Source organism: Dermacentor albipictus, chromosome 8 (assembly GCF_038994185.2).
Source record: "Dermacentor albipictus isolate Rhodes 1998 colony chromosome 8, USDA_Dalb.pri_finalv2, whole genome shotgun sequence".
NCBI classification, from domain to species: Eukaryota; Metazoa; Arthropoda; class Arachnida; order Ixodida; family Ixodidae; genus Dermacentor; species Dermacentor albipictus.
Window position 1 is genome coordinate 46,561,130 of NC_091828.1, and position 143,737 is coordinate 46,704,866.

Here is a 143,737-nt window from a genome sequence, read left to right on the forward strand (position 1 = left end):
ATGGTGACCTCCACTGCATTCGTTTATATTGGCGTAAACAGAGGCCTAGAGGCCTGCTGAGAATCGGGAAACTCTCCGGTTAAGAGTTCTGGTACACTCTAAGAAAGAAGAAATTATGAGGTTTTACGTGCCAAAACCACTGATTTTGAGGCACACCGTAGTGGAGCACTCCGGAAATTTCGACCACCTGGGGTTCTTTAACGTGCGCCTAAATCTAAGTACACGGGTGTTTTCGCATTTCGTCCTCACGGAAATGCGGCCGCCAAGGCCGGGATTTGATCCCGCAACCTCGGGCTCAGCAGCCTAACACTATAGCCACTGAGCAACCATGGCGGGTCTGGTACACTCTGCCGATTTCGGCAGAGCAGTTTTGACTTCTCTCTGGAGTGATCTCGCCTACTCCAGTGCTCTCAATCAGCTATTGGAACATTGACGTAGTGCTGCGGATCTGCTATTGGGACAGTCTTTCTTTAAAAAAGAGGAGAAAATGTTACTTCGGAAGTCGTCCGAGTCTGCCATTTGACATACAAGTTACAACATATTCGCTTAAAATGTCCCGGTTACTGAGCGAGACTTGCGCGGAACAAGAGATGGAACACCAGGATGTGCACCGTGTGCAAGGCAAGCGTTGCGAGTTTATTGCATGTAATGCATTCGGGTGTTTTTTTACAGAATTTGCACAATATCAGAGCGACATGCATGCAGTTAATGTCGAAAGGAGTGGCGGCAATGGTCTTCCAAGTTTTTTCTTGAGATGGTATAGACAGCAATGATGGCGACAACAAAGTTTATAAGATTATAAAATCGGGGCTTCTTGGTCACGTAGATGCCCCTTACAAAACATGCTGAAATCAGAGTCACTTTAATGCTAGCAAGAAGCGAATCACGTGTACCCTTCTAAGAAAAACCCATGAAGGCTGGATATAGAGGACCAGATTGATTCTATGTTTATAGACTTTGCAAAGGCCTTCGACACTGTCTCAGGCGCTAAACTTATGCACAAACTCTTCGCTATACTAAAAAAATCATCTTTGGTTGGGTGGATATCGAAATTTCTTTCCCAGCGCTCGCAATATGTACGTTTCAACACAGCTAACTCACCCTTGATTCCTGTTTCACCAGGGGCTCCCGAACGCTCAGTACTGGGTCCTTTTATTCCTGCTTTATACTAATGATCTCCACTTACACACTTCAGTTAAAATAGGCCTTTTTCCAGGTGATTGCGTTTGATATCGTACAATTAAATTTGCAACTGATCATATTGTCCTTAACAATTATTTTGATGACTTCCGTAACTGGTCCAAAGCACGGCAAATGAATATCAACTTTTCAAAAACTGTCTCCATGTCTTTTACACGACGCTTTTGCCCTTCCTTCTTTTTGTAATGCTTATAACAATATTACTTTAAATAAGGTCTTCGACTTCGAATATTTATGTCTCCTGCTAACACCCGATTTGTGATGGAAGAAACACTATGTCTCCTGTAACAGAGCCCTTAAAACACTTGGTTACTTATATCGCACGTTGCATCTTGCTCCTCAAGAAACTGAATTTCTTTCATAGAAATCCTTCATTCAGCCCGTCCTCGAATTTGGCTGCGTTGTATAGAATCCATACAAACATTGTGACGTCAAAAAACTAGAATCGGTGCAAAAAAAAAGGGCAGTGCGTTTTGTTTGTAGGGGATATGTCAAGGAATTTTCATCGTCTAACTCTCTTCCCCTACTTGGTCTTACTCATCTTGCAGAGCGTCGCAAACTTGAATGCCTAAAATTCCTTCACACGTTAATCAATTGTTTTCGCCTCTCCTCTCTAGATAACTATTTGACCTTTTCCAAACCCTCATGTGCGAGGAGTCACCATGCGCTAAATATCTCAACCTTTTTTGCCCACATTCGCTCCTTTAAAAAGAGTTTTTTTTTCGTCAACAATTTAAGTCTGGAATTCATTACCGGGCAACATCCGTTCACTACCACTGAAACAATTCATGCAAGCTAGTTTATAAATATCTGTATATTGGTTGTTAATCCCACTACGGCAATAGCCTCATTGAGACTGCTGTATGTATAAATAAATGAATAAATAAATACATAAATTAATAAACTACTATGAAAATTCAAGACCTCTCTGAGTAATATGAGCTAATTTACACTTGGAAGGGTCACCGCCATAGACTAAAAAGCCAACTCTGTCGTCGCTCCAGATTTCGGTTAGGTCTTCTTTACCAATGTAGGGCAAATGGTACGACAGAAAAAAACCTAGTCTATGTTTAAAGGCCTAAATAAATCTATATTATCTACTGATTATCTTGTATAATCATAGCCGCTGCTTTGTCGGCAATCATCATCACAGGCGCGTTTAAGTTCCCCGTTACTATTGTTGGCATGACAGATGCGTCGACGACGCGGAGCCTCTTCAGGCCACGTACTCTGAAAAGAAACGAAGAAGATGTTGAACCGAGAGACGCTATGAACGCAATGAAAGACAAATAGAGTACAGCCAGTGCAATTTAACATGCAAGTTTTATCACATGAAGTGTGCCTGCATGCTGTGACATGAGAATCCTCTTTTAACTGGCGTTTTAGGAATGTTTCGCTGCTCGCAGCACTAAAGCGTTATTTGGCTAACCATGAAAGCACAATAAGCCAATTAAAAGTCAATAATGACAATAAATGCAGAAAATGAAGATTAAACATGAATTTATACCTATCGTTATGTTACTGGTTTCCAAAATCTGCTCTTTTCAGCGCCACATTTCCAATAGAGTAAAGATTGATGGAAAAAGACGTTTAGTTAAAAAAAACGAATATTGTTTCACTCGGGCAGTGAAACATTCATAAACATTCCACGAGGTGCTGACTTGTAGAAAAACAAAACACCGAACTCAAGCTCTTTCAGGAAATGTTCTTCACTAGGCATCAGTATGCCAGCAGCATGCGTTATTGCTAGGAACAAAGATGCTTGTTCGTAAACTTATAGCGTTGTGACGGTAATGACAAAAGCAGGTCCATAGGCAAGAGAACTGCACCCATCGGTGCTCGTTCATGGCTGGAACGGCGCGACGGAGTCATGAAATGGTTAACGGAGGCAGAACACCATACCCTTCACATCTAAATCAGCTTAACTGCAAACAACAGCGTAACAACTACACATAAACAGTATTCGTGCGTCCTCGTCTTCAGCATAGCTATGTACACGCTTTGTAGCGAGGACGTCGTTCAACTGAAACTAGATGGCGCCTCCAGTCCGCTTCACTCCCCACCTATGAATGACCTTGTGGAGCGCCATGGGCGTGCATATTGTTTATACATTTTGCTGACAACACAGCGGCATGTCTTTATAAAAGTTGGGAAGTTGACCGCTTCCGTGACATACTATTATCCTGAAATTGAAAAAAATGGCCGAATTCTTTCAAGTGCGACACTTTAGGAAAACAGTGTACCCAAGTTTAGGCGTTTATTATCTAAATTTCTAGTGGCTTCTAAAGGCAGCATACAAGAAAATGAAATTTAGCACCGTGGAGAAGATAAAAATGCCAAGAGAATAAAAAAGTTCCCTCCACGAGCCAGCTCGCCATAGGCCATTTTTACAACACACACGCACCCAGAGAGTGTTTAAGATGTAGTAAATAGTCACAAAAACGTAAGGAGGGAGGGGGGGGGGGAGTGAGCGGACGAGCATCGTCAGTGTACGGAAACATTCATTTGCTTATCGGGGCGTAGCCAGCACCTTTGTACGAAGTATACACACGCTTCTTTGACTAAGACTGACCGCCTTTTGTCCAGAAATAGTAGAAGAAAGAAACCGGATCTAGCGGTGCTGGTTAGTGGAAACTTTAGCAATCTTATTCGGCACGCATGAATCGTGGCGTGACGTGGCGTTATTTTTATATTACCGTGAGTTGCCTGAGTGCCGCTTTGGAGTCGCTTTTCAGAACTACTGCATGGGTTGTAGTACGATATTGCACAGAAAACCATTATAGCATTTCTGTCTGCGACATAAAGGCATAATATGTGTAGTACTACCCACACATTCGCGGCTAATTACACTTTACAATCGAACGAAAGCATCACTGGCGACGGGAATGTAATAAGGCAAAGAGCAGCTTTCGTGCTTTAGATTACCTCCCCTATCATGCGCCTTTGCTACTAGTAAATTCACGGGATTTATTTGACATTGGCACAGGTATTCACTTCTACGCACTATAATGTATTTTTGAAAAAAAAAAACAGCCATACCGGAACACTGTAGTTTGTGTGACAATTGCTCCATTCCGCTTTAGAAAACCAGTTACATTTCACTTTGTTGTAGTCGCCGTGTGAATAGCTTTAATAATATAAGGTGCACGAGTCAATGTGACTGCCCAAAATACATTCTGTGGGGACTGGCGTCCTTCCACCCGGGAGCGTAGCCTTCTTAGGAAACTATCAGTGGCAGCACAAGCGAAAAAGAGACACAAGACAGACGCTCATGAGTCTCGATACAGCATTTGCGTCATTAAAGAATGAATGCATCATCACCATCTGATAACCAATGTTTGCACCAAGGAATTCTCCCGGTTGTAAACCATACAATCTGTGTTTACAGCTTATACTGTGGCAACAATTTGCACTTCACCGATTTCTTCATTGGCCTCCTATTCTAACGCTTGTTCAGGTATCAACGGCTGCTGCTAGGCAGTTAGTGCGATCAGTGCTAATTTATTGAATCATTCCTTACCATTTATTTATCTATCGCTCTATATAAATAATCAGTTTGCAGTATGTATATATGTAAACAGGGCGAAGCAAAGCCGAGTAAGACGGAAATGGATGAATCTTGGATAGTGCATGTGAGCAGCTCTGGAAACGGCAGAAGAGCAAACTTTACGTAGTGCGCAAGAATCACACCACTTTCATATTTACGCAAGGACACACTTGAGTGAGCGGCAGATATCCTCGTCGACCTTAGGTTGCATATGGGCAACCATCGCTGAAACTTAGCGTGCCAGCGGCAGCGCCGTAACACAAAGCTTAACGAGCGGTGGAAACAGTTTGAAAGCAAAGCGCTCTTTCCATCTGCCCCCGACTTTCCGGGCTTTCGGGCGCTGCTGCTGCTGCTGTTATCTAGCTCGCGCATGCCTCTGGGTTTCTTGCAACATCACCAGAGGGCGCTCGCCTCCGAGCATCTGGGCCTATGCGGTTGCGGCTGCGTTTCAGTTTGTGATTATGGCACGTGGCGGCGCTTGTTTTCTTATGCGACAAAAATGCAGGTGCCACGCTGGGGAAGTGATGTTCTGCGCTGAGATAGTGTAAACATTACACTCGTCCATAGCCTGAAGAGAGCGCTAGAAGCTGGCATCTCGTGAGCGTGCTGGCCACGTGTGCAAGAGCAGCACGTAAACACACGCCAGCAAAATGGCACCAAAGCGCGCATTCAGCGTCGAGGACACCCAGGCCGAAAAGAAGCGTCGCGCGGAACAGGAGCGCCTTCGGTAAACAGTGAAGCGTGATGGAGACCACGAATGTATGTATACAATGTGTACATACAGTCGTAATAATTAATTGAATTCTGTACAACCCCGTACTTCAATAAAAAGTGTCACACTTCTGCCACGATGTGGTGTGCCATGTGATGAAATGATAATGCACAACCTTCTCAGAGGTTATGAACAATGGCGCACAATAACGCCTCAAGCAAACACGTATCCCTGTGTGTTCTGTGGACTACGCAGACAATCAGCAGTTGTGCACGCAAGGTAACGTTTAACATTAACTCACCACTCTCTTATCGGAGGAAACACTGAAGAAATTACACATTCGACACCATCATGAAGTCTAATTATTGTCAATCATAGCAAACAGCACACCAAGCTTCGCTTATATCGATTCCCATAGTCCGTGGTGTGTCCATATTTTTTTAAAGTAGCAGATGCTGCGATTTCGCATCATCGATTTGAACGCTCATCATGAGGTACCTGTTTCCAGATTCTAACCCGAATGGGAACCGGCGCGTGCTAGAAGGTAGGAGCCCAAGTGCTCCTCCAACGCGCATCGGTATGGCCAGAGCTTGACTGGATGCACAGAGCTAAAACGAACGTTGGTACAGGCGCACATCTGTTATCATCCAAAATGTCATGCTATTTTCCTTGCCTCCATATCGTACAGTGTCAGCATATTTAAGCTGCGCGCTCAAGCTCAAAGGCCTTGCCGAAGAACGCCGATTTGCTTGACACTATGCAGTCGCCCCACGGCCCGCTTTTTAAAACACGAAGTCACTCATGACAGCGAATAAACGTGATAAGTAGGAACGTCTCTGCGCCCCGGCGTATGTAAACGCCTACGTATTTACTTCCCGATTGCCCCGGTATTTCTATATTTCGCTGGTTACGTCGCTCAGCCAATCTCATGGAGGAAGCGTTGAGACCTTTCAGAAACATTCGAAATGGAGCTTTTTGTGAGCTGCAACTCTCAACTCTAATAGTCCTTGAAAGTATTGCTGGTGCCATATGCTTTGTGAATCCTCTCACACATGCTATCAGTCTACCAAATGCCCTAATTTATACGAGATGCAAAACAGGTATTTGTTCTGGAGAAATTACAGATTTATGTGTGTGCTGACAGGAACTGCTGCCCAACGCGAATTGTCCAACGGGTGATCTACTTCGTTAATATCTCGTCATAATGAATCCAGCACAACATGTAGCCACATTTATTTCTGTGCTGCCCCTATTTTTTGACATGGTTTCGCAAGTACTCCGAGCATTTGTCTGAGAATTCTGAAGCTACATTAACACGTAATTTATTCATCGCACATTATTGCCTTATCCCGATGTTTTGTAAGTGAGAAGGGTGACCTAATCAGAAATATTACTCCACACGATCAATGTGCAAGAAACAAGCAAAATGCCTAGCGAAGTTCTCGGACAGAAAATATCCCGATAAGCGACATTTGACAGGAAATTAGGAGCAGCACGCACCTGCCCGACACAGGGCTATGCCATGGGCTTCGCTGTCTGTACGCGCACCACACTCGAAGGTTGAATGTGCACCTAAATACCTGCTACTTTATCACTCCGACACTTTCATTGTTTGCGTAGCTGGAATGTGACTTTGTTATGGAGGTACTAAGGCTTTCCACACGTTAGATATTCGCGTTAATTAGAGGCGCTTGGTAAAAAGGTCGCGTTGGTAGCGCTTTTATGTGTATATGTTCATTATTACAAACCACATCGCATGTATTAGGCACGCAATCAATTTATCGTACCTCAGAATCATTCTTCCTTCCGGGGTTGCGACCATAATGGCCCCCTACCCACCATAAATCTCCGCGCTGATGCATTCAAGCGCAAACCACGTGAGATACTTCGGACAGATTCGCGAAATGCGCTCTACTGGGAACCCCCACGCTCTCGTTACATTCTTCGTTGACCAGGCTTTGACGTTTCTAAAATGTGCTCGATATTGCTATGTATCAAAGCGAATAACGTTTGATAAGTGCTCTGTTGTCAAGGTAGCATGCCAGCGCTCCGGTATTAAGCTGTCGCGCCATGGGCTATCACTATAGGACTCCTACGTACCATATGATATGTCTCCTACTAACCATATGTCCATAGGACCTCTACTTTCTTATTTAGGACGACCATGAAGGCTAATTTTCTGGATTGCGCTCTGCGTGTTATGTCATACACGTCCAGCATCAAGGGGGCGACGTTTGACCGCAATCTACGTGGTAGAAAATTTCCGAGTACAATATCGTATTCGAACCGTACAGCAGTCTTGACACACGGAAGAGTGACACAACGAAGTGAATCCCACGTGATTAATTTGTGCAACATGCGCGAAGCTTCCTTATTCACCTGCGCGTGTTGGTCGGCGGTCAGCCCAATTGTTAGTTCCTGTAAATGTTTACTTGTGTGTTTTCAACCCGTGACTGAAAGAACTAGGGATACGATGCAATAGATGCCCTTGCTGCATCCTTTGTTGCGAACGCGCGCATAGCAACCAGAATACGGCATGTCAAATCCTGTTGCTACAAATTCATGCGAAGCAGACGACACACTTGTCGCACTGCACATGACATCGCAAATGTGAGGCCAAAGTGGCAGTAGCCGTCAGTGGAAGAAGCTTCGAAGCTGCGATTTCGAAATAGAAATTTCGGTTTAAAATGTGCGCCGAGGATGTTTTTTCTTCATCTAATCATATTGACTTTTCTAAAGTTACATTATAAACTGGAAATAGTTGGACAACCAGTTACATTATAAACTGTGTAATGTCGGACGATCAGTTACATTATAAACTGGGGGTAGCTAGAAGATGATGTCCTGGCACTTTTTGAGGTCGTTAACAGCGAAGGGTACGGAGACGATCATTTTCTCGTTTCACATAACTCACTGTCAATTTAATTTCAAAGTAAGCGTACCTGAGCCTGGGGTCCAGCACGGCCCTTTCGTCCGAGCCCATGGGACACGTGCAGCAGGCATGCCACGTTGTGTGAGCCATGTGGCGTACAAGGCAGGCGACGTACGGATCACTCCATATGGCACCTTCGGAGACGCAAGCATCTAGAGGGATGTCCCAAGGCTTCGCTTTGATGGACTGCATGGCGTCGCTCTTCATGAGTCGCAGCGCAATCTTGACTCCTGACCGAGAGATATAAAGGAAAGAGTGAAGAAGCAGTGCTTTCTTTAATTACGTTAGCATTGAGAGTGTCAAAGTGGAGGTGTGTGTCAAGTGTGGGAATCCGGTCACGTGATAGAGACAAACAGATTTTAAAATTCGGCTGCATGCTACACTCCTGCAACACGGGAAGACGAACGCCTGCTGCACACTTGCTAATGCGCGGGCTGTCATGGTCGCAATGCTGCTATCGCAGCTCGGCTTCTGTGGGTCGTTTTATACGCCTAGCTGCGGCTTCGCGCAATCGTGTACCGGGGTCAGACTGGCGCACGACGCTTCTGTTCGACTTTACCTTGCATCATCTCAGCAGGGGACTGAAAGTTATGCTAGCCTATGTGTTGTGTGGGTGATTTCAAAGAATGTATGCCCTGTTTGCTTCACTTTGATGAGCACTTGTAACCTCAGCCTTACGGGGATGTGAGCCATTGCATTTGTTGCTTGCTGTCCGGGTGTGAGCCATTGCGAGGGACTCGTGGTTTTTGTACCACTCTACTAGACGCCGCGTTTCTGTGCGTTGTATGCGTTATTTCAATGAATGTATGCACGCACGCTTCATTTTGATGAGTGCGTGTAGCCGCAGCATAACCACGGATGGGCCATTGCATTTCTCTTACTTGCTCAGGGGCTATATTATGCATTGCAGCTTCTGATCGTTTTAAGGCCATTGGAGATATGGGCCACGTAAGACTTTCGGCTTAAATGAACTGCAGTGGCGGCCACCGCAGTTTCTTACTACCACAAGGAAAGCCAGAGTTTGCCAATACTTCTACCGTGAGAGAGTGCTGCGACAGCTGAAATTGTTATTGTAAGTACTAGGATAATTGAAGAAAGTCGCCGTACTGCCCGAAAGGCCAACCATTGATTTCAATAGGGAATTACAGCACATCTATACGATGTAAGCGAAGTAGTTTTGTCGACCGTACAACTAGTAAACATAGGCATCCTAACTACATTAGGAAGCATGGTGTCACGCGAGCACAAGCATCAACATATCTCGCTCGATGACCTGCGGAAACTTGCTGTCGAAACGCTGGAACTGACATTCGTGCTGCGTCTCGCATCAATGCGAACAAAGCCATGAAAACACAGCTCGCGGCGGACTCTGTCCGCATCGCAGACGGCTTTCAAATATAGAGGCTGGGCGCACGTATAGGCCGGCCGAAGTAGAACTCGATCCCCTTCCCTACCCTCCCCCCAAAGCTTTGCGGGCGACAGAAGACGGCGCGCTGCCTCCCTGTTTTCCTTTCTCGCGTGCGGGAGATTGAGCCGCCATCGCTGCCTCACCCTCACACGCTTTCACTCGCGCGTACAGCATACGGCGCGTAGCGACAATTTTATTGTCATTGTACTTTACATGGAACGTCAAGGAGACGACGAAAATGCACCCGGGGTGCACATATAATTGCTATAGCAATAACAGAAGCTCATGCTCTCGGACCAAAATTTTGCTTTAGGCTGCCTATTCATATCGTGACGGGCCATAAATTATGACAAATCGCTTAGGCTTCCTCTTAAAGAAATCACAGAAAGAAAGCTCTTTCGCTGCTCGAAGAGGCAAGACGTGCATCGAGTGAGCTCCTGAAAACAGGGATCCGGGAGCTCAAAGAAATGCGACGTAATGCCTAACGCAGTTCTCTCCCATTACAGCTAAATTGCCACAGACTTTTCTTTTTTCGACACGTGTAGCGTGTAGCCGTTTTGTAACAGACGCTGAAGCATAGCGTTCGTTCATTGTTCTTACCATCTTTAGCGTTCGAATTACGCGACAGCGAAACAGAAGAGACCTCCGGAACTACACGCACATCGACCTTAAAGAGTGATCCTTCTGTCTATATCACCGTTGTTTAGGCTCTATCGTATAAGTATCCAACAACAATCTCATAGCTAATCAACCACCGTAAAAGCTGCGTAGCATTCTATATCAATTTATTATTTATTACTTTTTTGCTATGTCGATAATAGGTTCTGGTAACGTTTCGTATAAACATTAGGCGCGCCTGAAAATGTGTCACGGCGTCACGCAGCAGTTGTTGGCAATGGAGCGGTTGGATAGCATGATCCCGCAAGGGCGGAAGCGCAGTCGCGAATATTTTTACAGCGTAAGATGTGGGCTCATTCCAACAGCCGTGTCGGTTGGCGATGGTGTCTGCCACGTTCGCGACAGGTGTCCATTGGAGCTATCGGCGGGAATTAGAAAAGAAATGCCCAGTTCCCACCGATACTGAACCCGGGCCCACTGCGGGCGAATCAGCTACTGTACCACTGAGCCACGCTAGCGATTGCTAGATTGCAGCGGAAACATGCCCTACCGATGAGCCCAAGCGCGCCATGAGACCCGCGATCCGACATGCGAGTCACATAGCGTCGACACATGCCGACCTTGCATTGCAGTGGTACATTATTACACCAGGTGACATGCAATGTAGCAGTTGCGTCAGTATCGGTACACATCAGATGGAGAAGGTTAGAGAGAGAAAAGGACGATTAAGGAGATTTATACAAAAATGCCAGCATGAAAATAAAAGAAATCATGTACACCTCTTTCAATCAAGATGGCGAGGTGACTATGTCAGCGCCCCGTTTGAAAGGGGGTGCCAATAAATTATTTTCGTCATAATCATGATAATCATCTTCATTAGGACTGTATCGTGCCACTTCTCACGCGATGTGAAATGCCAGCCGCGTAGCGTCGACACGGGCAGACTGTCTCACAGTTGCGTGATAATCCCGCAGGTGTGCCGACATGTTGCAGCTGCATGCTGTAGGTCGCTGGACCTGGTTAACTGAAGCAGGCTAGGTCGCGGTCTCCCCACAGTTTCGAAGGGGATGCCAATAAATATTAATCATCATCAATAACAACAAGATCATCGTATCGCACCACGTGTCGCGGGGTGTCACATGTGCGCCGCGTAGTCCCGATACCCGTGCTTGCTCTTCGGTACATGCCATGGTGCCTCCTCGCAAGGTACGAACTGCTACGAAGAAGCCAATCACGGAGCTACGTGCGCGGCTGCAACCAGGCAACATTGGGCTCAACAGAACGCTGTGCAGACAGCAGCACATGCCGCAATCTGCCGTACACGCAGGGCGGACAGTCCAGTTCGTTCTCGTGAAAACAACGTGAAGAGACCCCGCCACAAAACCTTACTAGTGTGTATTGCCGAAAATGGAGCTCCTATGCCATCGCTCCTCCAGCCCACGCTGCGCCTGTGCTACGTGTGCCACGCAGACCTCCGACTTTTCTTATACGCTGGAACGAGTGCATTTTGGGAGAAATTGGGAAGCCAGGTACTAGGTACTAGGTATTTACTCGGCTAAGCATTTTTACTCTAGGAAAATATTTTTTTTTGGTAGGAAAGTACTCATCACCAGAAACAAGTTCTCATTTTCCTTGACCAGGAGTGGCGCTTGGACTTTTTCAGATAAACTCTTGTCTACACCAAAAACTCTACTACGACTTACAAGAAACTTCATTCAGACGAAACGTTGGAAATATGGCCCTTGCGCCAGCTCATATATTCAACAGGTACGTGCTTAAATATTGCCGCATTTGGAAAGCTTTGGTTAAGCGTTCACATGCGCATGACAGTGTTATGAATACGATTAAGAATGCACGCTATAGTTTATTTATTACTTCAGCTATGTACCTTCAACTGCCGTCGCCACATCGTCGGGATGCGTCAAGTACTTGGGGTCAATGATAGGTTGGTCCAGAGGGTTCGTTGTTCTCAGTTTCACGTAACCTCGCGATTTCGGCCTGTTCACCAGTGGAGCGAGCGCAAATCCGTGTCTTCCGCGTTTAGGCAGAAAGTATTGGTCATACACCTGAGTAGGAATAAACATATGTTATATAAATAAGAATATTTGAAGTGATTAACGATGTTCATTCCTCCACGAAAAAAGTTCAACACCGTCATCAAGACTGTGCATGGTACACCTTATTGAAGTTTTTTTTTTACCACACTAAATACGATACCTTTAATAACTTATGACTCCTGTATGGTCAGTGCCGGGAATGGCGAGATGAGCGATATGAAAAATCACTTTTCGTGTGCATCTTCTATACTAATAAATACGTAAGCAGTAGGCAGCGAACACAACCTCGTCACGTTAATCATCCTTAGAAGACGTGCGGAGTGGGCGCACACTATCGTGAAATTCGTGGCAGTACTACTAAGCCTTCTTCATGCGCCTTCGCACCTGATTCAACCTCCAGTCACTTGGTGAAATGCGAGACTTGAAATTACATTTTGGAAGAGAAACTACGCGCACAGAAGGGCGCCTGCTATTTTGTAGCAGCTGCATATCAGTGTTTTGGAAAAGAACTAACGGGACTGCAGGCAATAAAAGTGCGAAACAACGCAAGAGCTGTGCAGTTCCGTGCTTTTTTAGCCCTATTGCTACGTAGGCGTTTTTGTATAGGTTTTTTTTGTTAGAGGAAGGTCGCCACAAACATTTATATTCTTCTTTAGTTCCATTCGATATTCGCTGGTTGCTTCTTTTTGTCATATCATTGTATTTTATCGTATTTGTAATTGCAACATTCCTAGACATGGTAACACCACGTAACTATCCGCAAAACAACGTTGACCGTGTCACGTGAAACCGTAAGTACATACTGCACATAGTAAAACAGCAAATTCAGTCCCCTCACGTCTTTCCGGAGAGCCATGTTTGACAGGTAGCATTCCAAGGGAAGCGCTGAGGATGGGAGGGACTGCAGGACGATTTCTACATCCGGGAATTCCAGCGATTTATTCACAAATGGCGTGCTGACAAACGCAAGAGCCTCAACGGATCCAGGAATGGAAAATGGACCTGCAGAAAGACTTGGAGTAATGTATACGAGTAAGCGTTCTTGTTCGAGCGCAGAACCGTTTACGTGGAAATCATTCGTAGAAGAATAGAGGCCATATTCGTCTATTGACGATAACTCCTTGAACTTCTCAAAATAGTCATTGGAAAAGAACATCGCTAAATGGTGTTTTTCACTGGAATACATATTGCGAAACTTGTATTACTCTTAAGAATACAAAGTAATTAATAGGAAGCTAAAGCTGCTCGGCACAATAATTGGTTAGCCTTAAGGAACAGTGTTTGATGTCCAAGTGAGGAGATGCGGAGACAGAAGTTCTGAGTGACATTGGTGCCACATAAATGACTCGGCGCGTGTTCGAGTTTCTTCCCGCTAATAATCACTCACGCGACACACGGCGTTGTTAGCCTGCAAAGATTAAGAAGGTTGATAATGCCGGTTTTCCACTAGTTTTGCGCGCACAGCAAACAAGAATAGACGAGCGGGGATGTCATATGCAGATTATATCCGTTTGTATGTGTGTGAGAGAGACGTACTTCAAGAAATAGTGGATTTTGTAAATGAACAAAATGAAATGCGACAATGCAAAATACCACAAATTTGAACTTCATAACAATATAGACTAGCCCGGTCATATGACAGTAGCAAGTATTGCTTGGTAAGCTCAAACAAAGTTATTGGCAAAAGTGTCTGAAAGAACATGAATATGAACGATAAGTCTTAAAAGAAGCCAGTGTTCTTGGCAATCTTCCTGTTCCCTTTGTATAATTATTTTCTGCAGCAGGTACAAGATGTGCCACGAAAATTAAGAGAGAAAGAGAGAAAGCAAGTCGAGGAAAGGTATGAGGTCAACTACACGACCATCCGGTTAGCTACCTATACATAGAAAGGCGGGGAGCTTACCGAGAGGTAGTTCGCGTCGGCTACTCTGCACACAGAAAATAGCTTGACAGATAAAAATAGGAAGGGCTCATAAGCTGGGCCTGAAGATTCGAACGCGGTACCATTCAAAGCTCCGTGACTGTTTCTGGCGCTTCCCGGCCACTGCAGCTTATGTAAACGTAATGTTTTCATGAAGAGCGATAAAGGTTTGTGTCCTTGATGGGGTCCAGGGGTTGGAAAGAAAACACGGGGACTTAGAAAGTTCGCGTCTGAAGTAGTCGCCAAGTGGTAGATATAGGCTTACTCATTATTTTGTGTGCTGGTGCGTAGGATAACCGCTCTCTGCGGTAGCGGAGGAAGCTTTCTCTTAACGTGACCATGGAAACGCTGGCGGCGAACGCTCTGCACGAAGGCGAGATTTATGGTTTTGCCTTTGAAGGTATTTGAAGGAACCGAGCGTGCCATACCACTCCTTCTTTGGGACGGACTTCAAACAGCTGGTATATAACATGAAAAGATGTTTGTGTTTTAGTTTCCGCATGACAGAATTATACTTTATTGCATATTCATATTAAAATCTGACGCTATAATGTTTGTAGATTGTATGTAAGTCGTACTTTACGAATTTTCTGCCACATTTTACTTTGAGAAATTTGCGACACGGGGCACCTAACGCTGTCAAGTTAAAGAGAAAAAGTGGAACGGAAGAGAGATAGAGAAAGAGCGACGAGCGTAAAGCAGGTAGCCGCTTTTACGACTCGCCTCTGTTACCCACATTTCCTCTCGCAGGAAAACAGCAGCAAGCCCGAAAATTCTGAAAGAACATTTGATTTGAAGGCCGTATTTTGATCAGAAAATTCTTATCAATATACGGCCGTAAAAGCGCGAGCGACACGTAGCTACAGCGTTTGATTAGGAGAGCGTCTGCTAGTTAGGCTCCGCGCAGGGGGAGCCAACGCCGGCGCAGGAGGAGGAGAAAGATGGCGCTATCCTTATTTTATTTATGGGCACTACGTTTGTGCCTCATCCGCCTGAGTAACGCCCCTTCATAGTATGAATGTACCGCCACTCTTTGAACTCTGCCGACGCCGCACGAAATCCCCGCGTCCTCTTCGCCCTTTGCACGTCCTTTCCACGGGAAACCTGGTTTGCACTCGCTTGTCTTCACGAAGATTGGTCTCGCTGCCGTTGCCCTTCGAAACACGCGGTTTTTGCGTTTTGCTTGCGGTTTTCTTTTTCGTTGGCGCCATTTTGTCCTTAGCTTTGATGGCTCGCCACAGCCAACGTTGTACGCAGTACGTCATACCGTGTTGCCCTAGGGCTATGTTTGTTCTAGCGCACGTAACCACAGCGACAAGCGTGAAGATAGTTATGCAGCCTTAACACGCCAGCTTTCTTTGGTGACTACCCCAGTCCTGTCTCGAGAAAGGTGTAATGTGTTGAACCCGCACAAATAACGTTAAACAAAAATGTTGAAAACGTTAAGTAAATACGTGTTCAAAAAGGTTCGTCGTCTCTTTCCTGCACATTATGTGTGTGTGCGTGTGCGTGTGTGTGTGTCCAAAAAAGTAGCTGGCTTTGTGGTCATGGTAATGACGCCACTAGTGCAGTAGGGCAAGACCTATTACTATTCGACTAGTACTGAGTGGATGTAATTAAATGTTTTGGCAGTGTAATAATATTTCTGATAATTTGTTTTTACACGGGCAGTGCAACGTCTGCTGTAAACAGAAAGGCGAGGGCCTTGTTCAGGAAAATTTTGTCCACTTTTCTTGGTTCGCGATAAACGTAGAAAACGAAGTAACATACCTAATTAATAACAAATGAAATTCTTCTGCACCTGAGCGCTTGAACATGTAGTCCGTCACTGTGGACAACCGGAAAAGGTTAATTCCGTCTTGATGACGCAGCGTGCCAGAGATTCCTTCGACGTGCATATGGTCCTGAAGGTTGTTGCCCACCGGCAGGTCAGCGATAACAGGAATCTGTGGGGGATTTGCACCGAAGTTACTGTCATGTGCTTTCTGTTCAATTACATGTTAAGCTCGCGGTCGCTCTTCTTTTGCAGCAACTGGTCTCATCTGAATCAAATATCTCACGTTTTAAAATTTAAGTAAAGTTGTAGCTACTACGGTCAGTTCTTCACTATTTAAAAAATAAAATAAAGAGGAAACATCTGACAAAACAACCTCAACATGTGTCGGAATAAGCGAACGACGCATTCCACGGCAGAAGCTATCTTAACCTACTGTTACGTGAAATTTTCCTCTTTTTGGACCGATGGTTGCAAGTGCTAGAATAATCGAGCATATTCAGCATTGTGGGGAGATGTCAAAATCGAAGATCAATTTATTTCAACGTGCTGCACTAAAAAGTACAACGAAACGGGACGGGGGGGGGAGGGGGGGTGGGCGGCAAGAGTAGGCAAAAAAGTCGCAGAAGGCTTGACGGCGGCCTGGACCCCATTTAATACACAGGCAGCAGGATGCAGCAAGTGAGTGTCCGGTCACAGTGTACACGAAAATGAAGTTCCTGCAGAACATACTTTGAGCACATGCAGTATTACAGGATAAAAATTAAATCGCTCGAAGAAAAAATAAAAGAAAAACGGAAAACTGGACAACCACGTGGCAAATTTTTTTTTAACGAATTGCAGGTGGTTCAGTATACTTGCTAGCATGCATTTTATGATTTGTTGACTATAGGCGGTCCTTTAGAAAGCAGTTTTCCAGTTTCCTTTGAATCGTACGTGTATTACGTATATTTGTTCGTTAACTGAAATTGGCATGTTGAGGGATAAATAGGTCGTTAGATTTAATTCTTATATTGAAGCGGCTCATAAAAAGGGATGTATATAATAAAAAGACACGTAGAAATCTGAGATAATCACAAAGAGGCTTACTGCGGGAATTACGTGGGCATTTACAATTATTCTCACTGCGCTTGCCTGCAATCTGATTTTTGGTTAAGTGTGCAGTGGTAGTCTTGGCCCGTATGAAGTGGCAATAGGATAAAGTAGAAAAGACGGTAGAGATATGCTTTCTGTTCTTGAGGTTTTATGTTTGACGGGAGAAGAAGCTGCAGCCTCGATAAAACTCCCAGCAGTCCGCAGTCCATGAGAATTTAGAACTGACCTTCTCCAAATGCTAATTGCAATACATGTTTTCATGGAATAGAACTCCATGGCTCCTAAAGATGGGCACAACTTCAATGCTATAAGAATGAATAGTAACGTTTATATCAACATTAATAGTTTTGAGACAGTTTGCTAAACTGTACCTATTTAGTTTCGGAAGCACATCATTAGCTGGATTTAAAAGCGTAGCCAGGTGTAAGTCAGAGAAATACGCTAGAAATGTCGGTATATACAATAAATGTGATACATCGCGTGATAGATCTGATAAATTGGTTTGTTTGTGGTTCGTTGACAAATTTTTGTGAAATTTACGGTACCCTACTGCTGCATAGTTCCTTCTTTATAAACAACCTTCGCCCTTTCAACGTTAATTTTAACGCCTTATCAGACACTAAAGGACTTGAGAAGTTAGCGTCAGCCCATCTCACTGCTTACTGGTGACTTCTATGATCAAAGCGCTGTTTGTAAACCTGGTGGACAGGTCGCTTACAAGAAGTTTTAGCCTGTTTAGACAAACCTTCAGTTCCTCCAGATCGGACCGAGGACCAACACCGGAATGCAAAAGCAGCTGCGGAGATGCGACAGCGCCGGCCGCGATAAGGACCTCGAGCGAAGCTTGTACAGTGTACATCAAACCACCTTTCAGAACGCGTACTCCGGTGGCGCGTTCGTCTTCAAAAACCACCTGCAAGAAAAGGACACATTCATTTTTTTTTTGCAGAGGAACAGTTGGCGTAATGGTTTAGGGGCCTCAAAAAGAAATGTAAGCGCAGCAGACGGCAACAAGAAGTGGAAGAATAATTAAATGGCGGATAATTAGAAATACAGGACATCCTTTATTGCAGCTTAAACAAGCTTATTCGACAGATTTCTCTGAGTTGTCCTCAATTGGATTCTCCGAGGCTTCGTCTCAGCATGCCGTCTCAAAAAATAAAGAACCTTCCTCACAAGCCAAAATGAAGGAAGTGGATGTAAGAAACACAAATGCTTTTCTGATTGCATTTAATGAATGGAGTAGAGTGGGGATTGGAAAGCCCGGAAAGCACGATTGCGGTACTGTTATATCCCTCCTCCGTCGACATACATTAGGCAAACAAAACTTAGTCTCTGAAAGTGGACCCGGATTTCGAAGCGAGAAATTCAACACAGGCAAGATAGAGTAATCAAAATGACATCTGTCACACCATACCATAGTCAAGGAAACTCCTTAGCAGAGTGTTTGATCCACGATGTTAAGCTGTTTAGAGGATTGTACCCGAAGCTCTAAGGGGGTTGAATTGTGCCCTCGAAGCAGCCAGCTATGAAACATCACAATCGGACTTGCTTGCACTCTTCATTTTGCTGCTTATGGAAATGCCCGTGGCTACCTGCTGACCATCTTCTCCGATTAGTAGACAAAGTCTTAATTCTGGAAACTGAGGAGCAACGATACCAGTAGCAGACCTCAATGAGAATATGGAAGTTTATCAAAGTGTTTGCCATTGTGCCTGGGAGCTTTACTCTAGTACGCAGTGGTCTCTAAGACGCGAAATTGGCATTCGCTGGCCCTTACATGGCCAACGAGGTGGGGAAACAAGAAGCTGTCCTTTAAAATATATCGGAGGGCAAGAGAAAAAATTGAAGCTAGTGGCATAGGAAACGTCATTCCAGACTCTACCAGGGTGAGTGCAGACAAAATCCGCGGAGAATGTGAAGTGTTCACGACAAGAGGAACAGAATCGCTGCACAGCACACAACGAAGGGCTTACAGGGAGAAAAGAAGTGTGAAAAATAATAAAATGGCGGAACATCTATCGCGTCCTCTTTGTATTTAACAAGCCGTAAAGGATGGTATGGTTTAATTAAATAAAAAAAAACATTGGGGTTTTTCCACGCAGATAAAACAAACGCAAAGAATGCCCGATCACCAATATGTAAAACAATAACGCAGAACCACAATACAAATTCGGCTACATCATTGTAGTCGAGGAATTTAGATATATTTATTAAAAGCCATGTTGTTTCTTAGGGATAAAGGTATGAAGGTCAGACCACATATGTCTGGCACTGCATCAGCAGCGCATTTAGTGTGCATAGTGCGTCCATTGCTTGACCATGTGACGTACAGGTACAACGTTTTGGCACATACCGTCGAAGCGCCAACTAAATATGTGCATTCTATGTTTGCTTTCTATAGATTCATTGACTCTTCAGAATGGTTAAAAGTGTGCTGCAACAAAGAAGATGACTGATTTTAAATTGTTTTGTTGTTTTTTCATTCTGTGCAGGAATGCAGCACAAGATAACATCAACGACTGCATGCCCACCATGCTTCGAAAGCATGTACACAACCATCAGAAGCACATGGAAGATGTTAAATTTTATTAGACACAATGAAAGAAGGGAACCCGGCTCATGACGACATACTGACATCAAGAGCAAACATTTATATCGACATTCCAGCTACTTTTATAAAATTCTTTGCACATTAGAATTTGCAGCGAACGCCCATAAATGTGTCTCAAGATGTACGCGACGTGTGGTATACTTTTTCATCATTGCTTTTGATGCACCATTTACATGTGCACATTTGTGTAGACAGGGCATAAAGCCCCCAAGCAAATCCACGAAGAATCTAAGTTGTGCCTTTGCTCTGATGCTACGCAAGCAATGCAAGTAAGTGCTGTTGAACACAGGTTCACGCTCAGGTAATAAGATTCGAGTGACAACCTTTCCCAGGTTGTGTGCAAGGCGCCATGTTTGTCGCAGGAACAGTTCACTCGGCGACCTTACCAGATGCACAATGGCATTATCTTGCTTACTGAGGAACCTACGTAGTTAATTATTTATCTTAAAACTTGTGAGAACATTGTTCTTGTAATAGCGTAGCTGTTCTAAGTCGGATCTTCGCCGGCTGGAGTCCGGTGTCGCACACGGGGGCAGGTTCAGGAGCTCACCGCGAGAGGGTGCGCCGAGGGTAGGAGCGGGATTGTCGCCCTGATTTAAAGTTTTCTTTAAATCAGGGGTACAATCAGGACTCGATGCAAACCAAACGTCAGTGGGACGCCTCGCATTGGGCGCTCATGGGAAGAATACAGATGAAGATGTGTAGGGTAATATGGGCTGGACTGCTTTTGAAGTGAGGGAAGCTTACAGTAAAATTGATTATGAAGAACGAGTGCGGAATATGGAAGAAGGTAAATGGGCTGGGAGAGTGTTGAGGTATCTATAAAGGAAAAACATTGATTCACCGTGCAGGAAAATAGCTAGGAAGCTTATCAGCAAGGAAGCGGCCTGCAGGGTTGCCAACACAGGAACAAACAGCGTCAAGCGGAAAGTCAGAGAGGCTGAAATAATTTCATGGGTGGCGGCTATGAAAAGGAAGACCTGCCATTAGTAACTACTTAAGAGGAAAAAACAAAAATCAGGAGTGAAACAATTTACGATAATTTAAGGGAAGCTCATTACTTTTCGAAGCGAGATCGGGACGCCTTAGAACACGCACCTATAAAGCGAGATGTAAGAAGGAAGCAGAAGCATGTGCTAGCTGCGGTAAAGCTAGAGAAACGATGGAACATGTTTTATTAGAATGTGAAGACGTCTACCCAGTGGTCGATTTAGGCACCACTGGCATCCTTGAAGCCCTTGGGTTCAGCGGGAGCAGTTGTAAAGCAAACATGTCCGCAATAGGCATTAGTAAGAGGCGATTGGAGGATTGGTGGAAGGAAAGTAGGGAAACGACAAAAAACGGAGACGTACAAAAGCAAAGTTCGTGATAGGGTGTCAGAAAATTTGGTTGACGGAGTTCATATTCTTTTTTTTTTAAATTTTTGTAGCCTAGGTGGGAGATTAGTCAATATAATAGCAAGAGCTAGGTGACGCAGCCCACCGCCCCGTTTCAAAGTGGATGCTCATAACAAACACCATCCATCCATCCCGACTGGTTGTAGCGGAGAGTTGTGGCGGATGGACGTGATTTTCCCGGGCTCTGTGGCGGCGAGGAAATCATAAGTCTTTTGTGCATGCTTTGAGCTTGCTTCTGTTTTGCATTTGCTGATTTTTTAACCAGCAAATAATTAGAAAGTTTTCTTTTTTCACTTTTTTCGTGTATGTGTTGTATGTATACTTGGTTTTGCAGGATTCTCAGTCCTTTCGCGCCACATGCTTCAACACGTGCAACCGCGTGGAGCGTTAGGTCTTTATAGCCTCTAAATAGTAGCTTTTAAGCGGCAAGAGTAATAGCTATTAGTGTTTCTGCTGTGTGTGCTTTAATATCAGGATTATTGCTTAGGTAGGAAAGTGCGAGCGTGGCCGCGTGGTCGGAGACATGCGAGCACGTGTCATAGCTTAAGTCCGTGCGGCATTGCTTGCTTTTAGAACATTGGTGAAAATTACTTTGCGGAATTTTAAGGATTTAGATTCTGTGCGCATCGGGTTTTGCTTGAAGGCACGTGCTTTGAAAGCTTCGGTATTAACATTAGCAAAAGCCGGGAAAGCATGCTGTGTGCGGGGGTTCCTCAAGGCAGGTGAGGGGACGGATAAGAATGGAGGGGGAATCGAGTCAATCGGGAGACACTGGGGTGTCGATGCTAAGCTGAAGAAGATTGAGGCTTTCCAGGATGAGCGTGTGAAACATGTCGAAGAGTTCAAAAATGAGCTAAATATTGAGCGTGATGCACGAAGGATAGTGGAAAAAAGACTTTAAAAAGCCGAAGAAAGGCTGAACAGGCCCGCCATCGTGAACTAGAATGGTCGTGATAATCGAACGCAGACTCCCAACGCGTCAGGAGAGGCACTGTCAGCAAAATACGTGGAATGCGTGCTAGGCGGGTAGAAGGTAGCTGAAAAGAAGGGCACCTACACTGAGGCCACGACAAAAAAAGAAAAAAGAAAAAAAACAGGAGCGCAGGGTCCAATACGCCATTTCAAGTCCGAATCACGAGAAAAAGGACAAAGGGAAGCAGGGAGAGTTGGAGAGAGGGAAATGGTGATTTTATCGCCGATGACTTGAACCTGGCTAGGTGCTCAGAAGCAATGGTAGAGAAGGTGAGATGCGATAAAAGACTGGCGATAGGAACATTTCCAGGGTGGACACTGGGTTCTGTCATGGAGCGAGCAAAAGCAAAGTTCGCAAAAAATGTCCACGTGCGCAACCTTCTCTTAGTAGCAGGTGGGCTAAACGATGTCCTAAACAGGAAAAATACATGCCTAGCCCAGCGCTTGACGAACGGGGTAGGCGACATGCGCGAGCTGTCCCCTCAGGTACAGATGGTGGTGTGCATGGTGCCGGAAGTGCGTGTACGAGACAGTCGCGTACAGAGAGCCGTAGTGGCTTCTAATGAGGCGATATGGAAAATGAGACGAGAGAAAGGCTTCGAAGTTGGTGAAGTAAACAGGGAAGGGAGAAGGTGCGGTTGTTTTGAATGAGACGGGATCCACTTCCATTAAAGATTTGGACGAGAAGTGGGCTGGCAACTTGCTGGTCGCGCTGTTGCTGTTCTGGGAGCCCACGGGCGCTCAAGAGACCAGAGTAGGTAGTAATGAAGAAGTTCCCATACGGGAACATCAGAAAAGCATTGCCGTCAATAACAGAAAAAGGAGGTAAACAAGAAGGATAGCTCGCCACGCAATAGGCTACATAAACATGCAGGGCGGCAGAGGAAAGAAAATGTGGGCAGAGATTGAGGAGATGTGGTCACAGAAACGCAACTTAGATACTCGGAAGAGCCGCCAGGGATGGAGAATTATGTTTGGGAAGGGTGCAGCAGAACTAACTTGGAAAGCAAGGCCAAGGGAGTTGGAATGCTCATCCATTAGGAAGCCAAATGGAAAAGAGCAAATTGAAAATATGAAGAGCATGTTTGGTTGTCAGGTACAATGAAGGGAAATAAATATTGGTTGACCGTAACGTGTTTGTGGGTTATGAATAATTGCTCAGAGAACAATCGAGAGTTAGTGGAATGCCTATGTGGTGATATCAAGGGTTTCAGGAATGATGCCGAAATTATCCTATTAGGTGACATGAATGCCCACATATGGAGTCTAGATGGCTAAACCGATAACAACGGGAAGTCAATGCGCAGTCAATAGTAATGAGCAATCAATAGTAAGAGGCGATTGGAAGATTGGTGGGAAAAAATTATGGACACGACAAAAGCGTAGACGTACAAAACCAAAATTCTCAATAGGCGGTCAGAAAATTTGGTTATGAGAATTCATCGTGGGACATTCTCATTCTATTTTTCTATTTTATACTAGGGAGGACATTAGGCAGTTTAAGCGCAATAGGTTGGCGGCCCAACTTCCCGCGTCGTTCTAAAGGGGAGGCTCATAACATCCATCCATACATCCATCCCGTGCGCTGCTGGTGTGGGAGCGGACCAATCGGAGGGCTCGCCGTGGGAGAGGGAGGAGAGGGTTGTAGGAGCAGGCGTTTCGCCGGTGCGCGCCTTTATGCCTCATGGACTGCTCTTTGCGCGACATGGCGCAGGTGCTCGTACGATAGCGGCAGCGCCGACGTCACGAAATTCCCGAGCTTCGAAATAAATAAGCGCAAGCAAAGCGCCAGCGGAGGGCAACCGCTACCGCCGAGGATCGATAACGGGAAGTGCCGGGCAAGTGCCGGTGGACACAAGCTAACCCGCAATTTCGATAGTAGGACGGCGAGGAGAGATCGACGCAGAGAGATTCGCCCCACCGAGGCTGCCGACGGACGGCTCAAAAGAGAACTCCTCGACCGTGAGTGCAGCCACAGGTGCAACGTGCGGGGCAGACTGTGGTTTGATCACAACCTTATGCAACTGAACAGTGCGCGCCATCCGAAACCGAAGCTCGAATCTAGAAAAACGACATCATCGAGACAGAAAACTCGTTGTCACGCGACAATGAGAATAGAAAATCGCGCTAAACACGAGTTCAAACTTGAGGAAACAACCACTAGCTTCGGTTTTCTGACAGCTTTCACTGCATGGAACTGGCTTTACTTTTTTCGTTTACCTTCGTGGCCCGGCTCCGCAGCGAAATGTGCAGATTTTTTCTGAGGAGGATTGGCGTGATGAAGGACCTGCTGGCACTGTAGCGCTCACCTTCGAGCGTATTGGCTTGCAGTCGAGAGCAACCTATAAGGACACACATGAAGGCACCACAGAAGTCATTAACAATTTATTATCACCCTAGTTATTGCCACTCTCTCCGATTACTTTTGTCTTTCATCAAAATGGTGTTCATGGTTTGGGAACGTCTAGCGTGTGCGCTCCGATATCATTCTTATTCGTTTCAAGTTTCCTTCTCAGGAGGCGCGTTTCCATTTGATAAACAGGCCCAGATACATTAACGCTTGAGCAGCTCCTAGAGTACCGCTTCTTTCGGCACTACCGCCGTCCTATTCAGTATGAAAGCGTACCAACCAGCCAACTTATCGATTTTACTGAGCTTGACGAGGCTGCCCTGAAATAACGAATTTCTATTTCACCAAAGTATAAATACTACCTTAGTCTAGGGCCTGTTTCTCCAATCTAATATTAAACTTTAACCGGAAATTAATTTAATATTTGGGGTTTTACGTGCCAAAACCACTTTCTGATTATGAGGCACGCCGTAGTGGAGGACTCCGGAAATTTTGACCACCTGGGGTTCTTTAACGTGCACCTAAATCTAAGCACACGGGTGTTTTCGCATTTCGCCCCCATCAAAATGTGGCCGCCGTGGCCGGGATTCGATCCCGCGACCTCGTGCTCAGCAGCCCAACACCATAGCCACTGAGCAACCACGGCGGGTGAACCGGAAAGGCCGTTAATCATCAGTTGTAAGTCATCTACACTGCTGCTAAGTGAGTGAACGTTACCAGCAAACCGCAGTTTGATGATATCTTCGGCATTGATTGTCACATCTAATACTTTCCCGACAGAAAGCCCGAGCACACGTACCACGTCAGCAGACGTGTAATGGCGAAAAAAAGCGACCATTATTACTAGACAAAAACTTAGCAAATTGAACTATTTCAAACAATAAGGATCTTCCAGCTTTCCGTGCAGTCATCTCTCACGAGAAGGACCACCTCAGTGACGTCATAGTCTATAAATCACAGGTTTCTGCGTTCGCACCTAGAAGGGAGAAGTATGTCAATTTCTATAAACGCCTTCATACTGGCCCGCGAACGAGGGCTAGAACCTCGCAAATTTCTGACATCTCACGATCCACAACGCCACGATGGCACAATGGCTTATCCTGCCCAGTAGTTAGCATGCATTCATGGTATGCGCTGCGCATGTCTCGAGTTTATTGCGCGACAGTTGCAGTTGTAAATGCCGCCAAGGTGCCAAATAGTCAGTCGCTATTTTGCTTCTGGCTCTGTACTTTCCTCTATTTTCTTCACCTATTACGTTGCGTCCTTGCAGGCCCTCCTTCACGCATTGGTTTTCGCAGATGTGACCAGCGGAATTCGGCATTCAGACTGCAGCAAATCGTCGCTTTTCTTCACATTTAGACGCCCGCTGAAGCCAACGCCGAACGTGTGGTCCAACCCTAATACTTCAATACCTTTTTTTTCAGAAATGCAGGTAATGGCATTCGACAATGTTTAATTGTGGAGAGACATTAAATTCTTATTTTCTGCAACCGGGCCCAGTCCACGTAAAATGAACTCACCTGCCTGAGATCTTCCGTTGTAGTCGATGACAGGGTAGCCATTTTCCTCGCAAGCTTCCAGGAATGCTTTGCTCAGACGTGTTTGCGTGTTCGCATACGTCACGGGTATTTCGCCAGTAGTGCCACGATAGAACTCTGTTCATAACAAAAGGCGATTTCTTTTAAATATGAGGAGACTCCTATATATTCCAGCAAGACGAACGACTTATGGTATCTCTCTAAACCGAACATTCTAGACAGTAGTTGATGTTTTAATGAAACAGCATGTCTGCGTTAGCCTGGAGTAAGGAGTGCTCTCAGATTTCTGCTCATTTGTGTTATTAGAGTAATGCCTTTTTACTGCGATAACCTTAGGGACCCGTGTCGCCAAAAATTTGATGTCGGCTTCGGACATCGTTCCGGCGAAAATATTTACGAACCGCCCATATCCAGGCCCTCCATGTGACTCAAGGAATTTACTAAACTAATTGAATTTATCAAGCTAAAGTACGTGAAAGAACCGTAAACTATGACTTACAGGCGAGCTACAGATATGGAAGCTCTCAGATTGTAATTTTACTATAAGAGAAAACACGGTTATGTTACGCGAAAGCTCAAAGAAACCCCTTTTTCAGCGTTTCTGCAAGTGACAGCTGTGGCATGCGCTTCCGCGCGCGTGCGGGTGTTTTGGGGCCACAGAGCGGTGTGCCCGGTTCCTTGCTATACCTGCTGCTGGCGCTCGCCTTCGTCGCAACGTCGCCCACGCAAGAGGCCGCGTTTCTACCAGAAAACCCGCCGTCGTGCGTAGCGTTCGCGGCCAGCGTTTCCCGGTAAACATTACGGTTCCATACGCTCCAGTTGCCGGGAAGCGTGTGAAGCAGCCAGGGATCTTTGAATGCTATCCCGTTCCACTCTTAAAGGCGAAGCTTGAGCGTCCTCCAATTTGCATTGGTATTATATATCTAATTACTGTTACGTTTCTTTGCTTAATTGTGCCACGTTTGTACTAGTATAAGGTCATCCAAGGGATTCCTGAACTCAGTGCAGGTTGAGTCCCTTGTTCGCTCTTGTGGCATTGCTACTCTTAGCTACCCTGCTGTGAAAGCTCATACTGGGAGGCCCGAACTATACTGGTGGCGTATGGCAGTAATGGCTGCGCATTGCATTTTCATGGAGCTTGGCCAGAAACAATGCGCACGACCATAATGAATTCAATGCGTGCGCCCACTGGCATGAGTAGACGCGCGCACAAAAGTGAAGCGCAAATACGTTCGCGCTCTACGGTGTAAGCTACCATTACTCGGAGTTACCAGAAAATTGAGTCAAAATTATCTGGGGATCATTACTTCAGTCTAGCGATAGTGTTTCGATATAAATTTGCTTTGCTGCGCAACGACGTATGGTGTAAGCGCTTATATGACGGCGACTGGAAGACCGCGACGTAGATTACGATGTTCGCACAACGCCGTTAGAATTGCGACTACGGAATCCTGACGATGCAGAGAAAGACGATAGTGACGATTAAAAAGTGGCGTACAATTTTATGTTTATTTTTTTACTTTCCTCGTTTGTTCATGCCTCTGTTCCTATGCTGCTTGGGTTTTGAAGCTGTCTATGCTAACGCTACCGGCGCTTATTGGGCGGTCTCTGTGTGTGCAGTTTGCACTCGCTATGAAAACACTACGTACATGCTTACAAGTCGCTTAGAGTCGAGACACCCGATCCCCGACAACGGGAGATGGAAGGAGGCATCAAAAACTGTTGTCTTAAAACCGGTTCCAGCGAGAGTAAATCGCTCCAGGACAACCGCCAAAGTTTCTGGAACACGGCACAGCGTGCAGCCACTCCTGGATGTCTGATACACAGTGCTTTCTTCGCATATGTGAAGGCTTCGCCGTAGGTGTATGTCTTCGGCAACTTGGGACTTCTCTCCCATAGCTCATATGTACATAGTGGACGCATTCTGACTTTGTTCAGCGCTTCCAAACTGAATGAGGTCAACTAAGACTGATGTCTCTGAACCACCTTTGCTGCTACAGTGTTATCTGGTAAGCAGTACACACATTGCTTATTGAATGGTGATGTCTGTCCTCCTGACTCCGGGTGTGTTTACTCAGGTAGAGGTGTTGGCGAGGATATAATATGGAGGCAAGAAATATAATAAAAGAAAGGTAGAACCGAGAATAAGTATATATATATAGTCATATCATGAGAAGCCAACAAACACTGACACCAAGGACAACATAGGGGAAATTACTTGTGTTTATTAAATGACATAAAGAAACGATAAACTTGCCGCAGGTGGGAACCGAACCCACAACCTGCGCATTTCGCGTGCGATGCTCTACCAATTGAGCTACCGCGGCGCTGTTTCCCCATCCACTTTCTTGGGTATTTATGTGTCCTAGTAGAGCCCTGGGAGTGTTAGCCAGCGCCATCACTCACAAACCTTGGCGGCGGACGTGGAACGTCCTTGTTGCCGCAGGCGTCACGAGAACGTGATCTTTTTTTGGGTGAAGGCAACTGGTCAATAAGCCCACACATGCTACCTGAAGGCATCAATGTTGCCGGATTCGAGACCCTCGTTATACAATAAACGAGAAGAGAGGGGGTTAACCGAGGGTCCCGATTTTTATTAGTTGTGGGTTCGGTTCCCACCTGCGGCAAGTTGTTTTTTCATCCACTTTAATTTCCATTAGTTTATCCTTTCTTTATTTCATTTATTAAACACAAGTAATTTGCCCTATGCTGTCCTTGTGTCAGTGCTTCTTGGCTTCTCATGATATGACTAATAAAAATTGGGACCCTCGGTTAACCACTCTCTTCCCGTTTATATATATATATATATATATATATATATATATATATATATATATATATATATATATATATATATATATATATATATATATATATATATATATATATATATATATGTCACGCGTAGAAACAAGTAATGTCGAGGTGTATATGTGCCGAAAGACCTCGCACGGATAAGCAGCAGCGTCTGCGTGAATGCCGGATCCGGGTGCCGCCTTCGTTTAGTTTAGTGCACTGGCACTTCCATGTTGTAGGATGAGCATTTCTTTCAAATGTGCAGCATCTGTCTTGAAAACTTATATTGATCATATTGAACTTTCACCTTAAATAATGTGCGAAGAAGCATTCCGCAATACTTCGTAAATCTCAATAAGACTTGCGCGAGAACCTGTAATCATGATGTCTCTCGAGCCATGTCCATGCCTAAGCGTCAATAGTAATCAGTTTAAGAGTAATCAATTAAGATACACACTTATCTCAAAAAGTTGACTACCTGTAAAAAACTGCGGCGTTACTGCAAATAGCTCTCGTGAAATATAACCGATGGCTGACGGGGCAGGCACGGTTGTGGAAACTGTAATGGACGCAGTAGCAAAGGTGTCATAAATTTTGAGTAACGGGAATCGCTTACGCTTAACTAGCGCCTCAATCACGCAATGGAGTGCTTGTGCGTTGCGACCCCGTTGTAATTCCGGTGCTGATGCGTGAATAAAACCAATGACTGAGTTCTTAGAAACAGGGGGCAATAGACGTTGAGCCACCTAGGCGATTATTTAGTAAAATGTCGCAATGACGTATTTGCTGAAAGTGCCGTTGCAGAAATTACGGTTACCCAAATGCCAGTACAGCTTCAATGTAGTACGACACTCACGTTCCTGGTCCGGCAGTCTCGCCGTCTCAATGTTCTTGAAGTGCGGCAACACTTCCTCATAAGACCAGCCGTGCGCTCCGAAGTCGTTCCTCCATATGTCGTAGTCACGCCGGTTTCCTCGAACATAGAACATAAAGTTGATGGCGCTCGACCCACCCATAGCCATACCGCGGGCCCACGGGCACCTCTGCAAAGAAATAAGAGCAGAGTTTTGCAGGAAGGCAGGCCGGTACCGCAATAGTATGAAACAGATTCTTCGTACGTTCAGCTCAAAACTAATGATTTCCGAACCTGCCGTTCTGAAGAATGCCCAGAAGAAACCACGATATAAGCATGAAGTGACTGTACATGTCAGTTGACTGAAATTGAACTATCAATGTACACATCAATCAGTCTTTAGTAAAAAACATAACCTTATTGTGCATTTATTTTGAGTGGTTCATTGGCATTCGTTTTAAGTAAACAACATGTCAGCTCAGTAATTACGAGTAAACAGCCTGCCGCTTTTGAGGGCCAAAAGTTCTAAAAGAACGTCTATGTTAGCTCGCCTACTTTCATTTTAGCACGAAGATTGTGTGCACTGGCGGACATGACTTGCGCGCCGAACAACAGTCACAATTAAACAACCAAAATTAATGGAGTTCGCTCATGAGACTATGCCCGAATTTTGTGGGCCGGCGCTGTAAACGAAGATACATTTATTAACGGTTAGAAAAATGGCATATTTTTTGCGCAGAATTTATGTCCGCCGTTGTATATCACTCTGCTGTTGGAAGGTGGACTTTCACGGCCACGTCAGGACTTCAGAACGCAACAAGGTCGCTGCTTGCCATCTTGCTAGCTTCATAGCCTGGTCCAGTGGTGTCCGACGGGGATTTAGCTACGAGGAGTGGTGACAGAACTCTGAGTTTTCAGGTTTATCGCGGTGGATAACGTGGCATCGTGGAAAAAATTCCTTTTCCTTAACAAAAAAGTCGAGGGAACCCTCAGCGCTCACGCGCTTTGCAATGATATGATCAGATAATGATGGGAATGGTGGTCTACGCATCCCATATTTACTTGGTTCGGCAGCTGCGGCAGCCACCCACCACGGAGCTCGACATGGGGATGCTACAAATTCGAGAGAGCAATTAATTGCACACGCCAGCTGTTCATCGGTGCTATAACCCAATACGCCATACTGAAGGTTAACTACGCTGCACCAGGCGCCTGTGTTAGAGAGAAAGTTTGGGAAGAAAGGAGATGAAAGGGCAGAAAACGTAAGCCGACCGGAAACCACAAATTCATGAGAAGGGCAGGAAAAGGCAACTAGCGATTCCCACCATGCGGTAATTGATGGTGTTGCATCTGGGTCGCAAGCCCCAACGGTAGCGGTGGCCTGGCGACCTGGGGCACAGCTGGAAACATCCGAAGGTCCTGGCAAAGGATGAGTCGATTGCTAACAGAACAACTTGTTTATTATAGCATCGCAAAAGAGCGGCTGGTCAGGCCGACCGAAGTGGTGAGACGGGAGAAGCACGTTGCTTGACGGAAGAATTCCAAGCCTCTCCCTTGGCGTCCGGGGGCAGCTGCTTTTATACTCTCGGAGGCGAGGACAAGAAGGAACTGCTCGCATGAGGCGCAAGTGACGGTGGTGCACGGACACGTTGAGACGAGAAGTGACGCATCCACCGCGCCGGTGCCGGTCAGACCTCCTCGCTTCATAGTTGGGGAGCTCCTCTCCCCGGCTGCCATGCTTTGACAAGCGTGGGCACCAACATGCACACACTCACACACACATACACGAAGACACGTGGCATTGAAACATGCCTGGACGCGCTTGGCAGGAAGCGTTGCGGCAGCACTGAACTGGCCAAAATTTCCGCCGCTGTGAACGAAGCCGCGGCGTCCGTTGCATCCGCGCCGGCTATACCGCACGTCGGAGGCGATACGTAACACACCGCCTCACCGGGAGAAGGAGATCCCGATGGTCAGGGGACTGCATCCGCTGTCCGGAGGGATGTCGCTCGATGATGCTCCTAACCAAAGTCGGTCGTCCCTCGGCATTTCTTGAGCGCAGCGCACAGGGAAGGCCTCGTTCTCACGTTCAGGTTCATACAGGACACTGCAAAGTGACTTCGGGAGAGTGGCCATTTTTTTCTCTCATTCCCAGCAAGCGTTAGAACTACGCCGAAACTCAACCGCTCAGTCAGCAAGCACGACACAACCCTCACTAAGCCATGCCAGGCTCTTTCCGCTTTTATACTACTGCCTAGTTATTTACAGTAATCTAGCAGCACTCAGAACGCGTCCACAAATTGGAAAATTGCACTAGAAAGCACGTCATGACTTTGACACACTAAACAAAAGCAATGTGCTAAAAATCCTGCCTCAGGAAGCAAAACATCAGTAACAAACAACTTTGAGGCTCATTCCTACGTTAGGGGCCTCGACTTAAGCTATCGGCGTTACCGTTGAGACTCCCCTTTTTGTAACGCACCTCAAAGGAATATTGTTGCAAAGCGAGGCTCCAGTGCAGTAGGCGGCCATTTTTGGAAGAGATGGTCTGCAGCCATTGGAGAGGGCAGTGATCCATCTCAATGATAAACCTCGAACCGGCTAGGTAGCGTGACAATTACTGAACGGCCGACACGAGACACGCACACTCTTTCTCGGTGGCGCTGTACGCCTGCTCACGACTGGTCAGCTTACGACTAGCATGCAGGACGGGGTGTTCAACTTCTCCATTTTCCCGTTGGCACAGTACAACACTCATGCCTCGCTCACTAGTATCGCACTGAACAACTAACCATTTTGTGTAGTCTGGTGTTCGTAGCACAGGCTGGCTTGTTAGGGTGCTCTTTAGGGCGCTAAAAGCTATTTCCCTTGTCTCGTGCCAGACGACTGTTTGGGACTCTGTTTTTCTTAGAGCATCCGTCAGGGGAGCCGCGATATCAGAGTACCTGGGGATGTACCTCTGATAGTAGCCGGCGCCACCTAAGAACGACCGAATATCGGTCTTCGTGCGCGGTTGCGGGACGTCTCGCTCAGCGGCTACCTGTATTTCAGAGGGGCGGCGACTACCCTGTCCAATCACGTGACCGAGGTAGACAACCTTGGCCTGTGCTAACTGGCACTTGGGAGCCTTGACTGTCAAGCCCGCTTCGCGTAGGCGGGTTAGCACTGCCCGCAAGTGTGCCATATGCTCAGACAAGGATGCGGAGAATATCGCTACGTCGTCTAACTACGGTAAAGCAAATTCTTCCTGTCCCCGCGACACTTTGTCCATGAGGCTTGAAAAGCAGTATGGCGCGTTCTTCAAGCCAAAACTCAAAACTTTAGGACGCAATGTTCCGATTGGTGAAATGAACGCCGCATACCTACTAGCCTCTTCGGTACGTGGAACCTGCCAATAACCCCTGACAAGATCTAGGGTGGAAATAAACTGAGCGCAACTAACTTTCTCGAGGCGCTCCTCGATGTTAGGCATCGGATAAATTTGATCCTTAGTGATGGAATTAGGCCTGCGGTAGTCGATGCAAGGACGAGGTTCCTTGTCCGGTACCTCAACTAAAATCAAAGGGGAGGTATAATCACTCTAACGCGCCTCAATAACACCGAGCTGTAGCATTTTCTTTACCTCAGCCTCCATAATATCGCGCTGGCGGGGTGACACCCGGTACGCCTTGGATCGTACTGGCTCTGGGGAGGTAAGTTCTATTTCATGAGTAAGGACAGAAGTCCTACTAGGCCTCTCAGAGAACTGACCTTGAAACTTTTGTAAGACACCGATCAAGTCACTAATGACTTGATCGTTGTCTTCCCTGTTCGTCACTGAGCCTAGTCCCGGAAGCTTGACCGGAAGCTCTTCGGGAACGTTTACCAGCATACACAACACTGCTTCCCGTTGTCTATAGGGTTTGAGCAGATTACAGTGGTAAACTTGCTGTGCTTTCCGTTTTCGTGGCAGACTCACCACGTAGTTAACGTCCGACAGTTTTTGAACAACCAGTGCTGGGCCCTCCCACTGCACGTCGAGTTTGTTTTTTAGCGATGTGCGCAATATCATTACCTCATCGCCCACCTAAATACGACGGGCCCTGGCTGTCCGATCATAATAAACCTTGGTCATCTGCTTGGCCTTTGCCATTGCTTCACCTGACAACTTCTGTGCCCTTCTTAAGCGTTCGAGGAGCCTAAGCACGTACTCCACCACGACTGAGTCGTCGCCCTGCCTTCCCACGAGTCTCGAAGCATGCGAAGCGGAGACCGCAGCGAGCGACCGTACACCAGCTCAGCTGGCGAAAACCCCGTAGCCGCATGCGGCGCGGTCCTTAATGCAAACATCACCCCAGGCAGACACAGCTCCCACTCAGTTTGTTGTTCAAAACACAATGCTCTCAACACGCGCTGCATGACGGAGTGGAGCTTATCAACGGAATTCGACTGCGGGTGGTACACTGAGCTGTGTAACAGCTTTACCCCACACCTTTCGAGAAAGGCCGTCGTCAAAGCGCTAGTAAACACTGTGCCCTCATCTGACTGGATTTCCGCAGGAAAACCAACTCGCGCAAATATGGAGAGTAGTGCATTGACTATCGCAATTGAGCTGAGTTCATTAAACGGCACTGCTTCAGGGAACTTTGTCGCTGGGCAGATCACAGTCAAAATGTGTCTGCACCCAGTTGTTACCGGCACAGGTCCCACTGTATCAATAACGAGCCGTCTAAAAGGCTCCGTAATGATAGGTACCAACTTCAATGGCGCCCTCGATTTGTCCCCTGGTTTGCTCACCCGCTGACAGGTGTCACATGTCCTCACAAAGCGTTCTGCGTCACGAAAACACCCTGGCCAAAAGTACTCTTGCAAGAGACGGTCCTTTGTCTTCCTAACTCCTAGGTGTCCGAACCACGAACCTCCATGCGACAAGCGCAACAGATCCTGACAGTAGCACTGAGGCACGATCAGCTGATCGAACTCCACTCCCCTGCCGTCTAGATACTTCCGGTAGAGGACCCCACCTCTTTCCACAAAACGAGCATTTTCCTTGCGATACCTTCCTTGACATTGCAGCGCATGTTTTCTAGGCTGGCATCCTTTTTTTTGCTCGGCTATCAAAGCCGACCGGCTGACTTTTAGCAACCTATTAAGTCCATCTGACGTAGGCGCGATGAGCCAATCTGCAGATAGCTCTTCTAACTTTCCCGTTTCGGGCATTTCCTCTCCAGTATCTGGTGCTTTCAACGCTACAGGCTCAATTTTATTCAGTTGGGACGTGCTCTGAATATCAGCTTGCTGATCCTCCGACCCTTTCTCATTGTTGGACAACGTCGGTCCCGCAACTACCGCTTTGCAGCGAGCTCCCGAACTCTCAATCTGGTTATGGCCTGAACGCTAGCCTCACCAAACAAAAGCCCCTTCTTGCGCAGGAGGTGATCGGACCTGTTCGAAAATAGGTACGGGTACTGGGGGGGGGGGGAGGCATAGATGACACTGCGGCCTCCGTCTCAAGTGCTCCGAAAGGTCGTTCAATAAGTACTTTTGCTACGGGCAGACACACACTATGAGCTTCCACGGCTTGCTTGATCCATACGCACTCGCTCGTGAACATATCGGGTTCCACGTAAGAGGGGTGAACTACATCCATTGTAGCTGCGGTATCACGAAGCACTCGGCACTCTTTCCCGTTCACGAGAAGGTCTCGCATGTAAGGCTCGAGAAGCTTCATGTTCTCGTCAGTGCTGCATAATGACAAAAACACAACTTTTGTTTGTGTTTCTGGACACTGCGCCGAAACGTGACCCGGCTTCTGGTACGTATAACAGACGTGCGCTTGCCTCGTCTCGAACCGCTTTCTGCGTTCGGCTTCGGCTGCCGCCGTCTCCTTACGTTCGGTCAGACTGCTTTCACTCGCATCCACACTACGTGTGTCCCCCCTTGCTCTCATGGGTGTGAACTTCGGCCTCTCAAACTTGGAGCCAAATTCACCCTTTTGACCGTCCTTAGCTCTGCGAGCCCGACGCGTCACGAACTCCTCGGCTAGCTCGGCGGCTTTAGCCACCGTACTAACGTCTGGCCTATCCAAGACCCAGTACCGCACGTTCTCAGGTAATCGACTATAGAACTGTTCCAGCCCGAAACACTGCAGAACTTTCTCGTGGTCACCAAACGCTTTCTTTTCTTTGAGCCACTCCTGCATGTTTGACATAAGCCTGTAGGCAAACTCTGTATATGACTCACTACTGCTTTCTCATTTTCCCGAAACTTCCGACGGAACGCCTCCGCTGACAGCCTGTACTTCTTTAGGAGACTCGATTTCACTTGGTCGAAATCCTCTGCCTCCTCTCTCTTCAAGCGAGCGACTACGTCGGCCGCCTTGCCGGGTAACAAAGTGAGCAAGCGCTGTGGCCACGTTTCGCGAGAGAACCCCTGCTTCTCACACGTTCGCTCAAAGTTAACCAGGAACAAACCAATGTCCTCTCCAAGCTTAAACTACCGCGTCAGGTCAGTCATTTTGAACGATACTCGTTTTCCTGCACCGTGTGCCTGACTTCCATTACGAGCGCGTTCCATCTGTACCTCGAGACGCCTCATTTCCAAAGCGTGTTGACGGTCGCGCTCCTCTTTCTCTTTCTCCTCTTTACGTTCGCGCTCCCTCTCCTCAATGGTCTCAAGGCATTCCGACAGCTCGTCATCCTCAGCTTCTAACTCAAGAATAGCCCTTAGCAGTTCTGGTTTTCTGAGTTTCTCTGAGATATCCAGAGCCAACTCTTTTGCAAGCTCCAGCAATTTCAGTTTGCGCAACGACATCCAATCCATGGCTGCTCTGAATGCTGCTTTCTCTACTGACAACTATTGCCTTGCCGTAAACTAACCCGGCAGCCACGACAACGACAATTACCAGCTCTGTTTCTGACACTAACAAAAGCCTGGCAAAACTCAGAAGAAGAAAGTCCCGCACTTACCAAACCTCGCAGCCAAGAATTCAGCGCAGTCGTTCCGCTGCAGGCAACCAGTCATCACACAGGGCTCGTCGCACTGCTCCCGGATGGTCGTTGTGCTGCTCAGCATACAGTCGACCGCATATCTTCGCTGCTGGCCTCCATTGTCGCGATCTCACCGCTGGCAACCAGTTGTTGCATCTGCCTGGGTCGCAAGCCCCAAGGGTAGCGTTGGCCTGGCGGCCTGGGGCACAGCTGGAAGCATCCGAAGGTCCCGGCAAATGATGAGTCGATTGCTAACAGAACAACTTGTTTATTATAGCATCGCAAAAGAGCGGCCGGTCAGGTCGACCGAAGTGGAGAGATGGGAGAGCACGTTGCTCGACGAAAGAATTCGAAGCCTCTCCCTTGGCGTCTGGGGGCAGCTGCTTTTATACTCTCTGAGGCGAGGGCAAGAAGGAACACTTCGATAGAGGCGCACGTGACGGCGGCGCATGGACACGTTGTGACAAGAAGTGTCGCATCCGCCGGGCCGGCGCCGGTCAGACCTCCTCGCTTCACAGTTGGGGAGCTCCTCTCCCCGGCTGCCGCGCTTTGACAAGCGTGGGCATCAACATGCACACACACTCACACACACACACACACACACACGAAGACAAGTGGCATTGAAACATGCCTGGACGCGCTTGGCAGGAAGCGTTGCGGCAGCGCTGAACTGGGCAAAATGTCCGCCGCTGTGAACGAAGCCCCGGCGTCCCTTGCATCCGCGCCGGCTATACCGCATGTCGGAGGCGAAACGTAACAATGGGGTGCCGTCCACGTGAAACCGAGGCCGAAGGGATGTGTTGTCTCTGTCGAGGAGCCATAAAGGTCCAAGAAGCCGGCTAAAACCCCAGGATCCCTTTTCTCCAGATGTGGGCAAGCACGGCTATGTACGGGAAGGTCCAACCCTCATCTGCCCGGTTCCGTGGTTTCGCAACACAACAAGCACCTGCTTACGCTGACGCCCCGGTGGGGTCGATACAATGCCTACAGAGCAGAGGTTTTATATGTCTGAACTACTATCTCATTTATTTATTTATTTATTTCAATACCCTAAAGGCCCAATGCGGGCATTACATAGGGGGGGATTCATCATAGAAAACTTATAAATACACAACACAGGTTATAAATGGCTGAACACAGAAATAAACGAGTTAAGAAGCTAGGTACAAGTTATTAAGAAAAAAAATGGCTAGGAACAGGAACTGGAAAAATTGCACATGTAGCAAATTCAAAAAAAGAAAAAGAAAAAAAAGCACCTTCAGAAGTTCCAAAACATGGCATTTAACATTTCACGCAACGATACGGCCAGCACGCACAAAAAAAGAAAGGAAAAAACAACCACGCACATCATTTTACGTTCGAATTTTCTAAGCATGGCCAAAGAGCTGTCTGAAATTATGATGTTTCAGTGATAGCCGCAATGCTAGAAGGAAGCGAATTCCACTCTTCGATAGCCAGGACCAAAGGTGAGTATTTGAATCGTTCTGTTCGAGCGAAAATGGGTTTAATCTTCTTCATATGATCTACACGAGCCGATGTGTGCGGCGCCGGGAGAAGATGTGAACTTGCAAATGGTGTGTTATTGTGGTAGAGAGTGTGGATAGATGGATGAAAAACTTTATTATGGTCCTTTAGGGCGGGCCCTAGCGCGCAGCGGGCCGAAAAAGGATAATCGGCTGAATTTTCTGCGCATGACCAGAGGCGGAAGATGGAGCGATATTTTCAGTGATGTTACACTTTCATACCGAGGGTAACGGGAAAGGATGAATCGTGCAGCCTTGTTTTGTATAGATTCTAACATGTTAATAAGATAGGTATAATGAGGGTTCCAAATCACTGAGGCGTATTCTATCACAGGCCTGATTAGCATGTTGAATGCGTGAAGTTTTGTATCCTGGTTGGCTTGGTGTAGTCGGTGTTTAAGAAGACCAAGTTTTTTTAAGGCTTTGGTAGTAATCAGTTCTATATGAGTGCTCCAGGATAAATTAGAGGTAAGATTTACGCAGAGGTATTTTACCGACGCTGCAGTTTCTATGATAGTATTATTAACAGTGTAGGCATTAGGACTTGTGTTAGCAGCGGAAGTAAACTTGACATGTTTAGTATTGTCTGCATTAGCAACCATTTGCCACCTGGCGCACCAATGAGTTAGTTCATCAACGTCAGTCTGGAGGGCAATGATGTCGCAAGGGCTTGATATTGCCCTGTAAATTACGCAGTCGTCTGCAAATAGCCGTATTGTTGATGTTATGTTCGACGTGATGTCATTAATATATATTAAGAAAAGCAGTGGACCCAACACCGAACCCTGCGGTACTCCTGAAGCAACGCCTCTACGTCTTGATAAGAAGCTTCCTAGCTTAACTGGCTGAATGCGGTTTGTTAGAAATGCGTTGATCCACTGCGTAGTACGTTGGTCCAGCTGCAGGTTGCGTATCTTTATCATCAAGCGGTTATGAGGCACGCGGTCAAAGGCTTTAGAGAAATCAATAAAGATGGAGTCAATGTACAGGGAAGAGTCGATTGCTTGATGAAGGTCCGTTATTAACTCAAATAACTGCGTCTGACACGATAAATGTTTGCGGAGGCCATGTTGGTTGTTATGAAGCAAGTTGTTCTGGTTAAGATTAGTCATAATGTTAGTGTATAATATGTGTTCGAGTACCTTGCAACATATCGATGTTAGTGAAATTGGCCTGTAATTATTAGGAACGGATCTGTCACCAGATTTAAATACCGGCATTACATAAGCGGATCTCCAATCTTCTGGCACACATGTCGTATCGACATGTGTGCCAGGTAATCTTTAATAGTTTCGCGTTGATACCATCGGGTCCTGGGCTTGTGTGGTGAGGTAGGCGTTCAATTGCACGAGCCACGCCAAGCGCAGATATGTGAATGGGTGAAAACGGAATCTGTATATCGGCCTCAGGAAGCAACAGTGGATTGTAAATGGGCAATTCGTTCGTAAAAACTTGTGAGAAGTGGCTATTGAATTGTTCTGCACACTGTTCGATAGGCAGAGTGCTGCCGTGGGCGTCGAAAAGAACAGGAACCGTACTAGCGGTTTTAGGATTAACAGTGTTCCACAATTTCTTAGGGTTGGTTTTCATCAAACCAGGAAGTGTAAAATTAAAATATTGGTTCCTGGCTTCAGAAATTAGTTTTTCAGCTAATTACGCTGATTCATGAGGACGGCATAGTGGGGGGACTCTGCATTAACTTTGCCCACCTGGAGTTCTTTAACCTGTTGTTCATGCGCAGTGCTCGAGCGTTTTCGGATTCCGCCCCAATTGAAATGCGGCTGCAGTGGCCGGGATTGAACTCATGACGTCGACATCAGCGGCACACCACCATATAAATTGAGCTAGCACAGCAAATTCGAAACAACGCTTGGTGCGGACTACAGAAAAGAAGGATGTACCAGATCGTCCCCTGAAATATGGCAATATTCGTATTCGTCAGTCATGTAAGGACGCACCTTGTGACAGGCAACTCGAGCTTGCCAGCAAACAAGATATGTTCGCTTAATAAGAATCGTGAATTCTATGATTATAGGGAAGTTCGAATACTCAGTCTCTTAGCGTCAAGACACGAACCCAAGAAATTTCTCACAAAAATATTGGTTATTTGACATAGTCGATTCCCTCGGTGTGTAAACTCCGCTTAAATGTGGAGATCCCTTCGAATTACAATACCTTCCTTTCCATATCGCCACCATAATGCTGGTCTCTTGGTATCTCAGTTCTTTATCTTATCCGCACTGGGTCATTTGCAAACTAGAACACTGCAGGGGCCGGTTTTTTAGTCCTGGGTGGCCTGAGCATGAAAGTACCATGCGTTGGCCCGCCCGAGCCTGGCTCGGGTCCAAATGATTCCGGCCGTTTTGTAAACAGGTGTGCTGCATTATAGTAGAGCGAAGGCATAGGTGAACACTTCCGTAGACACCACCAGCTATTTCATCTCACTTTCGATCTCATACAATAATTGGGATCGGCAGAAATCGAACTCGAGCCGATAAATTTGACGCTAATATATATCTATATACGCTGGACTTTTGGTTTTTAGGAATAGCTTTCTACATGTCCACTTCAAGATTTTTCATGAAACAGTATTCGCGATTGACTGAAGGAAAGATGTTTCCAAGTTCGGAGTTGTGGGAACCTAAATACATGCGTAACTTGCACGAATCCAAGGTTCCATTTCTTTCATGAACGAATGACTGTAAACCTTCAGAAAGATCTGGAGGTGTGGCGCAGGTTACTGGGCCGCATGAAATCTGAGAATGAAGGCTATCTCAAAGAAAATGAACAGTTGTGGAAAGAACAGAGCGAGTTTAAAAGAGAAACTGTGGACAATACTCCAGGAGTATGAACACTGAATTAAAGGGGCCTCTACCAATCCAAAATGAGGTCCTAAGGAAAACAGTATTTGACATTGCTGACTCCTTGGGCATTGCAGTGAATGCTCGTAATATTGATGTACACCGAGTACCACCAAAAGCTGGGACAAGAGAAAACCCAGTCTCGTAGCGAAGTTTCTTACGCAAACTGCCGGAGAAAAGCTGCTAAGAAAGGAATGTTAGGTACAAAGCAGCTAGGTTTCAGTTACTATGATCCCGTGTACCGAAATCTTTTTGTCTTAAAAATAAAATCCTTCTTAGCACTACAGGACAAGCCAGGCGAGAGAAGAACTGGAAATTTGTCTGGGTGTGGGAGAGTAAAATCCTAATGAGAAAAAAAAATCTCCTGTCTTGCATGTCACCTACAGTGCGGACGTGGAGCAAGTTGTTTAGACATATAGAGTCACTGAGTTGTCACTTTTTGCCGCCAGCGCGTTGCTGCTCTTTTTTAAATACAACAGTAGAAAATATCAATAAATTTCGCTCCTGATATGTACCAGATGACCGATATGCTGAGCAAATCAGCCATGTGCATTGTAACTTGCGTTTTTGTGTATTTTGTTTACAAACTACTTACCGTTTGCGATGTTCTTATGCTGCTTACATACAACGTTTCGTGTATGTCAAAGGGGCAGTTGCCTTTTCACTTTTACGTGCCTACTATGATGTTTCATTGTTTTGTACTCTGTGCGGCGAGTTTCTGGTTGTGTCAAGAAATTAATCCGCACACAGTTTGCTCTGTGTGCGCATATGTATTTCATTATCATATTTTCGTGAGTAAAAATGATAAATAACTTTCACTTAAAGGGACTTGTTAGGAATACACTCGCATCCTGGTCCTATCTTATGTAACAATGAACACACCATATACATGTCCGATTGCGTTAAATTTACTAGTAGCAAATCAGAGCGAGAAAGTTACCACTTCTACACAGGAAGCCGACTTGATCGCTTTCAGTCGAGCATATATTTTCAAATTTTCACTTATTATGCTTACAGAAACATGGTATCGAAATGACGCAGGTGCTATTGATATTGAGTGACACAAGCTGTTACATCGTACAGAAAAAGAACAATAGGTGGTAGTGCCTGGATCTATGGTAAAAATGGGATTACATGTGAATATGCAACCGGTTGGATACTCTGTTCCAATGACATGGAAATACTTCCCATAAAGTGCGAAAATCTTGCGTTCTCTGTATTGTACAGCCCACCAGATGGAGACATTGAGAACTTTCTTTTCTATTTCGATAGATTCTTCATATTTGTAAGCGACGAAGAATGCACATTAGTCAAGAACGGTAACCTAGATATTGATATGTTAGAGAACATGGCAAAGCGCTCAGAGTTACCGGCTCTTGTTCATTCAAGCTTTGTCTCTAATAAAATTTTGATTCCTAGCAGAATTACGCCGACTAGTGCAACTATAATAGCTTTGTTGCTAAGAATGCTCCGTCAGGAAAGATACATTCGGGCGTTCCAGACACGTCAATTAGTGATCACGACTCTATGAACCTTGTTTTGGCTTGACTCAAACAAAAAAGACAATATTTTCGGCAAATAAAATATAAACAAATTATTTCCTATTCACTATCGTCTTTCACAGATGAAATTAGCTCTAATTTAGAAGGACGTGTCTTTTTCGACTGGTATAGCGTACAACTGTTTTATAGAGATCTTATACTCGGTACATAAATATCACTTTCCATATAAAAGTCTGAAAAAGCCTAAACTTGAGCTTAAACAACGCATAATCGCTTCAATCCTTAAAATGATAAATGAGAAAATAGACTGTAATTTGTTCCTTACCGGACGCGACCTAGCAGCGTTCAAGGCTTTCAAGATATGCCGAAATAATGTGCCTAATCTTCACAGACAACCTAAATTCAACCATAATTTTACGTTGTTTGGTGGCGTGGCAAACGAAAAAGAAATGTGGAACAAATTTAATGCTGTAACATTTGCAAGGCAACCGGAAAGTAGCATTGATGGGCTTACGATATGTAATAAAGTATACAAAGGAACTGTTCTGGCTAAGATAATGAATGAGCATTTCATCAAACTAGTAAGTAGCACGAATGATGATAACGCTCTAAGGCATCTGCCATTTCCACACAAAATTTCCTATTTCCTACAGCAACCGATGAACATGACGTACTTATTATATTTAAACACCTTAATGTAAGCAATAGTGAGGACATCAATGCTTTAAAACTACAATGAATTTTGTTATGTACCTACTGAGTCGTATTTAACACACATACAATCTTGCTTTATATACCGGTAAATTTGATCAACGTTTGAAAGCCGCCAAAGTAACGAAAATATAAAGAGGAAGAGCAAAGTAAACTAGGTAATTGCCAAACTAGGTTATTGCCAGCTTTCTCAAAGGGACTAGAAAAGATTTTTATTACACTGTCGACATTTTTTGACGAACATCTGATTATAACACTATCAAATTTCGCTTTCACAATAGACCTGTCCAACAGATGTGCGTTGCTTCTTCAAATATAATTATTAAAAATATAAAAGCGAAAAGTTAACGTTAGGCGTTTTCATAGATTTATCCAAGGCCTTTGATATGATAAACCCCGTAAGATTACTGCAAAAGTGAAAAGGTAAGTTATTAGCAGTGTCCTGTTAAATTTTATTAGGTTACTTGACCGATCGGTACCAGTGTGTATTAATAAATAGAGAACTGTCTGCACTAGCAAAAACTACACATGGCGTACCACAGGGTAGTATACTTGGCCCACTTTTGTATATAATTTTTATAAACGGCATCCTAAGAGTACACAGCTCAATAGAATATGTTATTTATACAGATGACACCAGCTAGTTCATTTGAGGAATTCATGTTGACAATTTCATAGCATTGGCAAATGACACACAAAGTAGCCTTAAACTCTGTACGAATAAACTGTCCCAAGAGAAAAACTGTTCTTTTTCGAGCCAAATCTACGACTTGCCCTGTGCTTAATTCTTTAGTTAGTTATCTAAATGTGGTTAATTGGCGCGAAAGCGGCTAAGGCTATGCTGCGCCAAAAACGAGGTGTTTAAAATCCAGTTTAGGAAGGAAAAGTCTGTGTTAATAATCTATATTTTATGTAAAAATGCAGTGTCGTCAAGAAATGTACGCACGTCAGATAATGGGACTACTGGGTCATCACCTAAAATGAAAGCAGGCTGCAAAGGTATGGGTAGCTGATATAACTTGTGCAGAAGGTTTCGTCTGTGTATTTCAATGTGCGTACATGTCAGTAATATATGCCCAATTGTTACTGAATATTGGTATCTCTCGCATGTTGGTGTGTCTTCTTTCGTAATTCAATAATTATGTGTTAGGTGTGTGTGCCCAATGCGTAGTCGGCATTAAACTACTTCGAAGAACCATTCGCGGATGAAACATGACTTCCACTCACCAACTATGGGTTTAGTGAGATGTGGCTTGTTGTCGGCACAACGGTCCCATTTATTTTGCCATTTTGACGTTAAGGCTTCTCTAATCGCATGGATGATATCTTTATATGGAAGTGTTGTGTTTGTATGTTTTTGTACGCTGCTATTGCTGCACACATACCAGCTGCTTCGTTACCCGGTATCCCAACATGGCTTGGAACCCAGCAGAAACGAATTGACCTCCCGTATTTGTCTCCTATCAGGGGTTTACACTCAAATTTTAGATGTAGAGCCTTCAGTGTGCCTAAAGAACCAGTGTATATGAATGCATGTTTGTGTTTATCAGTGATAACCTTTTTAACAACCCATATAGCGTAAACTTCGGCCGTGAAAACAGAGACGTGCTGTGGCCCCAATCGAATACTTGTTTCCCAATTTTCCATTATGGCCCCCACACCCACGTGTTCTTTTTTTTTGAGAGCCATCAGATTAATATTTCAAGTTATTTTGAAATTTGCCCTGAATAGCACGGAATTCTTGTATAATGTGTTCGTGTGTTAGCGTCAAGTCACATAACTGTGTGAAATCATACCACAGGGGCAACCGCTGTGGTTTTTTGGCAATCTGGAGGAGCTCATGAGGCATGTCACAATCCCGACAATATTGCTCCTTTCGCAGGACAAGTGGCCTAATCATGTTTGGTTTATCTGTATAGTGTAAGCGTGAGTTGGTGGGGCTGGTCAAACTGCAAATATGCAGCTTTTACCTTGCGATTGCAACCATATATGGTATATCTCTTTGTGTTACAAATGTTTTGATGTGGCGAAAAAAAGCTAGAGGGCCAAGTATGGTCAAAGAACGCTAAGCTAGTGTTAGTAATTTGGCAATGGAGCGATTAAGTGTGAAATAGATGTGATGTGACTGTACAAGGGCCCTAAAAACTGCCATCGTAGAAGTGCGTAAAATGTACGTGGAATAAAAGTGTGACAATGAATAATGAAGTGTGCTATGAACGTAATAGTTGCATTGCTGATGGATGATACGATAAAATATAGTGTTTCAGTCGCAAAATTTTGTAAGGAGTACTACTGCATTAACAAAGCCTTTGAAAAGCAAGGGTCTGGAGGCACGTGCTTTACAGAAGCTATTGCAGCAGCATTCTCTGGCGAGAGGGTGTGCTGTGAATTTCTGTGGTTAATAACGTTTATCCCAACCTAATTCATGAAACTAAGAACTGCGCATGTGGTAAAAAAACGGCTCTGCGCCAGAAAACCTAACCGGATGGAGACAGATATGATAGCGCTATGCCAAATGAAACTATTTCTTTCTCAACTTCGGCATCCGGACACTCCAGGAGGACATGGTAGCGGGTGAACCTCCCCCCACGTCTACCATAGGTTGGAGGTTCATTTGAAGCCAGTAGAAAATTGTGAGTGCCATATATATGTCCTACTCTGAGTAGAGAGAACAGGACACCAGTTTGTCGCGTCTTCGTTGGGGAGTGCCAGAAACCTGACTGTGCCTTAAGAGGAAACTTTAGCTCCGATGCTCCTATCTAAATACATGTAAAATTAGAATTAATCTTTTCGGCAACCACTACACCAAATTTGACGAGATTTAGTGCATTTCAAATGAAAATTTAAAATCTACTGAGTTTGTTTCGAATTACCGATATAAATTGAAAAATTTTCATTAAAAATTGTCAAAAATAGCGAATTTTCAAGAATTGTAAACTATCGAGTTTATAACTGTGTTACTGTGCAATAAAAATGATATCACATTTATGTTAATGGCATCTAATAGTACACTTGAAGCGGACAAAACTGATATGTTACACATTAGTATAAGGAAATTTAGCAATATGGAAATACCGCTTTTGCAGAACCCTTGTACACATCGTAACAATTTCCCGTAAGATACAAACTGACATCTAGAATTTGTCTAGTTTGAATGATTTCATGGATTCCGTTTACAGAGCGACAATATTTGTTCTTGTTGCAGAGCTATTAATTTGTAAACTTCGGGTTTCTATTTTTGTCAAAGATCCAAATTTTTGAAAATTCGTTTAACAAAATACAGGCCCTGAGTAGAAATTCCGCTTCCATCAGTCACTAGAACTTGACATTCTCTCTCAAATGCAACAAATTTCATCAAAATTAGTACAGAGGTACAGAGGAAATTTTTGCCTGATCCAAATTCCGCCTGGTCTCGAAGGCTGGTGCCTTGACCATTGACCAAAGGGAAAAAGCAAGTTGGCCAAATGGTTAATTTTCTTAGCCGGTTCCATGTTTTCGCCTCTTCTGAATAGGAATTTATGGTTGATACTTATTTTTCCCAGCTTTCCCTTATATTCAACACCTCACATTCATCTGCTTTGGGATTTCAGGTGCTTAAAATCTATGAGGTTTTCGGCCGGAGGTTGACACAGCAAGCCCCAGGCTTTGTTTTGCTCCTTAAGCGCATTTTTACACTGTTATACCTACGTTGAATGTGGCTCTTCTTGAAGTCATCATCGTCAACAGAACGCCATTTAATGCTACATCAATTATGAAAGCGCTAAAATAACCAACTGCACCATTCAAACTAAAATCTCTAAAACGTTTCGAGACGTATGGGTGATTTTCTCAATTTTTGCCAATTTGCGGATGCAGTTTTAGGTTGAGGGTGTGTGATACGGATTTATGTTTTTCTAATGCTTTGAGACTGATGGGACAGCGATCACTCCCATTGGAGCTTTAGACTACGTCCGATTCTCGGTATGGCAGAAATGTGGTAGACCCAATAGCTTAATCTATCGCGGAGTAAGGGTTATGTGCTGTACTATGGAATGTCGGCTTGCTTTTATTTAATAAGTATGCCCTCGATGAATGTAGGAATTGTTCTAGTACGCAGTCTTTGGCATTGCATTGAGAGTCTCCCGAGAGAATATACTACGCGCTGCAATCACCACTACATACACAGAGTTCGGACAGCTCATCAATTAGACTCAGAAATTCTGTTCTTTGGAGTCGATATCTGGGGAGTATATACATGAAAAAGGATTTTAATTATTTTTGCAAATAATAAGGCTTGAACCGCCACTGCCTCAAGAGGTGTTCGGATATATAAAGCTCTACTTATCTACTCTACTTATCAACTCTACTACTCTACAACTCTACGATAAGTAGAGCTCTACTCTACTTATCAACTAAAATTGCGACACTACCGGACGAGGGGTGAGCATCATCAAGCTCCTTACGGAAAATGGCTAATTGCGGTAAAAGCCTGTCTGTGTACGATTCAAATGGGTCTCTTGGACACACCGTACCTTTGGATACGCAGGAGTTCCTGACATCGTCCAGGCAACGTAGGATTCCACTGACGTTCTATTGTGTCTCAATATGAAGAAAACTGTGTGTTGTGTTCGGAAAGGAAAATTGATTTATCTTGCAAGGCCCCTTCCGGGCCGCATAATGCGGGGTTTGTCTTGCTTGACGCGTTCTTGAGACTGACTGGCGGTTGTCCTTGGGCGCTAATTGCGTCATCTGCGGCGTCTAGCTGCGGCGTCCATTGGCTCTTGAGAGGTGCTGGACATCTGTTCCTGTCTGCGGTGTGCTCATCGTGAAGGCGTCGTCTCATGAGGAAGCCTTGGAACCTACCAGCCCGGAGGTCAATAGTCCTGGCTTTAGAGACGGCGAAACAGTGCTGCTGGCTGCTTGGCACATGTGGCAGAAAGGTGAAGCTCATATGTTTACTTAAAAGGAAGAGGTCTCGACGCCGACCAAAACGGCTCCCCCACGGGAGCATTGTTCACAATGAAAGGAGCGGCAGAGCTGGCGCCCCTTTTTATGTGTGTCTCAAAACATGACTAAGGCACTTGGCACCTAATAAGGTACATGTTTTGTTGGTATTTTTCTTTTCCCGTTTTGTTATGATTATTTTCAATATGCTAATGCTATGTTCCTTCCAACACTCTACGTGCTCTTCCTCGCTCAAGTTTAACAAAGCAATTTCATAAAACCCTGCTTTGCTTGTATTCATGGATGTGGAGTAAGTGTTGCGTACATCACCAAATGAGACCAGATTTGGGAGCCCGTCATGTTGCTTGTCGCTGACCTGAAGCGGGAGGTTGCCGCTAACCATCTTTTTAACTCTGTAACCGGGACCAATTATTTAGTCAAAATATTTCCCACCAGTGAAAGTTGAGAGGGCTGTGACAGTGTCTTCACAGTTTTCGCTTTAATAGTATGGAAAAATTTCCTTGCGTTGAAAGAAACATTCAGCTGTTTTGATTTGGTGCGTCCTCTTTTTGAGTGAAGACGATCAGGCAGCCTAGGGGGCGATGATGACGCCATACAGGCCTATTGACTTTGGCAGCGACGGTAGCCGCCAACCACGGAGCCCAGCAAGGGGGTGGTACAAGGTTGGTAAGTTATGTGCACACGCCAGTTATGCACCACCGCTAAAGACTTGTAGCGGCATCGACGTCGAGGAAGATTAGGAGAATGACAGTTGGTTAGGGACAGGTCATTGCGTAGCCAGCAAAGCGGGCGCGTGGCTTAGATCAAGAGCGGCCGGCTCGCGGTGGCCAAGAGATTTTGTCCGCCGAAGAATGACCGTCAGCTGGCGCCTTCGGCTCAGAAAACATGTACTCATGTTTATTGTGGCTCATCGTCATCAAGATTTTGCTCGCCACAAGGCTGGCGACCACGGACAGCGGAAATGGCTGACGACAACCGCGACGCTTCCAATGATCCGTGCGGAACCACCGTTACGGGTGAAAACCATCGAACAGCTCCTGCACCACAGCGCCACGTGGCTGCTTTTTCACTGACGTTATCGCAGTACTGGCCGCTCAAGAGTGCATAGAAAGATATGTACCGAAGAAACTTATCAAGCAGATAAAGCAAAGCCCATGGCTCATACGTGACACATTTCACCCGAAGTGCCGTGTTAAACGTCTGTCTCACGCGAACAATAGAATTGGTAAAAATGATCTTCAACCTTCGTGCAGCGAAGTGCACTCTAATCTCAAATCATTAGAATATTTATTTTTTAATGTTCGCATGCACAATTTTCTCGGAATTGACCCTTGGTACTGAATTTTGGAGATTCTTAACTCAGGAAAAGGATCCCTTAAAGAGGATAAGAATTAGAGACGTAGTGTAAAGTGATAATTACTCAATAGCCGCCACCTTTAAGTACTACTTTATTTCAGTGTATCTTCCTAGTGGTCACGAAGTCAACGTGCTTGAACAGGCAGAACTCAAATTACCGAGTATGTCCATAACTGAGGAAGGTGTATTTTCAGCTCTGTTGAACGTAAACAACAAGGAGTCTACCCGTCCAGATAGTGTACTCAATATGTTCTTTTACGGATATGCTGGGTGGTGCGCGAAGTATGTCTTCATTATATTTAACAAAAGTTTGCGAAAGCCTGAATTCCTACAGATTGCAGTACAGCGAAGATAATACCTATTTATAAATCAGGCGACACACTTAATGTAACGAACCATATACCAGTATAATTACTGTACTCCTGCAGCAAAGCCATGAAACACATTGTTTTTAATGCACTTATCGTTATTTCTTGAAGCTAATGACTTCTAGCGCTGAACATGGGTTTCGCTGTGGCCTGTCAATGATAAAGCAACTTACACGCACGAAAAATGAAATAATGGAACTACTAGATAAAGATAGGTTTTTCTTGACTTTGAGAGAGCTTTTGATCGTGTATCCCATACTAACTTATTATCAAAAATTTGCAGTCTCTTACATAATGATGAAATCACGAACTGGATCGAAGCTTATGCTTTCCAACGCTACCAGTACGTTCACATAGGCAACACTCCTCCGCATCTAGCATCAGTTATTTCTGGGATTTCTCAGGTGTCGATAGTAGGTCCGCCTCTCTTTCTTATCGACCTCAACGATCTAAAGCTAATTCGCCACTTCGCAGTCATTTCTTTGCGGATGACTGCATAGTGTATTTGAAGACCCTCAGATAAGCTCGCCCTGAATGATTTCTTGGCGTTGATTAAATATTGGTGTCATCCTGTCACACCAAACTAAGTACATCAAAATGCACGTAAACATCAGCGACTCGTAAAAAGCACCCGCTTGCCTAGAGAGAGAGAGAGAAATTTGTTTACAGAAAAGCAAATAGGTAGGGCTGAGCTATAACTTGCTCTGGCCTGCTACTCTACGCTGGAGTAAAGGGACGGGGAGGATAAGGGCAGATTAATGATGATGGTATAAGGAAGAGATGCGTATATACAAATTCACAGAGTTGTGGCATGTCTAAAGCCATGCGCCCAGCCCCGTGGATTGGATAAAGGCTATAGCGGCACTTGTTACCAGGGCTGCGCTGTTTGAATTAGGCCAAGGACCTAAAAGAAACTCGTCCGATAGCGGTCTCTTATGGATCGTTGCACTGGAACAGACTTACAAAATAAGCCAAATTCCACTCAGAAATGTAACTGAGTTCAAATACCTAGAAATATACGTAACTACAACTTTAAATTGGGGTAGTCACATTAAACACATTTTCTCGGTAGCTTCAAAAAACTCTGACTCCGGAAACATCGCCTCCAACACGGAACATCTGTAACCAAGTTGTCGCTTATACATAACTAATACGACCGGTACTGGGATGTGGAATGGGACCCGCATACCAAATCAGACCTTAACGCGTTCGAAAGTGTTGAGAGAAGAGCGAAAAGATTCATCTTCAACGCGTACGGCAGGCCCATATTGGTTAGCAATCTCATGAAAAGAAACGGCATTCCAACATTCGAAACATTACGGAAAATTCATCGGCTACAAATGCTCTACAATATATTAAACAATAAGGCTAAGCTGAACTTCAACCCTTACATGCAGTTTAACAGAGCCAGGCCAACCATATAAAACATGATAAAACAAATGTAATGCCTCAGACAAGAAATTATGCTTGTCGCTATTCCTTCTTTGTCCGATCAATAGCAGAGTGGAATGCTTTTCCGCCAGAGATTGTGAACGTGCCGCCAATCGATTCATTCCTTACTGTTTTCAAAGATTATGACATAGCGTGCACTAACATTGTCTTAATTTTCGCGCCCTGTAGACTAAATCATTGAGCTCTTGTTCAAAATCTTATCGCGGTTGTTTAATAAATTCTGTTGACTGTCCTCATTGGCAAGTTTTGAAGTGTTGCTTAATTTCTGTCAACGTTCTTTTCTCTGGGTCATGGACGGTATGCATTTTATAACTTTATTCTATCACAAGTGGTGTATGTGTGCTTTTCTTTACTTTGCACTTGTACCCATTGCTGCCTGGGCCGTTAGTGGGAAGCCGGCAGTACTTGATAAATAAAAAAAAAATAAGAGGCAATATGGGATAGGATTCCCAATCGACGAGGACGTCGCGGACAACATTGACGAACTCTACAGCAATAATGAGACAGCAGCAGTACTAATGAGGCTGAATAGGAGGTATACAATAAATATAGTACAAGCCTACGCTGCAGCTTCCGGTCACCATGATTAAAAAATAGAACAGTGGTATGAAAATGTGTAATTAGCGATGACAAAAGTACAAACTCGGTATACTGCTGTCATGGGCGACTTCAATGGAAACGTCGGGAAAAGCAAGCTGGTGAACAAGCAATTGGCAACTGCGGCATCAATTCTAGGAAAACTAGAGGAGAAATGTCGGTTGAATTCGGGCAAAGGAATAAGCTCCAAATAATGAATGCCTTCTTCAGGAAGCGTAGGAGTAGGAAGTGGACATAGAAAAGCCCTACGGTCGAAACAAGAAATGAAATAGTTTTCATGTCTGCCGATTCGTGCATACTGTAGGATGTAGAAGTGTCAGGTAGGGTAACCTGCAGTGATCATAGGTTATCGTGATCTAAACTTTCCCTCAATGTGTAGAGAGAAAGAATAAAACTAGTCATGAAGAAATAGGCCAACATAGACACAGTAAGGATAAAGCAGACCAATGCAGGTTGGATTTATGGAGGGATATTTTTCTGTGGGTCACATCCATGTCATCAATCATGTAGTCGATAAACCTGCAAATCAACCTCTTCATATTTCTTTCATATATTATCAAAATGCATTTGATTCAGCAGAGATACCAGCAGTCACAGAGACATATCGTAATCAAGGTGCATAGGAGGCATACGTGAATACCCTGGAAAATATCTACAAACTTTCCACAGCTACCTTGGTTCTCCACAAGAAAAGTATAAAGATACGTATAAAGAAAGGGGTGAGGCAAATACTATATTTTAAATGTTATTCAGTGCATACTTGGAAGAACTATTCAAACTATTAAAGAGGGAAGTTTAGGACTGAGGATCAACGGCGGATACCTCAACAAGCTTCTTTTTGCAAATGACATTGTCCTTTTCAAAAACTCGGGACGAATTACAACAAATGATTGAGGACTTCAACCGGGAAAGTCTAAAAGGAAGGCTGAAGATTAATATGCAGAAGACAAAGATAATGATCAATAGCCTGCAAGGGAGAGTTCAGGATCGCCAGTCAGCCTCTAGAATCTGTGAAGGAGTATGTTTATCTAGGTCAATTACCCACAGGGAATTCTGATCAAGAGAACAAAATTTACAGAAGAAGAAAAATGGGTTGGAGTGCGTATGGCAGACGCGGCCGGATGCTGACTGGAAGCTTACCATTATCATTGAAGAGGAAAGTGTACAATCACTGTATTCTGCCGGTGGTAACATATGGGGCAGTAACTCGCTGGTTGACATAGAATCTCCACAACAAGTTAAGAACCGCACAAAGAGCGACGGAACGAAAAATGTTAGGCGTAACGTTAAGAGACTTGACTAAAGTGGTGTGGATCAGAGAGCAAACGAGGATAGCCGATATTATAATTGATATTAAGAAAAAAAATGAAGCTAGGGAGGCCATGTAATGCGTAGGATGGATAACCGGTGGACAATTAGAGTTAGAGCATGGATGCCAGGACAAGAGAAGTTCAGCCAAAGACGGCAGAAAAGTAGATGGGTGATGAAATTAAGAAATTCGCAAGTGCGAGTGGGAATCAGTTGGCGAAGGACAGGAGTAATTGGAGATCACAGGGAGAGGCTTTTGTGCTGCACTGGAAAAAAATGGACTGCTGCTGCTGATGTTGCTAATGATCAGATGGATGAGCGTGTTATCGTCTTGTATGCACCGTGAAGCTCATGGTGATATAGATCATTATTTGCTTTTAATGCCTTACTGTCCTGAATATGATGTAGAACGTAGAGTAGAAACAGATGGGCTGAAGCGCAAGGTGGCGAAACACAACCTCAAGTGACATTCTGCTCGCGCGAGTGCACTAGATATTTAGGAGTGATTGGCCTCTTCCTAAAATTTCTGCGTAATGCTGATAGTGTGGAGTGAGTCATTTAACTCAACGTTGAGTTGATGGAGCACAGATTTGTGCCACTGTTGAAATAAATCCTGATCACTTGTTGTCATAATCGTCAGATTCCTTTCTGTTACTATATTGACTGAATTCGGTGGGCTTCAAGCGCTAATGCAATCTATAAGTTGCGCCTGGGCTAAGCAATTGCCCGAAACGTTCACAAATGTAGATGCGGCTTGCAGGAAGCAACACACTGTCCTCGTCAAGGGTTCTACCAACTGGTATCTCCGATAATTTCAATAAGTTATCGCATCATGGCTTATCTCCACCGTACTACATACTGCATCAAATAGAGATATTCATTTGTTAAGAATGTCTTATAGGGTCCTGAATCCGATGTAGAACGTAAAGTGTAAACAGATGGGCTGAAGATCAAAGTGACAAATACTGCATCGTCGAAAATACAACTTCCATCTATATAGTACAGTTGCTATTTACATAATTGCTGCAACGTTTGTCATACAAAATCATATAACGCTTTAGCTCTCTGACATACCATTCGATTACGGAGGGTGGCTATTTCGAATACCTACAGATTCAGCTTCCATGCATTTGTTTGCCCTAGAGGAAAGGAGTTTTGAAGTTTTTTTCTCGCACCTGCATAGGTATACAGCCGCCACAAACCAAATTAGGACTTCAACAACATATTTCTGTAGTCGAGCACTGAGCAGGAGGCTTTAAAGAGCTGAGTACTGCATTTGTGTCTTGACCCACCATTGTTGCGCAGTGGCTATGTTTTAGGGCCACTAAACGCGAGGTCGCATGATCGAATCCCGGCCACGGCGGTCGCATTTCGATGGGGGCGAGATGCGAAAGCACCCGTGTACTTAGATTTAGGTGCACCTGAAAGAACCCCTGATGGTCCAAATTATTCCGGTGTCCCCCTCCACGGCGTGCCTCAACAATAGCGTAGTTTTGGCACGTCAACCCCATAATTTCATTAAATGTTTGTTTCGTATGTGACTAATGGCACTTCTGACGTCGTGTGCCACGTTAGACGTACTTGACGATCGATCGCCGAAAGCTTCTCACCCGCTTGGCCTAATTGGTCACTTGCCTGACGTGTGATGCCTATTTATCGCAACAAGATGACATCCAAGTCACAGTTATATGGACAGTCAAGGCGCATTTCCGCCGTTACCGTGATGTTCTATATGAAGTCCAAGTGTGATAACATCACGGCTATGCGGCCGTGCGCGTATTACTGCGCGTGCGAGTGAAAGCGCACAGAGTGAGCCGAGGAGGCTGGTGGCTCGATATCACGCACTTAAGGGAGGAAAGTAGGGACAAAGCAGGCCATCTTCCATCGCTGTAAAGCAGCACGAGGGGGTGGGTAGGGGGGGCGGGTATGTTTTACTGAGGTGGTGGCTCCGTACGGCGCGGCTGTCTTGAAAGTTATCTGCGATGGGTACAGAGTCCAGTCGCGCGGAGGGCTCATACATTCATCTGCTCTCTGTTCTCGCCGGTTATTTCACGTTGAAGCGAGACGCAACACAAAGCACTATTCCCTCACTGCTGCTGCTGCTCTTCCTTACTCGAGTGTTTTAACTGCGAGTGGCCGCCAACATCGAGCGAGATTTGTTATTGTTTGCTTGTGCACACGTAACACCATGCTTTTTAATTTTGTTAGGAATATTTCACAATTTTACACGGTTGATCATGCTGCTATGTTTACTTCCTATACATTATCAATTTGCTATCGCAATCGGTGCGTCGCCTTTCTGGCGAAGCTGCAACATTCTATTTAGTGTGCCCTTGAATGGAGTGTCATAGCAGTGCCCATGAATATACTTCCGTTTGTAAACGTCTGCGCACAATCGTAAAACAAGACTATATCTTAAAGACATGAGGCTGCAGTCCCGTCAACATATCTGCAAAGGGCAAAGGGAACTGAGCCTATATGAAGACATTTTCGAAGAGTTTAGTAAGTATTATTACGTCCTGTTGAAGCTAGCGCTCTTTTGATCCTAAGTGAGCGTTGTCAGCAAGGCACCGTGCGGTACATCGAAACTATGTCGTCAGCATGAACTGAAGATCTTTGCATTATGCATAAAGGAATGGCAATACACCACTCTGGCACTTCAAACTGTATTCTCGGAATGTGAGGCTGATGGCACTAGACTAACATGTTTAGGCGTGCTTGAAATAAATTCCGCGGCGACGTGCCCTAAAGCTGTCCTACACAGTTGTTGTCCTTGTCTTCAGCTGCAATGATATAACTGCAGTTTCGCAGCAAGGTAATTAAATATTTATTCCTGGTGGGTTCTGTGGAGCCATGCTAGTTCAGTGTCGTTAACGATGAGTGTGACAGCGTCTGTGATGCATGGAGAATGTTTTGTCGCCCAGCGCCCAGTGGTGGTGCGACATGCGCCGGCATCATATGGGGTTGGACTACTGTGTTTAAATAGCTGAGCACCGCACCTGCGTGCACCAACGACGGATGGTGTGCTTGGGCCACGTGTGCGCTAATCAGACCCGTAATAGTAGTGGGCTGCCGCTGGCGCATACATACCTTATCACGCATTGAGAGGCAGGCCTGCTCCTGCGGTTCAGGAAGGTATTTCCAGTCGAACCTACTACCGATGAGCAGGGGTGCGAACAGTGGAACCTGCGCAAAAGCGTCCTCCATGCCCCCGGCCTCAATTAGCAACACCATCTTGCTTGGGTCGGCCGACAGGCGGTTGGCGAGCACGCATCCTGCCGAGCCACCGCCAACTGCAACACGAGATAAAGTGTTGTGGATTTCGCGAGCCCACCACTGAAAACGCATTGCGATGCAGTCACTCGCAATATGCTGCACCTTCAATACGAAACGACAGTGCTCTGAAGTCGACGTATGCAACATACGCGATGCCAGCAGGACCAGTAAGACACGCTCGAAAGGGCACCAGGGCACGTAAACCTCTCAGGACTCACCTTGCAAGCCTCTTGAGACCAGCGATGCCTTCCAAGACATGAAAGACTTGTCAGATTCACAATAACCTGCTGTACAGACAGACGTACGAGGACTGCGACGCAGGTGAATCAATACGCAATTTTTTAAAGAAATACAAACCCCATGCTCCATCACTTTGATATGGGTGCTCAGATTTGATTTCAATGGCAATCGTACAGACGTACAATAAAAGTTCACGAGGATGGTCCTCTCGTGAATGGTTAGTCGCGAATTGTTAAAATGTCATAGAGTAACTGGTATGCCACAAACTAGAATATTTGGCGGGAGCTGTGCGTCGCTGAATTTAAGGCACGAGCTCCGCATCTCAATGCCGCCATCTTAAACGAGTTCCGTGTTTGAAATTTGCCGCAGTTAGGAGAAACAGGAAAGTGTCAATACATTGCAAACGAATGGAGTCTCTCTAACTGTTGGAGATTTTTTTTTTTTTGACAGCGCAAACCTTCCTTTCAACAAGCTTTCTAGTTAAGGTAGTTTCTTTGTACTTATCGGGAGCATTAATTAGTTCATTGGGTTATAATCAATTAGGTTAAGCAAAATTTATATCTTCACGTCCAGAATATGTATCGGCGTGAGTCAGCGCTTTGAAACTGGTATTTGTTTACAGAGCAGCAACATTGCTGACGCACTAATTTTATCAATAGTGTAGAAGTGAAGCGCAACTTTTGCTCCTGTACTTTCAGTGTGGCCTTTGGAAAGGCATACTGCTTGGTAACCTTGCACGGTAGCTATCATGCAAAATAATAGGTGAAAGCACTCACGTAAACAATGATGAACATGACCCCGTGAGGTAGCCTGCTCGTTTGCCTACATAAAAACTTACCGCAGTACTGCCAATTAAGATTACTTAAAGCTTTCCACTGCTGTCTAGAGTACAAAACACAGGATGCTACTTCTTGAGTGCTCTTTTATTGCTTCTATTCGGTCCTTATGGGTGCATTTGTGTTATACGGAAATCTCCAGAGCAAGAAGCGATTTGTTCATCTTCGCGTGAATAAATCGTTTCAGTGATTTTTGCTATTGGCGAAGTATCCGAATCTATCTCAAAATGCGTTCCCGAAAAACACAGTAACACAGAACTCATGCAGTAGCTACACAATATATATTTTGTCCTAGCTTACGTTAGCAAACCTGTTCAAAGAAAAAAAAAGAATAATTAAACAAACTCGGTGCGAGATAAAATTATAATACTTACGGTGCTGGGTCGACAGACATCTGACAACCGAACATCGTAGGTCTTAGGACCGTATCATGCACCTTGTTTTTTAAATATTTTTTCTTTGAACAGCATGGCTAAACTTAGCTGGCACACTCCCTATTTGCATGCATCATCAATTGAAGTAATCTGCCATGGAGCAGGACCAATTGTCCTTCGTATTGCAGCTACGATCAGCTACGCGGCCTCAGCCGATGCAACCGTTGGTACCAACACGGCATGAAAACAAACTTGTTTACTATACAATGCGAATATGCATGTGTATGTTAAATAAAAAGAAATTGACTTTATGCTTATGCATTATGCTATGACATCAGATTTATCGTCTGGTAGAAGCGGCCAGCTTTCTGTTTGTTCTCGCATAGAGATAAACAAAAGAAATATTGAATGGAAGAACTAACTTTTTTATGCTTTTTAATGCTAAATGCAGGTGTACTGGGATGTTTTGGCAGATATGTCGCGCAAATAAAGCCCCATATCACTACACAATACTGATGGCGCACCTCTAATTGACACTGAATGTCCCACTGCGTTTACCATATTTTTTGCATCATTGTTTACAAACTTATTCGAGTATGCCAATTGTTCTGATTGCTGCTACCCATCCATGAAGCCTATGGCGATTAGTCCTGAGGGCATTGAATTTTCAATTACCACCTTAAGTTACCCTCGTCTGCCAGAACAAACAACATAAATTTGAAAACTCTTAACACCATTTCGATTTCCAGCCAGAATTTGTACCATCTTTGAGCAATCATTATCGTCTGGAGAACTGCCTGCCAACTGGAAAATAGCCGAGGTTATTCCTCTCTTCAAAGCGGCTTACAAGAACTCACCAGATAAGTATCGTGCCATTTAATTTTCACATGCTGTAAATTACCTGAACATACTATTGCTTCACATCGGGTTCGAACAATCTGGAACAAAATAACTTTTGCTATCCAAACCAGTATGCCTTTAGGAAAGGCTACAGTAAGATCCAGTTATTTGAGCTCACTACTGACCTCCATTTTAACACTGTTGAAAATTAGCAACGAGATTTTTTTTATTTATCAAAAGCATTTGACACATTTGCACACGACCGGCTGTTTACTAAATTATCTGCCCTTTGTATTGCTTCTCTTAAATTATCCTAGCTTCGCAACTTTCATTTTCCGTCAATACTTCAGAGTTATCAACGACTTTTACTCATTACTATGTGCTATGTACCATAAGGAAGCGTGCCTGAGCCCTCATTTTTTTCTTATTTACATTTCCGGCCCTCCCAATAACATTCCATCCTGCTTACGTCTTTTTGTAGATGACTGTTGTTCACCATTAGATCACGTCCGAGACTTACTATCTCACCCTTCAAAATGATGTTGAAGCTATTGTTGATTGATGTAAAAACTGGCGCATGATTATAAGGGATACTAAATGCAAATATACGACTGTTAATCGCAAATATGATATTTCTTATTTCTATTGTTCTTCTAAAGACACTTTCCTCTACAAACCTACGTCGTACAAATATTTCGGAATTCAGTTCACGCCAAATGTTTTACGCTGTTGTGAAATTTCATAATCTACAACAAAACACCGAAGACATTGGGTTTCATACGACGAAACCTGCGAAACGCGCCTTGTTCCGTTCCAAAATTAGCAAATGTAAGATTTATTCGTCCGCAGTTCAAATTCGTCTCATCTATTTGATCTCCCAATCGAAAATATTTTGTTGAAATGCTGGAATGGATTCAAGACAGTTGCCCGGTTTACTTTCAACAATCACGGCGCCCTCGCCATTGTCTCCCAGCTTGAAAACCTTAGTGATACGCAGATACTTAAAAATCATCGTTATATTTTACTTTTGTGTTTATTTCACAAATACGTTTACACTGGCACTTCGTTTTTTTTTCCTCTGGCATCACCTGCTCGATACTCACGGCGCTTGCATAATCACCCCTGCTTTAACCACCCAAGAGAAAACACTGAATTATTCAATTCATCTGCATTACCTAGATCCATTAAGCGCTAGAATGATCTCCCTGACAACTTACTCTATTTCTTGGCCTGAAGAGTTTCTGCCTGCATTTATCGTTTTAATCTTGTTCTAAATGTTTTCTTTTGTACGGCTCTTTCAGCTGCTGTAAATGTTCTTTTTATACTGCTGTTTCACTTGTACTTGGTTATCCCTTTTTACCATATTCGCGTTTGTCTTGTTTTCTAATCTTCCCATTATGTTATTTTATGCCTGTTTTGAAACAACTTTGTATGCCTTTTGTGTATTTTCCTTGTACTGCGTCTGTTGTACCATTACCATGGTTTACTATTTCTGTAATGTATATGTACTGATATGCCCTCGCACCCTATGCTCTTTGGGACCTGAGTGGCGTAAATAAATAAATAAATAAATAAATAAATAAATAAATAAATAAATGAAAAACACTACACGAGTATCTAAAGATATGAGGCACGGTGTGTTCATTGGACCAGAAATTCGAAGAATAACAAGCCAAGTCCGTGTCTAATGGTTATCTGTAATGGCCGGCTAGGGCGAAGAGATTCTCAGCCTCCGTGACCTGTTCACGCCTTCCAGTTAATATAAATTATTGCATGGGAAGCAGAGCACTATTGAAGTCATACTGCGTCAAGGTCTTCGCACCTGCTTTTTATTGACAGTTCTCATAAAAAACGCGCTAAAGACGAAGACGAAAGAAACACATACAACATTACGTGCGCTGGGCATCCAACTGCCGTTAATTTCAAACGATCATCTATTTTATCGACTAAAATACTCATAGAATCTTTTGTAGGATAACGCATGCGTGATGTACCAGATGAGCAGTACATGAAGTTGATTAAACAAATTAAATTAAATTATGGGGTTTAAGTGCCAAAACCACTTTCTGATTATGAGGCACGCCATATTGGAGGACTCCGCAAATTTCGACCACATGGGGTTCTTTAACGTGCACCTAAATCTAAGTACACGGGTGTTTTTGCATTTCACTCCCATTGAAATGCGGCTGCCATGGCCGGGATTCGCTCCCACGACCTCGTGCTCAGCAGCCTAACACCATAGCCACTGAGCAACCACGGCGGGTATCTGAAGTGGATGATCGTTTGAAATAAACGTTAGTCGGAAGTTCAGCGCCCGCCCTGCCGTAAGTGTTCTTTTCCTCTTCGTACTTAGCGTGTTTTTTGTAGTTACGTGTGGAAAGACAGACAAAACATTATCAGCACTCTATTTACAGGAGCAGCGCAGCCAGAGGGCCAGATAGAAACCAGCTCGTCACAAGCCCAGATGATGGTTCTCGTCTTCACTTGCGCCTTGTCTCTTGAGCGTCTGTTGTATTGCAACACAACCCACGGCGACGAAAGCCTCACCCCGGTGCCTGGAAATATCTGCGGCAAGCAAGGAGCTGTAGGGCTTGAGCTTGCCGACGTGGACACTGGTGGTGGGAGTGGAGGATGTTGCGAGCCTGGCTGAAACTATTTCGTAGATTACATCAGTGACTTGATGAACCACGCGATATGGGCCTTTGTAACAAGAGAGGAGTTTATCCCAAAGGCGTACTCGATGGGAGTGCCACCTAAGCAGCAGTAAAGCGCCCAGTGAAAAGTGCACGTCTCGGCGAAAGAGGTCATGACGACGCTTCTGGTTCTCTTGAGACACTGATAAGCGAGCGCGTTCAAATTGTCGATCACGGTCAGCGCGAGCGATGTCATCATGGGAATATTCATTTGTCGAAGTCGTAATTGATGGTAGCATGGGTTCACGGCTACACAAAAGGCAGAACAGGGAATAGCCGGCAGTGTCAAGGCGAAAAGAATTGTAGGCGAAGATAATGAAAGGTAGAGCGACGTCCAAATTGCGGTCATCGGCTGAAACGTATTTCGCCAGCATATCTGTGAGGGTCTGGTTCGGCTCGGCCAGGCCGTTGGCTTTTGAAATGTACAAGGTGGTAAGCTCATGCTGAATACAGCAGACGTGCGTGATGTCATCAAGGATCTTAGATAAGAAGGTACGGTCTCCGTCTGTGAACGCTAGACGTGGATCGTCATGTATCAAGAGGGCGTCGTGTAGCAGAAAATCTATCATATTAGTGGCGTATCTGGTTAGTAGAAGGCGCGTAATGGCCTTTGTGGTCACGTAGTCTGCGGCGACAGGAATGCACTTCTTCCCCAGTCCTGACAAGGCGACGTCGCCGTGTTATTGGCCAGGCGCCAGATGGGGTGCGTGATGCGTCGATTCTTTGCTTATTCGAAGCGGCGGCATTCTTTGATGGTTCTTGGCATTCAAGTCTAGAGACATTGCTGAAAACCGGCAAGGTTAAGGCGCCGTCTGCGATACCCCCTAATATATGCGGCAATTTGCCTATTTCTGACATCTTGTCAGTTGTGCCGCAGAGAGCCAGGACGTCTTTCATTTACGAAACGTAGGGCTCTGCGGGGTTTTGAGCACGGGCAGCAAGGGCCTTTTTTGCTGCCATCGTGCTCCCAAAGGGGTAGCCATACAGTTTGCGAAGTTTCTCTTTAAAAATGTCTCAGCTGGTTAATACGTCTAGGTAGGTTCTGTGTCGTATCTATGGGGGGCCACCCAGGTAAAAAAATTACGTGAGCGAGCATGATCGTTGGATCCCTCCTGCTATAAGTGCTGATGCGTTCGTAAAAGCTGCTCCACTCTTCAATGTCGGTGCCGTTCAAGTCAGAAAACGGGCCAGGGTCGCGAGCCTGCAAAAGCGTCCCTACTGGAGCCGTCTGACGAGTCGTATCTGACGCTGGCGGGGTCTCATCTCCGGGAGGCAAGTAGAGAGCTCGATGTACAATGTAGCGACTGCTGCGAAGGTTCATGGTGGGGACGGGAATCGCAAACTTCCAGCAAAATGCTACTTGTGGAAAGACAGAGAGAAAAACTATTTATACTGAATTTACAAGAGCAGCATATACTCAGACCAAGATGGAAACCAGTTCGTGCCAAGCCGAGATGCTCGTCCACGTCTTCATTTGCGCCATGTCTCTTGAGCGTCTGTCGTATAGCAACATTATGAAAATGGTCAACATGAACCGAATTGCCCATAACCAAGTATTGTTTTTTTATCTGCTCGCGAGACATCTATGAACGTCCATAAGCTCAAAGCATGGATAAAGCCAGATTCTATTTGTGTGCAGCTGGACCGTAAGTGAAAGAAGGTATGATTTGACGCCACGTCATGAAGAACGAAACACTAGACGCCTCTGTGTGCCACCTCGCAGTAGCGAAATAATCGCAAACAGAATATTTCACATGATGGTTTGCTGCTAATAAAGGACGAATTTGAGACTAAGGTTCTGGCCGGCGTAAGTTTACAACTTCAGGTAAAGTGCAAGAAAGTACTTAGGACAACAGAAGAGAACGAAGAGACAGCGTACCAACTGCGTACCAACTAGCCCACTAGTCTGTTCCTTTGAAAGGTAGTAGCAGCTGTGGTCATCAAAACTTGTCCGAATATTGCTATTAGGACCAAACTTATTGCGTCATTGGGTTCTTGCCACAACAATCACACACATTTATCCTACGGAATCGAAACCACCGGTAGAAAGCTCAAGGTTTATCCTCCACGTAACAATCCTAAGACCAGCCCCACTTTTGACGTAATAGTGCCCGAAGACTTAACCCATTAGGGACCGGTTTCTTTTTTTTCTTGCTATCTTGAAATAAATCTAATATATTAACTTACCTTTATACTAATAATTCACATGCAAACAATGATTACTCTTGCCTAATTAGTTTTTGAAATATAGCCCGTGACCATATGGTCACACTGGGCCCTTACGCTGCAGCAAAATACGCGCAGTAAAAAACATTTATTTCAAGCCATGAAACATCACTAAAAACATGCATAGCGAATAGTCGAGCACCTATTTATTGTGATATGGTTTAAGTCATGGAATACACATGCCGATGTCATAATTTGTGCATTGTGTGTGCACCGCGCTGTTGCAATTATGTCATGCACACCTGCACCTCTTGCCTTTAGGTATTGGTGCAACAAAGTGGGCCACTTGGTCATACCGTGTACCATTCAGGACATCACCAGTCTTTGGGATTCTGTGTTGACCACGTCCTCTAGGCTATTTGTCCCATCGCATCAGGTAGCTTTGTGCAATTCGCCTGCGGAATTCCACCTGCGTGACGTTGAACCCTGTGCTACGAATTAACGCCCAAGCGTTGCTGATAGATACATCACAAAATCAAGTAAAAATCGGTCACCACCACTTTTTGCCACGGATTGCAATCCTATAGGCGCCTACATTTGCATCCATCTGGTCCATACCTCCTATAAAACTTGTGCTGAGCAACACTGTTTGGATGGGCCTCCTTGATACGCTTCTTCTGAACACGAGAGTACCTGTATGCAGATGACATTGGCTCCACGCAGTGAATGGTGCTTACGATTGTTACTACAGAATTGTCCATCCAGCGGACAACAATTATCCCATTGTGGCTCAGCACGGGATCTTCGTGTCCGCGAGGTTGGTGCTTGACGAATTCTGGTCAAGTGATAGGGCACTCTTTGGGAACACGGTTCTGCTTCACTGTGCCCGTGCCTTCATAGCTTTGTGCTTTGAGATGCCCGAGTAGGTGCATGCTTGTGAATAAATTATCAAAACAGAAAAAGAAAGGAAAGTCGTGCGTCTGTGCTGCGAGTTCTACCACCATTTGAAGAAGTGACGCCGCTGCTTTTCCGAAGTCCTTTTCATATTTTGCAGATGTTCTGGGATCCCCTGCTTGCCTTGATACACTTTGAAGTTTACAAGGTATCTGTTCTTGGCTTTTAGGCACCATACTTTATACCCGAAGCGGATACGCTTTCCGCGTATAAACTGTTTACAGCCATGACGACCATAATACTCGATCATACTTTCGTCATAACTCAGGTGGCGCACACGTTGAAAATGCCTCAGAAACCTTGCATTCAATAGTGCCATCAATGGAGGCAACTTTTCCAACTTGTCACTAAGTGCTAGGCTTGCATTTGGCACAGTGCAGTAATCGCATTGTCTGACCGGAGCGATTTCTTCGCATAGCATTGTAGGCCATCGTGTTGCGCATATCCGTGCCGCTATCCCAATAGCACTTTTTCCCTGGCAAGCGCTTATAGCGGGACAAAACGAGCACTCCAAGAAAACTTAATTCTTCGTTCGTAACCTCCGGATCGGGCATATTCAAAAATAACACATACGTTCTTGTTTGTTCGACTTGCAGCTCCACGACGGCTTTGTCAAAAAGTTCCAACAACTCAATAGGTAAAAAGTCCTTTTAAGCAGCAAAGTTTGGGTCGGGAAATATTCCAAGGCTTATCTGGAGATCACCCTTCGTCCACTTAGAAGCAGTGGATAATTTTGCAGGAATGGCCGCATCAACTACACAAGAAACCTTTGATGTTCCGTCACCTTGCTCGCCGGGGTCATCATCGTCCGAGTCGCATCCACCAATGCGGCGTCCGTCAGAGAAAACAGTTTCAGCGCCGGCTCATAGCTGCCACCTGCTTAGATTGTCAATGAGCCCACCTCAGTCTTCATCGGCCGTCTTCATCCGAATAGGTGCTAGCTTCTGGCGGCCCGATATAGATCACTGACACGTCGTCATCTTCCTCTACGACTATCTACGCTATTTCTTCCAACATCAAACTATTCAGACAATAAAATAAGAAATAACCACTGCGAGAACACGCCAGTAGCCGCGCAAGAGATAAGAATGCAGTTTAAAAAAAATAATAAGTTAGGTAGCCTAAAGGCCCAGCGTGACCATATGGCAACGCGCAAGATATCACGCTCGTTCATGGATAAATCAAAGATTAATGTTTCACAAATTCTCATCGAAGGTCACATATTCAAAGAGCAATATGGAGGTAAAGATATCTGACTATTGCTTAAAGAAGTAGTGAAAAAAAAAACACGCTTACCCCTTGGAGCAATGCATGGCAACGCTACTCCCAGAGCAACACCTATTCCCGCCTTTGCGAAGGGCTCCCACAAAACGACTGACAGCTGCTGCCACTTGGTATCCATAAAGGGAACTCTAATCTGTCAAACGGCACGTCAAAGGCGATTTTGGTGCCGTTTTGTTAATCTTAATTAATTGAAATCCACTGTGCAGACTACCGTGACCATTTGGTTACGCTGGTCTTTAATGGGTTAAATAGTTGCAGTGAAGATCAAGTTATTTTAAAACAAACCCTGTATTTCGGAGTGCAAGGAGATCATGCCGAGTACCCCAATATATTTCGAAATCGTGGGTGACGTTAAAATTGAGTTTGCATGTTGAGATGTACAACTAGTGCTTCCAGCTCTAGTTGGATTCCGGAATTAGATGGCGCCCTATTGTTATTGTGTGCCGTATAATTGGTAGAAGTACCGATCGATCGTATCGGGAACTATCTGACAAAATTTTAATTTCTAGTACTATTATTACAAAAACTAAACAACACTTAAATGTGTCAAATTCAGTTTAATTTTGCAGCTATTCAGTACAGTTGCCGAAAAAAATTTCACCGACGATTACGATACTCCCTAACACGAGATTCGAGCGCAGCCCTATGCAGGTTTTCTTTTCGCGATATATTGTCTGGAGCGGACAATCTCAAATAAATAAATTAAATTATGGGGTTTTACGTGCCAAAACCATTTTCTGATTATGAGGCACGCCGCAGTGGAGGACTCCGGAAATTTCGACCACCTGGGGTTCTTTAACGTGCACCTAAATCTAAGCACCCGGGTGTTTTTCGCATTTCGCCCCCATCGAAACGCGGCCGCCGTGGCCGGGATTAGAACCCGCGACCTTGTGCTCAGCAGCCCAACACCATAGCCACTGAACAACCACGGTGGGTGAGCGGACAATTTCTCGTCCGGCACATTGCAAACGGGGCGATGTGTGCCACGACTCTCTCGCTTTTCCATACATCACGAGACGCAGCGCCTGGGTGACGTGTGGGCGCGATTAACAGCATCCGCGTATGACACACCTCCGCTCGTACAGCGCTTCGTTTCCATATGGGGTTTCGGTGGACGCGCTCACCGCGCGCCATCGGTAACGAGAAGTCGGTGCGCTACTCGGGTGCCATCTTGTAGCGGTCATCCCCGCAGAGCCCGTATTGCGCGACACTACGCTTTTATTCTCACGTGAGCTTTTCCATAAATTCGTCCTCCTCCTCTTTCCTTCTCGCGCTCTCTTCGTTATCTAGGCAGGACTCTCGTGCTCTCAGCCCAAGTCCGAGCTTTTTGTGCTTAGGGATAAACCAAGAGGGATACATGCGAGGCACTATGTGCCGCCACCACCGCTGAAGGTGAAAGTGGGGGGTGCACCGGTCGCTGAGGTCCAAACGATCAGGATCCTGGGGCTGTATCTGAAGACTAACAGGAAGAATAGGGAGGCCTTGGAAAGGCTCAAAAATACTGTCAATGCTACCGTGCGACTTATCAGGAGAATCGCCAATCGTAAACAAGGCGTCAAGGAAAAGGACTTGTGTAAGCTGGTACAGGCGTTTGTGCTCAGTAGAATAGTGTATGCGACGCCTTATATGAAGATGGACGCGACGGAGAAAGGCAAGGTGGAGGCTATGATTAGACAGGCGTATAAGGCGGCCCTTGGGTTGCCTAATGATACTTCCACCGAAAGGCTGCTGGGATTAGGGGTGCACAACACCTTGGAAGAACTGCGGGAGGCACACTTGGCGATGCAACTCAGTAGACTTTCCAAAACGATAGTAGGGAGGGATATATTGGAAGGGATCGGCATTGGAGTTGATCCTCCAGCTGGGGACATGAAAATTCAGGTGAAGCGAGAAATGCACAAGGGCTTGTACATAAAACCTTTACCTAAAAATATGCATCCGATACATCACGAGAACCGTAGGAAGGCAAGAGCCAGAGCTTTACATGCTAAGTACGGGAAGTAATACGGGGCGGTCTACGTAGATGTCGCCGAGTATAAGAACAAGGACGCATTTGCAGTTGCGGTGGTGGATGGGCGGGGACGCTTAGTCACCTCTGGATCAGTCAAAACCCGCTCCTAAGAAAGTGCAGAGGAGGCGGCGATAGCGCTAGCTATAGGTAATACTGAGGCTGACCTGATTTTCAGCGACTCTAAAACAGCCATCCGAAATTTGGCGAGGGGCAGAATCTCTGTCACAGCGGCAGGATTACTAAATCGGGCCACGGGGCGAGGGACTACGGAGGTGGAAATTGTCTGGGTACCGGGAACTCTGGGAACCCTGGGAACGAGGCGGCTCACATGAATGCTCGAGGTTTCGTCAGCCGAGCAGGTGAGCCGGACGTTCCAGGGAGGTCCACGAGAGATGGGCTGGTGTCCTTTCACGACATTACTAACCATTACAAACTTGAGCGGAGAATTTACCCTCCACCGGACAAGCAATTGGTGAAGGCGCAGGAAAGCGTCTGGCGAAGATTGCAGACGAGATCTTTTTATAACCCATACGTGTTAAACAAAATCTACCCGGACGTTCAGCCGGAATGCAAATGGTGCCAGGAACTGGCCACCTATGACCACATATTATGGAGATGTAGCATAGCGCCGCCACCGGCGGATATTATGCGTGATCCTTCTCTCGAGCAGTGGGAGGCCGTGTTGGCCAGCTCAGACCCGGTCGTCCAGACCAGGGCCGTGGAGTGGGCCACCCAGGTCGCCGTCAGCCATGAGCTGATGGCCATCTAGCACGGAATCGTCCGCACATGCGTTCTGACGAAAATAAAGTTTTTCCATCCATCCTGATGAAGGTGTAGCATATAAAAGATATTAAATAAAAAATATAAGGCAGTAGCCATCTCAGGATTGCTGCCGACATTAATGCGAATATCATTATTTCTTATTAGGTCTGTGCAGTTCATGAACATTTTATGTTAGAGCGATTGTCACAATGATTCGTCATAAAAATGGCCTTCACGTTGGCGTCGACAGCTGTCGAGAGATAAGTTCTGCCTGAATTTTGCATTTATCGACAGACGTGAACGTGATGCGCGCGCAGATGGAGAGGATGCTGCAAACACGCCACAAGTTAACGACACGAGGAAACAACCTCTAATCAAACGTGGCAGTAGACCGGGGCTGGTTAGGCGCTCATTAATGACAGTTGTGCGCAACTATGGCAGGATGTGTGACACCGCAATAGCAACGAAAACGGATGGGCGCGTTGGAGTTAAGAGAAGTAACGAGGGTAGAAGATTTAGTCAGTCCCTGCCAGCGGGCATACGTGGCGCAGCACTAAAGGGTCGGAATGCCTCGCTTGGGGAACCCGTCTGACGCGAGTTCGAACATCTAGCATCCGGGGAAGTTATAAAGAATTTTTAAATGTCGACGTAAACGGTTAGTTCGAGACCAACCCGCGAAACGGAAAGTGCGCAAAGCGTACTTTAGGAACGTTGATCGCATCATTACTTGCAGTAATGCCACCTAACAGACCACTTGGACTCACCGATCACGTAGTCGTACTTGTCAAGAAGGAAGAGCTGGTCGACGACCAGATCGGTGGGCAGGTTTACCAGGTCAAATAGGGACACCATACCACCAAGAAATAAAAGTAGTCCTTGAAAACTGAAGTCAAATAAAGTGAGGGCGTGGGCCGCCGTGTCCCACGCAAGATCCAGCAAGTAAAACATCTTTTTTGCCAAGCGTTTCGCTGGAAAACAGCAGATGCGGACACTTGCTTGCAGACGAGGCACCTGCTTACGAGTGCGTGGCGAATGACGGTCACGTGGTCGATAGTTATTATCGATGAATAGCTCGCCTTCTGCAATCACTGGCACTTTTGCTTTCGGGATTTCCGCTAAAGCCTGAGCAGATGCACCTCGAAACGTTTCCGGTGGCACGCCGGCAGGGAAAACGTTTGACGTGCTGAGAATGCAAGTATACTTTGCTTTTTACGTTGCTATACGTTGCTTTTTAGAACCCAGACCAAACTTGTAATGCGGTGCAGACGTTTCCAGTGAGTTCATCAGAGTATATTTTACTGAAACTGGCATTGCGGATACATATTGCCCAAAAAATGTGTTCATAGTTGATTGGGCAGACGAACACTCTGCGGAATCGGACACACGCCAGTGGAGACTTTCAGCTGGTTGCCTTATTTCAGGCAATAAGAATATATGGTGCGGCAACTATTTACCATTAGTTGATGGTATCGCGTTTTGTCGATAAACAATGTGCGTTCGGCCGACAGACCTCTATCGAATGTTGCGGTTGGGTCAAATTTTTGATTTAGCCACCACGTTTACCAGCGGCTGTGGGCGTACGCTGCCAAGCAAAATGTAACGGGTTTATTTGCTGACCGAAGTAACAGAATTCTGACGGGATAAGATGAAAAATGTTTCTGTATTAGTCTTTGGCTGTAATTTATAAGTCCTCATGCGAAAAAGAACTTATGACGTGATGTACACGTGCGTGTTATTCATAGCATATTGTCGTTTGGATGGAACTGGAAATATTTCCAACCGTTGAGGCCACTGGCTTCTCTAGAATCCATGAATTCCTAAAAATCAAAGCATAACATCAAGTAGCATTAAAAACTTATCCTAAATGACGCACATTTTTAAAGCGTGACTAAACAGTTATTACAGAAGAAAGGCAGAAATGATAAGGCACGCTGTTCAGTTTCTGCGAAGAAACACGAGTCAATCAATCAATTAAATATGATAGGGCCCCATACCTAAAAACTACACCAAGAAACATGCGAAGATTTCAAAGCACTTTCAGTAAAGAAGGTTAATAAGGTTGTTAGAACAGATTGCTGTAACGACGCTTTAGCCCATGACCCAAGCGAATTTTCTACCACGTAAAGATAATCATCAATGCGATTTACTGCCGACCTCTAACCAGATATTCGCTGCCCGAATTAGTATGAAATTGCTGCAGAAGCCATCTCACCAGGACGGTCTAAGGTAATGTGCTAGTATTGACTCGATATAGAGACACAAGGTATTGCCTCCGTGAAAACGACTTATGTAAGATACCTGTACTTCAGGGAGACTCGGCGCCATCTAGCACCACCGCCGCAATGCCTGCGCGTGTCGAACAAAATGCCTGGCTCGATGGTGCACCCAAGCAGAGAAACGCGTCATGCGACAACAGGGCTCCTCTCTCGTACTTCTGCTTCGACACGCTGTACCATCTTGTGGCACTGCCGGGAAGTGTGGTTCAGCTTCCGAGACGAGAAGCCAAGCGCAACGATGCCTGCGAATGCTGAGAAGCGTTCCCTCGTTTGCCGCACAATATGTTCTACATACTTTGAAAGCCTAGTTCGCAAGACTGTTGTGTTGTGAGTTTCGTATTCAAATTCAAATTCACCCACCGTCAGGGGGTAGCTACAGTATTCGAACGCCTTTCAATAACCGGCCGTCTCAACAATAAACGTGTTCTTCGCCTCGGTACCTAGCTGCGTCTCTTGATGCCAACATTGATGGCTTCAGGTAGCATGTGTGGGTTTATTGACTGGTTGCCTTAACCCAAAAGTGATCACCTTCTCGTGACGCCTGCGTCAGGAAGGATATTCCCCATCGGTCGCCAAGGTCTATGAGTGGTGGCTCTGGCTAACACTCCCATGGTGCTGCTAGGAAGCATGAATACCGAACAAAGTGGATGGGGAATCAGCGCCATGGTAGCACAATTGGTAGGGCACCGCACGCGCAATACGAAGGTTGTGGGATTGTTTGGGGACTTGCCCCACCTGCGGCAAGTTGTTTTTTGTCGACTTTCATTTTCATTATTTATCCTTTCTTTATTTAATTTATTAGGCACTAGTTTTTTTCCCTGTGTTCTCCATGGTGTCAGTGTTTGTTGATCACTTTCTCTCGAGTGTCAATAGGTTGTTCTACTTCAGTGCACGGGTGCAGTGTAGCGGTCTTTGGAATGCACTGCCTCTCAAGCCCCATTTGATTTGACACCAGCGAGCGTCACCCAGTGTAAGGTGTCGCGATAGCAGACTGAACGGAAAAATCGCATGAACCGGGAGCCATGTATCGATTTACATGTTGAGCGCATTAATACTAGGTTTTTCCATAGCCGTACGCGTGTTAATGCATATGCCCATACAAGTAACCCTTCTGTCCAGCAGTGGGATAGACTCAACTGTTGCTTTAGTGAATTTCACATTGCAATACTTTTTTATCATTCGCGTGTGTTCTCCAATGCAGCTTCCGAACTTGCTCGCACGAGTATTCCATGCTCAACCGGAAGGTAATGCGATCGCGCACGATTTCTAGTTCAGAATGACATGCCCAGTCAAAAGTCACCGCTTTCACCGTCAACTTCTGAGCGCTTCACAGAATGTGAATATTCTGTTGAGGCTTCAATGGAAAGCGGGGCTGCGGTTCCCGATAAAGTGAATTTATTCATTGGCGAGATGGACGTCTAACTGAACCAACGAGCTTAATACAGGCACCTTTGCTTATGTGGACACTCTTCTGGCTTTATTTTCTTATGAAAATAACGGGCATGTCTCTGAGTCATCGAGCTCAAATGCAGTTGGCTATGAGTGTCCGCTCCCAGGTGTCACGAGTAGCGCTTTAGTGAATCATCAGAGTCGTTTCAATCATCTCCACTAACAGCATCGTCTGGCGAGCGCTTAAGTAAGCTGCAAGGCTCAAACGCAATGCCGTGTTCTCGACTCCCAACATTGTATGGTCAGTGCTTCAGCCAGCTTGAAAGCTCAAATCCAATGCCTGCACTACCACTCGCTCCAAATGAGAGCACTGAGCGCTATCCTCTTCCAACGCAACCAATGCCTGACCGTGCAGAAAGGCGCGGGGAGGCACCGGGCCGTCTCAAAGATTATGTTCTCTAATGTAGGTGCATTGCATGTTGCTTTACCTTCTATGTATATTATGTAATACATGCCTTCACCAATACCAAATAGTAAACGTAAACTTGCATTGAGAGGGTGTGCTCTTGTGTTAAAAAATACCGAGTGCACAACTTTTCGCTAGTCGTTTCTTAATCCTTCATTTACCGCTGTACAATAAACGCCTCGGACATGCATTCATTTCTCTAAGTGAAAGTAGCATCAGCTGTTGCAATGTTGGCTGTGGATGCAGAATTGTTCTGCATGCTTGTCGGGTAACGGAAAATCTTCCCAGCAAATCACCAAGATTAAGTATACTTTCTAGTCCTAATTTCGTTAAAAAGGGAGGCATAGTTACACGTGAACATTCTGTTAAAATACAATAGGTCACACATTCATGTTGTTCAGAAGTGCACTTCTTATTGCTACTATATTCATGTAATTTCTGAAAGTCTGTGGCAAAAATTTGACTCGGATACTACAGTATCACGTATTGTTACAGAATTTTTATGAGTGTATATTAATGTCTGCTTTTCCCTGTTTCTTCTTCATCACAAAATAACAGCATCAACGTTTGCACCTCAATTTTGTAACATTCTATAACCATGTCTATACACCTCACTTCATTAAAAAAGAAAAAGGGAGATGATTTGGTATTGTGAGTTTCGGTTTTGCAACCAAGTTCACCCACGCTAACGGCGCGCTACAGTAGTCGGCCGCCGGTATATAACCGGCTGTCTCAACAATAAACGTGTTCGTCGCCTCGGTGCCCAGCTGCGTCCGTGTCACGTATTCCGGCCACCTCCGTGGCTTACCTTCGTTCCTTTCTGCCCATCGTCGACGTCGATGGTGACCGCGCCGACACCACAGAGACTTCCTTCGAAGAGTGGCACATACGCAGTGCACTTTGCGGTGTAGCCTGCAAATGCATCGAGTTGCTGTTTTTGAAAAACCCTTGTGACATGGGTGTGATCCCTTGCAGCATCACTGTTGCACGGCGCATTCCCTGTGGCATATACCTAGTTAGCCAAGTTGGCCTCAAAGATGTTCATTGAAGAGTGACACAGCCCTCCTGTCGCAAAGCCAGTGGTCCAACTCAGCCTCAAAGAGTTTCTTCGAGCAGTGGTGCTTACGCAGGTTCGCGTCCACAGTGACCCATGTGAAACAGGTACTTTCAAGAAAAATTTAACTATGGTGTTTTACGCGCCAAAACCACTTTCTGATTATGAGGCACGCCGTAGTGGAGGACTCCGGAAATTTTGACCACCTGGGGTTCTTTAACGTGCACCGACATCTAAGTACACGAGTGTTTTCGCATTTCGCCCCCATCGAAATGTGGCCGCCATGGCGGGGATTCGATCCCTTGACCTCGTGCTCAGCAGCCCAACACCATAGCCACTAAGCAACCACGGCGGGTGGTATCTTTAAGAGCTGCACGTATTTGCACATTGGCACATACTCAGTTACCCACGCTCATCCGATGGTTGGTTTCAAACTCTGTTACCTCAGCACAGACGCCCGACGCGCTAACCATTCGACCACGGGCTACCCGATCGCGCAGTTAGGTGGGAAAACTGTTTGATACAAATATATATAGATAGAAAGAAACAGATAGTACCCGGTATGTACGCCAAGTACCCTGAGAATGCTAACGTACGACGAGTGTGAACCATAAGAAAAACTTAGAAGAAGGCATAAGGAACAGATCTCGGAAGTGGTCAAAACTAGGCCAACAATGCACGCTTCAAGGATCTCGCCCAAATATGGGACTTGTAATTTTGTCCGACCAGGTACTGTCGCCCTGTCGTAACGGTGCCTCCTGAGTCAGGCTGCTCTGGTTTGAGCTTTCTTGATGAGTTCAAGTGCCCGTGTTGCTTAAGATTGCTTTCTTCCGATCGTGGAAGCTACAATTTATATCTTATGTCATTAGCCAGTCTCAGCAGATACCTAAGTTGCACGGTGGGCTTGTTGGTATATCACGATGCAGGCGAAAAGCGCAGCGCATCAGAAACAGACGAAACACACAATTGGCGCTGTACGTTGCCTGTGTGCTTCTTTGGTCCTGTTTCTGATGCGTGGCACTTTTGCCTCCATCATAGCAGGAGTGGGGAAAGATATCGCGTTCTAAAAGCACACATATACTAAGGAAATTCAGCTGGTGATACAGCACCCCATTTACAAAATGAACACACGGCACAGGCGCGTGAGAGACACAGCGTTAGCCGTCAAAGGCGAGGTGTAATAAACGCGGTCAAATGTGCGCATATGACTGACAACTCAGTAGATGCTGTAGATTCCTGGCTTGCAGTGGCAGTCTAAATGCGCATGCGTAATCTGTCGAGACACGCGCCAACAAGAAAAGAAAAGTTTTTCTGGGGCGAGAACGAACTTCTATGTTATAGATTAAACAATCTTGATGGGGTGGGACCAGATCAATGACTGTAATTCCAACTGTGGGAGACTGAATGTTAGGTATGCTTACTTGCGATTGTTGGATAGCAATCTACGGAGGTGGCGACGTGTGTACCCATGCGTTTGGGACGTTTTAGCATAGATAGCAGTAAAATGGAGAGACCATGGAAGATTGTGAGTCAGGTCAATTTCTAGGTGCATGCATGAGTGAACGCGAGATATGGCAGAGTAGGCAATAAAGTAGAGAAATTCTGAGATGGTATGATTTTGACTGAAAGAAATGCATTTGTGTAGGCCTGTATTTAAAACCATTTGCCGTTTACTACACCCCATACTTATGGTTTTTTCATTTTGCTGGATAACGTAATCTGCAGGAAAAGCTATCATTCTATTTACGATGCTATCATCACTGAATAGTTTCCTACTTGAGGAAATGTTCTTTGGCAAATTATTAATTTAAATTAAGAAAAGTAAATGCTTAGGACGCTCTCCTGAGGTTCTCGCGAAGTTACATCAGCTAGGGAAGAAGCACAGTAACCAACAAATGTAAATTCTTGAAGAAATGATAAAAAATTAATATCGAATCTAAACTAGCGGCGTCTTAGTCAGTGCTGTGGTATTTGTCCCTCTCTTCGTCCTGTTTAGCGGTGCTTACTGCTCGTAACAATGGCAATTCCTAGTCCATGGGAATTTATATTGAAGCCGGCAAGGAGGAACACGGTCAAACACCTTAGGAAAATCACGATATTCAGTGCCAGTTTTTAAGGTATTGTCCATGTTAAAGCGCAAGTTCGTTGTAAATTCAAGCAGTTGCGTATTGCAGGACAATGGTTTTCTTAAGTCCTGTTGATTAATGAAGACCAAATTATAATACTTCAGTTAGCCTTAGATGAGCGATGCGATAATATAATCCAGCAACTAACAAGAAATACAGGTTATGGAAATAGAGTGGTAGTTATCTGGTACATTTTTATTTTCGGCTTTGAATAGTGGAATGCCCTTCGCCACCTTTCAGTCTTGAGGTGGCTGGCACGCAGTGCTTGCCTGAATACGAAACAAAAAATTTCAGTTGCTAGGAGTAGGGTAGTTTTTAATATTTTAGGGCCGAGGTGATTGATACCGGCAGGCATATTTAACTTGATGCTGTTTATAAGACGTGCATTGCCTTCAGCAGGGGTACTTATGGATTTCAGAACTACGACACTTTTACATAATCTTCCTTGGTAAATACTAATGGCAAAAGAACATTAAACTGAGATAAGCACTGCGCATCCATCAGGGAAATGTTCGTAGCAATGAAAGACAAATTTGTTGCGTTCCATTATCCAGGAATACGGTTTTACGAAAGTTTCTCAGGTTTGAGTGTAAACGGAAGTGAAGATCACACGATTAGTACATGCCTTTAGCTATCCGTGTAGCTCAGCAATCTTTTTTCAGGCATGCCTTGTACTTTTCCCAGAAAGATGGGCTGGGTGAACGCTTGAAACCTGTAAAAAAAAAGAACATTTGTTTTTGTTTGTAGTATGCGCAATGACAAGGTGAACCAAGGGCTTTTCTTAAATGAAGTGGAAATAAGGCGAGCATGCTTCTCAACTAAGTCTGACGTATTATACTTGAAAGCCGGCCGATTTTTTCCCACAGACTGAGGCGGAAAAGAAGACTGATGGAAAAGCACCGCCAATTTCTTGTTCACGCTGTTATAGCTTGTTTTATTTTATTTCCGAATGAATTTGTTACTTTTAGGTCCTATGTATCGTAACCGTTCGAGGATAGTAAGTTGAAGTGGTCGGCTGTCACTAAAACTGTCCTAGTACTCAACTGGGCCCATCGTATCGGCAACTGTGGTTAAGACTACAATTAAAATATTACTGCCACATGGAGGTTTATTTCGACTCTGTGAAAAGGTGAAAATCTGTGAATCTGTGAATCTGTGAAAATCTAGCCACAGGTTAATGAAATCAGTTGATGTATGGTAAGACGACGACAAAAGTGACCAGTTAATGTTCAGAAAATTAAAAACTCAGAAAAGATAAACGTAATCCTAGAGAGAGCTCTTAGTTGCTAGAGAGATACTGTTTCGCAAGTCCTCTTGGAACTAGTGACAAGCGTCAAGTGGATGATAACAAACGCCTATTAGTAGCCCATATTATTTCTAGCCCTTTCCTTACCGCAGAGAAGCTGAGCTCGTACACGCGGTTTGTACCGCTTCCGCCAAAGAGGAGCGGGGTTCGTTCACGCTGGAACAAGCACTTGTGCACTGCCGCAGTCAAGTTACCCTGATGAATTTGGTTTAGTTATTTTTGGCTTCAACAGATGGCGCAGTGAACAAAAAAAAAAGGCATTCAAAGCTTGCATTCTGGCCGAGTAACGTTTCGATGCTGGTAACTGGGATTCAAAAATGGCGCCCTCCTTTGTGCGTGCGCGTGTCGACAACGGCTCCGCTCCAGAAAAAAAAACAAAAAAAAGGTTTGTTTGCGGTAGATTGGTTGGACGCGGACAGTGAAGAAGGAGCTCCATTTGCCGCCGATAGCGGCAGCGACGATGCTGAGCAGCATATCTTCTGCGAGTCGCCGGATTCGAATAACGACAGCATCTCAATGTGTCGGCAGTGGACAAGGTTTGTTTTCCCGGCCGCGCCTGGCATAAAGGAACCTGCGACAGAAAACGAGAACCTTGCACCGTGTTTTGAATTGTTTCTAACGAATGGAGTAGCAGATTTCATTATTCGTCAAACTAGCCTCTACACGTACCTGGTGCGACGAATGTGGAGAAGTACTCTGTACAATCACGCTGTCTAATGCAGTGGAGCCAATCCTCTCTCCATGCTTTCAAAAATATTTAGCATTTTTCTTACAAATAAAGTGCATTTAATGATATTTTTTGGTCGTTTCTAATTATTTAGGCAAATAAAAAAGTCTGTATTTTTCTATTAATCTTGCCTTGAAAACTCGGTATGGGGAGGGCTAGATCCGAATTTGTGTCGACACTGAAAGATCGGACTGCTTTCTTAATGGACAGCACTAGCCCTCTGCCTCTCTTTTGTAATTCATAGTCTCCAATAATAGCGTCCAACCAAGTCTTTGTTGATGCTAGGACGCCTGATTGGCTGTCATCAAGGAACGACGAGACATGATCACACTTAAACGGAAGACCTCTTATGTTTGTGAATGATAGTGATAATGAAACAGTGATAGCAGGTTTGGAAGGTTGTTTACAAACGTGCGTGTTCCCTTTCAGCCTAGCTATCGTGTAGATAAAACAACGGGATTACTTCAGGAGTGAAAAACGTGTTTAACTCTATCAATTCGGAGCTTATGCACGGATAACGTGAAAGGTTTCGCCTGTGCCCCGGCGAATTTCAACCATTTTTTTTTGGCTTGAGGTGTCGAAAGCGAAAAGTTTTCACTAATTAAAAATTTAGAGCCCTTCAGTTTGTAAGCAGTGGCCAGAATGCTTTGCCTGTTATTGAATAAAGTCATCGTTGGTACATTAGAACGACGCATATTTGGAACAAAACGACACAGTGTATAAGGGTTCCTAAACACGCCTTCGGTCAACGCTTCTCCTTGACTGACAGATCGAGTTGACGGGCCTTCTTTCCCTGAAGGCGTCGTTGCGTTTTATTAACACTACTCAATGTTTGCTCCGCCAATGAACGCCTTGAAAATGCTCCCTCAACTCGAGTGAAGTGCATCGACCGAGAAAAGCGTCTGATATCGAGACTACTCTAAAATGTGCTAATGAGATCAGTTATCTAAGACAGATACGTGTTCCGTTAATTTGTCTTTCTAATCAAACGACTAATAGCACAATGCAAGTGTATAGAACGGCAACGCTGCCAGTGTGAAAGTTTGCATGATAGATCAAGCGGGAGCTGTTTTTGAGGTCTCGCAACAATCGCACTCCAACAGCTGAGAGCATCACGCATGGATGAGAAACAATAAAATTTGCAGTGGAATTTGTCTGCTGCTCTTTCTTTCTATGTTGTTCATTGGTGGTTCACGTTGCGGTTGTTAATCGTGGTTATTATGGGTGATTTTGTCTGTGTGCGTATTGTGACCGAGCTAGTTTACCTTGGAAGGACGCCACAGACGAAACGGCCGATGGGCAGCTTTGCTCACGTGCAAGACCGAGTGGGGCCGACTGTTTGCTGAAAGGAACAACAGGCCAGAAAATAAAAGTGAGTGAGCCATTTTGCATGGAAGCACAGGTTGTTGATGCGGTTTTTGTGAAGTTGTCCCGGTGCTGTTAGGACCTGAAGTATATTATTTGAGGCAGCATAAGCTTGCGCAAAACATTCTTTTACAGCGAAAGCTGTATGTCACTAAACTTGCGTGGTTTTTCGACATCCGTCAAAAGAAAAACCATCATGTGGGCCGATTCTCATGATACAATACAATATAATACAATACAATCTTTACTGTATTGCATTGAAAGGGCCCAAGCTCAATGGCACATACCCCTGTGGGCTCGAGAACTTGTCACGCGCCCTTGAATTTCATACGTAGGTCGATCCCGAAGATGGTGCAATGTCGGGCCGACAGACGGCGGAGATGAAGCAGGCGTTAAGCACTTCCCATACGTGGGCCGATCCGAAGGCAGTGCAATACCGAGCACACTCGCGGTGGAGATGAAGCAGGCGTTAAGCGCCCCCCATACGTGGATTCATCCCGAAGGTAGTGCAATGCCGGACCGACCCGTTTAGTTCGAGCTTTGACTCTCATGAGCTTTCACTGCCATTGCATCGTCACAGAGTGGAATGGTTGTCAATTTTTTCTAATTGGAGCTTGTGGGAGATTCGGCACGACAATCTGGTATTGATTCCACATTTTTAACCAGAAAGGCAGAAGGTACTGATCTGCGCCTTAGTCCTATTATCATTCCAGTACCGGCTATGAAATCTAATAGTATAGGAGAAGGAGTTATAGTACACCTGTGGTACAATGCACATGGTTGGGTGCGTAGATCCGGAACGTTGAAGAAGAGATTTTTGAGTCCTGTCCTTTGTGTCGGAAGCCCTGGTTTAGTCGGTTTCATCAGATAGTAGCACATATTGTCAGCAAGCCAGCACTGGTGCCTGCATTTAGAGAGCTTCATCACTTCGCATATAAGCTAGGCAATTTTTAATCACCCGAAAATTCACTTCTCTGTAGTTCATAACCTGCAGTAGTGCTCATTTGCTTTACCATTTTCAATGTGCTGCGTGGTAGCATCTGATGCACGTTCAATAAACTGTGCTTTCAAGTTCTCGCCATGGTTCCATTTTTTGAAATGATGCTACGTCTTTGAATTTTGGTTGCCCTGGTACAATGAATTAATTAGCGCGCGAACGCCCTGTGTAAAAATTTTTTTTTGGCATTCCCGTGCAGGATGTAGGCCTTGGTAGGATCAGATGAAGACAAACTTTAACGTCTGTGCTGCAAGTAAGGCTTATGGAAGACCTGAAAACATCCATAGATACGGTACCTGCCTGTCTGAATTGCGCAATCACGCTTCCTCGAAAGAAAATAGGTTCTGAAGTAGTACTTGTCTAACATTCCCGGTAATTATTCCGTACGTATTTTTATAAACTGCGTAACAATATGGATTTTACGTCTCCACGCATTGACAAAGTAGTGAAATGAACACCGTGTTATTAAGAACCAGAAACATCAAACAGCTACGTTAAATGAAATCCAATTCTTGTTTATTCCTCCTCACTTGTTATATAATCATCTATTTAAGAGCATATATTCCTGATTATGATCGCGAAGTCATCACTTGCCCGTGGGGTGTTGTGGTTCCGACATAAGCTTTTTACTGCCCACAAATTGTTATGCAGAAATGTCGTAGCATTTTTACCCAGCACATTATTATCTATTGGTATTCTGAAGCTACTTTGGCAGCAGCAAGTGTAGATGAAGAAATGTGCAAGAATTTGTATGGTTGATCTCAGTTCTTCAGAAATAACAGTAGTAATACACTCTATATTTTGCAGCATCGTCATTGTGACAGTCTGCACCATCATTTCCCGAATTGTGGGATTCCACAAGACACGCTGCTACCCTGTGTTTTGTTCCCTCGGTCAATTGCTGTAGTTCTGCAAGATCCATGGAAGCCAGCTGTCATCCGCATCCGATGGAAGAATTTCATTCTTCCGTCATTCATATCTCCTGTTACGCTAAAGCTATAACCAGAACAGAAACAACAAATATTCTGCGCGAATTCGCCACCATATGCTATCGGGTGCCTACACCCGACAGGCTACTACTGTCTTGAACGCGGATGGTGCTTTATGCTAGAATATGTTTGTCTGCAGTACTACTGCATCTGTTTGTAGGGTCAGATTTCACGCTGTATTTGTAATCCCATCAAAGCACGTAAAGGCAAGCATAATGTTTATTTGTTTTAGAAAAAAATAGGGGCTTGTATTGACCAGAAATTATTAAGGAGTTCGTGCTGTTTTATTAAATACGGCTAAAAAAGAAACTTGGATGAAAAACGCAATGCCTTCAGCTACAAGGCGTATATGAAGGCAAATGCATGCAGTCAAACTGCTTCTAGAGGTGTTGTTTGAGCTGGTGGGACGTCAGAAAGGAGAAAGGCGTCTCAGATAGAATAGTGCAAGAACTATTGCAGTAAAGCCGGACACATTAACTGAAGCACTTCACTTGCACACCAGTGCAAGCGCTGCACGCACCGAACACTTGTTAAGGCGGTAGCTCTGAGTGGTTGTGTTGGTAGCCTGGTTCCGGTATAAAAGTAGGGGTTGTTGATAAGCATGCAATGCTGTTAAAGCCCATGAAAACTAGCTAAAGTGCTGCGTTCGTTTTCTCTGGTTTACTTTTCGTACTAAATACATTCGTTTAGGACGTTTGTATTCCATATTACAAATTTTTTTGCATTAAAGAGCTCGGGCTGTTTTTATTTATATTTGCAAAGTAAGATTTGTCAACTGTCTTCGCGTGCGCAGCCAGAGCGACATACAGCGATCTAATACTTACATAAGAAACCCTCTAAAAGCTAGAATGTTCGTAACAAAGATATGTGAGATGTACGTGTCTACTACCACTTGCTAGCAATGTTTGTATTAGGAGCTGTCACTGAACTGATACAGCTTTTTTCATCAGAATAGAAAGTAACATCACTTATATTGTAATGTTATTCTGTGTTGCGTAATCAAATAAAACATTCCATTCACCTGTGCATACATGCACGTGCAATTCAGAAGGCGATATCATGGTTGATGACTTTCTCATTTGACTTGTGTGTGTATAGGCATGATAACATTATTAAACTGATTATTTTGAAGCAAAGCTGACGTAATTATTGCTTATGACTTTCAATTCAACCAACTGCAGGCATTCCGGGTGAAATTAGAGTACATATTGTCTTTTCCCCAGCGCAACTAGCTACATGAAAAAAAGAAAATTGCAACAGTTACACGCACCTGCTCGTTTATAGAAAAGCTCGCTTTGCCGTGGTGTGCTTCGCCGTCTTTGGATTAGCATAGTCAGTGACGATCTATCTAAGTACAAATCACGCGGACGGGGCGACTGCCAGCGTTCGTGTAGGCGGATCCGCATCCTGTAATCGAACACACAGGCACAACGCGCACTAATGGCAGGAATTGTCGTATTTGTTTTCTTTTCATGCGGCTTTGTACAACCAGCCACGAGAAACAGGTGAATGCACTGGCGCCGACAGTAGTTTTGCAGCACTCGCACGAAGAATACCCGTGTGCAGGTCAACTGGTTCACGCACGGAAATAAATGACAGTCTTCAAGACAGGACGCCCGATCAGTCTCGGCACCACAGTGGAATAATTCCGTGGCTAAAGCGCTCCAGGGGTCACTAAAACGCAGTCCTTGTAAGTGCGCAGCATTGGTAACTAACTAAAAGCTATTCAGTTAACTGTCGTTCATCGGAAAAAGCCGACGAGGTGAGCGACAGATCGCAAGGCAGCCATGTCTACGCACTAACTTCACTCGAAGAGCAATTCAATGTAGCCGCGGGGCCAACCTTGAGATTCTTGAGAACGCGCGAGCTTTCCTTCACTCAAGGCACATTTCGAGTGGAGGGCGATTTGTGAAATGAAAAACCGCCCTCACGGTGCATTTCAAGTGAACGGTTGAGTCGAGGTGTGTTTGTGAATACGGGGATTTGTATTTTTTGAACTGATGCAGTTCCGAGAATTCGCCCCAGGTGGATACGCCTTGCCAACTCACCAATTATAACTCGTAAATTTAAATATGCGATATGAAGTGAATAATCAAGAAGGGACTTAGTGGTAATCACGTTTTTATTCAGGTAAGCGTTTTTATTTGGTGTACAAATTATGGCCGCCTCATTGAGTAATTTAAGTCATTGGTTAGAATTGTTTAATCTGCCGTAAGCAATTTCTAAAAAAAATAATGTTCGCTGACGGTTATGATACTCCCTAATTCGAAATTTAGTCGCAGCTTTACACATGTTCTTATTTCGCAATTTATTGCTTAGTGCGGACTTTGTTTCGTGCGGCACACTGCAAATGGAGAGAAGTGTAGGGCGATTGCCTCGCCAAACGGGAGAACGCGACTGGCAGTGCGTGGGTGTGATCCACAGCAGCGGCTGCAGAGAGACCTCCACTCATGCAGCATTTTTTTTTCCATATTTCGTATCGGTGGACGACGACGCCCTACTGTGGCGCCATCTTCGGGTGGTCGTCGCCGCGCAGCACGTGTTGCGCGGCACTAGGCTTTTCTTCGCACGCTTTCGCCATACCCTCCTCCTCGAAATCATGAGGCTTTCCACCTCGTGATTCCGCTGCATTCTCTTCCTCAGCTTTCCTCGTAGCGCTATCTTCACCTTCGTCTCCTATCATCCGCCACTGGGTTCCGTTTTCGCTCTTTCATCCTTCGCGGTGCTCGTTAGCTCGGTTATGCCAAGGGACGCCGAGGAACGTCGACGCTCCACGCAGCAACCAGCACCTAAGAGCTGCGCTCTAAAACACACCTGGTATATGGTTTGAACACGGCGTGTATGTTTCTCCGCGCATTCACAGCACCGTATCGGCAGCGGCTGCTAATGGCGGTGCGCGAAAGCGTTATGCCTGTCGCATGTGTGATTTCACTCTGTGAAGAGCAAGTGGTTGGTGCGCAATTCTTATACAGGTAGGTGATGTCAGTATCCATATTTATGCTGCTGGGGCACGTCGGGTGTGCAAAATGCAGTACGTTTTTTGATCCAAGCGGGAACGGTCCTTTGGAGAGAGCCGGTTCAGCCATAGTAGTTACTGTAAGGTCAAAAGCTGGGCTAGTTGGTATATTTCATGAGTGTCGCTGGCGTCTGTCGGCAAACTTGAGGTTGGGGTCCTTGTACAGCTGGCTGCAGAACCTGTCCTGTGCTGCTCGTGCGCGCTATGTACATGTGTAGATGGCTCGGGCTCCGCTCGCACTGCCTATGGAAACGGATACATTACACCTGGAAAAACAAGGTTCGATACACTTCTGTCTTGGAGCCAGACTGTCTTCAACGTCATTTCTGGACCATGCATGTCGAAAGGAGGGAGGGGAAAAGTGAAGGAAGCGTGAAATATCTGGAAAGAAAATCGCACTTGTATATCACAATACTTTTGTTGAGCCCCTTCTCTGATTAATTATAACTACTATAATTCTTATATGGCAGTGCGACAGTATAAACACAGAGAAAAAGAACCACATGAGGAGTGCTGAGTTATTTCTTTACCAGTCTTTTTCCTCTCTGCATTTCGCCTGCTGCGCTGTCATAAACCCAAGATATTAGGTGTAATCAAACTCGAACCGCGGCTCTTCAGTGGTTATTTGGCATAATATTGTGCAACTCATAAAAGATGTTTTACTCTTCCTTTGCTATTCCACTGCCTGAGTTCGACGTGTTTAGCCCTGAAATGGCGCGAGGAAACTCGGGCACCAAGACAGAGGGCTATCTAACCCTGCTGGCCAATTCGAAACCTGTCGGCCTCCATAAGTAGTGCAAGTGCAGGAACCTCAGTAATCTACAAAAGTACGTGGTGGGCTTGACCGGCGCAGAGCAGTTTCTGCCGTCACCAGTACAAGGACCCCAACCTGAAGTTTGCCGACAGACGCCAGCACCACTACTTCCCTTCTCGCAGTGACAGGCGTTACCATGTATCATGTCGCCGACGCCTTGAGGCGGTCGTGATGCCAGCAATGTTTGCAAAATTGCTATTCCCGTCGCCGTTATTCCGTGATGCTTCGGGGGTTGGTTAGCGAAGGAATCCTGTATTGTTGTTTGATCAACTGCAACAAGGAAGGAAAGAGAAAAGTAGAAGACATGCGGGTTTACTGCCACAACAATGGCGAAAACACCTGGAGCCTACAGCCGCCCCTCGAGTTCTACTGTTTCCCGGGCAAATGGTACAAAAAGGAACGCAGACAGGAATAGATAACCGCCATCCACCGAATCAACTACATATAGGAGGGAATGTGAAGGTTTTTCGTTTTACCCGACGCTTGCTTTTATTCGCGGCAACGCTGTTGCTTCGCTTTGCAGCGCAGCCCTGACAGTTTGCCCGTGGCGACGAGAATATCACTGCAGCTCTGCTTCGACGTGCACTGAATGACTCATTGAGCGTGCGCTGAATTGCACGTGCGACGCATTTTGTTTTCTCCTGTTTGCTTAGCAGCGTGTGCTTGATAGGTAACATTTTTTTAGTGGTAAGTTGCAAGCAGTTGAGCTCATTACCAAAGGCGTATGATTGGGAAGCCTCAAGGAGATTTAAAAACAATTGCTGGAGCGGCAGCTCTCGAAAATTCCTACCAGCAGAAGTCAAACTAGCGCATGTCCCTACTCCACTGTTGAAAGGGTGCTGAACTACAGGAGAACGGTCACAGTTCTACTGCTGTTGATATGTTAATATAAATTTTGGCTAATTGGAAAATAATAGAATGTTACTGCGGGCTCAAATATTGTCATAGGCTGTGTAGTGACACCCTGATCTCCCATACAAGTTTCCAAGACTTTCAACTTCATCCTAAGACCAGTGACACATACAGGCACAGGGAGAAGCATCTGAACGGCAAAATTCGCCTTGTGAATGTCATTGAAGGTTGAAAATAAACGCTTCCCTTGCTCCGCCCAATGCCAATGTTAACCTATTCTGATCGTAATATGGATGTGGCCGGTGTAACCTTTAGGACAATCTCTACTCCAGAAGCTTTTTTCGTAAGCCTTCTTGAGCAGCCCACACGTCAAAAGAATTCCTGGAGTGAAGCAGAAGTAGAACACTGGGCTTCTAATATGAAGGTATTCGAGTCCTTGTCCAGTCCGCTACATTTTCCGGCTTTGAGTGGCTCCGAAAGTCGACAAAAATGCCAAGAGAAAGTGGTGCATTGCTAGTCCAGGTGCCACGAAAGTAGAAGGCTCACTAAGCTTAAACAAAGGCTTCCTCATCACACCAGGAATTGACCTTCCTGGTGCCGTATTAGGCCCCTATCTCCCTAATGACTTTTGCTATTAACCCATTGCCCCCAGTCGCCAGCGGCTGTGGAGCTCCTGACCAAAGCAGCGGTTAGACCTGCAACGCGGCAGAGCTTGCTCAGAACATCTGCATTCGGACAGGCCGCCACTGTAAACTGAGCATGGCAACGTTTAACACGCGAACCCTTTCGAACGAGGTTATCTTAGCAGCGCTCTTTGAGGACTTACTAGGCACTTACTGGGATATGTTTAGCCTCAGCAATATAAAACAGCTGATGAGGCTTATATAGTGCTAACAGCCACATCCTCTCATAGAGACGTCTTCGAGATAACAGGGAAAATGGGGTAGAATTTATAATTCATAAGGCATATCAGCCCACATTGACGAATTTTACAGCATTAATGAGATAGTAGCAGTCATCGTAATAAAGATAAATATGAGATATAGATTCGAGGCAGAACAAGCTTATGCCTTATGCCTTAGCCATGATGATGAAGAAATAGGTCAGTTTGAACAGGATGTCCAATTAGCAATGGGAAAGGTGCAAACTCAGCGCACTGTAGTTATGAGTGGCTTCAATACAAAAGGGGGGGGGGGATGCTGAACACGCAATTCTCCTTTCTGGCATCGATTCTAGGAACAATAAAGGAGGGATGTTGGTAGAATTTAAGGAAAGGAATAGACTCCCAATAATGAATACCTTCTCCAGGAAGCACAGTAACAGGTAGCGGACGTGGAAACGGGCTAATGGAGGAAAAAGAAATGAAATAGATTTAATGCTCTTTGCTCACCCTAGCAGAGTGTAGTATGTAGAAGTGTTATGTAGGGTAAAGGGCAATTTCAATACTGTAGTGAAGTCTAGGATTTGGTTCCATTTGAAGAGAGTAATAGTAAAATTAGTCATGAAGAAAGAGGCAACCCTAGAGGCAATACGCGAAATACACATCCCTTCATGCTAGCGCTCGTAAATAACTATGCCGCTTTAGAACAGAAAGATGAACATACTAAAGAGGTAAATAATGAATGTGTTGCTGAGATCACTTAGGAAGCAGTAATTGAAATGGATGGTACGGCAACAAGGCAACTCTTAGGTCGGTTGTTCCAAGAAGCAAAGGACCTAATCAAAAACGGCAAAGCATGGAAGTGTGTAACTCAACAGATCAGCTAGAATTCCCTGAACCATCAAAACTGATCAACAAGAAGAACGTACAGAATATTTGAAATGATAACGTTGGAAAGATTGAGGAAGGAGTGAAAAATGACCACAGCATGAAATCAGTGAGAAAAAGAAGACTTGGCGTGGGACAAGGCAGTGTATGCATTGAAAGAGAAGTAGGGTTGTGTCATCAACAATTTCCACGAAATTTCAAAACCAGGAGAAGACTACTATACTCATGTGTACAGTACTGAGAGCAGCCACGCAACCTTAATTTAAATAAATCAGTATGCACAGGCTCCTTATATAAGAAGCGAGGAGGTTAATATGACCTGCCAAGACATGTCCCGGAAAAAATGGCAGGAGAAGAGAGGATGAGAGTCGACTTATTGAAGGATAAAGGAGATATGCTTGAAAAGCTTGCAGCCCTTCATACGCAGTGCCTCAACACGTTAAGTTTGCTAGGGAGCTAGAATAATGCTATGATTGTAGTAATCCCCAAAAAGGGAGACATAAAAGAGTGACATAGTAATAGGCCTATTAGCTTCCTTCTCGTATTCTATAAAATATTCACCAGAAAATTTCTACTAACACCAGGACAACACTTGAATTCAGTCAGCCAAGATAACAGGCTGGCTTCAGGATACAGTATTCTTCAAGGCATCAGATCCATGTTATCGATCAGTTAATTGAGAAATGGCCGATCACAATAAATCTCTCCTTATGGTTTTCATAGATTATGAAAATGCATTTGATTCAGTAGAGCTTCCAGCAGTCATAGAGGTAGTGCCTAATCAAGGAGTGCAGAAGGCATACGAGAATATCATGGGAAATACTTACGCACATTCCACAGCTACCTTGAAGTCTACAAGCAAAGCAGAAAGTTTCCTATGAATTGATAGGCAAGGAAAGACCACCTTTCCAATGCTGTTCACTGCATCCCTAGAATAAGAATCGAGCTATTGAACTGGGAAGTCTTAGGTGTCAGGATCAACGGTAAATGTCTCGGAAACCTTCAGCTTGCAGATTGAATTGTCTTGTTCATCAACACTTGAAATAACTTGCAACAATTGATCGAGGACCTTAACGGAGAAACTGCAAGAGTGCGGTTGAAGGTTAATATGCAGAAGCCAAAGGCAATATTTAGTAGCTCGGCAAGAAAGCAAGAAATGATGATCGCCAGTCAGCCTCCAGATTCTGTACAGGAAAACATTTATCTAGGTCAGTCATTCTCGGGAGACCCCGACCATGGGAAGAAAGGTTACTAGATTTTACAGCACCCGCGGCAAAGCAGGTGAGTTCTCAGATTTCAGAGGTCATATATTACGATTCTTCGCTCATGCGATAGATGACGCAACATCTTTGGGCACACCTTTGAAAACCGCTCTACTCAAGCGGTGCATTCGTTTACATTTGAAGGTATACCTCCACCACTCGTCGTTCGTTTCCAATGGGAGGTAAATCATGCAGTGCGGAGAGTATTGCGACGGGGCCTTTAGTTGAGCTCAGCGGTTCTGTAGGTGCTCTAGCTCGGAGGCTGCAGGTAGGCCCACTGTTAGACAATATCGACATTGATCGGCTCAACAACTCGGTGCCAGCGGATTACAGGAGTTGAGGATCGTACATTTTATCTTCGGAAGCACGTTGTCATATATTTTTAGAAATGATGGGATATGTGTGCAGCGCAGCTGCGGCAACGCTATCGGTGCGTGGCTTTTGTAAGCAGCCCATCTCACGAAGACTCGCAAAATGATGGTCAGTAGACTGCTTTCGTATGCTTTGGTCGCACAGAAAGCCTGGCAGACTGTGGGTCGGTTGTGGCGCTAGTGTGACAAAGTGCCTCTCAGTGGGATAGGGCATACCTTCATTCCAGCTTGGACATGCGCAATGAAAAATTGTCATTGCCAGGCTGAGGTAATGACTTGGTAACGGGGTCGAAGTGTTTGTTGTAATGATTGAATAAACCACATATTGAAAATGCGTGCGAAAGCAGCGGCTTTAACTCGTCTGTTATATAACTCCTTTGTCTCCAGAATGTAGCCGCTAGTGTACTGACTGCCTTAGAATTCTACTTTGTGTTGGGCCGTAGATCGCTGTGCTACTTGCCTCAAATGAAGCTTTTGCTTCCCATGGAAATATGGGACTCGACGTGATGCAATGCCATGTTTGCCATATCCGGTGATGCAACCTGTCACAGTGAAATGACTACCTTCATTTTAATATTTTCAAGTGCCTTAAATTTTTTCCCATTGAGGAACTGTTCAACGGAAAGCCCATGTACATGTTTCGTAGCACACTTTAAGGATGGGTATCTCGAAAGTGGTGCTAAACTTCTCCTAAGAAAACTTGACATCACTGCTGCGTGGCTTTAATAGTGCAAATTAAGCATGTGGCTGAAATTGAATAACACGAAACTTATTTAGTAAATCTTGGTAATTCCCTACCCGGATATAGCGATTTGTTAGGCGCACCTCTTTGTAACCGAAAACGTAAAACAGCACTGTCGCTGGTGATATCGAAAGACTATATTTAAACTATTTAGACTAAAAATAAGCACGTGGTATATTCGGTGTTGGGACATGTCTACTATGGATGTAAAATTTCAGGGTACTTCTCATTTGAAGTTCTGAACTAGCCGAACGCACACTGCACAGGATGCGATTTACGATGACTGTATCGTACATGTGAAGAGCAAATTACTGCCGGTTTCTTCGAGAAATGTCGAGAAAAGCAAACTTTGCTGAAAGACGACCAAATCTTTATTTCAGTCTCGGAGGAAAATATAAATGCAGAGCGATGACATACAGTCGCCACTCTAGCAAGTCAAAGTGGAACATTTGATGTTGAGACCCTTTTGAAACGCGCAGAGAAAAGGTTTGAAGGTGAAGTATCCAGCCGGTCCAAATATTCTGGCAAAGAAGGTCACGAAGTCACAGCCAAGCTGATTCACAACGTCCGCAGGAGCGGTGGTGAAAACGTAGCTGACGAGGCACTGGAAAAGTGAACGAGGAATTAAAGCAAAGAAATAAAACGAGCTCATCACACGCGCTGTGGGAATAAAGGTAGCACGAAGCATTTCGCAGGCAGGTAGCTGTCGCACACAGTTTGATGTTCTTCAAAGCTTTACCAGATATACCCACTGTTGTGTACATCGAACCAATTTTCTACATTTTTGCCCGATGTACAAACTTCTGTTGCGTACATAAAGTGAGTGTGTGGGCATCAGATGAGCGTTGCAGCAGCAGTCAGATGACGACCCCGGCGAATACATGGCGATACGGCGAAGTAGATTTAAAAGTGTAGCAGTATATATTCCCCTGGCGCTAATGTTATTTACCCGAATTTCAATGCGCTCGTAATGAGTATGCACGTATGTAGATGTATTATACCACGTGTTACATTAATGATGGTACTTACGAAAGCTCATTGTTTGTATTACGGATGTGTGCGATGCTGATGTTGCCTGGAGTTGGCCCCCTGGGCCCCTGAAACTATATGTTTACACCTTTCTTGCCAGGGTGGCCTTCAACACTGTACTTTGCGCAAGTTGTAAATAAACTTGAACAGTGTGACGACAAGGACATCACATTTTTTTTTTGTTGCACTGCGTCAACGAAACGTTGAAGCCAGTTTGGCTACGACTTCTGCCACTCCCAAAGGGGGCGCTCGAGCTTCAACCCAACCTTCGGACCCGTGAATTCTTTAGCATGAAAGAAGCCCCGAACGATGCGATACCGGCAACCTACTTACCGACCACAAAGTGCCTGGGGTGAGCGAACGAATGCTTTGCATTGAAATGATGCGTTCAACACATAAATATGTAAGCGCACTCTCTGGGCTATATTTTCTTGAATCAGAATGAGTAAAATCCCCTTTAATTAAGATAAAGCGAGTTTACAGTACATTTGAAAACACCATTACGTGCTTTTTTTTAAATTTTTGCGTAGCTCTTGCTTTCGTATTTCAAACAAGAAGCTAGGCAAATTTTGAGGCTTCAAAGGCAACGAAAAGTGAGATTTTCAAATGTGTTTGCACACTTTCTGGGTAATGCTCAACGACGTTGGTAACAACATATAATGTGTTTCATCCACAGATGGTCTTGGGTATTATTAGCAGTATTGTCAGAATATTTTCGTCACAATTTTACTGATTTACTGCATAGTCATCAACCTGTAATTACGGTATGGTGCCGTCATTTGTCGATAGTGCAACAAATATTCAATGGCATTTTCTTTTAGGCGGTGACCAGTTCCAAATCCATAGTGAGTGCAGCGTCGTTTGGACGTAAAGAACGGGAATCGTCACGTTATCGGATCATGTCGCGGCGGTCTACTAGTACCAGACGCCACTGACGCGTACACGCATTGCATGGCGTCTGAGAAAGCTCGTGCAAAAAGTACGCCGCGGCGATCTTGGAGGCCAAGTCAGCGCTGTGGCCGTGGTGCCAAGGACAGTGTCCGTTGAGCACAGGACAATACACGAGAGGGGCGAGCATGTTCCCCTGCGTTGCCAAGAGAAGCAAACAAGTGGAAAGGCCACTTTGGCAGCTTTCGGCGCATTGTCGTTGCATGGCCTTCCACCACCATAGTCCGGCTATCGGATATGAAATACTCCGTCCGGAATATTTTGTTGAGCGGGAAAGGAAATTAGGAAGTGCATGATCCGTAAAAGATATGGGTAAACGTTTGGTCTATCTGGTTTAGGCTAGTAAACGACAGCTAATAACCATAGTAACGATAGAGACACTTACCGCCAAAACTCTTAGGGTTCCAAGCAATGCTGGCTCCTGGAAGAAAGACGGAGAGTAGTGCCGTATAATCTCATCTATGTGCCCTCACGTGAGCTGCAAATATATTGTAATTTGTAGTCTACTGCTGCTGTGTTTGCAATTGAGAAATTGTGTTGCACATTCAACTAAAGAAATGCTGGGCAAGTTGGTCCTTTTTCATTCTCCGCTGATGCACGAATTTCGGAGTGCGTGCAATAAGGTGCTCGAGTGCCCTCAAAGTGAATGCGAGTACACCAAATGTAGGCAAAGTACAAATGACCTGAAAGTGGCTTCAGTGCGATTTTCTTACATTTTTACGACCTTCCATTACTTGCAGTGGAAATTGCGTACAATGAGCTAATTTCATCTTCCATTCAAAGAAGCCATTGCACGTTCTTACTTCTTACATTTTACACCATTGTTCTGTACTCCTTGAATATTCGCTTTTTTTAGGCGGACAATTTCTGAGTTGTACTGCTTGTATAAGCGAGATGAAGTAGCCGGCGTCCTTCGTGATGCAAGATATTCCGACACGCATAATAACTACAAGAAAAGTTTTTATTTCAGTTCTAGGGAAAACTTCATGGCAACGTGAGTTTTTTGCACGACAACTCAGGTTTGTTTTGTAATTTTCATCAGGTTGATATAAACTACAGATGTGAAGTTTGCATACTCGAACGTAGCAAAGAAATATCCTTCGATATGGCGCAGTGTTGCGCCGGTCAGCGTAAGCTGAGTCATCTGAATATGCTTCGACATAATAAAAAAAGACGCCTTAGGGAAAGCGGTTGAAAATTGCGATGGACTGTTTATCCTTTATCTCCCTCTCCTAGTGGAAAAGCTGTAGGTTTTCCAACAGCTGTGGACGAACTTGAATATCTCGACAGCGTAGAAGCGCGTGCACTGCATTTGCTCAAGAACACTCGAGGTCATATCCAATGGTAGGAATAGGGTAAGCATATCGTCGCGTAGAAAGACAAAAGTACGTAGTTAAAGCGCATCTCTAATGCGATCATCATAATAAAAAGCTACTAAAGTAGAGTGACAACGCGCAGGGGCGTCTGCTCTAGCTTTAAGTTTGCTTTTTCGTATACGCCTGATACGAGGAAAGACGAGTAGAGAAAACGTGTCCTCACATCCACTGGCTTGTTTTGGACGCAGGTAAGTCCAGTATCCTTCAAGCACTGAAATTCGAAAGGAAACAAAAACAGCAACATTGAACGTGAGCAGGGCTACTACATGTATTGACAGTGGGAGAATACAAAATCAACTGTAAATAAAAACGGGCGGTAAAGTGTTATGCACCTACATAATTTAGACAAGATAAAGGCAGTACGGAGAAGCAACGCTAAGGTAGCAAAGCCGACCAGGCCCCAAGTGAGACACATCCTGTTGTCTTTAACGTTTAAAATGCGAAACAATGGCGGGCTATTCAAAAACACGTTCCACGTTCATTGTTTCTTCAGGGGTACATGCGTATCGTTAATTGCATAAAAGAGATTCGTCCATTCAATAGTGCTACAAAGTGGTCTTCGTGCTGCCCTAAGAAAATAGCAAGGCGTGATTAACAAAAAAAAGACCAATATACGAAGAGGTGCACGGTGTTGTTCTCACTAAATTCTTTAGACTAATAGACATTTCGAAATATGCGAATGACAAGCTCTTGTCCTTGGATAATTACAAAACTCGTCGATGCTCATCACCCATTTTGGGGAACTCTACAACAGCGCAAAAAGTAGGGCTCTAATGTTAGTTTTCTCTAATCACAACGTGCAGTTTTCTGCACAACGTGCCGCGTGTCGCCTCAAGGCGGAACGTTTGACACGATCGTCTATGACTACTGCAAACGCCACCCACAGAGTTTGGTCTATATTGCCCTTAGACGCGCAACTAGCTTGCACAGACTCTTCCTCACTAACAAGGAGCAAGATCACAAGTTCTCACTGACGTCATCGTGGCTGCTAACACTGGCTAGTCGTGGCTGTCGAACTTTTCCATGAATTGCGAGCTATTTGACCCGATGAAATGTTTGGTTTATTTGAAAATGGCCTAACTTCCCAGCAGTACACGCGTCAAGCAGTCTCTCAAGGTGCCTTTTCAGCTCAGTCTTTGTTTTCAACATCGCTCAATGTAGGCTAAAGGAAACGTTACCAGACTCAGCCAGTTGGCCGCTGTACGCCGATGACAACGCATGTGGTCTTCAGAAGTAACTCATTTGTAGGCCGGCGCATGGTTACCAAAGGCGAGAACGCCTACGCGTGCATATCTTCAGATAAAAACCCTCAACATTCTAACAGAAAATGCGTGTTAGTCACTTTCTCGCAAAAATATAAAACTTCATATTCGGTATGTATCAATGGTCGACATATTTCATAGAGAAGAATCCATGAATTTCCAATCATCATTGTGGATGGCGGCCATCCCAGGAGCTCTCATGCTGCCTGCCTGGGGAAGAGACTCATAGAATAATCATATTTTCAAAACCATGGCTGAAAAGGCATGTTTCAGCTGTACGGATCGAGTTTGTTGAGCTACTGCACTCGAATACTTTCAAGAACCGAAAAGTAATATCTCATAGTGTTTGAGGGTAAAAACATCCAGGTGCTCAGTAGTGTTCTGCAGTTCAGTGATGCGTTTCAAGAATCGCAACGATTGATATCGCCAGGGATCATTTCATCAGTACGTGTATCAATCACTACAGAGACTCCTTGAGGTAATTTTCGGCACCTTTTTCGCCTCCATTCCCAACACCTTGCTCCTTATTTAGGCATGTGGACGGGACGAAGAATATTCAGGCATTGTAGTCTCATAACGCTCCTCTCTTCCACCTCGTTTCTTGCCTGCAGCAAGGCAACTGCCTATGTCATGGTTTGTCCGGCAACCACCATTGCACCTCAACATTCTATGAGTGGGACAGTAATCATAATTGCCGACATTTGGCCTGGCGCACGACGCTTTGCATCTAACCCATTACGAGTAGCCCAACAAACTTCGCCATCATAGGAAATGGTGCCTGTTTAACTCTAAGAGGTTCCTATGGTGTGATGGCCTTTCCACCGACATCTAACTACAAAACGTTAAGTACTAGTCACTTCACAGCATCGGCAGGGTTAGAACTTGTCGCCCTCCATAGCACAATTTTTATGTTAATCAACAGTAACACTACCTCTGGGATATATTCAATTCAAAGGCAGCTCTAAAACGTATTTTGCCAGCTAAGCGTAGTGGTACACATGAACAACTGGCGTGAGAAATTAGATTACGGTACCATCAAGCAATATGCACAGGCCATGATATATTATATGAGTAGAAGCCGGGGCACTGCGGTGTAATCGGCAATCAAATTGCAGACAGAGCTGACGGTGAGGAACGCGAAGAAGTTTCTATACTCTCGATTTCGTTGTAGGGAACAAAGACACATGGCACCTCAGTGCTCCTGCTCGCCCCACAATGCTAGAAAAGTGTAATTACATCAGAGCTCAAAAACTGGCGTCTACGTGCCATGTAACCATCTGGGAAATTACAGTTTTTATTCTGTTTTGTTCGACGTGAAGAACGTTTACTTTACGTACCCATATTCTTTGGTAAGTACAAGGCCAGCAGTGCGGAATGTACCCCAAGTGGCAAAGAAGAAAGTTTAAGTTACCTTGCATTCGTGTTATCTTCCCAAAATAAGACGCATGCTTTTTGACAGCTTTAGAAATAAATTATCATCATTAAAAAAGGAAGGTGTCTGGGTGTGCTGCTTCATGCATCTTCGATGTGCAAAGCCGCAACCGCGCCGAGGCACTACCTTGAGGTGCAAAAAGCCTGTCAGAGATAGTGGGTACACATAGGGTTTGCCGTCGCGGAAGCCGCAATTCGATATAAGTGCGCTGCGTTACGGTTTCTGTTATTGGGAGACTAGCAGCACACACGCAGTCCACAGAATACCCCTACCACCTGCAGTAGTCTAGGTGCTAGTGTGAAATGTTCAATGTCATCAGTTTGAAATGCAAAAATGACAGCGAAGAAGGAAGAAAATATGCAGCGCAAGCCCACATTTCGCTGTTGTTTTGTTTTCCACGTACGTTGCACGTTCACGAAGGAAATAGTAACAGTGCCTTGTACAATGTGCACTCACTGTTCAAGTAATGCCTGTGTTTTTACAGTGATCTCCCATCGGGGCCGATGCATCAAACTTCAAGAGGGCCCACGGGACACGGCTTGAGAAAAATACTTTGTCTCTTACCGTAGCGAAAGGAGTGTCTGTTACAACCTTGATGTCAATAGGCTTTCCACACACCGCCTGTTTGCTAAACTTCACGGCACTGCATGATATCTTGATTACGCCTCCTGTCGCATCATTGATGGTCTTGCAAAGATCAATGAGCAACGTTGACCCGGCACCTGAAACGACAAGCACAGCGTTCCTGTAAATAAATGGGTGCCTAAATAACAACGCGATACATATAAATGAGATCAAAGCGCGTAGATTATTACTTATTTTGTAAGCTGCTAAGGTTACATGAATATTCAACAATGAAATTAGTACGGAAACTGGCACCTTTTAAACGAAGACCTATTGTGAAATTTCCCGAAGTGATAATCTTTTGATGGAAGAACACGGTGTGAGGGCTCTGACAATACAAACAGTTTGCACTTGAACTTTGAACTTCATTTTGTATCTATACAGCGTACACATAACAGGGGCACAGACAAAAAGCCATAAAATCGGCTTGACTAGCTCTGTGTCTGTTATTGGTTTCTTTGGCATCACGTAGCAATGCCTGCATAAATACAAGATGAACAGATGTAGTGGAAAAAAAATAAAGATATAAACAATGTGTGGATAAATGGGACTATCTATACAAAGTTACTTCGTACTGTGGCGAAAAATTGACATCAATGCAGAAATTGTAATTAATTGTAATTGTATAACGATTCAACATGTGACCACATATTTTAGACAGACAGCGCAAACATACGTCTGCGTTAAGAAGTTTTCCGGAAACTTAATGAAAAATTAGGCATAAGAATCGCATTTGCAGTGCATATTGGAGACAATAATCTTGCTATTACTTTAAAAGGTGGTGGCTAGGGTGAGCTGCTACACCGTGATATTCGGGGCAGTGCGTGCAGAAGACGAGACACAAAGAATGCATTGCCGAAACAGTGTGCGCGTGTGCGTGTCTCATTCTTTATTTGTGCCCCTTTATTTGGCGGTTACCGCAAACGTTCCTCTGGAGATACTTCTATCTTTGGCAGGGATGTGGCGGAGAGAAGAGCTGTCACATTAGGATCCACAGGGAGCACTATATAAGAGCTCCAGTGACATATCGCGAGACAATAGGCGCAGACACAACGCTTTCAGGCCTGATCAAGACAGTTGAAAATACTTTTTTAGCGGCTGCCAAAATGCGACAAAATATGATGCGCAATGTCGTTGTTTAACTCCAACCAATCCAGGCGCAATCGAGTACTTCGAAGTTTTCTCAGCGAAGCTGTTGAGGGCTGTTTTCTCCAGTATCGTGTCCACATCAAAAAAAAAAAAACTATCGTCATCAGGATTAGCTGCAGCGTCGTCGTCGTCTTCCAGAGCTGGCTCGTTGGCGCCCCTCAGCGCTGCCACGCGAATGCACTCGTGGCGCCCCTCCCGCGTTCATGGAAGTCATTAAAAAATTAAATTAATTAATCGATGAAACAATCAAGTAATTATATCCTTTTTGAATTAATGAAATAATTGCGCAATCAAAAAATGAGTTAATTACCTAAAATGCATTATTTATTTATTTAGTTAACAATGAATGAAATATTTAGGAGCAACAAAGACGTAACCAATAATTGAGAAAGACTATGAGCCGGCAGGATTTACCCATTGATGAGCGCTGGAGCCCCACGTTTCAGCTTCACTGGTTGACCATCTGTACGGAGTTCTTGGGTTGATAATTTTTTTTAGTTATCCAAAATATGACGCGCCCTAATTGTTTCTACCGCAAGGGTCACACTATAGAGGTGGCGGGTTCCATTACCGGCCGCGTCGACCGTACATCATCGGGGAGGGGGAGGGGAACGGGGGGTGGGGCTTGTTATAGGGACACTCGCGAGAGAAAAATAATTTAGAGCTTTATAGCAAATTACGCATTCAAAATGCCGAAACAAATGTCAGTGCCCTTGCATTCCGTGAAGAAGGATGACCAGCCAAGCTGTGTATGTGGACTCCTTAATGGCGAACTGCACCTCCACCACGGGTCGGCCTGGCATTGCACTGTCATCGGCATAGGCATACGTATGGGGAGTTCATGCTTAACGCCTGCTTCACTTCCGCCGCGGGTCGGCCCGGCGTTGCACTATCTCCGGGTTTGGCCCACGTTTTTTGCTAACCAGAACGACACGAAAATTCTCTTGGGTGGTACAGTTATACAGCTTCGGTGTAAAGAAAGAGTCCTCCGACCGTAAAAGCTTGCTTGGTATGAGAGAAAAATATGCCAGAAGGAAAAACGGGGATTTCATATTCAAATTTCCGCACTAGCTTGGCGTTAGATAACGAACTTTGACTGGCCTCTGCTCGGGTCTCTCTAATTTTTTTTTTTTTGATCGTCAAAGATGGACCACATCGCACTCTATAGAAAGCAGCGCCTGGACTTAGCAACTTGTGAGAACTGCCACTGGGCTACGACTGACTAAATACAAGTAATCGCAACGTCCACCGACGCCACAACGCAGACACCCTAAGGTCAGCGCTCTCGGACGGCGCCTTAGTGGTGGCCACGAAAGACAAGAAAAAATAAAGATTGGCAGCGCGTGCTCCATGCGGAAACACGGCGCACTGAGTACTGTTCTAGAAGCCTGTTGGGCTTGTCTTCTTGTTCAGGCGCTCCGCTGCGACCCCTCGGTTACCGAAGAAAACATATTGAGATCCGCGAAGTTACACTGACGTATATCGGTGATTGTGGTACGGGCACGAAGTAAAAAAAATAAAAGGAAATAAAGAAAGGAACAGAAGTTTGATTTTCATGTTATCTTTCTACAGTAAATCACGTACCCCGATATTACCGAAAATGGAGTTTTTCAAGAATTTTGCATTTATTTAAACTGATTTGCAGTTACTCGGAGATGGGCGATACCTTTAGAGTAGGTCAAGAAAGTGAAAAATAAACAGGATCCCTCCAAAGTCAATATCCTTATGACCCATGGAAACACAGTAATTCATCATACACTATCCAGTTTTCAAAAATGTGCACATTTACTTCGTTGCTCGCGCGCCTAATTACCAATGATGTCCGTTAAACGTGTACGGCTGTAGTACTCAGCTTTCCGAAAACTTGACGGAAATGTAGAGCGATAACCTGTAGAGAAATCGCCACTGTCACTCAGACTTATGGTGGACACGGTGTGTAGCGACGCAGTAAGTACACTGACGCCTCAACTGGCCGTCAAATTTGCCAGCGTTGCGAGTATGTTAAACCTGGCCTGCAGTAAGGCTAGTTTCTGCATAAGGAGGTTAATGGGGGCATAAATTGCAAATACCAAAATGTTAAAACGGCGTGTTGGCAAAGATTGTCAACGTTCTGGATTTCCACGAGCTCTGACGACGCCCTCACATGAATGAGCCAACGGTATAAAGCGGGGGTGGGAGAACATTCAAATTTTCGAATATGATTTGCTATTGGACAGTAACTACTAGTATTCGAAGTTGACCTATGTGGTCCTTAAGAACGTACAAAGTAAGCAAACATTTTTCAACAACTGACTAATAAATCAATGCTTTTGCTCTTGACCTGTTACTCAATGTTTCGGAAATTTTCATTTCAGAAAGTTTCACTTTGGCAGAAGTGAAACAAAGACAAGTGTTTATGAAGCGATGAAAAAAAAAATGGGTAGTGCAAGCTATGTTTCAAATTTCGCCGTGGTAGCCTTCGTGTCTCTTGCATTCTAGTCACGTAGCAGACAAGTTATGCCATTCATTTAGCTTTAAGCTACAATTAGTAATGCTTTACTTAGAATGGATCTCGCTACATCGGTATACCGCACACAAGTCACTCAGGAGCTTTTCTTACACCACTATTCATGTTTTTTTTTTTATTGAGCACTTATTTAGCGTGTTTGGTAATGTAGTCGCACAGCAACCATTCATTCTTAGAAGTTGTTTACAACAAGGCTTGTGTTAGCGATATTTTTTTAAAAACTGATGCTAATTATTCGTGATGGCAGGCTCTGTTTTTGTCACTAGTGATTAGAAGAGTCGTAACTAATTATACCGCAAGAAATATTCTTTCTATGCATAGGTGCATCTGCGTTTGATTATGCGGCCGTCGATTCGGTATTCGGCACTGATTATTGGTGCTCTATTCGTGTTCAAAAAATTTTATTTTCACCCACTTCTAATATCAAGGCATGAAATCAACCCATGGCGCACCTCTAGTTTCATTGGTTTCTCGAGCTCAGGGTTTGCATTGAACGTGCCCCAAAATATTTCGCAATTTATGAGATTTTGGCTTCTACCATGAAAGAGTGATGGACAGACGAATAATGTCCAAAAGAAGAGGCATGCCTGTGGCGCGCCCAGAAACACTTGGAATGTGGCTTGCGCCGAGCTTGTATATGGACAGCGCGACAGTCATGGTACTGTGATATTAACAAATTGAGTGCGTATCTATAAACAGCGCTGGCGCGTGTATTTGCCCAGTCTTCAGTGTTTCAGAGGAAAACCTGTTGACACAGGTCTCCTTATCTCGACATTTTAATATTTTCTGCATTGGCAAGTTCCGTGCCATCTTTGTTCACTAACTGCCATCGAGTGAATTCAGGCGAGGAAGATGCTCGAGGCATCCTGCATAGCACACCAGTTCTCTGTTAGGTGAATACTTACACTGCAGGGAACGCATCCAACAGCGAATGATACAGTGAAATACCCCCCAAGACTTGGAAAATAATTGCCGCTACTTCTACATGAATGACACACCCAGTGATATCTTCAGTTTAGTCGGAATGCGGTTAGGTTATACGCGCGTTTTGTTATGTGCAAAACGTGAGCTTCGTTGGTATGTTGAAAACGTGATTCTCATTTGAACTTGAACTTCATTGCACAAGAGGGCTAATCTTTAGACATTGCATAAAAAGGTGCCCCGTACTTACTGAAATCATTTCTCGCCAGTAGGTACTTGACGAACTCGGAGAGCAAGTATGTTTGAGATGCCAAATCGAAGGTGGCCAGGCCTTCGAATATGCACTGCAAAGTATTGTAAACATTTGTAACTTTGTCGGAAAACGAAATTGATTAACATCATGACAGAATATTTGATTATAGAGACGTTAGCCATAGCGAATGCTCCCGTCCACGAAATATCGACCAAGAACGCAAACGCACATATGTGTTTAGAACGGCAACTTTATCAATGGGAAATGCATAGAATGAGAACTAGTTTCAAGGGCAGCTGCTTATATTGAGAACTGCTCGTAAAGTATTATTACCGCATACTAACTCTTTCAATCGAAGGACACCATGGGGCAACCAAAGCCCAAGAATCATAAAACGACAGATTGCAGTCGTGTTTACTTTACTGGTATGCTGTGTTTACGCTAGACCTCTCGTTGCTATAACGGCATCCTGGCGTTTCTAGTGTCTTTATATCCCTCCGGTAGGGCCATTCCTACTGTTAGCGCTTTCCGATACCTCTAGGTGGAACTGGCGGATCGCCATGGTCCAATTAAATATCTGCCTCTTCTGAATGATGGCCTAGTGCATTATTCCATATATTTAACTAAATGTTCACCGTGACTTCCGCTTCAGCTAAGGACGGCAAAAGTTAAATAGTAAGCCGCTTGTTTATTAAAATCACACTAACCAGAAGCATATATCGACTGCAGAGTGTCTCTTCAAATACAATGTGCATTTTATTTTGCAATAAAAGGTGGTTAATTTTTCTTTATTGAAGAAGCAAAATTCCGAAATTGTGTTTGCAATGGCATCACTACCACATCCCATCTTTCAGTTTATTTACATATTATTCATAATAAAGAACGTTTACTTGAATTTCAAGTAAAAGTCAAATGTTTTGCTATTTAGAAACGCTCAGGACTCGTGGAAGGCGCCATGAAATTACGTGGCGTCGGGATGAGCAGGTACGGCAAGTCCACAGAAGCATCGCCACTTGTCCGTAATTTTCGGCACGACGCAATCTGGGTCTGAGTTCGTATTCATCTTTAGCGACTTTACACCACTACTGCATGAGCTTCCGCTGTGATAGCTAGTATCAATTGCAGTAGAACGTATTTTTGCAAAAAAAAAAGACATATTACCGAATAGCTTGTAGCGGCAGCAGCATCGGCGTCGCACGAGAGTTGACGCGGGCGCTCGCGTCTACACGAGGCTCGAGCGGCTGGCGCGTTCCGGCGCGGGCTAGCGTTCCGAAGATCATTAAAAAGAATGCTACGCTAAGCGATCGAGTGTCGGTTCTTCCTCTCCTGCGAGAGCCCGATACTTCGACGGTCTACGTGGTCGCACGTCGCCACAGATTGGTGAACCCGGACGTGATATTGCCATACGCTCCTGTGGTAGAGACGACCATGGACCAGACCGACGCTACGAGAGCTCAAGGCCAGAACCATTCCGAGGAACGCGGTGAGCCCTCCTGTTCCGCCATCGCTGTCCGCCTCCCACAGTACTGGGACCAGCATCCTTCGGCGTGGTTTCTTCAGGCCGAAGCGCAATTTCAAGTCGCTGGTATCCGCTCTCAAGCCTCGAAGTTCCATTACGCCGTCGCAGCGCTCTCGCCCGCCGCCATTGACGAGGTAGCAGATTTATTGAACTCCCCATTGTCTGCCGCCGCCTATGACGATCTCAAGGCAGCACTGCTACAGCGCACAGCAGCTTCACAGCGTTCTCGCATCCAGCAGCTTCTGTCCGCTGAAGAACTCGGCGACCGACGCCCTAGTCAACTTCTTCACCGAATGAGCCAGCTGCTCGGAAACAACGCGAGATCCATCGACGACACGCTGTTGCGCGAACTGTTTTTGCAACGACTCCCGGCTAACGTGCAGATGGTCCTGGCGACAGCCTCTACCATGGACCTTACCGGACTTGCCGCTTTGGCCGACAAAGTCATGGAAGTAGCCACCCCAACCATCGCAGCCCCGTCACCGTCTCCGGGTGACAATACAACCGCTCTGCAAATTCTTCCCTGCTCTTCCGCAGTGCACTCTCCGCTCGACTCCTTGTGTGAGCGCTTGGAACGCATCATCAGTGGAGCGGAGCATCGCCGCACGTCTCGTCGCCCTCGCAGCCGTAGTTCCAGCAGATCAAGACGCACGGGCACTCGCAATGAAGCCTCAACTACAACGCCTGGCGTTTGCTACTACCACCGCCGTTTTGGAAACGACGCTCGTCACTGTCGGCGTCTCTGCGCTTGGCAGGGAAACAGGCCGGCCGACCTCTAACGGCGACGAGTGGTCCGGCCCAGCACACAAGTCGCCTTTTCTACGTGACGGACAGAGTTACGGGACAACGATTCTTGGTCGACACAGGTGCTGACGTCAGCATTCTACCCGCCCAGCGCTCCGACCGAAAAGCGACTCCTGTGTCGTTTTTGCAAGCCGTCAACGGCACCAGGATTCCAGTTTTCTCGTCACGCTCCGTCATGCTAAACCTTGGCCTTCGACGAGCGTTCCGCTGGATTTTCCTGGTTGCAGACGTCCGTCATGCAGTCATTGGAGCAGACTTCTTGCATAACTACGGACTCCTTGTCGACATCCAACGACGCCGTCTCATCGACTCCGTGACCCAGCTATCCATTCCCGGCGTCCCATCATCAGGCACATCGCCCATAGCGCCTATTTCTGCCATGTTGGACGAACCTTTCGCCGCACTCCTACGCGAGTTTCCCACTTTGACGTGCCTACCGGACTGGACGCAACCGGTGCAACATGACGTGTGCCATCACATCGTCACCTCCGGCCCACCGGTCTACTTCCGACCCCGGCGTTTGTCCCCGGAGAAACTCAAGATCGCTCGCGCGGAGTTCGAACACATGCTGCAACTTGGCATCATCCGCCCTTCTTCCAGTAACTGGGCATCACCACTTCACATGGTGCCTAAGAAGACGGGCGACTGGCGCCCCTGCGGCGATTACCGGGCACTAAACAACGTCACAGTTCCTGATCGCTACCCTCTACCGAACATTCAGGACTTCACGGTAGCGTTGCACGGTGCGACGATCTTTTCTAAGATCGATCTCGTTCGCGCCTACCATCAACTACCGGTCGCTGAAGAAGACATTCCCAAGACCGCTATCACCACGCCCTTCGGTCTTTTCGAATTTCTCCGCATGCCTTTCGGTTTACGGAACGCGGGCCAATCCTTTCAGCGTTTCATCGATTCCGTCACCCGAGGTCTGCCTTTCGTTTTTGCATACATTGACGACCTCCTCGTGGCAAGCTCTTCGGCCGAAGAACATCTTCACCACTTGCGGTTGTTGTTTTCACGCCTTGCCAGTAAAGGAATTGTCATCAACGCCGCCAAGAGTGAATTCGGTCAAACCGAACTCGAGTTCCTCGGTCATATCGTCGACGCTAACGGCATTCGACCTCTGCCGTCCAAGATTCGCGTCATCGAAAACTTTCCCTGACCGACCACACTCACCAAGCTTCGCCAATTTCTCGGATTCGTCAATTTCTACCGCCGATTCATTCCCGAGTGCGCACGACTTATGGCTCCGCTAGACGCTCTCCTGGTAAACAAGCGCAAACAAGTGCTTCAGTGGACTGAAGAGGCCGCAGACGCTTTCGCAAAAGTCAAGTCTGCCCTCGCCGACGCCACGCTGCTTAGACACCCAAAGCCAGACGCACCCACTACCATCATGACCGACGCTTCAAATACCGCCGTTGGTGCCGTTCTGCAGCAATTCATCGAGAATGAGTGGCATCCACTCGCTTTTTTCTCCAAGAAACTGAAGCCTGCGCAGTCCCGCTACAGCGTTTTCGGCCGTGAATTACTCGCTGTTTACCTGGCTATCAAGCATTTTCGCCATTTCCTCGAAGGCCGTGCATTCACTGTCTTGACTGACCACAAGCCCCTTGTGCACGCAACGAATCGTTCGGCGTCCTGTTACTCGCCCCGCGAGATTCGACAGCTTTCCTACATCTCCGAGTTTACAACAACGTTCCGCCACATCAAGGGCACCGACAACATTCCAGCTGACGTTCTGAGTCGTGTCAATGTCGTTTCCACGTTGACATCGGAACCTTTCATCATCGAGGCTGACTTACTCGCCAGTCAACAGCGTGATGACACTGAACTTCGTACACTCCGAAACTCGTCAACGTCCCTCAAATTGGAAGACGTCGTTGTGACCCCAGATGGTACGTCCATCGTCTGCGACACTTCTAACGACACACCTAGACCATACATTCCGGCATCCCTTCGCAGACGTCTATTCGAAACCGTGCACAACCTGTCGCACCCTGGCATACGCGCGACACAGAAGCTTCTTTCCATTCGTTTCGTTTGGCCTCGGCTAAAGGCGCAAGTTCGCGATTGGGTTCGCTGCTGTTTGTCGTGTCAACGTTCGAAGATCCAGCGTCACCCCATTCCGCCTGCCAAGTCTTTTCTTCCACCGGATGCTCGTTTTGACACCGTACACCTGGACCTCGTCGGCCCTCTTCCACCTTCGAAAGGATACTGCTACATACTGACATGCATCGACCGTTACACACGGTGGCCAGAAGCTACACCTATATCTGATATCTCAGCGCCCACTGTTGCAGCAGCGTTCGTGTCTACGTGGATAGCAAGGTTCGGCTGCCCATCCACAATAATCACAGATCGCGGTCGACAGTTTGACTCAGCGCTCTTCAACGAGCTACTCAAACTACTCGGAACGACACGTTTTCGCACAACTGCTTACCACCCGCAGTCCAACGGACTAGTTGAACGTTTTCACCGGCATCTCAAGGCCTCCCTTATGGCACATGAATCGCCGGAGAAGTGGGTCCTGCATTTGCCTCTCGTGTTACTTGGCATCAGAGCCGCACTCAAGAGCGACCTAGGTTGCTCCTGTGCTGAGCTAGTCTACGGCACCCACCTACGCCTTCCGTGCGATTTCTTTCTCGCCACCCCCCAAACGCCTATGCCATCCCCTGCCGACTACGTAGCCGAACTGCAAGCTTTCTTCAGCCAGATGCGCCCCGTGCCTACACGTTCACAAGAAGCAAGGTCCCCGTACGTTTCTCCCCCACTCAGCTCTGCTACCCACGTTTTCGTGCGTAACTGTGCCGTGCGGAAGCCTCTACAACCACACTACTCCGGGCCATATTGTGTTCTAGAGCGTCGTCCGACGACGTTTGTTGTGAATGTCAACGGCCGATCAGACACAATTGCCCTGGAACGTCTCAAACCCGCCTACATCGAAGCACCCGCGCCATCAGCTCCACCTGTATGCGACGCGACCCTGCTGCATCCTTCGTCGCCGCCTGCGCACGTGACACCGAAGACCAACGCCAAGACACGCCGCGTCACGTGGACTTTCCATCGTTCGTCGAACTTTCCTCCTCTCTAGGGGGGGAGCCCTCTGTAGCGGCAGCAGCATCGGCGTCGCACGAGAGTTGACGCGGACGCTCGCGTCTACACGAGGCTCTAGCGGCTGGCGCGTTCCGGCGCGGGCTAGCGTTCCGAAGATCATTAAAAAGAATGCTACGCTAAGCGATCGAGTGTCGGTTCTTCCTCTCCTGCGAGAGCCCGATACTTCGACGGTCTACGTGGTCGCTCGTCGCCACAAGCTTTTTAAGAGACGGCTTGAATTTCAAGAGGCCTGCAATTAAACACCACAAATCTCATGTCTGCTTTCGTGGCGAGTTCACAAAATGTATGCTCTTGCTGTAAGTCAGAATCGACAAGAACAGCAGGGTTTAAGGTGGATCCTTCATCGAACTACCAGGCACTCACAACGTTAGCCAGTAAAGGAAATTTTCGCGAAATAAAAAAAAACTTCATTTTCACAATTTTAGAGCTATCTTTGTTGAAAACTATAGTTCAAGATTTTATTGCGCGGTTTATAGTTTCCAAATGCATTTACATTGATTGTACTGCCTTTTTTCTGTAGTATGATGTTTTATTTTCCTTGTGATTGTTGTGGCCTTGCCTTTTCGAGTAATGTTTTTAGTTGACTATTACTCAAGCATCTATTTGCTATATGTATAAAGGTGTGTGAGCTTATATTACGCCTACTCCCTTCTGCAACGCCATAGATCGCCTTGAAAATAAGGACACTAATAAATAAATAAATAAATAAATAAATAAATAAATAAATAAATAAATAAATAAATAAATAAATAAACAGCAGCAGTGCTATCCGGAATAAATACAGAAAATAGTTACTTCAAGCTCAATGTGCCGTATACATCGGAATACCGTGAATATAACAGCGTTCTGCCAGCACACGTGCAGTTAGAGGTTGCCAGCCACGGTCCGATGTTGGTTATTGTAGATGCTACCAAACTATACTATTGCCCAATGTCATGTATGAGTGAAATTTCCATAGGAATAATTGCGGTTTAGATAAAGAGGCCTGACTCCCTAGTGACGCGACGTGCACAAGGCACCTTCCTGTTCAGTATGTCCACTGCAGAACAGGCGAAATTAGCCTCGTTGCTCCTTCAGATAAGTGTTGGAGCGTGCATGAGTCAGGTTATCTAAAAAATATATTTTTTTCATTTAGGAATAGTGACAATTCGATTCAAAGACTTAGTCGAATAGTGTAATGCTATTTTCTTCATTAGAAAGTTATAAATATTTGCAGATGTATCAATGTATTAAATAGCAAAGCGCAATCGATATGAATCACAATGTACAAAAAGTTGAAAAACAACGCGGTGCTTCTACATGAATAGCGTGCATTTCTTCTGCCTTACCCGTCCAAGGTCTGACAAGAATTCAGCGATGCCGTCCTGCAAAGGAAATACAAACGCGAAAAGGCTGTGAGAAAATGCCACCTTTGTTGTGACCTGCGCGAAATCATTGGAGTATGCCACTTAAGCTAGGAAAGTTCATCTTGCGCAAATGATCTGCCATTTGGAAAGATGTGGAAATTACTTTCTCAGTTGTGCTTGACGTTAAGGTCGTTATTCAATAAAACAGAAATGAATTTACGTTGACGTTATGTTAAATATATATTTTCCGAAACTGAATCAACGTACCATTCGTACCTCTGCTTAATACGAAATCCAGTATTTAGTGCCAATATGCGAATTTTTTTCCTGAATGATTTCACGAAATATATAGGCGCTTAATAATTTTTTTGGAGCAAGCTTCCTCTTGTAAAACAAATGAAAACACGTCATATGAAAGCATTTGACTGTATGTTGCGGGTCCAGTTACAATAGCCGAGATGGACATTGCGACAACAATGATTTCCATAAAATGATCTACTTCAACAGTTCATAACAGCTTTAACTTACCGTTTTCGCGGTGCATAGATCTCCGGATTTCTTCAGGCACTTGAGACAAAATAAAACGCATAGGACACTTTTTAGTCTAAGCAAACTGGTAATATTTATTTGTTTGAATACTTGAATAGGTATAAATAGGCGTTACAATCATAAACAGTTCTTACCGGTCAATCCCACCCCAGCTCTTATTTTGCATTCTTTATTCTCTAGAAGTTATTGAGGCCATTAGATGTTACCTCAGGAGCTAAATATGGGCTTCCTTGAAGTTGTATTTGTGCTGGATTGCCCTAAGGGTTCCAAAGCTCTCTTGTAGCGATTCCTTATGTTTAAACACTTCTTACGCATTTTTGGCGTTTAGTAAGTTATTTATCTTTGTGGTGCTAGCTTTGTTTGGTTTCGACGTTTTTTATTGCTCGTTAGAGATAGTGAATAATTTGCTATTCTTAGATTGCATTTCTATGGTAACGACAGCATTGCTGAAGTTGATTTAGTCGTCGAAGCTACACTAAAATCTGCCTAGAGTTATGTGGCAAATTGGTCGGACCCATTAAAGCTGATTAAAATAAAAAATGCTTCTCTTCCACAGCATGTTCATCCCACGAGCCATTGTTATGACCCTTATCACTTCTAGGAAAACAGCGAATTAACATTGGGTGTGATTGTACACGTTTTGTCTTCTACCCAGCTCTTAATCTGCTAACATTCGTTGCATCTTTTCTCAAGTCACGCAGTGTGCAAAACCACTATCTTGTCACATATGGAAACTACTATGCCATAATCTAAATTTATCTATTGTTCATCGTTCATTCAAAATCAATACGTCTTTTTCAGATGATAGGACGTTCTAGAGTTTGAAGGCATCACTAAGAGACTTTCAATTGCTTCTACGTTCTTTTTATGGGGCTCGAATTTATAGCCGCAAGATTTGTTATGTCATCCCACCATCTGAACGTGTGCAGGAGGGAAACCGAGGGGCTCACTTTCGGTAATTACATCCATATAAAGCCAACGGGTAATGAAGCCAAGGAAAGCATCGGGAGCATTAGCTGTTCTTGAAATTAGAATCTAGAAACTCGTAAGGAAAAGGGAAATGAAAGTGTACGGAAGGATAGGAGGTCGCCACAGCGAGTGGAACTCACAACTCCCGTGTTACGCGTTCGTTGCACTACCAATTACGCCACGGTTCTTCCAGTTCACGACTCGAAGGACCGCTCGGCGGCATTAAATGGGACATTAATGCCTTCTTATTTTATAGGCTTATCGACTCATGACGAGGCGCCACAGCCTACCCATTGAATGCGACGTGAAGGGCGCAGTGATGCACGCACTAGGCACGCATTTCGTCAACCAGAACCGTCGATCCACCAAGTTGACGGGGAAGCGCACTGGTCTCACACCCCGGAGGCCCCGGTCTCATTCCCACTCAGCCCGTAATTTACCTAATATTCTCTTGAAACGCAATAATTTACTTTGTTTAAATGTGACGTCAATTCGTGTATTTCTTATGCGGTTTTAATCTTTATGGTCGTCAATTTTTAGTACCATCATTCGGTCACGCCACCGACTACAACACCGGAGTTTCGCATAATTGGGCGATAACACGGTGCAGTGATTTTAATGCTTTTATGGCAGCGCATCTTACGTTTAATTCCAAACTAAAAACTCACTCACAAAACGCTCCAACTGATACCAGCAGCTTCTGAGCTATCGACAATTGTGTAGTGACCAGTTTCCTATTTTTTTTTTGAACAATTTAGCCGATTTTGTAAGTTTGACGAAATTAAGGTCGCCATAAATTGATGTGGTGTTGAACACCTATTTATCCTCTTGTAGCCGCTCAAATCACTAAAAAACGCATTTACAGCTCAGTACTTAGTTCATTAGCATTGGTTGAAACATTTGAAGTGTTTAATCGGTAATTTCAGCAAAGAGAAGTCAAAATATCCATAACAATCACTGTCGGTCACGAAGAGACGTGAAAAATTCCACAAGAGTAGCACCAGAACAGTTGCGAAAACTATCAGCACAAACTAGCAAGGCATTTTACAGTGATGCCGGCTTGGCTATAAACTTGTGAAGTATCAAGTTACACCAATCTAGCGGAGAAAACAGTATTGCGATTACAAAGATTGTCACGAAGCCAATCAGGTTATTTTTGTCCAAGTGCCACTCTCCATCATCGTGATCACTTCCCTTACCTCTCCTTTTCTCATCGTCCCCTACATGCGAGCAGAGAGACAGGTTAGAGAACTATCGCCTAAGGCAGTCCTATTGGCCTTTCCTCATCAAAACCCACTTTCTCGCTAAGAGGCGATAGTTCATCTGCTCTAGGTATTGCATTACGTGATCAAGACCTGCCCAACTCTAATTCCTAATGCTGAAGCGTGGTGAGGCTGCACTGGCTGCGAACTTTTTTCAGTATATATTACGTGCCGTTAATAATGGCACAGTAGATGCTATTTGCTCACCAAACTACTTACATTTGGTTTGACGTTTACATAACGGGATCAGAGGCCTCGGTGAGTATTTCGGCCCTATCACTTATTCTACTACCCTGGTTCAATATGGTAATTGCCATGCAGCTACCGTTTATTCCTTGCAAGGTGATTTTGCATCAGAATGTTAACTTGTAGCCATAGAGTAAGCCGGTTCAAGCTCACAATCGTGAAATTACGTACAGTGCTTCTGTTATAGGCATTGTAATTTGCAAACCGCAGAAAGTTGAGACATCTCCCGTTGTCTTCAACCTCATTATTTTCGGTTGAGATATTCTTCCATTTTCTTTACCATCATTTCTTGCACAGCTTGGAGAATCTTAGCAAAAATTCAGTCAATAAGAGCGAGCAATTTCTGTCTCTTGCCGACACCCTTTGTAAATAGAATTTATCCTCATGCTCTATGACGAAAGCTTCTGCTCATAGGCAACGCATTCATTCAATGAATATTCGTTTCTGTAGTGAATGAAACGTCATTTTGTAATCTATGGAGATAATATAGAAGCATTGCTAATATATCATAGACTTTTGAATAACGTGAGGGAAGTGATGAAGCTGATAAATTGCACAAACATAAAGTCAGTTTTAAAACCTCAAGTTATCTACGTTGATAGAAGCCGTGCTGAGCCTCATTATATTGAAAAATATATTCGTAAACATTTTCAACACCAAAATGCGTTCATACGGGTCTCTAATGTTTTTTTTTTGTTTAGCGTTCCAATTCATACTGATTCGCGCGTGTTTTTACAATAAGCTATCACCTGCATCGTTCATCAAATCAACAGTTATTCTTCTGAAGTAAAACTATTGCGTGGGCTAGTTGGCACATGCTTGAATGAGTACAGTGCAAGGCACGAAAGACCAGGACTGAAAAACACAAACGATAGAACCGGCACCTGCCGTTTTTCCTTTGAGGCCGCTTTTCCCTTGACGTCTCTCTGAAAGTCACTGCCACTACATTCCTAGTTACTACATCAACTTCCATGTCATCTATTCAACTTCGACTGCTCACTGCTGCTTCGCTGGTCTAGGTACAGTGCGGTTTATAATAGAATTTATTTGACGCCTCTATTTCATTAACGGAGATTTCACGATGTTGGTTTCTGTGTTCGCGTAAACTTGACATGGGTTTTTGCGCCTCAGAAACATTTCTGTTCGGATTTCGTATATCTCTTGCTGGCCAGTTCTAGAAGTTACCTGTTTCCTCTGCAGCCCTCCTCCCATGTAAGGAAACTGTGAACGAAGAATGACAAGGCTGTCATTCACTCATTTCGTGGCTGCGTCGGTCCTATCAATTCTCTGCCTCTTCTTCCTACCTTCCCTCTGGGTTATTGCACGATGGTAGAACGGTAAGCGGGGCAGTTTATGGAATGCTTTGGCTTAGTATCACGGATAATCACAGCTGTCAATATAACACTGTGCCGTGGCCCAAGGAGCTCCAGAGGGCATTCTAGCGACAGTCGATGGAAAGGCACAAACGAGTTTCTCGCGCCACCTTCGTTTCTCCTACGCTCCTGCCATGTAACTTCACCTTCTGAACCACCTCCCGGCGCTGCGTGCAAGACAGCAGTAGCTGCAGCAGGGGCAATGGAAAAGTCGAAGGAAGACGTAAGGAAATATTTGCTTTAAAATAATGACTATTGTTCCATTTAATGCTGCTTGTCTTTGTGGCTTTACCTCAAAGTCAGTGATGGTCGTGGGATTTTTTTTTTCAAGTATCATTTAACGCGTCCTTAGAACTTTGAGCGTCGGTTGTTTAAATGCCATACTTGTACGCGAAAACACATATGAATTCTTCTGCTTCAGCTAGGCTGCAACCTGACCTATCTACATACTCTGTAAGCCAAGCTTGCTAAAATATACATATATTTTATAAGATTAACGGTGCTCACACAAGAGCGAACACCAGAAATATCAGAGCCTATAAAGCATGAGTTATCACAAGCGTCAAATTGTTCATTGGTGGCACATGCGTATTTCCTGTACAGTGGTGAATATACTGTGGTTCAACAATTCAGCAGTGTTCGAAAGCGGCAATTCCCTTTGACATAGAAAGTGTAAACTTAGCAGGTAAACTGAAATTGCAAGAATGGATGCCGAAGTACTCAAGCAGACGTGTTTTGCGACAGAGCTGTCTATGAACACGAGCTCACCTTGCCGATGTCCAGGACGTTCGGAAAAGTGAAGTTCGCACAACTTGAGCCTTTCAGAAATAAGACAGGAACAATCAATTTTAAGGTACTGAGATTATATGAAAAGCGACACCATGTGTGTAGCGTGAACTGTTAACTGCTTTCTCACATGTGTATTGCGACGCATTAGGCTGGTATTTAATACACAAAATTTGTTGCCTTGCACGTGATATACTATAGGGCTGTTGAAGAAAACCTTTTAGAATTTTACATTTGTGATTGTAATTATAGGTGGCTTGTTGATGAGTCAATGCATCACAGGGATGTGATGCAACCTGACTAAAATTTGGTTTAACTATAAGAACATGAAAGTAAAAAAAGAACCTGGAAAATTGGTAGAATACCCATTCGTTAGGGCGAGAACTTGAAATCACATAAGAAAAAAAAAGGTGATCTGCGAAAGCGAAGGGAACTTGTGAACCACATCAAGTTAAAAATGAGGAACTAGCACATAGACTAGGTTAACGGTGTGCATTGTCTCAGGTTTCCGAAATATGCGAACCATATTACTTGAGTGCGCATTTATTACGTAAAAAGCCGACAGAACCGTCATTTGTGCTCGTTGTGCATCAAATTAATATGGGTAAACCAAGCGAATACTTAAAAACTTGCAATGATTGTGCTGTCAATTATGCGGTCTCAATAAATACGTGCATAATTACATGGGAAGCATCAGTTTCAGTACAGCCGTCAAAAGAGAAGAGCCGAAGTATACACTTTAAAATGCGATATTTTTTTATCTATTTACCTATAGCGTAACCAGTAAAATAAATGTTACCGTGGCAAAGTCCTGAGCAGACGCCGAGTAAGAGAATAATCGTGAGGCTCGAGAAGCCCTTCATGATGAAAGTAGTTAAATAGCCTCTGCACTTGATGTCACAGGCGCATGTGTCGGCGATGTCTGATTCCACTTCAGAAGTCGTTACTTATATAGTGGAAAACTGCTGAAAAAAAAAATTAAAGCCACGTGGCTGGCAAGTGCAATGGCTGCAGTATCAGCGGAGCGTACTAAATGTGGTATGGTAACAATGGTGATGCCCTGCTAAGCCGTACTACTCATTTCGAAAACAAGACCTTGCATGCCATATGGCTGAAAAACCGACAGTGGTGATTAGCGTGAGCTAGGAAGTATTTTTGCTCCATTTTTTGCAAACTGCCTCCCACTGTACGGTAAACAGGACGGGGAAGAAACCTTGAGCTATATCTGCGTTGAGTAAGCTGTCCACTCTATTTCAGTATACGCACATGCTTGTGCATTGCCATTGCCCGTCTACAAACACAAAAATGGTAGCTGCAGACCTGTTTAATGCGTAGGGCTTGTGCCCGCCATGCCACTACCGCAGCTCTTGTGACCTTTACATCAAGGCGAGCGGATGCTACTCGGTAACAACGCACGCATTTTGAATATGTATAACATAAACACAGTGTTAGCAAAAATTTGTTTCTAGTCACGTTCTCTGCTGAAATTCGTCTCCTGCACAGGTCATCCATGGCGATATTATATTTATTGTTTTAAAACAAAGCCTGTTAACTATAAATGCGGCTTCCCTACAGCGTAGAATAGGGACTAAAAACACCAATTCTTCCAGTATTAGGCGGTAAATATTGCCCTATATAACGCAAAGCTTTGCGTCAACATCGGTCTTTGTGTCACATGGTCTTTGTCAACATTGATCTCTTTACGCGGAGCCCCAGCCCTTGATAATTCGTTCAACTTACATTTTAGGGCTCTAAAAGAGCGGCGCGTTAGCCGGCAGTCCCGTGGTATGTTTTAAATTTCGTGTACTTGAAAGATAGGCTCAAAAAATTTTAAACAAGCCAGTTATCTTAGCACAGATAAAAGAATCCAATTTTTCAGAACAAATGCTACAACTTTTGTATTGAAGATCTTTCGTTAGAGTTAATATTCAGAGGGTTAATTAGGCAAAGTTTGTTAATTACTGAGCTTGGCGGGTTAGCAAGAAGAAAATCATGGCGTGATCCATACGGCTATGTTAGGAAGAGTTGCGCCTAAGAAAGAACGAACACAGGGGGAAAAACGAGGGGCAACTATTCCTAGCATAACCATGCACCAACTCGCCCAGCAAAAAATTATTCTAAGCTCCATATGGCTCAGAACAATACTTCAGTGTGAACTTCGCTTTATTTCGTTGCTATTATCCCTAATCACATCTCCGATGTAAACCACCCAATCGTATTCATCTAAGATGTTACCATCTTCATCCGTTCTTGTAGTTTGCCAATTTTGAATTGGAGCTTCGAGTGCTTTTACATGGGTCCAGAGTCATTTTCGTGCGCTTTTATGCTTCTTTGCGAATGGTATGCAATCCACGTTAACTTCCGCATTTAATTTTCTCTTGCACGAGCTCACTCGCCACCCTTTCTATTTCTGGGTGTTTGCTTCATTCATGAAGCGCCTCTTCTTTGTGTAATCCCAAATCCTTGGCTTCTCGATGATCCCTAAACACCTGGTTACACTCATATAGAGATTGCTTTATTTCCTTGTTCCACTGCGTACGTGGTATCCTCTTTCCAACGCAATAATTTTTCTGCCATATCTGTCTAATCTCCTGCTGCATAATTTCTACCAGTTACTTAGATTCAAAGACGGTTGTAGGAAGCGTCTCCCCCCATCGGCGTCTCCGTGTTACTAGCGATCTCTGCAATTTCCTTTTCGCTCATTTTTAAGCATTCTGCTGCTATTGATTTCTTTAATACTTGGAAATTTTAACCTTGCACGCTTGTGATCGATACCCGGGTTATCTTTTGTTCGTCTATTGTCATTTGGCTTTGTCGTTCCTAGACCATTTCTGAGACTAAGTCGTAGTCGGTGCACGACTGCCTGTTTCCTCATTTACATGTTACCTGTCCATGAAACTCTCTGTTAGCCGCGATAAGGGTCGGTTCATAGCACAGATCCAGCCCTAGAGAACCATTCTTATTCACATGTCGGTCTAAATTCTCCATGTGGGCATTCATATCTTGCACTGATATCAACTGGCCCGATTTCCTCAGTTTGTTAATATCACATTTAGGCAATCACTTTATTTCTTGCTTGCTATCACTACCTATACATAGGTAAGCTGCTCCCAGTCACGTTTTCATTCCTTTCTCATGTGCCACTAATCAACAAACGCTCCTTAGATTTCTCTTGTGTCCTTTGTAGCTTCAAACCTCGTCTAATTTGCATACCTACACCTCCGTCTTTCCTTGACCCAGTATTTCTGATGCAACCCTTCCATACAAAATTAATAATAATAAGTGAATGCTAGAAAACTCGTAGATGCACTTCGGTCAAGGCATTCAAACTAAGAGCTTCGTCATTGAGCTGTGTTTGAATTTCCAGCTCGTTTTCCTGCTTTCGACCACCTTGAAGTGTAGGTAATAAATTTTATCCTCTCATACCTCTCCTATGTGCGTCTTTTACCTCCTTGTAGTATGACTATGTTCCTTCCTACATTCGCCACTTAATCCGCCTTCCTGGTTGCCTAGCGCCCGCCTAAAATAAGATGAGGCCCGTGCCGGGAATCGGCGTCTGACCGGTGTTGCTACGCTATCGCTGCCCCATCAGGCATAAAAGCGCCTTCGCGCCCTCCTCGGTGAACTTCTCTGTTGATGTCGATTAATGTCAAGTTGCTTGTTTGAGTGTCCCGATTTCCCTGCTTATTGCAAGCACTGCCCGTCCGATTCCACACACCCTTGCCTTTCAAACTCTGGCAACGTACAGACTGCGATTTGCACTTCCTTTCCTCGTCCAGTAACTCGCACACCATCTGGGTATTCAGGGCATTTCGTTGCCGCCTGGTGGGACGAGGGCTGCAAGCGCCACCGTCGCCAGTGCACCAGGCTGTTCCAGGCTCGGGAAGCGACAAGAGCATGCACGAGTTCCGTCAATCTGCTTTGTCATGGCGGAATGGCGCATGCGCCCTCCCCTAGCGGATTAGTCGCGAAACGTTTTGGAAGCGAACCGCGTGCGGCCAGATATGAGGGAAAATTCCCCAGAAATGAAAGGAAAAAAGCACTCAGACACACCCAGGAGGTGAAACAATTGCATGAGCGCAAGAGAGAGAGAGAAGAATACAGGAAGGCAGGGATGTTAACCAGTCAATAGTCTGGTTGGCTACCCTACACTGGGGGAAGGGAGAAGGGGAAGAGAAAGAAGGGAGAGAGAAGGTGTAGGTACGCGTACGGACAGCACTTCAGTTAAAGTCGCTCGAGCAAACCAGAAGTTCTGAGAAAACACAAAAGTGCCTTCACGGCCTTCTGAGCCGATGATCGGTCGGGACGGTGCTCTAATATTGTCTGTTCACTCAGAGGACGATCGTCTAGTTTCCTCAATGTGTCGGACAAAAACTGTCTTTGGGCTTGAAATTGAGGACAATGGCACAATATGTGGTCAATGTTCTCCTGGCATGCGCAAACATCACATGCAGGACTATTAGCCATTCCAATTAGTGCTGAGTAGGCATTCGTGAAGGCCACTCCAAGCCATAACCGACACAGAAGAGACGCTTCACGCCGGTGCACACCGGCTGGAGGTCTTAGTTGAAGTGATGGGTTTAGTCGGTGCAGTCTTGTGCGTCTTGTATGTACATTATTCCACTCTGCTAAGGAGATCGTGCGTGCCAGAATGCCAAGTTGTCTCGCGGCGTCGGTCCTTGAGAGCGGAATGGGGACGCAGCGGTCTTCTTGGTTTGACGTCCGAGCTGCTTTATCGGCGTCTTCATTACCAATGATACCGCAATGACCTGGTATCCACTGAAAAGAGATATCATGGCCTTTTTCTCCTAAGTGATGGACAAGTTCCGCGATTTCACACGTGAGCTGATCGTGAGTTCCATGTCGGAGAAATGAATGCACACATTGCAAGGCCGGCCTGGAATCGCAGAAGACTGCCCATTTTCTAGGACTTTCAGTATTTATCACTTGAAGCGCGTCGCGGAGAGCCGCGAGCTCTGCAGCTGTAGACGTAGTGACATGGGAAGTCTTGAACCGCTTGGTTATTCTCATTGCTGGTATAACTACAGCGCCGCCGGAACTGGTTGATGTAGTTGATCCATCAGTGTAGACGTGTGTGCAGTCGCTGTATTTCTCGTACAAGAGAAATAAAGTTAGTTGCTTGAGCGCTGATGATGGCAAGTCCGACTTTTTCTGAAGTCCTGGGACTGTAAGGTTCATTTGAGTACGGCGCATACACCATGGAGGAATAGAAGGCCTTGCCGCAGGTGTGTAACCTGACCTGAAAGGGTCACGGTGCGCGAAGACAGTCGCACTGAATGTCGTGTGGGGCCTATCTACTGGGAGACTTGCTAGGTGGTGGGTAGGGTTCCGGGCGAAGTGTCTTAGGTGCACACGCATTGTTTCAATGCTAATGTGCGTTCTAATAGTGAAATCTTGAGCCACTGCAATAACTTCAGTCTTTGACGCACTCCGCGGTAGACCGAGACATATCTTGAGTGCTTGGGCTTGGATGCTTTGGATTATGTTCAGGTTAGTTCTGCAGGTGTTGGACATGACAGGTAGGCTGTATCGCAGGAATCCAATAAAGAGGACCCTGTACAGTTGCAGCATAGAGTGTATTGGCACTCCCCAGGTCTTTCCTGCAAGGAACTTAAACATATGGCAAATTCCTGTCAGGCGTTTTTTCACATAATTCACATGAGGGGTCCAGGAGAGATTTTTGTCAAGGACCACCCCTAAAAATCTGTGACTCGTGCTGTACGAGATCATGTGTCTGTCGACGGATATCACGTATGGCGACATTGATTTCCTGGTAAATGCCACCGCTGCGCACTTCTCGTATGATATATGAAGTCCTTGTTCTCGAAGGTAGGATGATGTCAAAGTAGCTGACTTTTGAAGCCGCGCGCGAAGCTGCAGTCGCGTCACAGCCGACGTCCAAATGCAAATGTCGTCGGCATAGATGGAGAGCCTAACAATGCCTGGCAGGATGTCGGTGAGTCCAATGAGTGTTAGACTGAAGAGCGTTGGGCTGAGTACTCCGCCCTGAGGCACCCCACGGTTACTGTAATACTGGGAGGTCGGGCCATCCTCGGTAAGTACGAAAAAGGATCTCGTATGTAGATAGCTACGTATCCAAATATATACTTTGCCGCCAAGTCCTACTGCCTCTAACGCGTTCAAAATCGCTTCGTGCGTTGCGTTATCGTACGCTCCTTTAACATCCAGAAACAGGGCAGCAGATAATCTTTTGCAGGACTTCTGGTGCTCGACGTACGTCACCAAGTCGATAACGTTGTCTATGGAAGAACGGCCCCGCCTAAAACCGGCCACTGCATCTGGGTATACCTGGTAATGTTCGAGGTACCATTCTAGCCGTGCTAGAACCATCCTCTCCATTAGTTTTCCGATGCAACTGGCAAGCGCAATTGGTCGGTATGATGCAATGTCTACAGGCGACTTGCCAGGCTTGAGCAGTGGAATTATGCGACTGGTCTTCCATTCTTGGGGAACCGTACCTGTCCGCCAGGAGCTGTTGAATAGGAGCAGGAGCACTTTTCGAGCCTCATCACCCAGATTACACAGGGCACGGTAGGTTATACCGTCGGGGCCTGGTGAAGATGAACGCTTGCACAAGGCCAGTGCAGCTTCGAGCTCATCCATGGAGAAAGGACTATCCATGCGGGAGTCGCGTGAAATCGGTGAGTGGCGGAGCGTCGATGTTCCAGCGCAACTAGTTTCGCCAGCAATCCTCCTGCAGAAAGCTTCCGCTACGTCAATCTCGCTGCATTGTTGGTGAAGGGCCAAAGACTTAAAAGGGTGGCGCTGCTGAGGGGTTCCACGGAGACCACGAACAGTTCTCCATATGTGAGACAATGGTTTTCGTGGATCCAAAGATTCGCAGAATGATTTCCATCTTTGTGATGCAAGTTTGTCCATGCGACGCTGAATTTTCTTTTGAGTTCTTCTGGCCAACCTCAAGTCATTTACAGACTTCGTGCGCCTGTATCTTCGCTCTGCACGACGACGAATTCCACGAAGCTTCTCTAGCTCAATTTCGTATTCGGTGCGTGTGGACGTTCTCGGAAGTGAATGTTTCGCAGCGTCTAGGGCACCTTTTATGATGTCCTCTAGGCTAGTGGCCAAGTCATCACGACAGCCGTCTTCGACAATTGACTTGAACATTGGCCAGTCGATGCATTGTGTGACGGTGGCTAACCTGGAGTCCGTCAACCCTTCAACCCTAAGATAAGTGGGTAGGTGGTCACTTCCCCGCGTTTCAATATCCGGAAACCACCTGACCTTTCTAGTGAAGGAGCGTGAAACAAAGGTAAGGTCCAGGCAGCTACAGTAGGCAGTTCCACGTAGAAAGGTGGGGCTTCCATCATTTAACAAGCATAGTTCTTGTTCGGAGGCAAATGACACTAATCTTCTGCCTCTCGAGTTTATCTTAGAACTTCCCCAGAGATGGTGGTGGGCATTAAAATCTCCAGTAATCACCAAAGGCTGCGGAGTCGCTGTGGTGATTCGCCGTAATCTCTCGCAGTCCAACCGACTTGAGGGCGATATGTAGGCTCCAATTAATGTGAAAGTGAGCTTGCCTTTCCTCACTGTCAGACAGACGTATTGGTTTTCTTGGTCAGGCGACACTGGGTGATGGACATACGTAAGATCACGTCGCATGAATACGATGATCTTGCTGCATTCTCCGTGGGTGGCGGACATGAAACATTCATACCCGGACAGTCTGATGTTATCTGATAGGGGCTCGCAGATGACGATGACTGGGAACTTATTCGTGAACACAAACTGTCGAAAGTCCGACATGCGTGACTTCAGTCCTCTGGCGTTCCACTGAAATATCGACGCGTTTCGGACTTCGTCACGAAACGACGGCTTCTGGAGAGCCATGATTTTAACCAAGAGCTGCAAGTACTGGACTCAAAGTGTCCAGCACCTGCAGTGCGCTTTGCGCAGACGAAGACTTCATGTTGGTAAGTATACCGCGAATGGCACTCATGAGCGAGCGCAGAATGTTGATGACCTGGAGATCATCAGCCAGCGTCGCTTCAACAGTGGCAGAAGCCGTTGAAGCCGGTGCGTTTTGAGGTATCTTAGCAGGGAGGTGTGCCCTCGGTAGCTCAGGCCATTCTTCAGGACGGGCGAGGCTCTCCTCTTTGTTCGCTTTCCTTGTATCTGTCTTGGTGGCGCAGTGCGGAGATGCGGCAGCCCTTCTGACTGTAGCTGGCGTGTACCTATCTTCAGTTGCGGAATTTCTTGAACGTTTTCGGTGTCGATGCCGACGTCGCCGAACAGCGGTAGCAGCCTCTCGATGCGTCGAATTGTCGCGCACCATGCGTTTTAGAATCGTGAATTCCTTCCGCATCCGCGGGCAATCCTTTGATGAGGCCTTGTGAGGACCACTGCAGTTCGGGCACTTTAGAACATGTGTGCTGCAGGCGTCTTCTGAATGGGACTCAGAGCACCGCGGGCACACTACACTGTTCACGCAGACACCCTTCACGTGGCCAATCTTGCAACATTTGAAACACTGGAGGGGCTTCGGTACGAATGGTCGTACTGGATGGCGGACATGTCCTACTTTGACGTGGGAAGGAAGGCTGTCTCCTTCAAACATAATCTTCACACAGCGTGTGTTTCCCAATCTGGAAATTCTTGTAATGGAATTGCCTTCTGTCGTTGGCTTTATCAGCGTTGGCAACTCGTCATTAGGAATGGCAACGTCGACGTCATAAATGACGCCCGCAGTACCATCGCCGCCTGTAGGGATCATTGATCGCACCTTTACGTTGTCGATATCAGTTATATTTCGTAGGTGTTGTAGGGCACTACGATGTAGCACATCAACTGCCAGGACATTTTTCCGCGGGTTTATTCGCACGTCTTTAATCTCATTTGGTGCGATTCTCTCGAGTAAGGAAGAGAGGACCTGCCTGTTGAGGAGCCGCAAATTGGTCGCCGGGTCCACGGGCATAAAGAGCACAGTGTGCGGCCAGCGCAGCGGTGCACTCTTCACGGTAGAAGCACTTGGCGACGAAGATGCCTGCAGTAGTCTTCTTTTCGCTGATCTACTCATCACGACCTGGAAGTCATCGTCCGACGAGTCGTAGCTGTCCGAACATATCTCAGTGGCCTCGCTGTCGGTATCGCTTGACGCACTTCCACGTTTCCTGGACGCTAGCCGACCTGACGGCTGCACACCAGGAAAGTCCGCGGAGATTTCTTCATCCATTACCGCAAGGAGGGAGCGGCAGCTCCCAGAAATGCAGGGAAACAAAGCGAAAAAGCGGAGACAAAAGCACAAGCGTTCTATCAAAGAATCACTTCGTCTTCGCATGAGCGCAAGCAGCCCATATCAGCCTATGGGCTCGGGTGAAGTTGGCAGCGCCCACTTTGCTAGAGGCAAGAAGCGGCCTGCCAAGAGCGTCGCAGTGTTCTTGATCCACTTTTGTAGTGGTTTTTTATTGCTTAACGGATTTTGCGGTTTTAATGCAGCCCCATGGGCTATGAGACGAGTCATATTGGAGGCCTCCGGATCGCAGACACCCGAGTACTGGGGCATTTTTTTTCATTTTATCGACATGAATATGCAGCTGCCACAGACCAGAAACGAATTCGCGCAATAATTAGCGTTAATTTGCATTTTTAATGCAGCGTAGAAATTGATCCATCATAAAAACTGTGTGAACAAAAAGAATTCAAAACTGAATATGTGGCATTAGAAAAAACAGTACATCAAGCAAACATAACTATTTATAATTGTCGTCATTATCCTGAGGTGTTGCCGGCGCTTTAGCATCCTCATTGCCTGGAGGATTTCGGAATTTTGGTGGGAGGCCATTGCCGTTTAGCCTTGAAATAGGAAATTTTCCTTTATTCTAGAGCAAAGCAATGCCAGTCTGCAACCTTATTTAAATGAAAAGGATAACGCTAACATGTCAACTGGTTCTACGTAAGCTTTCCTAAAAACATCTGAGCACGCTAGCATATTTTGGAATCCGCACAGCACCACGCACGCAAGATAGTAAGACCCGAAACGCATAATCTGCGGCGACTGATCGCGACGCGATCGGCTGTCGAAACTACAGCGTGATACCCGCAGCGCCTTCGCTGGGACATACAGGGTGCCCCACATTATTTGAGCCAAACTTTTTAAAAATATGCAATTGTCACGTAGTTGAACCGAACCAAATTGATTTTGTTTGCTGTCGCATGGAAACACTGAGATAATGTTTTGTAATCCGACTAATTACATAATTATTATTCATTAATTATTCAGCTCCATAGTTATTTTAATTGAATGAAAAGTCGCAATGAGAACATTATAGAGCAGCATGAAAAACTCCCGATGTTGCTTTATGTTGCTCGATACGTGCCACATAAAAGTGTTTTTCGGAGCGTGGAACAGACAGACAGACAGACAGACAAAGAGCTTTAATGACAAGGCCCTGAGAAGCTTTGCCCTAGGGAAGAACTGGAACGTGGGGACTGGTAGGCCGAGCCTAACCGCCGCATCGTGGGCTCTCTGGACAGCCCAAGTTTGACGTGCATATTCTGAGCTCCGGATGGCAGAGCTCCATTCTTGTTCTGTGATGCGATTGGGTCCCTGTAACGAGGGGCACCGCCAGAGCATGTGTGCGAGATTGCTAACAGCCCCACAGTCGGGGCAAGTAGAGCTGAAAGCCTCTGGAGTGATCATGTGGAAAAGGGCCAGGTTCGGATAGCACATCGTCTGAAGCATGCGTAAAGTGGACGCCAGTGGTCTAGCCAGTTTGATGTGAGGGGGAGGATAAGTCCTCCTACCGAGGTGATAGTGCGTAGCGATTTCGCTGAAAGTAGTGAGAATGTCCCGAAACTCGAGAACCTCGGAGTCTGAACTCACTCCTGCTCCCGCGCGGTGGGTTAGTGCGCGCGCTTGGGAGTGGGCGACGTCATTCAGATTGGGAAGCGAATCAAGCTGGGGGTCGAAGTGAGCCGGAAACCACGTGATGGTGTGCGGAGAGATTGTCTTGTTCTTGAGAATCTTGTGAACCTCCTCAGTGATGGATCCTGAAGCAAAAGCCCTGACCACCGATCTCGAATCAGTGAAGATTTGTGATCTGCTGTTGTCTTGGAGTGCTATAGAAACTGCGGCCTGCTCTGCTCTGGTTGGTGTTGAGCACTTCAGGGAAGCCGCATTCACTATCTGTCCGTTGTGACCAACGAGGGCAATGGCGAAGTTAGACGACTGCCCATATTGGGCTGCGTCGACAAAACATGCCGAGTAGGGATCGTGCTTGGTACGCTTGAGGAGGGCGAGGGCTCTTGGCCTGCGTCTGCCTACGTTGTGTTGAGGATGAACATTACGGGAAAATGGTGCAACTCGTATGTTGTTCCTTTGATTTTCTGAAATTTCATGTTACCGCTCTTCCATGAGGCTAGGGTTGATCCCAAGAACTGCCAGTATCTTCTTTCCAGCTGGGGTACAGGATAGACGGGCCAGTTGAGCTGACTCCTAGGCCTCGATTATCTCGTCCACTGTGTTGTGCACTCCTAGTTGCATAAGGAGGTCCATGCTCGCCCGTAACGGAAGGCCTAGTACTTGTAATACTTTTTCTGATGAGCGTGTTTAATCGTTTCGTCTCGTAGTTATACCAGTTGTGCATGGCTGCCACATAAACTATATGACTCATGAGGAAGGCGTGGAACAACCTGAGGAGGTTGTCTTCCTTTAAGCCTCCACGCCTATTCGATACTCTGTTGATGAGTCTCATCATGTTCTCAGTCTTGGCTCTGGGCTTGTTGAGCGTCGTATTGTTACTGCCATTGGATTCGATGAACATGCAAAGGACCCGAATGGTGTCTACTCTGGGGATGGTAGAGCCGCTTTTAGTGTGGAGTTTGATGTTTATTTCAGATAATGGTTTCCAGCCTCTAGGTTTCGGAACTTTCCTGACTGGCCTGTAGAGGAGGAGCTCAAACTTGCTCGGAGAGCATCTAAGCCCCGTATTTTTCCAGGTACATCTCTGTTTCATCTACAACCTCCTGTAAGCCTAATTCAACAGCTCCTTCGCTTCCTCCGGTCCACCAGATTGTGATGTCATCAGCGTAGAGCGTATAATTGATCCCTTCTTTGTTGGAGAGCCTTTGCGATAATTTCTTCATGGCGATGTTAAAAAGCAGTGGAGAGACTACCACTCCTTGTGGCGTGCCTCTGGGGCCCAAATTGAGATTGTCGAACCTGAGGTCACCGATTGTGAGCGTGGCCTTGCGATCTCGTAGGAACGAGCTTATGTATCTGGAAGGCGTCTCCCAAATTGAGCTCTGAGATGGAGTTCAGAATGTGAGCATGGGATACATTGTCAAAGGCTTTCTCCAGGTCTAAGCCTAGGATGCCTCTTATATCTCTTGTGGTGTTGTCAATGATTTGACATTTGATGAGTTTCATCACCTCTTGCGTTGACAGGGCCGGACGAAAGCCGATCATATTGTACGGAAACAATCCTTGTTTCTCGATGTGCTTAGAAATTCGATTGTTTATGACATGTTCCGCTACTTTCCCCACGCAGGACGTGAGGGAAATGGGTCTGAGGTTTGATGGATTCGGGGGCCTTCCAGGCTTTGGAATGAGGATGGAAGGAATGAATGAATGAAAGGAATGGAATGAGCGTGGATGGAACCCGCGAATACACGTAAAATTGCCGCGCGACCGTTCGCTCAAGGCGTTTTGCGTGTATTCGCGGGCTTCTTTCACGCTTCGAGGAACTCTTTTATGTAGCACGTATTGAGCAACCGAAAGCTGTATCGGGAGTTGTTCATGTTGGTCTACAATGTTCACATTGATACTTTTCATCTACCTATAATAAATAGGAAATGATTAATTAATGAAAGCTAATTATGTAATTAGGCGGATTGCAAAACATAATCTGACTATCTCCAAGCGACGGCAGAAAAAACTAATTTGATTCGGTTCAACTACGTGGCATTTGAGTATCTTGAATGTTTGGTTCCAGTTAAGTGCGACGCGCTGTATAGTTAATCGCGCCCGAAATGAGTCCACATGCCTTCCAAGTTTAAATGCACAAGTTTCAGTCCTCTCAAGCCGTGTACATGAAGTTTGAGCCAATGTTGATGCTTTTTACCGAAGGCTCGGCTACGCCTGGCCCTTCCAGTTCTTTCACCCGCTACCTGTGCACCTGAACTTAACAATTACGAAGTTAGAACGAAGGAAACAGTTCTCATAGTTCAGTTGTGGCCCTATAGCAATTTGATATGAACTACTCTCCATTTCACATGGCACGTAGACGATAACCGGACAGCGGTGACGCAGCACTCTCTGTAACTGCGTCACTGCTCCAGAAGGCTGCCGGTCGCTTTCGCTACGTAGATGGGTGGGACTGTGCATGTTGTCATACAGATGGCTGGCACATTTCTTAATTGCAGAGATGCACTGTTTACATCTGCGTCAAACGGCAAACAAATGATAGTGCCCTTGGTATGGCAGCATAATTTCGTTCATTTTTCACGGCGTCAGCGATTGCATCCGCGTGTTCGGGACAGAACCTCACGGCCTATAAAGGAGCGCTTATGCCGAGCTCAGTTTTCTGTAATATTGCTTTATGGCACATGCAATAAAGTCAAACATCCCCATTCATGGCCAATCCCCAATTGAGGGTATTGGCCACAACCATTCACGAGGACAACAGCAGCAGTCATTCGGTGCCACTTGACCAAAACAAAATGTCCCCTGTCCCGTGCTCGTGGTAATGGCGCGCTTCATCCTCTTTTCTTAGAAATGCAGTGCCGCCCGCACCAAAACTGGCGAGATTGTAGCCACAGCTCACTACTGTAAGCAGCTGCGCAAGATAGCCCATTTCTCTTTTCGCGTCTTTACCACCGTGCATCTTCCCATCCATCCTTCCTCAGTCTCATTTTACATACAAAGTGTTCCAACCTGGCTGCGCGCGAATTCGCATTTTCATGTACCTGAGCTGCCCTCGGTCGCACGCGCTGGAAATGTTATGTAAGGGTGCCGGTGTTTTCGCCGGTTGATTCATGTAGCTGCGCCCATGTTGAGTGTGCGTCGTTTGTGGATTTCGTTAATCGCAATTACAGGGAACTCTCGTTAAGAGGAACTCGGGTAAAAATAATTCTGGAATATACCTTACTACATGGAAACGTTTGTTTGGTTTTCCATAGACTCAATGGCAAAACATCCGCATAAGACGAACTGCCTCACACGTGCTCTTCGGTTAAGACTAACATTCGGACTGACCGCCACCGCCACCGATCCTGCAGACCTCACGATGTGCCGTGAGTGGGGGCACGCGCATGAAGGTGTCGCGAAAAGAGTATACCGGGGACCTCTTTACTTTCTTTCCGGGAATATTGTGGGCCCCTTGACGCGGGAAAAGCCTTTGTACCGAAACAATAGCGACGGCGCCGCCGGCATGTGCACCCACCCTGCCGCCGCCGCCACACCTGAGACTGTCGCTCGGCTGTCAAAAGCTTCTTAAAAGTGAATGGTTGTGGCCAATACCCTCAAGTAGGGATTGGCCATGAACGGGGAAGTTAAATTAGGGGTATAAATACAAGGAAATGAATAACTTGAAGATTGGAGCTCAAAAGGTAACCGACTGAGCTGAAGTATTTTCACTCTTTACGCGTGTATGGCACCAGCTCAGCTCTGTGTCAATGAGATGTCACTCAACCATCGGGGCACCAGCTGAATGCATTCGAATATTACTCTTGCACCTTCGGCAAATCTGATAGAAAGTAAGACATCACAAAAAAGAGGCATTGACCATCTTGACGGGATTGTGGTATTTTCGCAGTTACCTAAAGGTTGAACACTAGCTTATTTACGAACTACCAAGCTTTGACTTAATGTAACATTAATGTGAAAGGAAGAATTGCTCCTTGGTTTATTATAATTCAGCAGTTCACCTTTGGCGTCGTTCAGCGGTCTAGAAACATGTTGCCTAACGCGGACGCTTAGTAAAGAGAACGTATTCCACTGATTGAAATAACTGAAAACAAACGCATTGCAAGTATCTGGGAAGACACATAAGAGATACTGCTGAAAGATAGGAAGTTTGAGGTACCGGAGAGAAGTTGTGAAAAGATATCAGGCTTTATCACGAGATCCTCGATTAAGAAAGCCCGACGGCGTTTGGAGAACATGTATGGATCAGCCGACTATGTGAATACTAGCCATCATTACGAAGTAAAGAATGCGAGACACAGGCCCGAAGGAAAACGAGTGACCATAGCTGTGTACTCCAATGGCCATTTGAATAGTGCACCTCTACTTTGCAGAGCTTAAAAAAAAGGTAGTTGAGGCGTGCGCAAGATGTAAGCTTTCCTCGTTGCTATCACCTAACTAAAAGAATGGCAGTTGCAAAACCTTGAAATTAGAACGGCAGCGCAGTCATTTCCTTCATGCAACGGGAACAGTATAGTAGTACTAATGTAATTGTCAACGGCAACGGTCCCATATTCAGAAGTGGAAGGCAAAGAACTTTGGCTGAGGCAAAGGAAATTATCCTCCGATTGGCTACACCATATCATGCTGAGGGTAGCGTTACGCCCAGCGATTCATTTGCGATGTCAAGACACAAATAACACTATATCTACATTTTTGCGGCAGCTGGAAATGCGCTATCAAAGCTTCTGTGCAGCATCACAACCGATCTCATAGAGCCCGTCCTGGTTTCACGCCTCCTCTTTATGTCCGTAGACCCAGACCGTAGCGACAGGAGGACCACCTCCTTACAACAGTTGGCAAGACAGTTCTACCAGAATGGGCCAAGACAAAAGAACAACTGCAGTAAAAGCTATCAATGAAGAAATGATACGACATCAAACATCGGTCCTAGAATACAACACATTGAACAAGGGCACATGGTGTACATACGACAAGGATTTGACGGCTCAAAATCACCGTGATATCAATTATTATATGCCCAAGTCAATTCATGTAATATTTACAACATGCAAAAGGTACATTATTGAAGGCCACAGTTGCAAGCAAGCTGTAAGCATACAGTTTGACGTGGCCAGGGGCTTACCACCGGGCAACACCAGGGGGTTACACCGGGCAACAGCAGCACTGCACACTGCCGCAATACAAACAATAAGATTTTCGTAATGGTAGGTTCGTTAATACAACGTGAGCTATATATTGACACGTGTACTTATATTTATCGGGCGACCACGTTTCGCCGCCTAACTAATCTTATCGCAGAGTGCGGGACGCGCCTGCATGTATCCGAAGTTTCTGGAAAGTTATCAATGCTTCTATCCGCTGTCTGTTGTCGCCGAACCTTGTGTTATCTGATTTCATCGCGTGACGCGAATGGTGTAGAACTTTGTGGAAGGCACGCGGGTCCCAACGATTAGTCTGGAACATTCGATGACTACTGTATAAAAGCCGACACGCTGGACCCGCTGATCAGATTTTCGACGATCGCCGACTGTGTTCGCCGCTATCGTTGTGCTTTAAGTGTAGCCTGTTTTGTGGGCACAGGTTCACCCAATAAAAGCTAGTTTTGTCTTTCACAGCACTGCTACTGTGTTCTTTAACGTCACTACCCCGTGACAATATGCACTTTCATAGCAATAATGTATATACGCATACAAGTATACGCAGTACGCGCATATTGAAACGCGCGTAGATAACGTAAGCATCAGGGAAATATACACGGTTACACTGTTAAAAATGAACATGAATAATAGCAATTATTGAGTATACGTAGCAGTAAAGAATGCACACGTTCAACTTACAAAAATGAATATAAATGTGATGAGTACATTCTGTACAGGTATGGAAACGAACGAAATTTACAAGTTTCAGATAGGCAGGTGAAATTTATCAGATACAAAGATGTCGGGTAATTGGGTGCGCGATAGAAGGTATTATTATTTACATACTTCTGCAGTTTATTTATTGCGCGGGTATCCTTTAGCGCAAGATTTGAATCAAGTAATTACTTCGATGCCGCTTTATCGTCCACCTTTCCGATCCTCACGTTACACGGTTGCTGGGGTGTGCTACAAGTGCTGACACATTTCTTAGAAATTGTGTGGTTTCTTTATCTGCAAAGTGTAATTGGTGCAGAAGACGGTATGCGTAAAGAGCTTTGGCGTTACTCAGTTTTCTTGAAATAGTGGTTTTGTAGGATATACATAGTGAATGTTGTTAATACAACGGATAGCTTCCTTTTCGAGTAGCAACAGCCTGTTAATGTTACGTTGTGTGTTTGTAGCCCATACTGCGGTGCAATCGATTATATGTAAGCAAAAATGGGAAGGATAAGGCTGAAACAATACATGAGGTGGCAACATATGATGGCATCTAAATAGCACAGAAAGCGCAGCAGATAATTTTTTTTAAAACAAGGTCTATGTGTAAGTTCCAGATGATGCGACAGGAAAATACAACGCCCAAAAGTTTGCGTTCATGTAGCACATCAAGCCACTGGGAACCTATGGTAAATCGACGCATGACAGATTTGTGTTTTGATTTTGGTGTTATTGAGCAAAAACAACGGCTTTTGATTGTTTTAGATTGATTTGTTTGCTATTACATAAGAACCACTCGAACACTTTCGACAGCACTTTATTGGCGTGTAAAAACGTTAAAAGTCTGATTCGTTATGAGAAAAAAAGGTGACCAAAACGCTTAAAAAACACAAAGCGTTTTAAAAGTCATTTATTATGAAGCGCAAGGAAAAACTAATGAATCCGCCGCCATCGGCAACATGCCTTCGTTATACCCCAGGAGAGTGAGACAAGGCCGCGGAGGGCGTGAAGAGCCTGAGTAAAGACATGCTGCACCTCCATAAGGGTAACGAAGATTACGACCATGATTGGGCGCCAGGGCGAAACAGACCACCCCATTTGTATTTTTAGAAGCTAAATCATGCGTTGTGCCAGCTGTCCGCTTCATTTTAGTCTGAGCGCATGTTTGCGCACTACCAACCCTCCACTAAAGGTGAAAATAGCAGGTGCAAACCTGTTTATCACACTGCGTTCAACCCTGCTATTCTGTCACAGCAGCTTTTCTGTGTGTTGTCGAGGTCAGCACGTGTCAGTCCAATAAGCTGCGCACTTTTTAAATGTGTCGTAGACGAACGCTGATAACAAAAATATGCTCCCTGACACGTCCTCGGCTGGATTCGTGTTCTGTAGAGGTGTTCTATGGGGAGATTTTATTTCAAATTTTGAAAAAACCTGCTTACTGTCAGAGTGACTGCCCGACATCGTAGATACGCAAATAAAAAGACCTATTTTTTTTCTGTGTTAAGTGGAAGATAGTGTGCAATGTATGACGAATATTTTTCAACATGGAAGTGCACTCGACCACCTTCCGACCAGCTCACCTAAGATGTGCAATCGACCGGTAGCCACACTTGATCGAACCTCTCTGCAGTTCATCCAGACCCAATGCGACACTTAAAAAAAGAAACATAATATATACCAGCTGTGGTGCAGGCGATCTAGCGTAAAAAACAACCCTTGAGGGTACCACTTAGTCATTAGTTTTTGATCGGCCGCTACAATTTCCAACATAGCGTGGGGACGTTTACGAGTACGCTTGTGTGCTGAAAATTGTTTGATTGAAACGTCGCAACAAATCAGCTAACTCTTCATAAGTGCTAGTGAAAAAGAAATTACGGCAGAACACATCACGTGATGACTTTACATGATAATGGGATTAGCAGACTAACAACATAGCAACACACCGTATTTCTGAAGTGGCCTTTATTTACTACCTGTGCTTGCCGTTGTGAAATATCCGTTACTTTGGCTATATGCAACATACCCCGGTATCATACGATGTTACTAAATCCCTCGTCTTCATCCCATTGACCTTATACCGTTGTCGTGTCATCGCCATCACTGCGCCGTCATCTACAGCAGTTGTCATGAATTCGTGGTCATGCCGTCTTCGTGAAGCCATCGTGGTCTTTCCATTGTAGTCTTTCTAACTTCTTCATCTGAGTTTCGTAATGCCTACGTCATCACTCCGTCGTCGTGCGGTCATTTTAACATCGCCCTTTCAGTAACGTCATCCCATTGGGATCATGCCGTTGTCCTCATACCACCTTAGCCGTTCTATCGATGTAAATCCTTTTGCGTCATTTTAACGTAATAATGCTGTTGTAATTCGTTCGTGATTATTACGCATCCGGTAAAGAACGGTAGCGTGAACGAACACTACAATGCATCTGGTAACATACATACCACCGTCGCTATGCAGTCGTCCTTCCAGCTGCATCATCTAACTATCATCGTGCCGTGGTCGTCACCCCATAGTCACAATTCCATTGTCGTTACTCAGGCTTCGTGATTCAATCTTCGTTATGTCATTGTCGTCATACACTCGCCGCCATCTATTGTCCTCATACCCATGCCAAGCCATCATTGTCTTGCGTGGTCGCATATAATCTTACAGCATTCGTCATCCAATCGTTGTCATACTGTTGTCAAAATGTCTTCGCGTTCGTGTCATCGTCCTCCTTCAACTTCGTCTTCCGGCACTCGTCTAGCTACTCTCGACATGCGTCACCTCCACGCTTCCACTTTAGCAACGTCATCACATCAGTAACGTTATTATATTGTCGTAATCTTGTCCTAGTGAAATCACTTTTGTCGATCCACCAACGTTTCTTCTTCTTCGTTATTCCATCGCGATCATGATTGATTGATTGATTGAATAACTTTAATGAGAGGTCCTGCGAGCTACGGGACGCAAGGTCCCATAGAGCGGGCTACTCCCACGTTGGGACCGGGAGTTGTAACTCTCTGGCCGCATCGTGGGCTCGCTGGACGCGATCATGATGTCCCCGTTCGATTGTGATTATGCGCCCTTGCCAAGCAATTTTCGTCATTGCCTCTTCGTCAGAGAGTCACTGTCATCTACTTTTTTCTCATATCATCGCCGTCATGCTGCCGTGATAGTACCATAGTCCTCAATCCAGTTTCGTCATTCGCTTATCGTCATGCCGTCCTTGTCACGCCATTGCCTTCATACACTCGTCGTCATCCCATTGTCCTCAGGCTTTTGTCATCCGGCTGTCATCGTTATACTATGGCCATGGTTTAAGAACCGTCATCTCATTGTCGGCATGTCATCCTCCGCATGCCATTTTTTTCGCGCCATTAGTGTTTGGTTTTTCGTTATATAATTGTTGCCACTGTGTTGGCGTCATTCAGTCATCGTCATGCCACCATTCTCATAGGCGACTTCGGCAAGCGAGTGTCATAGCAAAGTGGTGCGATACCGAAGCATGTTGCATAGATCGAAAGCAACGAGAGCCTCACAATGACCACTAGAGATGTTATGTACACTTCAGTTAGGAAACGCAGTCCCGCTACATTACTCGAATGCTAATCGCTCAACCATAGACAGGCACTGCAAGATCAGTTTTGCTGCATTTGTTCTTGAGATGTTGCCCTTTGTGAAGCGTTGTTTGTCATACATAAAGCATTTCATCTCTCATCATTCGGATCGCCAAGCAGAACATTCGATTTCACCTGATTGTGACAGGATTATATACAAGCGTTCTATATGATAGGTTCAGTTTATTCGATTTATTTTAGGCGCGAGCGTACATGTCTCATCTGTTAAATCGGCGATGTTATGTTTGTCGCCAGGAGGGAAGCGAGCGCCGGAGGAGTAAGGCGCCTCGATGTGGACAGGAAAATAGCACGCCGGGAAACGTACGCAGACGCCGCGAAGATGCACAGCAAGCACCGCGGCATCGAACTAGAAATGAAAAGGACGCGAAAGCGCTCGTGGACGCGACATCGATCTCGACGGCGCGACGCCTCGTGCACCACTGGGAAAGAGAAGTGGTTCTTGAAGGGGTAAGGAAAGGTTGACGCTGTTTTCTGCAGCCCTCGCCACTGACATCGGTGGCTTCGCCTTTACACATTGCCGCTGGGGCGCAGTAAGCACACTACTCTTATATTCTAGTACACCCTATACGGGTTATGAGTGTGCTGTGGACGTAGCGGGTTCGTCTCGCGATCGAGAGGGCGAGCGCCGAGCGAGAAGTACAAAGCAGCGACGCAAGCGGCGGCAGGCCATGCGCGAGTCAGCCGAACCTGAAGGCGTCGCCGAACGCCTGGTACGAGCTGAACAAGTTCGGCAAAATGCGTCGACTTGGTGTGCCCAGGAGACTCCTGAGGAACGTGGTAGACGGCTTGCGACAATGCAGGTGTGATAACAGTAAGCTTTCAAAAGCGGCATCACTTACTCTCAACAAAAGGATTTCTAATACATTCTACGCGCACTTCGCAAAAAGGGAATAGTACCCATAACGTAGCGCGTAACCTGTGTTAACGAAGTGAAACGTCATTGTAACATTTAGAGTGCAGCTCTTAGGCGCCAGTTCCTGCTTTCAGCGTCGGCGTACCTCGACGTCCCTCGTTACCCATCGAATGGGCACAGCGAAAGATCAAAGAGCAAACGCGATGAAACACGGCGATAGCGAAAAGAGCGCGAGAAGCAAAGCGGAGGAGAAGAGTATGGCGAAAGGGTGAGGAGAAAAGCATAGGGCCACACATGACGGGCTCTGCAATGACGACCACTACAAGATGGCGCCGGAGCAGCGCGCCGCCGTCTGTTCCCAGATGGCATGCGACAAACGCGTTGACTCATATAATTTATGGAAACAATGCGCAGCATTAGCGGAGATCCGAATGGGGCGGCGGCTGCGATTTGCGCCCACGCATCACGCAAGCGCTGCCTCTCGTGATCGCCCATTAGCGAGGCAGTCGTACCACTTTTCGCTCCGTTTGCAATGTGCCGCACAAGACAGATTGCCCTCGCCAGCCAATATATCGCGAAGTGAAAACCCGTATAGAGCTGCTCTCCAATTTGGCATTATGGAGTATTGAAATCTTCGGTGAACCTTTTTCCTTTTAGACAACGATGACTGACTTTGTATGTTGATCAACCGCATCGCTGCACGCGGGTTATTTTACATCTGTACTTTGCTAGGATCAAAAAATGTCACCTGGCTTCTGCTATTTATGTTTACAAATAGTGACTATTGGATTTTCAGACAGGTGGAACATGGCATTATCTTAATAGAAAGCCGAAAATTGAAGCACCCTTATTGTCACCTTATTCCTTCGTGCACGTCATCTAGCGTGGCACGTTTACAAAAGCGAGATTGCTCCAATTTTTCTTGGACTGCGCAGGTAGCGTCTGTCGCTTTCAGAGGCTAGGCAACATAGCAGAGCATTCGGCATCGGCCTACACCATAGAAGAGCAAATTACAACTTTTCTTCGGCAGAATCGAATAAAACTGGGGTCATATTATTGAGATTACCGTGACCTTGCTCCTTTCGTGACACACAATCCCTCGCCCTACACGAACATGCCAGTTCTTCTGGTAACGTTTTGCAGAAGCCGAATGGATACTGCAAGCAATGGTGCGTGCGATTTGCAGAACACTTTACAGGGAAGCTGTTAACGGCCCTTTCCCAGCGGCTTTCACGAAGCGTGCGACGGCGTGGTACATGTCAAATTTAAATGCAAAGGAATGTATATCGGAAAAAGAAATTTCCTTCAGGATGTAATAATGAATGATTACAAAACAACATGTTCTGAAGACACTACGCACTGTGGGAATCAATGTTCTGCGAAGCATAAAGGACGTACGTGGCCTTCCAGCATGGTTTGACATTCGGCAAATCGTCCCCACGTGGACCAACGTGCTTGTGTCAATTGAGTAGTTCTGCTCGGAGTCGTTAGCACACGTGTGCGTGACGACAGCTGCACGAGGACGACCAAATCGAAGGTGACCGAAGGCAAAGGCAGCGCCGGAACTTCGACGAGACCGTAGGACAAGGGGATTGTTTGGTTTTAGCTACAGTGGCAGTGCACGAGCCTAAGCGAGAGAAACGCGGAGTGTGGTGTCATCAGTAACTACTCGTTTAAATTCCTACCTACTTAAGACTATATCATGTGGCGTATCTTAAAAAAGCGATGAAATTTGTACAATGACACATATTAAAGTATCGTTCCTAAATATGTAGTAGGCAAATTACGCCACATCATACATCACGCATAATTTCTGCAGTGAGCATTTTTCAGAGTTGCCTTCAAGGTTGAAGTGTGCTTTCAATTCTTCACGCTGTTGAAGCACCATTTTCACCAATGTTTTTATCGATAGCCACCTTGTGGCACGCGGCTTTCTTCTGTGCGTCATGTCCGTCATTCAGCACTCTGTAGAGCTTGCTCTATGCGACAGTTCCCTTGATGAAGGGCGCCAAATCATTTGTGAAATTCATTTAAGTAATTCTGGGTTTCCTTTAAGCGCTTCTCTTGCGGCACTCGATACAGTCAAGTGCGGTGAATAACATGTGCACCTCGCAAACCAGAGGCTTGGAATATTCTTCTTAATCCTCTCGTCCATTAGAGTATTGACACCAGCCATACGCTTGCATTATCTGTTTCTATCCCGATCGTTCTTTTTAAGTCAATCCACAGTTCTACGAATCGCAGCTTCAAGGAATGTATAACTTGGAGCTTTGGAGTTAAAAATTAAATTATGGGGTTTTACGTGCCAAAACCACTTTCTGATTATGAGGCACGCCGTAGTGGAGGGCTCCGGAAATTTTGACAACCTGGGGTTCTTTAACGTGTACCTAAATTAAGTACACGGGTGTTTTCGCATTTCGCCCCCATCGAAACGCGGCCGCCATGGCCGGGATTCGATCCCGTGACCTCGTGCTCAGCAGCCTAACACCATAGCCACCGAGCAAGCACGGCGGGTGCTTTGGAGTCATGCAGTCGAACCGATCATATAAAGGTGAAAAATATCTTGCTTTTCGTCTCGTTGTAGTAGCCAATCACAACGCTCAAAAATCAAGTCATGGCAAACACTTGATTTGCAATAAAGCAGGGTACGGCTACCGGATCCTGTAGGTCACCACAATACTCGTCCACGTGCTTTCGCGAGAGAATATTGTTCACTATGTCACTGCACTTCAAATGATGGAGCCGAAGGCTCATCAATCTCTAGCTACCACGAAGCTGGCAGCCGCGCAACTCATTCATGTGGTCTGGAGTCGCACAAGAAGACTCGGCGCACAAGAACACGGTGACTACGGTAGAAAGCGGTACAGCAGCCTTAATCAGTATCTTTGGTAGCGTGCGCGACTAAATCACCGCGCTTTGCCGATATTTCTTCTTTAGAATAGCGGTCATTAGCTTGTCTGGCGTCCCCTGGAACTTCTGTCTAGAACACTGCATGGGTCTTAATATTGGCCCGGGTCCGGCCTAGGCCTAGCATTCGTAGAAGCTTACCCACTCGAGCCTTGTCTGGTGACTCAAAACGAGAACAGGGCCCAGCGCGAGCCTAATAAAATTTCATCTTCCCGACTCAGCCCACCCGACCGCAGATCATATCCCACCGAGGCCAGCACGTGTCATGGAGAGCAAGGTGTTTGAAATAACGAACACAGACGTTACGCTGACGCACGCTGCACTGACAAGTACTTAGCCATTTCTAATTTATTTTAGAAAAGTGCCTCCGTGTACATAAAGATAAATAGACATTGTGAATGGATGCAGAAAATTAAAATTATTAGTAGTATGCAGAGCACAACTGCAGGAGTGACAGCAAGAGAAAAAATATTTTTAATGACGTAGCATTCAGCGTACAACGAAGTGCCTTACTTCATGTGCATCAAAATGCCAAGAAATAATTTAAGAAATGAAGAAATTATGAGCGTGCCGCACGATCATAAAACTAACAGCTAAAACTAAAATTTAACTGAAAATATAGAAGAGGTAATGAAAATATCCCGATAAAGATCAGTGGTGGGCAAAGCTAACTTAGAAGTTTGTCATGATACGATACAAGATACTCAGGCAAGAAGTATTTGAGATGCAGATGCAAGATATTACCGCAATTATTTCATCCGATGCGATACTTTCCATTTGTATCAAAGGATACCTTCCTACATTCGCAAATTTCTTATTATACATTGATATAACGCAGCAGCAAACGCGCGTGAACAGAAATGTTTGCATAAAAATTTCTTCACAATGACGAACCTTGCTTGGTCGGAGTCTGGAATCATATGACGATTAGTATCTCAATATTGTCGTTTTTCTTGCTACAGGGATAATTTCTTCATTTCAAAACAATGTGTGAAAGCCACCACATGCAAGGCAGCCTCATTCTTGCATACTTCAGACTTCGTAACGAAGCACCACGCCCTCAGAGAGACTTCGATAACGATATTATAGCGGCGTTCTTCAAAAACGCCGAACGCATTGGCGTACGCAGCACAGTGCATTGGTTAGAAGCAAGTGTCACGGAAGCGACTCAACTAAAAACAAGAAATCCATTTTAAAAAAAGGTCGGCAGGGCACGCAGGCATTCGGGCGCCTATTTTTGTCAAGATGGCGCTACCGCCACCACGTGACTCTGGTCCTTCGATAGGGACGCGCAGAGCTTAGCGCCTGTCCTCGCTGGAGGGCTCTGGCGATATAAAAGAATGTCGCTACACTTAGTTTTGTTCGGCTGGCTTAGTGAGGATGGATCAGCTTGAAGAACGGAGTTTAACGAACGTTTACACTTTGGCACGCCGATGTTGCGTAGCAATATCTTGTCTCTTAAACTACAGGATACGTTCTTTCATGTATCGCAAATACAGATACTGATGTTTCGATGTTTTTGATGTTTCGGCAACTATTGAATAGCCTGCTGTTCTTTATCACACTTGCTAAAGCATCACCAGTCTTTTCACGCAGCCTGTGTCAATGAGCGGTCACTAGCGGAGATGATTGCATCACTCCACTGTGACACTACGTAAGAGCCTTTCCTTTATTAGTTGCGGATAGAGCACATTGTGCCCATCAATAGAATACCATAGCCACTTCTCTGGGCAGCAGGCATTAGCTAAGTGATATGTTGTTGTGGTTGCTATTTTGATGCCTTTCAATACTGCCATAACTGCCAACGTCTGTTGCATCTACACTGTGCTTGCGAGGGTATTGGTCTCCTCGTTTCCCGTTTGGGCTGCAGCAAAGCACAACACTTTTTGCTCCATCATATGAACTGTTCACATACCTCTTAGGCTCAGCGCAGTTTGGTCAGACAACCACCGCACAGTTCCTCGTGCAAAGGCCAAGCCATTATTCTCCCTTGGTAGGGCCTCCACATGAAAATAATTAAGTGCCAGTAACATTGTTGAAAATCATTTATTCATGTCGCTGGAGTTAATAAAGACATTTAACACATCTCCAGTGTCATCTGTTATAAAATCAAATGACAGTCATTCCGATACACAGCTGTAAGCATACAGAGCGCATTTCATGCTAACAAAAGTGCACCATGGTGTCGCACTAGATGAGATCCACTACACTGTAAATGGGCAGTTCGCAAATATGAAATCACACAAATATTTAGCATGAGCATAATGATTTTTCTGAAGCTCATGCAGAACCAACACTTTAACCCAGCATCTTCACAGCAGGAAAGGTGTCGCTAAGTCTTGACTCTTATGAATTCAACATGTTGTTAGAACAACATAAATTTCTGTTCAAGGACTACTGCAATTTAATGCACCATCAGCATAAAACAGCAGCCACATGCTTTTAATCAACGTAAGTGAGAAAATACTTCGCACGTCAAGTATATTTCTTATAACAATGCCTACAAGAACAGCCTGGCAGTGAATGGAGTAAATACTGGCCACGTCTATGACTACGTTAGGCATAACTCAAGCTGTGCTTAACTACAATGGGGAATAGATTATATTGCTATTACCGGTAAGGACACCTGAAATATCACAATAACTAACACAAGTAACAAGCACATGATGTTGACAAGAAGTGCATATAACGGCCACTTGTGGCTTTCATAGGCACTAAAGATGTGAGAATGCAAACTAGTCGAAATATAGCATGAAAATCCTTACGGAGAATTCGGATACCAGTTATCAGGGCATTGTATTTAAATACATCGATAGTACATGTGTTGAGAACTGCTGTGGTCAAATCACAAAATAAGAATGATCGCGCCGTGTATATGTTCCCTAAATAGCGCTACATATTGAAACATCAAGGTAACAACTAAAAACCATCCAAGAAGGTGAAAAAATTAGACATGCAGTTTATAATAACTCTCTCGTCGACACAAACTTGTACGGCAAGTAAGTTAAAAAAGACCCGAAAAAATGTATATTTAAAAAGCTATGAAGCAGCAACACACATTTTCAACCTACTGTGTGTTGCTGTAGCCCGAGTAATCAGTTTGAGAAGCCACTTCTTCGCGTGTGTGCAGCGAACAGTCATATGATCGTTTCACGCGACATAAAAAAAAAACGTGTGTCATGTACATTTGTTTTTCATTCTACATCGTGGTACTATCAGTTTTGTTTTGCCACTGTCATGCATGACCTGCGTATCATTTCACATGGCTGGCTAGGACAGGCCTCAATAGCTTGTGATCACCATCACTAACTACCGCGGCGTCAATTTGAATGCAAAGATAAGCTGCACTTATATTCTGGTGGTAGTAATGAAGGTATATAGACGTAAGTCCAGTATGGCTGTGGCAGCTCGCGAGGGCCATGCGCAATGGCAGCCAGAAGCTGGCGCGTGGGATGAGTGCAGTTGCCTCCCGCAAGTTCTGCACCTCTTCTGCCAGCTGCTGCAGCGCCACGTGCGAGGCCCTCATCTCATCCACCAGCTGCTGACGATACTGCAAAAGAAGTTCACTGACTGCAGCTACAGGATATGCAATGTAAATTTTTGTTTCAATGTTTTTTGCAAGGGTTATAGCTGGAGGCAAAGTTACTCTTGAGGCCGACCGGAACATACGCATATGACGCGATAAATAAAACTACAAACTGTAAAAAATCTGTCATGTTGCAGACTCGTTAAAAGATAACGCATGCTACTAAGCACCTCCGCCAGTAGAGGACGGCGATTTACTGACAGAGTGAAACTGATCAATGATACCTTTCTATTTAAGGTCCATGCAGTGGTGCTTTTATGTTCAAAGACAATGTCAAGAAACAAGAGCAAACATTCTGACCACTACGGTCGATGACATGCTGATATATGCATTTTATTTTTTTTCCACAGATGCATCAGCATTAAGCATGGCAGCTCTACATCACATATTTACTGCTAGCTAGTGAATGTCGGTGATCAGTTCAATTGATTCACAAAAGATCATAGCGCTGTCGGGGTGTATGTAAATTTGCAAATGTATTGTGAATTGCTAAGGGACGGCATAAGAAAGTAGTGCAAACACATCCCAGGGGTTATATAAGCGGACACGAACCAATGAACACCTCAGCCCAATAACTACAGACGCCTACCATGAATAATGAAGCTGTAGCTTACATTAACACGGAAACTACATTCCGCTTAAAAAATGAAAATTTGGGAGAGTTGTGTGTACCCTTCTATTTTTCTCAAGTAGCATATGTGGAATGTGGCGGCCTCCGCGTTTTTCATACCCGCCAGCTGCCCTTGCCATGCATATTCGTATGCTGCCCTGCAGTCCACATCCTCAGTGGCTACTGCCCAGTTGGTGGTCCTTAAAAATGAAAACAGTAAACAGGAGAAACATTTTTCTGTGCACTCTCTGCAGAAAATCAAGCGGTTCAGTATCTTAGGTGGACGCGAAGAAAAATAACTGCAGCCACAAACAAGTAAAAAATTAAACACATCATTAGTATAAAAAAAAGAAGAGAGCACAAGTTTTCGTGCAAGTTCAACCCAGCAGAAGTATTTCTGTAACAAGCCGGGGGAATTTACAGCTGCGCACTTAGCCAACATTTGGTGGTAGTCCTGACCGTTTACAAAAAAAGGTTCATTACCAACTATCTCTTCATATGTACTGCCTTCACATCTTCGTAGAGTTTTCCGTTTCCTATATCAATAAAAGCAAAAGTAAACATCGTGCGATCGTCGCAGTGGTTCATATGCTACTGTTTAGACATTAAGCATAGGAAAGAATGATGTTAACTGACCTTGCCCTAGGGTTTCATGGTTTCCATGATGCTCCCAGCTACCAAATTTCTTCGCGGGCGCAAGTACACCCTGGTAGCCTAGATCTGATCTCATCGTACAGTGTTGCGGGCAACGGTACACTAAATGCAGGTCCTGCAACCGATCAGCTGTTTTCATGTAGCCACCATCTTAAGTGTGCTCTGCAAAATGGATTAGATGCGTGATTGACGCAGTAGCGGCGACGGCTCGAAAAATTGAAATACTTGCGTTTACTTTGAAGCGTGATTCAATTAATTTTGTGTCAGAAGATTACTCAACAATTCTGGCTTGAGTAACACACAATTCTCTTATTACGCGTTTGTATCTAAAATAAAGTTGATGTATGGGTCCTTTTGGAATTAAAAACAAAACAAGCAAAACATGCTTCCGGCAAAGATCGAGGCTGCTAGTTGGGCTCATGGAAGCGTCTCAGGTTCCCGCCCCATTCGCATAAACGACCACGCCGATTGGACGTGTGGACTTCGGAATCATTTCAGTTTGGAAAAGTCTTATGCTATCGCGCCCCAAAGCTGCGGAACCACCGGGGCATCGGGGAGGCCTGCTCGTCTCGCACCGCGCAGGTTCGGTTTGAATTCTCGCCCAAATTGAATTTTACCAAATTTCCTAATCAGGTTACTTTGTCTAGAGGAACCTCCATGACCAATGCGACGTATATCCGGGCATTTCTTGACGTCTTTGTACTTTGCACCGTCGGCGATTGTGGGGGCCATCGCTTGATCACGCCGAATTTTTCGCCTCATTGTTCCTCAAATGCTTTCCCTTTAACAAACAGCTTGTGCGCCTTACACCAGCAGATGGTAGAACCAGGTCTCTGCCGAAAATTTTGACGCCACTTCTTCCGGCCGGCCGATCACTGTTGGACACCGCCATACGCCCGAAGTAATACAACAACGTTTCA

The 143,737-nt window shown here is 45.3% G+C and overlaps 1 protein-coding gene and 1 long non-coding RNA gene across 5 annotated transcripts; both read right to left on the reverse strand.

Moving 5' to 3' along the window:
* Positions 1 to 1,976: 1,976 nt before the first annotated feature.
* On the reverse strand, positions 1,977 to 69,941 carry LOC135909747 (4-pyridoxate dehydrogenase-like). Of its 4 annotated transcripts, XM_065441810.2 has the most exons (11): positions 69,575 to 69,927; positions 56,465 to 56,667; positions 29,788 to 29,974; positions 26,118 to 26,252; positions 24,468 to 24,589; positions 18,010 to 18,177; positions 16,197 to 16,341; positions 13,313 to 13,476; positions 12,306 to 12,483; positions 8,402 to 8,621; positions 1,977 to 2,430 (listed from the first exon to the last, which is right to left on the reverse strand). In XM_065441810.2, exons 1-11 carry the CDS (start codon positions 69,756 to 69,758, stop codon positions 2,298 to 2,300), a joined length of 1,839 nt encoding a protein of 612 aa, XP_065297882.1. In that variant the 5' UTR covers positions 69,759 to 69,927; the 3' UTR covers positions 1,977 to 2,297. The 4 variants fall into 4 exon arrangements, with proteins under 4 accessions (XP_065297882.1, XP_070379422.1, XP_070379423.1 ...); XM_070523321.1 differs by lacking the exon at positions 26,118 to 26,252 and having other exon boundaries at positions 69,575 to 69,938; XM_070523322.1 differs by lacking the exons at positions 12,306 to 12,483; positions 13,313 to 13,476 and having other exon boundaries at positions 69,575 to 69,941.
* Positions 69,942 to 90,794: 20,853 nt separating this feature from the next.
* LOC135909748 (uncharacterized) lies at positions 90,795 to 97,073 on the reverse strand. The gene is made up of 4 exons (XR_010566776.1): positions 96,942 to 97,073; positions 93,847 to 93,894; positions 92,693 to 92,728; positions 90,795 to 90,934 (listed from the first exon to the last, which is right to left on the reverse strand). It is a non-coding gene; the product is annotated as an uncharacterized lncRNA (long non-coding RNA).
* Positions 97,074 to 143,737: the final 46,664 nt, after the last annotated feature.

Coding starts and splice junctions, on each gene's coding strand:
- LOC135909747 (XM_065441810.2), bottom strand. CDS start 69,758: ATGTTTTACTTGCTGGATCTTGCGTGGGACACGGCGGCCCACGCCCTC. Junction 24,590..26,117: donor CAACGGAAGATCTCAGGCAG/GTGAGTTCATTT, acceptor GTGTCCTTATAG/GTTGCTCTCGACTGCAAGCC. Junction 18,178..24,467: donor TGCGGAGCCGGGCCACGAAG/GTAAACGAAAAA, acceptor CTTTTCTTGCAG/GTGGTTTTTGAAGACGAACG.